Source organism: Anguilla anguilla, chromosome 14 (genome assembly GCF_013347855.1).
Source record: "Anguilla anguilla isolate fAngAng1 chromosome 14, fAngAng1.pri, whole genome shotgun sequence".
NCBI classification, from domain to species: domain Eukaryota; kingdom Metazoa; phylum Chordata; class Actinopteri; order Anguilliformes; family Anguillidae; genus Anguilla; species Anguilla anguilla.
Genome location: NC_049214.1, coordinates 9,434,378 through 9,578,556, shown reverse-complemented (window position 1 = coordinate 9,578,556; position 144,179 = coordinate 9,434,378). Strand labels below are relative to the sequence as shown.

Genomic DNA, 144,179 nt, shown 5'->3' with positions numbered 1-144,179 from the left:
TTGCATTATTTTTGTGACTCGTACATTAACTACATTAACTTTTGTTTTAATGAATTTGTTAAAGTATATGAGTAATATTGAAATATGGTGGTAATATAGTGATTCATTGTGACCATGGATTCAGGGTCTGAAAACATTGACTGCAAACTAAACTATTTCATTGATTATTTATTTATTTATTTATTTATTTAACCATTAAAACATGACATACATTTTAGGGCGTAAAACAATTGCCTCTGTCATGCATACTGCATTTGCAGAACAACACTGAATCTTAGCCACTTACCTTTCAGCTCAAATATTTTGGGTGCACAAATGAGTTGATTAATGTGAAACTTCTGGTTAATCTTGTGTCTTTCATCATGAAATCCATCGTGACAACAATTGTGATGCAGTTATCTTTGCTTTAGGTGATGGAAGAAGCACCTCATACCATATGTCCAGCTACATTAATGGACATGCTACTAAGCTGGGTATACGTGGACAGGCAAGATAAATTGTTTACAGTGATACAACTATTTTATGCTTGATATTTGTATTTATTTTTTGTACATGCTTCATGATCCATTCAGTACTTCACAATAGGTAGCTACTTACTGTATTTATTCCTTTTTAAAAATGTACAATTTTCTAAATAAGTTTTTTTTTTCCTTTCCTAATTTTAGAGTATTTAATTACTTATCAGTTGATCTTAAGTGCAGATACACTTTGTTAGCCTTAACTGTTCTGCTGTTTCTGCCATAACAGAATGGTCCAGGCTGCTGGCACATGTCTGTCTTTGCTTCTTCTAGACAGACAACCTACTTATCCAGCCTGCTGATCTTGGCCCTTGCACTGTTTCAGTAGAACAACTTAAACTCGCTCATGATGCTGTGGCTAGGCTCATGTTCAATTAACTCAGAGGAGGCCCAAGCTCCTGGCTCCTCCCTATCCTTGATCTGTCATGAGACCTAACCCCTCATTATAGACTTTCACACCAGCAAAGTATGGAGAGTACTTCAACCCCTGTGGCAGCACATAACACATTTTTTGACTGCCAGCACCAACATTAGCTACGAGCACTCTTAAAACCTTTCTTCATCCAAAGGCATCTTAAGCGTAACATTTTTAGACTCACTAGCAAAAAGCACAGAGTGGCACGGTGGCAACAATTAGCTAATCTTACATTCATTGTGAATGGCAGCGCTATGGATCATGGGTCATTTTGTAGCAAAAGAGTGCTCAGCTTGTTACCAGCTGAAAAAAATCAATGGAAGTCAATTGGGAACTGCATTAAGGGTGCATCTGGCTAAGCACACCGAGAAACTTATCCATTTTCCTATTCATACTACACTAGCTGACAACACTAAGTGACCTACCCATGCACCTGTTCAGCTTATGGCCCAGAGCTAAGTGAATGAGACACAAGCAGAACAGTTCCTCTTTCTCTTGCCTGTGACTAATTAAGGGAGAAGACTACAGTATAGACTACAGTCCTTTCTCATACACCACTAAGTCAGGCAATGCCTTCCTGAATTCATTTAATTCAGTTACTCGTTTGTCATAAAAGCTTAACATTCCAATAGACCTTCATTATTAACAAGTTCATCTTAATCATTCCCATCAATAATCCCACAATCCAAACTTGGTTTATGGTACTAATGATGAAGATCATCAAAAAAAAGCATGTTTACAAGCAAAGCTCAGTGATTTTTGTGCAAAATATTTATTGGAAAATATTGCATTTCCTCTTTGTACATGCTAACTGGCTCAAAGAGGCATCAGTGAGCCTACCAGTAGCCAGTGGTTCCAGATGGACAGTAAGGAATGGCTTATATATGTTTTTATCATCATCAAGTTTTTATGCTACAGCCTGTTGTTTACAAAGCCGATGGCTCAGGTTGGGCACGAAGTGGTTTGTATTGAAGTGAAAATGGGATTCGTTTGACCTCAATTGATTCATTTGAGCTTTCTCAGTGTCCATGCACTAATAACCTAGTTTACATTAATGCCACTTTATATCAATATCAAACGCCCATTTTGCCAGATCCGTGAACCAGATTTTAAGCAGCTGAGCCGTGCAAATGCGAACTCACTCGTTCACTCTGCCTTGAGGAGAGCAGAAGACAGTTGACATCTGCCAAATGTGAGCAATCAACATTCTTGGGCACAGGCGGATGGTGAAACAAATGCCTGACACACACCAGGGTCTTTTTATGTGCACCAGATGAGATATTTAACAACCCAGAGAGAATGGCGGACATAACTGGCAATAATGATCATATGCACATCCAGAGACCATGGAATTAGGCCAGCATGGGGTTGATCGGTTGCATTCACATGAATATTCAATAAAGGTAGGATACATGCTCTAAAGAACAGCAATGCAACCAAACAGCATAGACTTACAGAAGTAAAAATTTTGACCTCTTCATGGATTTCAAAAGGGTTATTAATACTTAAACGTGCCTTTATGAATTCTGCTTAAGTGGAAGTGAGCCTGAAATATTTACAGAGTTTGAAAAAGATTAATATAAGGACAGTTTTGTGAATGAGGCCCATTGTTATGCTGTATGACATTACTTGAGTTTATTTCAGAGTATAATTCAATATGTATACCTAATATATATATATATATATATATATATATATATATATATATATATATATATATATATATATATATAACAAAGTATTGCACTAAGCTACTTTTTATTTGGTAATTAAATTTAGCATTTTTTAAATCAGTAAACTCTAAAAACCAATAAAAACAGCAGGTCTTCCATTTTGGAACTGTCAGAGCACAGCAAGTGCATGGTAGACAAGGTTACAACAGAACATGAAGTGAAACATCACTGGCCCCACTTAAACATCTTTTTCATGTGAAAGCAATACAAGATGAACATTTACATTCTTCCTGAAGATAACATTGAGAGATTCCCTTTCAAAACTTAATTCTACAACCTTACAGGTACAGTAGCTATCATTAGCTGAACAACTTTTCAGTGTTGTCACTTGGTTCTTGGATATGTGTAAGAAAGCTCTGGTGTTGAGGCTGTCGCTAGCTATACCGTGTTAGCTATAAATGTGTTCAAAGTGGCTGTGTAGTGTGTTTTAGCTGGGCTATATTTTTTGTAATTACATGTGGGAATGAAATCAGTAATGGATGAAAGTATATCTAACTTCCAATATCAGTTGCCAGCAGCTGTTATATCAATAGAGAAACATCTTAAAGAGCATAAGAGCAAGGAGTGGAGTGTGAGGTGGTATTTACAAAAATACAAGAAATTTTAGGTGAATCAGAATGTTAATGAACACATCCACAGGAATACGATAAGAATATTTATGCCAGAACATTGATTGTTATTTATTTATTCTAGAACTTCTATTATTTTTATTTGTAATGTATTATATTATCTTTATATTATTTTATTAATTTCCAAAATACATATTTTTTTTCTATCAAAAAAATTTCAGATGATAACTATATGATGGTAGCCATAGCAACTACTAGTTCAATATTAGGAGAGTAATCATATAATCACCAAGAACTTAGGTGTATTATGGTTACAGCCGTGATATGAAGTGATTGTACTTTTTCAATAAACAACTTATTTACTCCTACTTGAGTAACTGCCTTAGCTTAGCTTAACTGCCTGTACTTCTACTTTTATTATGGTAGATTGTCTCTGAAGTAATATTATGTTTACTTGTCTAAGTTTCTCCAAATGCTCTTTCCACCACTGCACACCTGTATCGGTGAAGTGCCAGCCATAATTTATCTGGGTATCTCTACATATTCATATGCATAATCTTTGAGTGGTAAACATATGGTAATTCACCAGTCTGTGTGATGTCTGAGGATACATTCATAAAAAGGGAAGCAAGAGAAGCTGAAAGCACTTGCTGTCCCTGATAGGGAAGGGGTAATTGTCCCAAGGATGACCTCGCAATCTGAACAGATGGTTCTCAAACGCTGCCAGGAAAATTAAGGAAAGCAGGTACAGATTAAGAGAGAAAAATATTCCTGAGAAATTCCTGAGTGTTGAGTTAGTGAGCCTGCAGTGCGTGTACTCTTTCAAAACCAGTTTCTCTGCATTAATCACAATGGGCATTCCCCACATAAACGTAAAGCAAAATTGGCATCTGGGTTCACTTCAACAGGTAATCTAACAAGAAAAGAAAATTTGAGTATATAAAGCAATTCAATCGAAAAAGTGCACTGAGAGTTCAACAATGTTACTTGTTTTACTATAGAAGATCAGACATGATTATGCAAATTTGACTCTATTTTTGAGCATGTGTGCCTGCACTTAACGCTTCACAACAATCAGTGGGGTCATTATAAAAACTCTAATCACATTAAAGGCATTCTTACACATTTTATTACTAAATATTTAATCTTATTTAAAATAACCAAGAAGGGATTTTGTTTTGGTGAAATGAAATGTTATTCAAATTGTGGCCAACCCCTGTTTTGCCATCATCCGGATTGTTTAATTCTGATCAGTCCAACCTAGCCAGTAAAGAGGTCCTCTAAAATAATTTTAAATGTCGATCTTCACCAAGATAACGGTGTGGTATAAAACATTTTAGTTTTACGAATGGGTGTGTTTTTTTTTTTTTTTTTTTTACAGTAAAAAGGTGACGTGTGCCTTGTTGATTCCAACCAACTGCTAGAATAAAGCGTCATAGCCACCAAACTTTCTGCCAAAAAAAAATATAGCTCTAAAATGTTGCGGCCTTTAATTACAGACACAATGGAGCACTGTACTTTGGGATTATTTCTTCTCAGTCATTTGAAGGGGTGCTGACTGTTCTCTGTATCCATGTGTGGTTTTAACAGTTGCTTATTCACATTTACATATTTGTGTTTTCATACTCTGATCATTTTAAACTAGAATGAAAATGGGTTTCACGGCTAATGCTTACTAATTTCACACAAATCTGAAATAAATAAAAAAATAGAAAATTGAAGCAGAAACAAAAACTTGTTTATTGATACATTCTTATTCCAAGCAGCTGAGTAAGAGTTTTTCTGCCAAATAATAAGTGTAGAACCATGAGACACCAAGCATGTCTGTGCCTATGATGCTCATATTACAGAATATCAGTTTTGTGATCAGAATTATGTTTATGGTTTTAGTGGGATTAGGGTTACAAAAAATGTAAATTGGGATATTGGGCTAAGATGTGTATCAAAATGAGCTCAATTCCCTAGTGTTTCATGCAACAGTGTAGCGGTCTGTATCTTTCTATGAATCTGGAATGTTAAAAGAAATACTCATTAGGGGGAGCTGAATTGAAATTATTCTGAAGGGAAACAGTTCATTCCAACTGACATCCAAGACACATCATTATAAGGAATTCATTACGTATTCTGCTCCTTTGGGAAATGATTAATGGGGCCACACAGATAAAAGGCAACCTAACATTATGTGCAGGATTGTTTTCAGTGTTACAGAAAATAAGGTCATGGTAACATTACCATATGCATTTTACATTGTTACACAGTATGTACAGGCGCATTATGATATTTTAAATTATTTTTGCCATTGACGTATGTTGGTGAAAACAATCACCAAATGCAGATGAAACTAAAGATGGAAAACCACATACCTCTGAGAGTTCAGCTAAATATTTTAAGTGTGGAACACCATATTAACTAGTCTTTCATACACAAAATATATACCTCTATGTGGTATGTATCTATCACTCCAGACAGCACACTGAGCTCTGAATTGAAAATTCCTCATCTGCAGAAAAAAAAAAAAAAATCGAAAATACCCAAAAACATCCATCACCCATAAAATTAAGGTACATTACTTCATTTTCATTAATTTTAAAAATTAGAAAACATAAATAATTCAAATTATGCAGTGCACTTCATTTAAATTGCCATTCTATAATTATACTGCTGTTAAGGTTTCATTTCCTTGATGGAGGCATTCACAAAATGGCACTTTTGAATTTTATATTATAATTATACAGCCTGATTTGACATCTCAATGCTGAGCCCTCCATTCAAAATTAAGGCATCAATGTCCACAGATTTGAACCTACAACCTCTTGGTTATGAGTAGAAACCACTTTTCCACAGAGCTGAACAGATAATTCTCATTATAGTCAATGATTCTTCACTTGCAGAAAGCCATACATTGAAATGGCTGTCTGTGTGAAACTAATTGATTCTTGACACCAGGACATCTGTCATGGTCATGAGGAAAAAAACTAAATCCTCTCAGCTGAAGTGTTCAACATGCCCAGTGAATGAATGAATACATTTTTTCTTGTGTGTGTATGTGTGTGCGTGCACACAAATGTGTTTGTGTTTCTCTTAATTGGTCCTGCTCCCTTTGTCCCCAGTCATCCTTGTACTGTAGTGTTTTTTTTTTTGTTTTTGTTAGTCAGGTACTTACACTTACCTTCTTCTTTTACTGTATAGCTCAAGGCTCTTTTGCCCATCTGCCCCACTCTGAAGCAACTCCTTCTCCACCACACCTGCGTCTGTTTAAATTTTAATACCTCTGTGCGGCATTCATTACCATCACATAATTGTCTTGGCCTTTCATTACTTGCCCCTTGGCTTATGAAACATAGCAGCATCGTCAGTCAATTATCTGCCGTTACTGACTCCTATGAGGGAATCCAATGCTGTTATGAGATGGACACGGTGCTTTCATGTACGTAAATATTGTCTCTCACTCTGATACCATCAGGTCCTGATCTCATATCCAACAATTAATGTTGGAAATGTATTGCAAGAAGTGATCATTATTAAACCCAATTATTCTCAGTAATAAGAAACTCTGTCGTTCTCTTTCTCTCGCTCTCTCGTACCCAATACATATACTTATGTGAAAGATGTAAGCTAAACGTGACTAAATGGGGAAAATAAATAAATCATATGCAATCAAAAAGGCATTACAAATTAAGGACTAAGCACACAGATTACATTGAAAATGCCTTGTGAATTATGTATATAACATTCTATTAATGTAATGTATCTTTTATAATTTGACTGTATTATCAGATAAGCTTTGCCAAGTATACATTCAGTTCTCTACTCAAGATATGAAACATCTCATTAAAAAATGAATAAATACATAATCCCTATCTCCCCATGGCAGTGGAGTGGCTGCATGGGCTCAGGTTGGAGATTTGCTGATAGTCTCTACCATCATTGTCCAAATGGATAGTCCCATCATAAGCCGCACAATGAGCTACCTTTGGGGCGACATGGCTCAGGAGGTAAGAGCGATTGTCTGGCATTCGGAGGGTTGCCGGTTCAAACCCCGGCCTGGGCGTCTCGAAGTGTCCTTGAGCAAGACACCTAACCCCTGCTCTGGCGAATGAGAGGCATCAATTGTAAAGCGCTTTGGATAAAAGCGCTATATAAATGCAGTCCATTTACCATTACCTTTGCATGCATGCACGTATGATCAGCATTAAATCATATGTACAGCATTCCTATGATCCTAAAATGAACAAAGTGGCTCCAGAAAATCATATCTAGTCATAATTATAGAGCTTAAAAGCCTTTGTTGAAGGACTGATTATAGTAAAATACAGAAATTGTCCACATTTTGTAATTTCACAAAATTATTCACATCTTTATTCAAAAGAAATTTGAAAAGTCGTGCCTGCAGTGCAATGAATGCAGTTTTATTTCCTCTTCTTTGAGAGCTCTCCTATTCAGGCCCACACTTTTTGTAGTACTTGGATTGTGCCGATAGTTTGTCATGATTACATTGCAGGAAGTTTTCTACTTGCAAACATGCACAATACATGCGGTGTGCATAGGAATTTGGGTTGTCTTTGAGCTTGGTGTGCCTTGGTGGGTTGTCTTTGAGCTTGGTGTGCCTAGAACAGGGAGAGAGAGAGTTTAAGATTTGAAAATAAAATATCATACAGTGACTTTATTTGTTTCAGAGATAGCTTGTCATGAGACAGCTTGGCAGACGCATTCTTTTTCTATATCTTTCGCTCCATTGTTCTTCTGCCGTAATCTGCTCTCCCCAACAGCTCCATTTATTCTGGTGTAATTTAGGAGCTCAACAGTCACAGGCAGAAGTGCTCTCCTCCAGTGCAGGGTTATACTGTAGCACCAGATGTGATCTGGACTTTACAGACAACTGTATCTTGGAAATGCTGGTCTGTGGAGCATAGCAAATGAAAAAAAAAGGAACTCATGAAAAATGACTTCAAGTCTGAATGATACTAAGCATCCTTTGAAATGCTCAGCCTTTCCTCCATTCAAAAGGCAACTCCAAATTGAACCAAGGCCTGGGTTTAAATAAAAACTCATTGTATCAGGTATCAATCCAATTGAGAATCTGGTTCACTGGAAGGACATTTTCACCAGTGACCCATGAAACACTCACAAAAGATATTTTTGAACAATTTGCAAATATGTGTGAGCATAGCATATCTTTCTGAATAAAGCATACTGCGCAAGGCACACAGTGCTGCATTGCTTATAACTTGCATTATTGAATCAGGCGATATTTAATTTATTGTAAACTGCCAAATTTTACAGCACATTATGCCAAATTATCCGATTATCTATGTGCGGGATAAGGACAGTATGTATACATTATATATGGACTCCAACAAAAAAACGTGGCCTGTTAATTCAGCATGGTTTCTGTTCAACATTCCTTATAAACAGTTTCTTAAACTTTGAAGAATTGTGAGAAAAATTCAACTAAACACCCGTTGTGTATAGATACCCCTGGAAGCTGCTCAGAACGTGTGTGCGTGTGTGTGTGTGTGTGTGTGTGTGTGCATGTGTGTTTGTGCATGTGTGCGAGAGAGAGAGACCTAACTGTGAAGGCACCAAAACACACTGTTGTACATTTTCTTATCAGTATGTGCAAGAGCCACATTGAAAACCTACAACTGACAAATTTACAAAAGGATAGGCTGCCTCGCCACTGGATGTCTGCTAACTGTATGAAGTTCTTTCAAATTTGTATGTGTTCTTTTAAGCATTTGTACTGAGCTATGAAGGCCAATCTTCCAATTTGTTGATGATGATAAAACACACATCAAAAGATCTTCTTTTCTTGTGTGATTTCTGTCAGATCTGTTTTGTTCTTTAATGAGTGAATATTATTTGGAGGCAAGATTTCTAATTATCTGTTGTGCTCAGTGCTCCCTCCAATCTTTCAAGGACATATGCTACACATTGAAGGATTGCAACTTTTTTGTCCCTATCTGAAGAAAAAGGAGAAAAGGAAATGTTGAATTTCTTGCAGGTGTTAAAGCAACCATGCCTTGACATAATGCCTTTCCACTGTGAATGTATGTGACTTCTCTATTATGACTGTGGCTAGAGCTTTAAAGTACTGGAGCTGCATTGTCCTTTGTCTTAGGAGCTCTGACCTTGTCCTGATGCCATCGTGGAGTGGACATTCAGGGTTTGATTCCAAGTTCTGATAACTAAGCTCTTCACCACATCAAAACCCCCTGCTCACCTCAGTACTGTTAACGATGACACTAAAAGCATCATTATTGTTTTCCTGTCTGAGTTAAAAAATCATTGATATCAAAACAGAACGATATGCATATAAATTGATTCACAACACAAAATGTTTAGTTTGTGTAATCCCAATGATAAAATTATTTTTTAAATAAAAATTTTATTTTTTCATTTTACTTAGTTCTCGAGACAATATGAGGTTGAAGTTTAGGTACTACATAGAAGGCCTCCTGTAGGAGCACAGCCACAATGTGACACGGAGTCAGTTCCCCAAGGTCATACATTTGGCATCATTGAGGCACTGACCAAGGATGTCTGCATAATATTGACTGCATAACGTTACAGTTCAGTTGTTTAGATGTTGAGATCATGAGCATGCAGCATAGTTTCCCTTCAGGCTTCATAAAGGCCTTGCCTTGCTGCTTAGTCTGTAGTCTTATACAGTAGTGTAAAGTAACAAAGTACAAATACTTAGTTCTGTACTTAAATATTTTGTTTATAATTTGTACTTTACTCAAGTATTTATGTTTCTGTTTGCTTTCACATTTACTTCATTACATTTAAAAAAAATATATATAGACTTTTACTCCAATACAATTTCTCAGACTGCCTTTGTTACTTGCTACAAAATAGAGAATAGAAAAAAGAGAAAATATATGTATTGTCTACAAATACAGCCTTGTGGACTGAGCAGTTAAGCACCTAATGCTAAAGGATGACAGAAGACTGTTTTCTAGTCGGATGACTGCCAGCAGTACACCAGCCACAGCCCTGCGATCATGCCGCCTGGGCGTTGTCATGTGTAATTGTTTAATGTGCAATTGTTTGTTCAGCAGTGTCTGCATGTCTGCTTATAATACTCTACTTGTGGCTTGTTTTTTTTTTTTTTCTGAAGTCGCATGAAAAAATCTGAATCAAGGGTGGCGGTTTTCTGGGCTTGTTTTAGAAATCTGTTCTCTTTTTTTGTAGTTTGACAAGCTCTGTTTTAATCACATTCATGCTACTATTGCTTAATGGCAAAAGGTAACCTGTAAATGTAGGTAAATGCTCCCCATCCCCAACTTGAGTCATTTTCCAGTAAGGTATCAATACTTTTACTTCAGTATGAATTTTTAATGACTTTCTACACCACAGTACTTATGAGAAAGTCAAGTGGATAAAGATGGTTTTCATTTACATAAGGTAAATAACATGTAATGTATATAACGTGTTCTTGCATTTTTCTTTCATAGATTTATGAAAACATACATTTTTTGTTTTGAACTTTATTTCTTATGTTATGAAATTAACTTTTAAATCATGCTTCCCCTATCAAACAAATCATCTCCTTTTACTGATGGTGCACACAAAGCTCCAATTCAGATGTTAAGACACAGATTATCTCCCACAGCTTCTGAAATATCTGTCCTTTGCAAAGTAAATTCTGAGTACCCCCACCCCATGATGTACAGATGGCTAATGTCTGTCTTGAAGTACATATTATTGATTTTAGAATCTCTTAGAGGCTATTTATGATTGAGAATCCATAAGACAAACAATCAAACAGCGTTCCATTTTTAATGAATGTGTGTTCTAATAAATACATTAGCAGGAGGCAACTAATGCACAGTGTGATGTGTGACCTTCCCCACTCTGCACTGGTCTCGGGCTTGTCTGCAGAACAGTGTATATAAAAGCAAGATGCTGTATACATAATGGAATTTTTTGGTTAATTTGAACTACATTTTCACACGCTGTTAAAACTGATTCCTTTCAAACTGATTTCCTTTTTTGTTTTTATGCCTGTTTTCTATCAATTTTGGATACATAATTGGCATGTGATGGTGCATACCATGGCAACCTCCCATGCACAGCTCAATCAGTAACCCTCCACAATGTGCATTTCTATGTCCAAAACATTCTAAAATACACATCACAGTTTTTTTCAGGGCCCAATGTTTCATTTAAAATATGCCTGTCCAGCAGCAAGGCTTCATTCTATGTAGCCTTATTTATATACTGGCTAAATATCAAGCTAACTAGTCAGATATACTACACTTGATTTCAATAATTTACCAGGCTTGTTTAGGCTATTAAGTAAATCAGTAAATTTAGTAAAGACTATTTAGTAAACTGCCTACCTTCTGGAACTGGTGATACAATAACAAAAGTAGTTTCAGGCACACACGTAAATTTAGTCTGACAGTGGAATGTTGAAGTGATATAGAATTTGAACACTATTTAAAGAGAGTTTTTCTAGCAAAGCTACTCACAGTATTCTAAATATACCTTCAAAATATTTTTACAGAAAAGTGCTTTTGTTGCTCCAGTGCCAGCGTACGTACATACTGTACAACATAACTGGGGAAGGCTCTGAAAGACAAAGTTCATTTTTTTTTTTTTTTTTTTTTAAAGGATTGCAGTAAAAACTAAAAAAGACTAATAATGATTATTACTTTTTTCACCCTGCTTTTCAGGGCTCAGTAGCTATTGGACCTTTGTACATGAAACTGTATGAAATGCTGCCAGAACAGGTCAACATGCTGAAGAAATGCCCCTGGCTCCCCCCCAAGTGTAGCTGACCCAAAGCTAAAGCAGGTCATTGAAAATACAGCTCAAATAGCTGGGGAGTTCCTGCACATGCTGTTAACACATACAGATAATACAGGGGATAGACCAAACGCATGCCCGAATAAAGGCTTCCACAGAACACAAGTACTTTTGGGTGCCTCGACAGACTGCCATCACCTGAATGTCCAGATTTATTTATTTAACAAAGCTTCAGCATTGCAAGTGTGGTACCACAGACTTGGCTTCACAGAACTGTAACATCTCATCCAATCACCTGTAAAAAGGTGGAATGTTTTAGTGCCGGATTATCTGTTAGTTGGTTGGTATTCATTATTAGTTGATATTCACTATTTCTTAGCTACTGTATGTACCAAAACAAATATTTAAAGCAAGACTGCAATGGTCTATCCTGCACCTCGAAACCAAGCAGGCAATACAGATGTGCATCTGTAAAGATGCACTGTCTTCATCAGGATGTGTTCTGCACTGCCATTTTGGTAACATTACAATTATCTATACATTAATACGTCACTAGTGCTGCTTCAAGGGCCAGAGTACAGAATGCAGAAGTGTGTAGGTATAAAAAATATAAAGTATCAGTACACACACATGCTCACAAATGACTGTTTCTTTGTCCTGTTGGCTAGACCACCAAGTATTATGCCTATTGGTCACATCAATGCTTGGTTAAATCTCCTAGGTTTGATCTATCTTATGTATTATAATGAACTTCCGAGCTAACAGTGTTCACTTTTTGAAAGATATCAGGCAATCGACAAAAATAAATAAATTAACTCTGCAACTAAAAAAAAATAAATACATAAATGGTAAATGATGGTTAGAGATATTTGCCCTATGAAATGTGGAGCCCTGGTTTTACATATCATCAATTTCAGTGCCTCAGATGTCATGCGTCCTCTTATTGGTTATTGTCTGGACAGACTACAATACCCTAATTTCAGTTAAAATTCACTGATAAAATCGTACACTAAAATCTGTCCTACGAGAATTATGTGGGATAAACACTCTAATTCTACCTCTACTTTATACCATGGTATATGCAAAAATACAGAGAAAAATGAGATATTTATGATTCAGTATAATTGTTTTTTGTTTGTTTGTTTTTAATATGGCACTATCTGCATGATACATATGCTGTTCTTATAATAAATTGAAATGTTCACTTTCGGTTTGTTATGCTTGTATTTAGAAGGCTTACGACAGTTTCCCATTTTGGTTGCATCTGAAAGTGGCCTTGCTTTTGTACCTGTCAAAATAACTATGTGAGTTGTCAACAAAGAGAATGTATAGCACATTGTTATATGCTTATTCCTATGGCCACAAAATACTGCCTTGAGAGGCTACTGGCCTCATTATGATTGGCCTGTTCAGAATTCAGTGTCTAACTAAGGGGCATACTTCTACACTGAAAAGGAGTGCTTCAGCGAGATGAACCACTCAGCAGCCCACACAGTGCCAGCCGTTAAAAACAACATGTTCCAGTTGTTCCTGTTATACCTTGGTATCTGTCTTTATTTAAGTCAGGTTACAGATTTGCAATGCAGTTGGACATAAGTTACCCTTGGAGAGTTAGAAGTCGAACAACAGAAATGTTACTTGCACTCAAATAATGAGTATAAACTTCAAAGAAGCTCAGATAGAGAAAAGTCTGCAGGTTCATACGAAGCATGATGCATACAGCCACCCTCAGTGTTCTAGACATACTGCTCAGACAATAAAGATATCAACCACATGGCAATATCACAAGAGACATTCCCACTTTAATTATTAAATAAAATTATTAAATTAATTATTATTCATGATAAGTTATTCATGACAAGAAAATGAGTAACACATTGCAGGCAGTCATGTCAAAAATGATTGAGGCTCCAATGAGATTCCAATGCTTCACCTATGCCCTTCCCATTGTGCACCAGTCTTTTTAGAAGTTCTGTCAGGGGATTTCTATTTGATTGTGCCCACCTCTTGACTTCTTATAGGTATCATATTCATCGAATGGAAATGAAATATTATTTCCATTAGATGAGTACAACCTGGGCCTGAATACAATCAACATCCTCAGCTTTGACTTAAATGAAATACTCTTTTTATGCCTCCGCGATGGCACAGCCGTGGCCGGAGGCATTATGTTTTCGGGTTGTTTGTCTGTCCGTCCGTCCCTCCTTCCATCCATCTGTCCGTCCCAATTATCGTGAACGTGATATCGCAGGACCGCCTTAAGGGAATTTCTTCAAATTTGGCACAAACGTCCACTTGGACTTAAGGATGAACTGATTAGATTTTGGTGGTCAAAGGTCAAGGTCACTGTGACCTCACAAAACACATTTTTGCCTTGAGGGAATACAAAACACGTTTTTGCCTTGAAGGAATTTCTTCACATTTGGCACACACGTCATCTTGGACTCAAGCATGAACTGATTAGATTTTGATGGTCAAAGGTCAAGGTCACTGTGACCTCACATCCGTCCCATTCTATTGTGAGCGCGATATCTCAGGAACGCCATGAGGGAATTTCTTCAAATTTGGCACAAACATCCACTTGGACTTAAGGATGAACTGATTAGATTTTGGTGGTCAAAGGTCAAGGTCACTGTGACCTTACAAAACACATTTTTCTCCATAACTCAAGAATTTATATGCTAATTATGACAAAGTTTCACACAAATGTCTAATAAGATAAAATGATGAAGTGATGACATTTTATATCCAAACAGTCAAACAGAGCACTGGCTACTGGTTGGCGGAGGCATACAACTGCGAGGCGGTATTTCTAGTTTTTTTTCCAGTTTTCAAGTTGAGAAGTCAGGAGGTTTTTGAAGTGTAACACTATTTTCATGTTAATGTTTTAGAGACATATTGTTCTAGTATTAAGCCAGCAAACCCCTTGATAAAAGAATACCGCAGCAATTGTTTAGCATGTAATATATGCTGAATTATCAGTGAAAGAGAAACTGGGATGTACATTTCAGCAATATCAAGATAAAGGTCCATAAAGGTCTTGATGATGCATTCTTCATAACAACAGTTTCCCAGTACAAAGCATGAGCTGTCTGAACTATGTTTCCTTTCATCTCTCCAACCATTCTGTGGCCCTGTGTTGCCTTACAAACATGAATGAATGCATCCATACAGGTCAGCAGCTAGCCTCTGCAGCTTAGCCTGCAGACATCATCTCTCCTTTTACTTATTTTATTCATACAGTCAGCCACCCCTTCATCACTCCTGATCAAACTTGGTGCATGTAGTCAGGGGAGAATGCACTGACCATATCAATCGTCAGTTTGCACAGCAGAGTGTAACCATGCTGATGCCCATCTTTTTACTCCTGAAAGATTCATAAGTGCATGGAACATAGCCATCCCCTTCTTGGCATACAAGCTTGTTTTACCAAGCACTGTGTCCTCAAACCGTTCACATCCATGCAAGGCACAGCACTGCTTCGTGTCTGTCAGGAACTTCACAGAGTGTGCATCTGAGCTTTACCTGAATGACTCACCATCTGATATCTAGTTTGTCTTTCAACGTACAACACAAATAAATTTGTAATATCATGAGGACTTCACATCAGAAGGTCTCCTGCTTTAAGATATCAATTCTACACTGAAGCAGTACAGACCACAGAGCTAACCAAAGGTGAAGTTATTGAAAACGTTTAGTCTGTCTACTGGTTTCAGTGATTGACAAGGGGGAAATATTGAATCTGTTCTTCCAATTTGCTCAGTAAAGCAGGTAAACCGTCTATTTAAAGCAGAGCACTGACCACATTATGAGCTGCAATGTCAGTGGTTTGATTCTGGCCACACAACCCTTGTCGCAAGTCTCTCATGCCCCCAATTCTTCCTGTCTTTCTGCCCAATAAAGCTGAAAGAGACCTCAAAATTTATCTTAAAAAAATGTATTTTGCAAATTTTAAAAGACGCCAAATGTAAATACTAAATCAGTGAGGGGCAGCTGTGCAAGTGTATGTTTCCTCTGCATTGCTGGTGTGATCAAACTTGCATGTGGGAAGATGTCTTTTTCAAGCTAAATTTTTTTTATCCAGGAAATGCATACAATTCTCTTTGCTGTGGAATTTCCCCTCATACCTGTCAGTTACATTAATCATGACTGTTATTCTGCCTCAAGACCATCTTGCAATATTGAGTAAGTCCTAACTAGCCCCCTTGTGAAAATATGTTCAAGGCAAACAAACATATCACATAAATTTAGTTTAATCAGGATGTTTTTCTACATTTAGACTCACTTTTTTTTTCTTCCGTAGTAAAGGACGATTAACTCCAGGGGTTACAGAAATTAAATAATCAATTTCATAATCAACACAGTGAGATTAAGTCCTACTGGAAGGTTAAATCTACACTGAAGGTTGAAGAGCTGTTGAAGGAAAGTTGCCTTATCTCTTCTATCATAATTACCTCAGAGGATCAGCAATGTCTTAGCTTCTTCCCCCCTGACCCAAAGATAAAATACATTAATGGGTGATTAGATCTTATTAAGACCAAGTGAAGCATAATTACAAAGTGCATTAAGTTTATTTATTTTTCTTTTAGTGTTTTGCTTTCACTGCGAATATAAAATGTAAAATGTAATTACATTCCTGTCATTTCCATTTTCAGTTCCATTTCCAGTCACTGCCATATCTCAGTATAAAAAAAGCTTACAATCCAGGATGGACCCCATGATCTGTGTTTGTGTGTGTGTGTGTGCGTGCGTGTGTGTGACCGAAAGGGAGAGAGCATTTGCATTTTTCTTTTTTTTTTAAACAGACTTGTTATATCCTGTTTTTCATCAAATATTATTTCCAACTTCCTATGAGTGTGCACCAACTTGCAACCTTATTGTTTAAAAAGTTTTGATATATGGATGTGATTGTGCAGTTCAAATTGGGGAGAAAAAGGGAAGAAAACATAAAGGCTATAAACAATTGAATTATACTGATGTGAGTGTGGCACATTTATAAAATGAAACGTATAAATGTAGTAGAAAAACCAAAACCTTTGAGATCCTCTGCAAGCTGAATAATTTGTTAGAATTGACAAAGACTCAGCCTCACACCTCTCAGCAAACCCCTGATGGCTATTTCAAATCGAAACCTTTGGTTGGCCATTGCCCAGATCAGCGATAGCTTTACAAAGAGTGTCTGGAGGAAGTTTATAATGACAAACCTCTCAGTTGACTATATCTTAAGCCTCTAAAAGAAAAACAATTAAAATAGCAGTACTTACTGACTCCTCTTGTGATCTATTCAAATTGTATTATGTTTCTCATGGCAGGGCTGGTATTGTGTACCAAACAATGGAAATAAAGTATTAATGAACCTGCTCTCCATGTGCCAGCACATAACTGAATGGGGACAGAATTGCTACAGGAAAACTTTAAAAGTCTTACAGGAGTGGCAAGTAAAATTTGCGGTGATCTGAATTCTTGTCCAGATTATTTATTTATTTATTTATTTATTTATTATCAAAAGTGCCAAGTGCAATACTTTGTTCAAAAATGTACTCAAGTAAAAGTACACACTATTAATTATAAGTACTTGAGTACTGTAATGTGAGTAGTTCTAATTTGTTACTTTCCACCCCTGCAGGTGGGAATTAATTATTGCCTTGAAAGTTTAATTTGTACTTCTTTACCACATTCCTCACACGTCATACTGCATAACATTATGAGTAATACTAAACTACAAGGTTTTGAACTAAAAGTTATTAATTTTTTTTTTTTGAGACATAAAAAATGAATCCATGCTTGATTTCCCTGTGAGTCAAAGTTTATTTCATCCATTTGCTGCTGCCGTAATGTACACCCACGCATATACAACCAAATTGTCACTGGTCTCCAGACCAGTCTGACATTTCACGTTTCCCCAGAATGAAATATACTTGTTCATAAACTCAAAACATATTAGCAGAATTAGCTGGAACATTTTTGCATGGAGGTATCATATGTTATAACTAAATGGTTGCCAATCTCATATAAAAGCAATGGGGAGTGCCCCTTAATGTTCTTACAGGCAAAGACAGAAGCCGACTTTGCTATGTTTCAACTGTTTCAATTAAAACAGGCCCCACACAGTCAGGGGGGCCACCCAACTGTGCTGAAAAGGACTGTGTGGTGCCTTGTCGTTGCTTAATTAAATCCCTGAATCTGTGTATGTGAATCATAGGGCACCCTGTCAATGAGACCATCTTCAAAGCCAGAGCACAAAAGGGAGTTGACTATGGTAGCAGAAGTGACACAATCACCAGTGGACTTCAGTACAGTTTTCCCAAAAATGAACAATTCTGCAGAACCACCAGACTCAATTTCCTTCATATTTGTGTTTCATTAGTACTTCTTCCCTCTATTTTGGAAACTGAAAACAGCCAGACCTGTGTCATAGTGTGGAGAGAATGCCATTTCATTTATATTAGGGGAACAAAAGTGTATTTGGTTTCATATTAAATGCAGGAGCTTCTTATGAAACCTCCTTCCCTCCACCACCCCACCCTCTCTATCTATTTTTGGCCCACTAAATCCTCCCGCCCCCCAAATAAAATAAAATAAAAATAAATAGGTAAAATTTTGAGGTACGTTACAATCAGTGTGCACAGTGCGTGCTTCCAGCCAGTATTCTTTTCCTTCAACAGTACTGAAAGGTCCTTAGACTAAATAACGCCATGCAAGAGGAGTCTGGGTCCATATCTGTATCTCTCCTCATTCTTTCTGTGCAAATGGCGGGCTGTTATTTGATAATGCAAGGCACCGTTTTTTAACGTTTTAATAAACAAGCTGTGTCTTCATGGAGTGTGATTCTCAGTGCACTTCTAGCAAAGGAATGAATTGACTATTTTTGGTCATTTTGTTGCTCTGGATACATTAAATTATTAGCGAGCAATTGTTTGATTAGCTAAAGTTAGGTCATTCATTATTAAAACTGACCAACATATGTTCGTGAGAACTCATCTTGACCATTTCTCCCCAGAAATCAACTTGAAAAAAAAATGTGTAGCTAAATGAATGGTTAACATGCATTTTTAATGAAGTTTTTATGTTATTTAATGACTGCCTGAGTCAGTAAAAACAGTAACATTAGCCATTGTCTGCCCCATGGCCCATAGGTTGACATCATTTTTTAAAAAGTAGCTTCAATGGAGTTAACTAATTTTAATAAGCAGCTTTAGTTTAGTTAATTACTTTTCTCTTATTAGTAGCTGTGCTGTAGCTTCAACAGAGTTGAATAATTGGTAGATTAATTAACTACATTTTCAGACTAGCTTCCCCAACACTACCGGGTAGCCTGACAACCATATTCCCTAGAATTTCCACAAATCAAGAGACATGCAATGATAATTCAACAGACATCGGTGATTTTATCAGATTTAATTTATTTTATTTCCTTATGTAGGCCTGCAGATATTTGAGCAACACTGATAGGCTTATTAATTGAACACCTATGTTCTGCCCACCAACTAGTAACTTGAAATAAAATTGGCCTGAGGCCAAACTCGTGATCTATGCTTTTGCATAATATTAATTGCTCTAGTGTACAGAAAGCTAATTCAGCTCATTTTGGTGCAATGTGAACCAGATGTGTAAAGCTGAACTTTGATAATACCAAAACAGAGTTTGTTGGCAAACAGAACTTTTAACTGTTGAAATAAAAATTGAATAATTGATCATTAAAATGTTGTAAATAAATTCCACTAGTATGATAGATGTACAGATAGATAGTGTCATGATTTATTCCCAAGAACAACTGCAGATATACGGAATCATTTCAAAAGTACAAATACACACTGACTGTATTATCTTGTGACTTAACAGTAGACCCCCCCCCCCCCCCCCCAAATCCTGCTATTGAAAATTGCTAGGTGGGCTAGAATAGAAACAGCCAGAAATCCTTTGCAGGATTGTTTTTTTTTTTTTTCAAGAAAAAAAAAAAAAAACGGTTGCATTTTTAGACAGAATTATCCTTACACATGCAACACTGACAACTAGGGTCATCCCCAGTAGCACCTGTCCAATTCTGGGTCAAACTTAAACGTGTAAAACCATCCTGGTTCAATCTGATGATTTCATCTGTGCCTGCAGACACAATTTCCTTCCAAAGCCAGATTCCGTTTGTAAGCCCCTCAAACCGACCTAATCGTGTGATGTCGGTTATTCCTTTTAGTAAACTGTCTGTCAGATCTGACAGCCATTTCTTCCTCATAATCAGGCGATAAGAACAAGGGCTGACCATCTACTGGTCTGTGCAAACAATTTATCCAGACATGTAAATATCCATTACCGCTCTGAGGCTCTTCTGTTGTAAGTTTGTGGCCTGGCAGGTAAGAATTTAAATTATTCATTAAAAAGAGATTGGTTGGATGAAACTTGTGACATCTCAAATCCATTCAGTAACTATAAAATAAAATGAACTATTGGCAACTCATATTTTGCTCATAGCATTGTCATAGTTTTATACTGTTCCCAAATAAATAATTAAATTTGGTTTCTAGAAAATAGGGAACTGGTGAAAGATATGACAGGGCCTTCCAAATTGGGTGGAAAAGAGTGAAGGTAACAAATAAGAGTGAAGAAACAAATAACCCTATTATATCATTTAAAGGCTGAAAGGTTCTACCCATTGCTGTCCCTTTTTGGAAGAATGCCCAATTCAGTTTCTTGCACATAAAATACATTTTATTAGAAGGTTTTATTTCTAGCAAACAGCTGTTAGAGAAGGCTTGGCATTTTAGTCTTGTGCTATTTTGAATAGTCTGTCAATCTATCATCAACTTTATTCATTTCTTCATAAATGGTAGTTTGGCTGTCAATATTTTGTCACCTTTTATATTTTTATTTCTTCTTCTGTTACATTTTATCCATATGTTGTCAATCCCCTGTGATTATACCATCTCAAATGATCTCATTTAAACAAATTGCCAGATTATCTTCAATAGTATATTAATTGTTGTGATGCTACTTGGCCTACATTAGCAATATCACCTTGTGCATTGGGGATTGGGGTTATACAAATATTGCATGTCTTTATAGCCAGTACCCAGAGCAGTTGAATATGGGTCTGTTTGCCCTCATAGTGTGAGTTCAAACAGTGAAAGCACTTTTCAGATATTTTACCAATAGCCCTCTCCTGTGTTGTGAGTTTGTGAATTCTGCTGTAATCATATTCTTGGCAGGGAGCATTCTGCAATCTGCACCCCTTAAATGGTTTGCTGTAAAGCAATACTGTGTGAGAGGTCATGCTATATTGGGAATACAGTCACACTAAAGACAAAAGAAAATGTTATTATGCAGACCATGCAGCGGATGACAAAGTTGAGAACAAAGACCTATGTAATACTTAAAGTATATGTGCATTGCCTTTTGTGATTAGACATTCTCTTCACAATTTGAAAATCACTATTTTATACATGAGCAAGTACTTGTCCTCTGTCCTCAAGTAAGTTTGCATGCCATTACAGTGTTCCTATCTTTTACACTTAATCATGAAAGATGGTACATGCTGCCATTTCTGGTTTCCTTAGCTCAAACTGCCATAGCTCATTGCAAAATAGGTTTTTTCCCAACCTCAGGCTTGAATCTTCTGTTATGAGTTTTGCCTTGTTGCAAAGGCTAGCCCCAGCCTACTATAGAAAGTCTCTCATGATGCAAGGTTCATCAAAAGAGTGAGGACTGCCTTTTTTCCAGAGCCTAAGAATCTGTCCTTGTCAGGAACAGAGGAAGTGTTTCAGAGCTCAGAGCTGCAACAGCTCACAACACTGCACATTCGACCCCCGTCGTGAGGGCAGGGATCAGTGCTGATTGGCTAGACATAAATAGAAGTCCATCCTTTCATGCTCTTTGGGGGATGACTTGGCCCTATGAAGTTTGTTGGTTACTGGAAGTGTCAGACAAAGGTGCAATAAAATCTGGTAAAAATCCGTAGAAAAGTATTAGTGATAGTTATAGATGAGGGTTTTCAGCACATGATATACACTACCACCCGAATACGCACTTAGGTATTAATAGACAGCCACAGTCTGCAATGGCCCCTCTGGGCGCTGAATCATGTCTCATTGTGTTTTCTGTGAACTTAGATGTCTGAGCTTAGACTTCCTGTTAAATGAAAAAAATGTCACTTGTGCCTTCAGTAATTCCCATTCCAAAAAACTTATTGCTTATATTGTGTGTGTGTGTGTGTGTGTGTGTTACCTTGTTAAATGTACAATTTGTAAGTCACTTTGGCTAAAAACATCTTCAAAATGCCAAAAAAAAAAAATAACAATTTCAATTGTGTGGACACACAGAATCTTCTATGTTAGTGTCTTACCAGCTATGTAAATTATTGCAATTTTGGAGTGGTACGGTAGCTTTCTGAGGGTTTCAGTCAAATGTTGTACAATTTGTCCTCATGGAGCCTATGCAAATTAGTATTTTGCAAAAAGCATCATAGTGCCTCTATCATCCCTTGAAGTATCATTGCAATCAACATAAATTTGTGGCCAAACGCATATTTTGGGCATGATCAGCCATTTTTTTCAAATTACAGTCCTGTGGCCAACTTTAGACATATCAAAATTTTATTCCCAATCTAACACATCGACGTGCTGTTGATCACGCATGCCGAATTTGGTGAGAATCAGACACACATTGTGGGAGATGTGCAAAAAAGTTATGCGAAATAGCGGAAAACCCAATATGGTGCACGTTATTTGTTCGGGATGAGGAGGTAGAGATGTGGAAGACATTTTGTGCTTGTACATGGAACAGGATGGGCGTAATGTTTTTTTCAATGTTGTAATTTTGCGGGTGGTGCTGCAGTGCCAACTAGAGTGCCATTTGCCTAGGTCACATGTATAACAACTTAACAGCCATGATTTTGTGCATTTTTTAGCATGAGAAATTGGTGAAAAAATTAAGAAGAAGAATCAAGCCTGATGGACATTACAAACCAAAAATTTAAACACATTTCAGGAATTCTTGTACAAAATATGAAGCTGTGTGAATATCTGCGTTGTCCACCAGAAGTTAAGCATTTCTCTATTCTTTGTCACACCCTTTATTCCATTCAAATATAAACAAATGTGGGTTTCTAAAACTCAATATGCAAATATATGGACAATTAACACCTAAAACTAACTATTAATTGATTAAATCTGCCATTCTACCCATTTATTTTGCTACTGCTAGTGCTCTTTCATTATAAACACCTACACACTTTCTTGATTTACATATAGGGCCACCAGTTCGTCTCCTCTTTGTTTTCTTGTATGGTGCTTCAGTGTCCCGCCAGCTAGAGGTCATGATATCCTCTTTGTCAAGCCCCTTCTCAAATAATTATGCTTGTTGCACCATGTCTAAGTTAATTAAATAATTTCCACTAATGTAGCATAGACAATGATCGACAGCAATGTTTACGAGGAACACACATGCGGCAGTATTTTTAAGTTTTGTACAGGGGCATGTTAGGTTTTGCTAGAAGCAGTGGAAAATGCCCAAATTAAAAAATGAAAGCCGTTATAACACTTTTAACTTGCACAAAAACAACTAATTCAACTAATCAATCATCATCTGTAATCAAGACCTGAAGTAGAATCAGATGTCTTGCTACTGGTATAAAATAAAAACCTGCACCCAAACTGGTCATTTTTGGGTAAGATTGGACACCGCTGGTTTATATGGATGCATTGTTCATTTTACTGCAGTGATACTCAATCCTGGTCCTGGAGAGTCACAAATCTGCTTTTTTTTTGTTTTTCATGAAGATCAGTAACCAATTCAGACCGAAGAAACCAGTGACCTGAGTAAACTGTTTAATCAGCTGTTTTAACTGATCAATTGCTGTGCCGAGGAACAACAAAAGCCAGCAGACCCTGTGGCTCTCCAAGACCAGGAGTGAGGACCACTGCCTCAAAGACATGCTTTCCATACCATTTAAACTTCCACCCATGTTCACTTTCCTTCCTGTCTCTCCTTTAGATAAACTAATTGTTTTCATAAATGTTTTTTATAAATACTCAACTGTATGATTCTCTTGACTGTATTGTTGGAGTGCCTATGGGGACCACTGGGGGATAACCACTGAAATACAAGTTCACTGTAAATCCCTGCAGGTCAGATGGTGGATACAAATTGATGGCCTTACATATATCACTAAAATATAATGTATTCTTGAATAAGAAGCATAAACAGTGCATCACAATTTTATTAGTCCTTGATGAATAATGAAACCATTATTCAGTTCCTGTTGGTAATGTCATCAGAATTAAAAAAATAAAAAAACATATGTGATGTTATATGTAAATATATATATATATATATATATATATATATATATATATATAATATATATATAATAAATGTTAGAAATGTAATATTTTACACAATGACTGAATATGTATTTCAATGAAAACACCACTAATATAAAATGTAAAAGGTGCATAAATTGATTTTATATGATTACCTATAACATCTCAGGTCTTGGGATATAGTACATACAGCTAAACTTGTAAACAGCTAGGCTATTTTTAATATTAAGGGCTGATAATGGTCCAAAGTAGAGGGCAATCTTCAATCCATAATTGTGTTTTTTTTTTTGTTTTTTTTTAAGTGATGAGATTGGTTAAAAACCACAAATGAATGTTCCAAATTGGTAGAAAAATATGAGAGACATTTTTGCATTTTTTTCCCCATTCATTACGATGATGCCTTTAATTCAAAAGCTTGATTAGAAATTCTGTACATTTCTTTGGAAATGTAGTTTCAAAACCTATAAAACAGCAATGCGCTTTATAAATGTGATCTTTAATGTTTCTCCTTTAAGGGCCAGTGTAGTCATTTTCTTGCTGGTCTGACTTGCAATTTTACATTGCTCCAGATGAAACATTCAATGCTGTTTTTTTGTCATCCTTTGATTTTAGGAGCACTTAGTTTTTGCTGAACACAAATTGCTCTATTTTTTGATCATAATTTCACATTAAATGATTTTTCTCTCTATGTCAGTGGTAAATAATTACACCCCTGGTGAAAACCATGTTCTTCAAAATGGCCATAAAATAAATAAAACCCTCTTTTAGCCCAAGGTAAAAGTAGGTCAGAAAATGAATTGAGCTGCAAACAGAGGTCATGTGGGAGTTCCTTTTCCATCCTTAATAATAACAAAAGATTTTGGAAGAAAGCAAACTTTTCAAAATCAATTTACTTTCATTGAACCAGAAAGAAGAATCCTTTTGTAGTTTGGCTGCTGGTTTTACTTTTGGGACCTGTTCATGGAATGGTGGTCTTTTGGGGTTACGCAAAATATAAAGAAAGTCAAAGATCATATTTCAAGACCTTGAAAAAAAAACATACACAGCACATTATTTGGCCCATCCAAGCACTGGGGAGTTCAGCCTACAGATACACCACTTCCAAATCCCTGGAAAATGTCATGCCTGGAATACATGCCTTTATATGCCTCAGTCCTACCCATAATAATGTATCCTTTTAAAATGTCAATATATTACTTTACAACACACATAATATTAACTAACTGCAACATAATGTACAGATACCGATCCTCTCATTTGGTATTAATACATGTACATAAATACAAGGTTAATCAAATGTGCTATTGATCCATGTGGAGCTATAACCTAAATAGTATACTTTTGCAGGTGTCTCGACTGTCTAGTGTAAATATGACAATTTACATATAATAAAAACATTGCCTTTTTAAAATGTAATTTTCCCCACAGTTATTTTCAGAATCCAAACTTAACATTATGTTGCTCTTCATAAAAGCATCTGCAAAATAAATGCAGGGGTAACATTGTGGAAGAATTGGTACATGCACACACGCACGCACGCACGCACACACATACACAGTGCAGTGCTTAAGTATTTTGGCAGTGACACAATCAATGGATATGAGGTTAAAGTGCAGACTATCAGCTTTAATTTGAAGGTATTTACATCCATATCAGGTGATTCGTGTAAGAGCAATTATATGTATACCTAATTTCCATCAATGGGAGTACGAACACTCACCTGACTTCTTTACCAAACCTTCAAGCAGTTTTCCAAGCCCAGGGTACCACAACAACATTTTTTCTGCATTTTACATACTAAAAGCAATGTGAGTATGAAGTACTTTATGATGATACATAACTTTATGCTTATATAATTCAAGCAAAGGATTATGGGTGTGCATGGTGATGACATATCAAAGTTGAGGTTATGCTACTGCTGATATGTATTTGCATAAATCAAACTCATTTCCCACATACACTTGAAAACACAGTGCATGGGATCCCAGTTACACAGTATATGCAAATTCTCTGGGGTGGACCATCTTTTAATGCACATATACAGTTTTATTGTAATGCAGTGAAAGGTGGTCTCTTTGAAAGTGCATTTCATTAGTGCCTGCCAAGAATCAATGGTGTTGTGCATATAGTGTATGATTTGTAGATTTATTTCTCAGAAATCCAGTAAAAATTAAAAAAAGGAATTAACATGATCTGCAAGGAGCAACTTAACAACTTTACCCACAAAAAAAAAAGTGTTTGAAAAGCACTGATTTATAGACTGGGGACTTTAAGGGCTCTAATATGCTCTTAAGGAACTGTGGGTCCAAAAGGAGACTCTTTGAAATGCTGAATTGTGAAGATCTGTAACTAGGAAGTTCCATTGAATAGTCTCAGTGAAATTCTCACATGCCTGTGGACTGCAATTCCCATTAAAACTCCATATGGTTGATTTGGATGCAACTTAATGAGACAAAACATTGTGATTTGCATGAGGTAACAAGTCTGGGCTACATGCCATTTTCTTTTTAAGAAAAGAAAATAAATAAATAAATAAATAAATAAATAAATAGTGGTGCACAAATGGTGATATTCAGCTTTAGTTTTTTTTTTTTTTTTTCATAACTGGCACACTTGCAAAGCATAAAGAGTGTATTGATGGGAACTGAAGCATTTATAATGTATTCAGGTCAATTGCTATGATCTTCTGTTTTGCTGAACTCATTCAAATTCAAGAGCAAGCTAATACTTTTGGAGACTACGTAAATTCCAAATGACATACGCGTAACCCGATTTTGGAGTTTGTGAGAGTATGCTGAAATTAACTGTTTGCACTAAGTCTTGTAAAAGCAATAATAATTTATATTTGTTATATATATGTATATATATATATATATATATATATATATATATATACAAAACAAGGTTACTAGGCACTTCTATTGATGTTATTTCAGATGTTCTACAGTAATATCATAGTCTTCACTGTCTCATACTTTAAATTTACTCAAAATAAAAATACCAAATACGGTACAAATAAAAAGCATTTGTTTCAGTCTTCAGATGGTCAGTAGACAAACACAAATTGTTAGGATGGACTTGTAATATTCCAGCAGGCTTTTAATCGTACAGACAGCCTTCAATTCATTTCTAATTGTCATTAACCATAATCATTTAAACATCTTATTTTGAGTTACTAACTCTACAAGGTAAGTGTCACTGTCAGATCTCATTTGCAGGGTTATTAATAATGCAAAAAGATTGCAGAATGTGTTGTGTGTTTCAGGAACACAGTCCAGGCATTAATTATACTGTACAGTGAAAGGGGAAATTAAATCCATGATTAGTCTTGGGAGGAATTTAAATTAGCCCATCTTTGAACAAATTAGTGAATAATTGTAGTTATGCAAATCAAAAAAGCAGTTTGCCATGTTACACTATCTTTCACCCTTGGACTTAAACTGTATCAGATAAATTACTCTGAACAGCTCAGAACACCGTTAAGTCACAGATCAATTGTCATTTCTTCTTCTTCTTCTTCTTCTTCTTCTTCTTCTTCTTCTTCTTCTCCTTCTCCTTCTCCTTCTCCTTCTCCTTCTCCTTCTCCTTCTCCTTCTCCTTCTCCTTCTCCTCCTCCTCCTCCTCCTCCTCCTCCTCCTCCTCCTCCTCCTCCACCACCACCACCACCACCACCACCACCACCACCACATTTAAGGTCTGTTGACTGGGACCTCTTTGCTTCCACAGCCAGTCGGCCTTTGTTGGCTCGAGTTGCAAGCCTGTTCTTAACGCACTTGAGGGCAGAAAAGCTCCTCTCTTTGCTGCAGCATGATACCGCCTTTGTCAGCACAAGCTTTTATAATTTGGCTGTGCATGGATAGTCCTCCAGCATAGTTATTGCACTGGAGTTTTCAGTTGTCCCATAATGTGCTATGTTTGTCTGATTCCCTCTCAAATCTGGGGAGCAACTTGCCTCCCCACACTAAATAGGCATGATGCCTCTGATAATGGTGGAAGCTTGAGTGCTTTAAATATGATTATAGGTATGTACCTTTCCTGGGCCCAGTTTTGACAGTTTGTTAGATTAACAGTGGTACCAAATTCAATAGAAAACACCCACCCATCAGCATACAATTGCTCCACATATTTATGTCATCACATTTATGTCAATTTTCAAGTATTCATAATTCAGGTTTGTCTGACCCATACCAAGAAAATCCCATGTCATTAAAAATATAATCTTATAATAGTATGTGTGTGTGCTTGTGTGTGTGTGTGTGTGTGTGAGAGAGAGAGTCTAAAAAATAATCTAATAATCTAAAATAATATAATTATAATGGCGGTAGTACAATATTACTTACAGGGTAAGCACAAGATATTGCAAAAAAATAAAATACACCAGCTAAATAGAGGAAGTTGTCTTATTGTGTAATTCACAACATTAAAAACATAATTTTATTGAAATAAAGGGAAGAAATAATCCATAAAAGCTCTATTCGCTTACTGTTTTTCCCTTCTTCAATAATCTTCGGAATGATCACCTACATCATAGTTTGTGACATTGAAGGTGAAGAAGTGAGATGTTGTCAAATTAACATCGTTACAGCTTGTATCCTGGACACAAGGGAAAATTTATTAAAATGAGTCACCTCATTTTAACCCCTGGCCCACATTCTGAGCGGGTTTATTTGTAATCATAATTTTTTTACGGTGAAATTTTCAATCAGTCACACAATACACCGTTTGAAAGCATGGAAACTCACAGTTCTATCTCCATAAACTATTTTATGATACCAATGCTTTCGCGACGACTGCCCCTTATTTTGTGACATGTGTGGACACAAAACGGGCTTGGGGGGTCCTCACCTTGTCTGTATTTTGGAGATCCACACATGACACAAGTCACAGTAAAATTGGTATTCTTATCATGAGAAGGATCCAACTAACAAAATCCAATGATTTTTAGTCACAAAAATGTGCTAACTCAGAGAAACATTGATAGAATGTCCACTGTTTACTTAGAAATTCTCAGGGGAATTATAAGTGCATGTTTTAAAAATATTGCGTACGCTGGAATATTGACTCCAATTTGCATAGAATCCTTGGAACAAGATGAGCCCACCTACAAGCTTCTCTGACCAGCACTGGCCAAGCAATCCTTCAGTATAGCCAATGGGACCCGAAAGTATAAGTTATGCACAATACATTTCTAACATCGTATAGGACACACATTGTTTCTCCCGCGTAAACAAACCATAACTTTATTGCTAAGCATGCTGAAAACTTACAGTACGCACCAGCAGAAAAAGTTATTGAGACTTTATGCCTAAAAGGGTTGTTGTTTTAGGTGGCCTTGGAAGAAATCATTTGCCTGAGTGAATATTTCTGAGGAGGACAATGAAAACAGCTTTGACTCAACAGCAGAGGGCATGTTCAATAAAGGACTTCATCCAATTTTATAACAGTGAGCATCTAAATACATTTGCAAAATATATAGTTTTATTATTCAGTAGGCTTAGAAATAAGGAGTAGGCCATATTTTTAATACTTTTTTGTTTTTCTATATATAATTGACATACATAAGCTTACGGCTTCCTTCTAGCTGAAACTACAACTTTGCTATTCTACTGTGTACAGACTTACTTTCATTTTGCGTTTTTGTGTAGCACATGAATGGAAGCTTAACGCACACTTTATCAATTGTTTATCGGAGATTTGTTTGTCTATCACACTGCAGTAGTGATAAAGGGCACTGTATTATTTTAAATTGTTTATGATTTGATTATATATTTTTGTAATTTTCCTCCTTGTGATCTCCTGATCAGGTTTGCTTCCTACAAGCCTGATGTACAGAAGTCTGGCCACTGGCTGCAGGTCAGAGCACTCAGGAAGGTAAAAGTAAGTGGTTTGATTGTTTCTAAGTGAATATAGTTTGTGTGATAACTAACCATTGTGAACGCATTTTGTACATAGAAGCTTTCCAAAATTACAGTGAAAGTTTGAGTGAAATACAGAGCTTAGACAAAAAGAGAGAATGTAAATAAAGAATATTTGCTTTGTGGGATACCAGAGGGTACCACCCTCAATGAAATTAGCTACTGGAAGTGGAATACGGCTGGGAAAAAATATATACACAATATTTCAATTAGGAGAGGTTTGGTGCCATTTAGGAGGTTTTGGGGTACTTGGACCCCAAATGTACTTTATATGTACATTATATGTACTTCCTGGCTGAACAAAGCAGTGAAATTTGACATGCAAAGGTTTGCATGTCAAATTTCACTGCTTTGTTCAGCCAGGAAGTACATATAATCACTACAGAATAAAGAAAATACAAAACCTTTTTTGTATTTCTTTGTTGTTTTCCCGAATAAATATATTCTGTGTGTTTATGGAGTGAGACTCCCATAGGATGATTTGGTCATTTGCTACAAATGTGCACTTTATTTCAAGCTCTGAACTATGTCTTTACAGTATACAATTTTGGAGATAATAGGTTTACTTAAGACGAGGCAGGATTCTTACAAAAAGCCCTGGGTTTTAAATGGGAATAAAGGGTTTTAAAATGAATGACCAAAAAAAAAAGACTTAATATGAACACAGTCCTCTAAAAGCTGTGGTGTGGTTAGCTGAATATAAAGTCTGCATGTATGACATGGTTGCCTGAAAGGTAATAGGCATAGATTTGCATTATGTATTTCATGTTTCTGGCGTGTGCCCCCCACCGAGCTGTACAACGTCTGTGGCTTTCTTCTGCATCAGAGTTGCCCAATGCAAATGCAAGGCTTTATCCTGGTGCTGCATAGGTATGTAATTCAACTGCCTCCTTGAAATGCAAAGAACTCCCATAAATAACCACTAACTTTTTGTTGTCCTTTTTTTGAACCATGAATTGTCGACCACAAATTTATTATGCTGTAAATGCTGTATGGGGGTTACTTTTCAAAATGTGACACTCATACAATAGCTCTCAGCCTCTGCTGGGTTGGATTACACTGTCATTCCGAGTACAGTAAAACAGTAAATATACAGTACAGTGTTACTGTTGTTTTTGACATGGATGATTTACATCCTGTTGTTTCCTCTGCTGTATCCCAGTGAGAGCACTTTGATCTCTGCTCCTCTTTTGGGGGAAAGGACATCTTCGCTTCCAACTTGCAAAGCGCACTCTGCCTGGGTACAAAGGCTTGACAATATATCAGAAGGGCATTAGTACTTTTATAAATCACTAAATGTGATTAAACATTAATTTTAGTTAGTGTCTCCTGTGACAAAGCTAGATAGAGTGGTTAGAAAATGATGGTGTTCTTGGAAATGTCAAAAGTGTTTTCTTGCTGCCCCCCAGTACGCACACACACATGCACACACATGCACACACATGAACGCACACACACGTCATGTCATATTTTGTGTATGCTTGTCTTGTATAACTAAAAAGGTTCTGTTCAAAGGTCCTGATGGTGGGAACATTTTTCATAAAGGATATCAAAATTTATCATCATGTTAAATTTTTAAACGATTAAAAAATTGTTAACAATTCATTTCAATTACTTTTAGTGGCCACAAGCCAGGAATGTAATGAATATTAGCACACACCTGCCAGAAACATAATATCTCTTCTGTTACAAATAAAATCTTCTTTATGCATATATAGGAATACATATTTCAGCCAAAAGAACATCTACGGTAGAAGTGTTTATTCTGGGTGAGACTGTGTGAGCCTATTGGTGGAACTGTGGCTGATCTGCAATACTTATTATGTTGCAATAATGACATTGAGTGATTGCATTTATATCATATCTTTCCTCTAAGCATCACCGTGCACTTGACAAAGAAGGAGGAAAACCTCCTCCACTACTGCGAATGTGTAGCAGCCACCTAGGTGATATATGTGGCAGGTAGTCACCATACTTATTACGCCTCACCTGCAGTGAAGACCAATTTTTAAAAAAGGTTGTTGAAAAGACAGCCAGAATGAAAGTGCTAGGCTGGGAATTTCATTGGCGCACTGGAGAACCCCCTGCACTGTGTGATAAATGCCATCGGATCTTTAATGACCATAGTGAGCCAGGACCTTAGTTTAACATCTCATTTGAAAGACAGTGGCCTGTATTCAATCAGCTATGATCTTTAACTTTTATTTTAGACATTACATTTTTTTTCTTTACAGCCTCAGTTTGGCAAGTTATTGTCCGTGGTTTCTGAACTTACCAATCTGTTTGTGGAGAAATAAATAATTGATTTTGATTATTAGTCAGTTAGGACAAATTCATGGAATGTGAGACAGTGTTCAGGCCATCCCTATTTTGAGTGAGACATTTAATTCAATTTCGACCACAAAATGCCAAATATTTTAGGATTGCGACTTAAAGGCTCATAAAATATGAAGGTAGTTATACATGAATTCAAATTTTTTAAGGCTCATTTAAATGCGATGTCAATGTGTGACATTTAAAAGATGAATCGTAAGACATAGTGACATTTAAGAAAAGCAAATGGGCACTCATTGCATGTAGAATATAGTCAAGAAAACATATATGGATTGCATTTATAGTCAAGGTATGCCAAACTGTGATTATTAACATATATGTGAGGTCATCATTAGGGTAAAATTTTGCTAATTACAGCATGAGATGATTTATCCAAATGGTAGAGAGACTCTCTGTCCTTGGACAGTGTGTATACATAGTATGATATATAATTCATGTTGAATTCAGTTTGAAACGCATTCAGATTTTGAGTGCATGCAGCTCTTGAGGTCTTGGTAATAACTTACAGTAGCACTGATTAATGCTGTGTATCCACATTTTGAGAAAATTCAAGAGCTTAACTTTAGTTTGGATATCAAGGGGTTGCAATGCATTTGGCCCAAGAATTGCAACCCGGTAGGGGGGACTGGGCATGACCCCCCCCCCCCCCTCCAAAATATATATATTTTTTAAACAGCTGAAATGAGCATTCCTGGTCAATTTTAAGAGAAAAATACTACAGATTACTGATCGGTATATTCTAATCACATCATGAAATTCATATCTTTATTATATGAAATAATTTTGTTCTCATCATGCTATATTTTTTGTAATATTTCTATAACCCCCCCCCCCAAAAAAAATAAAAGAAATAAAAATAAATAAATAAATAAATATTTAAATATAAATATAAATAAATAAATAAAAATTCAATCTTTGCCTGCATTGCTGTAACTTTGCATCCATCCTATTTTCCTGTAAAAATATGGATCAACAAAACGTAACTATGTGAAATAAGAGAAGGTATTATTAGGAAAAAGTTATAGTTACAAGTCAAAAACATGTTTTCAGCTTTGTCAGAAATAATTCAGTTTCTCTTCAAACATTCTTTATTTACTTGTATTTTTTAATAGGAAGTTGCCATGGAAAATAACCATCTGGGAATCTGGCAGAACAACAAATGTGGTTTTAGCAACAAGGATAGCTGGTGAGCAAGCAACACAGCAGGGTGTAGGTATTACATAAATCACTCTTTTGAAACTTTGGAATTTCATGCTTTCTTTCCTCCCGTTCTCACACAGTAACTCTTGCACAGTTACAGTACGCACCACTGTAGGTTTATCCAATTTATACTGATATAAAAGTGTGTGTGTCTGTGCATGATTATGATCTTGGATTCAGTTATTGGCCAAGGTCTTTTGTAGATACATCTGGCTTGAATAATGTTTTTATGCCCTGGATTTTATGCTGTATGTTCACCTTTATGCAAATGTGTTTTCCTTATTGTTGTTTGCCATGTTTTTTGTAGTTTTCTTCTTTCATATTTTAGTCCATCTGAGGCTAAGGGAGCACATTTCTTTGTCATCTGTTCATTTTTATCAGGATAATGAAAATCTGTGACACTCGGATCTGGTGGAAATGACTGTGTGGGCGAAGATTTTACACGTGTTCACATTTTCAATAAATGCTCAAATGCAAAAATGAATAAAATAATGAATATATAAATAAATATCTACAATGACATTTACAAAACTGCACTCTAAAAGGTTCTATAAAATGCAGTTCTTTTTTTCACTGGAAGTAAAGAGGTCTTTAAATGAGGAATTATTACTTGTATGCATTTTGCCTTCAGAAAATTGATAATGCTAGAGAAATGACTGTTTAATATAGCATAAAAACACTTTCCTTAATTTAATGTAAGCCCATGTTTATTTAAGTAAAGTCAACTGTGATTTCATAATATACACATATGTTTCATCAAGCATTTGACTGCACAAATTTGAATGAATTGAAAGTTGCAATACTTGGAACAGTTTTCTTGCTTGCCTCTTAAAGTAGATGATGAATTTGAAACATATTGTGATGTCCCTTTGTGGATATAGGTAGCCTTCTTTATAGATTCAAATGACTAGGTTGAAAGAGTCCCAGCAGTCTGTTATACTTCAATACAGGGTTGTTGTTTGGGGAACAAATTGTATAATCTTTACAGGGTGAGTTGGTGCTGTGCATCAGCTACCTTTTTCCTATGTGTAACCGCATCTTTCAACTTACATATTGTTGTCCACAACAGCCACTTCACCTGTTTTCTGTGCCTGTGTTCTGGTTTTATTATTCAAATGGACATGGTATTCATGATGGCACACAGTCCCAGTCCAGGGTTTTTCCTGCATCAAAATGTCTTGGGCGTGAGTTGTTTTTCAACACTAGTTTTTCAGTATCTACCTTTGATTCTAGCCTTTCGATTGCCTTTGGAGTCTGTTATTGGCATTTGCCGAAATGAGGACCACAGTTGTGTCAATGAAAGTCAATAAGTAGCCATTATGAGGCTGAGAAATTAGAAAAAAAAACAGACAGAGACATAGGTCAAACCTTACGCTAACCAAAACCAACTGTTTGGAACATCATTAAGAAGAAAGAGAGCCCTGCTGACACTTTCTTCTTATACTTGGGTACTGATATGCATTGTTATGCATGCATGCATTTTCTTTACAACAAGTGGGACCGCCTGGCCAAAAAGCATTCTAAAAATAGATTCTTCCCCATTGAATCGATTTGGAATAGAGCACATTACATGATCACTTGATCTGTGAAATCATTGAAAATCACCATCCTTACTCTGGTCCTCATGTTGGCAAATGCCAATAACAGACTCCAAAGGCAATCGAAAGGCTAGAATCAAAACTAGATACTGCAAGCTTTCTAATACCTGCACTAACAAAGCAATTTAACTCACTTGACTGATTAGAAATACCTGCTATGGCATTTGTCCCCAACATTATGACACGCTGAAATGGGGTGACTGTGTTGTAATTTTTATATGGTGAAACCAAAACTTAAATAAAATATGAACATGTGAATTCACATGTGAATTGTTTTATTACTAATCTAAAATTGTCAAGTACAAAGCCAAATAAATAGAAAATATGTATTTGTCCCAAACTTTATGGTGCTCACTGTATATGTACAAAAAGCAGGGTTAATGAGCATTAGGATTTCTTTTAAGGAGGATTTTTCTTTTAATAAGGAGGACTGCACCTCTGGGCCACCGTACATTACAAAGTAGACAGCTAATTGGTCAAAGACAAATTTTCACTTTTATTTGTTTCACGACACAGTGACCACCAGAGGTTGACTGGACACAGTACAGCATGAGGTGTGTAATCAACACCTTTGTGCAGTTGAATCAGGGCCATATACGCCTAATAAATGATCACCGAAATAATACACCATGAAGAATGAACCCTGAACACAAGCTGGAGTACACGTCTGAAAATAAACTGACCCCTTACAATGTGTAATTCCTTTAGTATAGGCAATATATATCCCCCCCTCTCCCCCCCCCCAATTCAGGCACTTGCAAATATGCAACCCTTCAATGAATATAAAAAAATTTATTTTCTGTCACGTGTTTCATTTTCTGTTTCATCTCAATGCATCGTGGTGGCCTCTTGAAGACAATAACTTTACATTATAAATGTAGCTAAATATTGTTGAAATCCTAGGGACATTCTTCGTACTAGACTCCTAAGGGAGGTTATGGAAAATGTTTACCCTGATATCCTCTCAATTATTAACAGCTCTCTGATGACAGGCTCTGTTTCTTCTTGCTTTAAATATGCCATTGTTCACTCTCTCGAAGAAACCTAATCCATTCCAAAACAAATAAAGGCCAACCTCAGAGTTGCAATTTATTTCAAAGGTACTTGAAAAGGTGGTGTCAATTGGCATTTATGAATACAAATAATCGGGAAAATTCCAATCTGATTTTCACGCAGTGCATAGCACCGAAATTTATTTTCTTAAAGTAACTAACGATCTCCATTTAAATGTAGGAAGGGGTGCTTGCTCAGTACTGCTTTAAGTTGATCTCAGTGCTGCCTTTACTTGATCTCGGTGCTTCTTTTGATATTGTTATGGTTACTTGACTGCCTAAGAGACATGGGTTGACATTAAAGCTGCTGCCCTGAAGTGGTTTTATTATTATCTCGCCAGCAGACTGTTCTTAGTCTTCACTGGTGGTGTTTCCTCGCCCGCCCCCATTACAGGGGTCTATTCTTGGGGCAGTTCTGTTTTCTATGTATAAAATTTCTGCTTGGCCATGTCATTTCTTAAAATATCTCTTCATTTTAATGCTGATGACACATAGCTTTACCTCTCTGTCAACCCGAATGAAATGGCTAGGTTAGCTGCTTTTAATGATCGTGTATTTGACGTCAATTCTTGGTCTTACTCTAAAGACAGTGAGATATAATTCCTCACTTTAACACAGGAGATGATACTGGAACTGGAAAGCTTATTTTGGCCTAATATTGACCGCTGCTCTCAATATAATTCTCAGTACATCTTTAGCAGGGAGGGAGGGAGAGAGACAGAGAGACACAGACAGACAGACAGACACACACACACACACACACACACACGCACACACACACTTACAGTCTGGATGTGCCCTTTCCGCAACAGTGTCCCCTTTCATGCACAGAGTGGCTTGGTCGCATTCTGTGGTCGTCACCCACAGGTGCTCAGTCAAAAACCTCCCTGTGACAGCGCTCGCTCCCTGTAGCCATTTCTTCCCACCAGCAGATAGGCCTGCTTTGATTCAATACAAATAGATTTGTGCAGCAGTGACACCACTGTGGCTCAACCAGCACCTGCAGCGCAAGCCATGCTTTTACTCTATGTTAATATCCGGCCTATTTATAAGTTTGTCAGTGCATTTGTCTGCATCTGTGCCTTTTCATTTGTGTCACAGAACACAAACACAGTTTGTCTCACAACTGGGAGGCAGGATAGCTGTGCTAATCCTGTTCTTAATGTATGTGCTCAGGTGCAGATGCTTTGTGGAGAGGAAAAGAAGGTGTTTGAATTTTGCATAGCAGAAAATCAAAGCAACTGTGGGGATATGTGTGAAGGGACAGAAATAACTGTGTATTAATTAGACTATCCTTCAGCATCTGGAGGCAGTTTATCTAAAATCAACAGGAGGCGTCAAAAACAATATCGCTGGTGTTATAAACAGACCAATAATCTATGAGCAGGCACCCTCATTCTATTATCACGTTCTCATTAACGTATATTTTTTTGCCAATTCCGTCTTCCACATTTTCATAAGAAAGGCTGCATATCGCTGTTGATATTCTGCCATGGGAAATAAAAACAAAACCTGGATTGTAGCTGTAAACTCTCTAATGACTGCTTGTTCAATCCAGACTGATGTGCATACTTCCCATAATGACATTTTTCATTAAATTAAAAAAATAATAATAACTAGAAGGTGTACCTGAGAATATGTGTTCACGTTATTTTGGTAAACTGGTCATTGTTTTCATATGAAAGATCATGTAAAGTAATGACTGTAAATTATATTGAATTTGAACCATTAGAACATGATTGCTTTGTGTAGCCAGAAGAGGAACACCAAATTAATATTTTTTCATTAAGATTTTCATTCTTATTTTTTTCTGCCACTATTAGAACAATAAGTTTAAATGGAAGCCTCATATTCAATTACAAAACATCTAAAAATACATGAATTGTGAGTTGTACAAATCTAAACCTTTGCCCAATTATGGCAAATAGCATATTCCAACTACAATAGGTGATATTGCCAATTGAATTTCCCACAACTTTTATAGCTACTCCAGTTGAACACATGTTAAGGTAATTAGTTATGATTAAGCAGTGAGTCACTAGATAAAGAGAGGCAAATCATAATTGCAATTGATGTAATCCAGAAAATGATTCCATTAACTGAACGGATTAGATTAGAGAATTCTAGCAGAGGGAAAGCAATAGACTTGTCTTTGTCTAAAATAATGTGTGCAGCAGTAACCAAAATTAAATCCCTGAATGTGTTTAAATTTAGTCAAGGCTTAAAAATTAATTTAGAAACAGCTGTAGACTGGTATAGCCAGTAGCCTTTCTACCATGAACTGTGCTGTTGAATGGCTGAAGCCAATCAAACTAAAGTATGAATTTGGTTAGGACTTGGATGGGAGACCAACTAGGAAAATTAAATTGGTACTTGAAATGGTGTCAATTGGCCAGTAGGGGACAATAGGGGACAATCTTCCCTCCCAAAATGTCCTAGTTCTTTATTCTGCAGCAAATGCTGTCTTTCTGGTGAAGCATTAAACAGAGGTCCTGACTCAGTGTTTTTATTATCCAAGATCCCATGGCACTTATTCCTAAGAGGAGACGGAACATGCCTGTGTCCTGGTAAAATTCCTAACCTGGCCACCAAATAACCCTCCATTTGTATATGTTCAGGCTAAAAAGAGGCCGCCATGCATCACACAGATAGGTGTAACACATTGGTGGTAATTCACATGAACTAGTAGTTCACTTTCTATCAATTATTATTATTTACTCAATGTTTCACCTTTTCTGCGTGTGAAAAGGAAACATTTTTATATAAGTCAATGGTGTGTCCATGTAAAGTAAGGCGGTACCTATATCTTTATTCCTGGAATGTCTGCCTTTCACTAGCCCTGTTGAAAAAAATATATGATTGGTTAAAATTGCTAATTTGTTTATTAAATGTGCTAACAAAAAAAATTATATCTGCTTGACAGTATTTCCAATATACATATTGGTGGTAAGTGAAATATATACAATGCATTCATTCATGCAGTCTACAGTATAGACAGTTGGGAAAGTTACATATGAATATACTATACAGCATGTGATAAGTGGTCTAGCAGACAAAACCATGTTTTGGACATACAAACTTTTCTTTAGCTAACAATTAGTATCCTAGTATATGTGAAAATGTTGTTAAAGAATTTAAAAGAAAACAGCAAACCTGGGTGTAAAATGCAATTTATAGGCCCACAAGACATGTGGTCCTTGTGAAGAGAGGGGCCTGTATACACTGGTGACTGCAGCTACTGGCAATAAATAAATAAATAAATAAATACATTTTTAAAAAGATATGAAGGTTTCAACATGAAAACAATCTAAACAATGTTCATTTGTTGCTATACTTTCACATCCCCATCTAAACCTTTAACTATACTGTACCATCTAAGGTGTGTGGTTGTTTTTTTTTTTCTTCTTCCAAAGTGGCTTCAAAATAAATAATCTTAACAAAAACAATGGGGCGCCTATGGAGCTTGTCCCCTAATAATCCAAACAAAAGCAGTAGGGTGCCTACATATCTTTGAATCCATGCACCTTTGGATTTGGGTCCTGAGAGAAAACAAACAAACAGACAAAATAATAAATAAATAAATAAATAAACTGGATGCCCTTGTATCTGGTGCTTAGCCACCTAATACAAAAGAATAACTATACTAGCACAGCAATTGTCTTCCTGACCTTTGGGTTCGAAAGGTTAATTATTCTATGAGTTTCTCAAGCTTAAAGTGTCAAAGTGTCACTATAGACCGTACACACACACACACACACGCCACGCACGCACGCACACACTTGGTTTTTACATTGATTCTTTTGGCTGTGATCATTGCTAACTGTCTCCAGCAGGTAAGAGACATGGTCTCAGTGAACGCAGCACATCTCCTTGTATGTGTCTTTACAAGGTATGACTGTATGGACAAGATATCTGTAGCGGCTTGCGTTTTTGGACTTAAAGACTGATGTTTATGCACATAATTCTTAAACATAAATAAATAAATAAATTACTGCCCCAGGTCTTTCATCTCTACAAACATCTATTCAATAAATATAATGTAGTGCACAAAAGCTCGGTGTTAACCTGTTCTGGTGGGGGGAGGGGGTTCACATCAGACGTGGCAAATTAGCCTACTGTATCAATACTGCCTTAACATGAACTGGTGAGAAGCATCAAGTTCGGGGATTTTGTATTATTAAAACACGGGATTAAGAAAAAAGTTATCTTTACAATCCTCTAGGTGTTGAGCTCTTGCCTTTAGTCGCCATCGCCTGACACTCTCGAGCTGTGTGTTCCGTTTCGGACTGGAAAGCTGCCTTTCCCATGGTCATCTGACAAACGGGCACATCGGCTGTGTGTTTCGGTTGAGGCAGGACTGTAGTAGGTGTGTCTGAGGATAACATGCTGAATATATTTAAATACGCTTGGTAGCAGGATGGCGTGAAAGAGCTGCACTGAAAGAAAGACAGCAGAGACACGCACGTTCCACAACAGTGTGAGAGAGGAAAGGCACACTTCTGACGGCATTTCACAGCATGGATTTTGGTATTAAAACGCATACCGGAATGTTGGCATTGATGGCAACGCTTCTTTGTTGCCTGAGTGGGGCAATTGGTAAAGGTGGGTATAAGATCTATTGTGCAAATGATGATTTCATCAGAACTTGAAAATGTGTTTAAGGAACTGATTCTGTGGAACCACGCTTGCGACATTATTACCATAATGTAGAATAAGTTTTGTATTGGTAACTTTGTTGTATTTATAATGCTAATTTATGGGACTAATGCGTTTACACTGAGCGACTGTTATTTGTTATATTGCACACCACTGGTGATCAATTACTTTGAATGAAATTCGTGCGCATTTATAAATGTAAACAAAACGCATATCAAAATAAACTTAATGCGCGTATGTAATCACTTTCTCCCTTTTTAAATTGTTGTTGTAAGGGTTTAAATCATTTGGATCTTTTGGAGCACCTCAGAAAAAATATCCCCAGACTAAAGTGATATTTTGGCATGTGCCTGATCTTCCTCACGTTTTACAGGCTATTAGTTGATCGTGTCCTTGACGCGGTGGTACAGACGATTTGATATTTTTGACCAAAATATTTCAAATATCAATTGTGGATGGTATAGTATTGTCGCAAGCTGAATATGTTTGTTACTTCTGTGAGCTGCCTGCATGAACTATGGAGCTACTGTACTACAAAGCAGCCCATTCTCGCGGTGTATCGAAAAGAGATTAGCCTACTTGTATGCATAGAACATACGCATTCTGTAAAACAGAATGCGCAAGTATATCTTGCTCAAAGCATGGATAGATTATGCTTTTGGATAAGCACACCATCATGCGTGTATCAAGTATATTAGCCTTGTTTCGTCATTCGATATAATATATGATCCGTATGATTAGGATACTTTGAGGGCAATAATGGATTCGTCATCTAGGTTGCGCAAAGTGCCACCATAGTTTTATGTAGGCTACTATTAAGTACTTCATCCGTTGAAATGGGTGTTTATGGCTTTTAAATTGCACTTTGTTATACTCTTCCAAAGAAAAGGTAAGTGCAGTTTCAATAAGCGCCATCAACCTCCGAACTGTGTAGCATTTCAGCCGCATATGCTACAGTGCTAACGAGATATCCAGTTCTGCCTGCTATGTAAACGTTAAAGCACGAATGTTTACTAAGTGCAAGTAGAAGGAGCACGGTCGACTAAAGGGTAAAGTTAGGCTATACGATTATCCAGTTGGCTCGACTACACAAAGATTTTTTCTACAGAAGGCTAAAAAAGCACAGTCTATTACAGTAACACAAATACAAAGCGGCAACAACAATAGCACTATAACCTAGAATTTTACAGCACGTATACTTTTATTTATTTCAATCCACTGGGTGTTTTCCAAAACTATTCCTAAAAAGGAATACATGTAGGAACATATTGCTACTTTCTGCTGTATATTTATATATTCTTAAAAAAAAAAAAAAAACATTTTTTCCCCCTCTGAATAAATAGCCTACTCGTCTTGTATTGGTTTATTTACTTGGTGATGCCTTGTAGTGGTGCACAGTTTGATTAAACAATGATAACGTGATTCAGTATTATTGCCAAATCAATTTTCAGTAACCTTTTGCAGATAATATTTAGTAGACACTTAAGTGGACAAAGAAAAAAAAATGTGATAGAGCTGAAGCCATCCCTGACTACAGGAGCTAAAATAATGCCCCTCATGTAAAATGTCTATATTAATACTCTATTTGTCAGTTCAGATTTACGCCACTTGTTCAATAATGGGAATGCATGCGGTGAGACTGAAGATTGGTGAAGATGAAAAAGAGATGCCTCAGCATTGTAATTTGACTCTTTTAAGCCCCTGGTTCTCAGTACGTTTATAGTAGAGAGCCAAAGTGGGATGTCAGACCATCACTAAACTAATTCAGAAGGAAACCTTTTAAAATGCATGCATTACAGGGTGGGGTCAGACAATGCTAAATTGTTTTTTTTATAAGGTAAATATTGTCAATTAAAAAAATATATATTTTGTAAAATTGAACTAGACTCACATCTCTGTGACAGTTAATGCAATGTAATCTTAGAAAACATTTGTGCCTGTACAAATCTAAAGGTATGTTCACATTAAATTAATTCACTCAGGTGTTCATTCTCATGACATTTAGAAAAGTGATGCCCATGCCCACATAACTGAACGGTATAGTGCTTCAGTTAACCAAGAGATTTTAAGATGAAGCCACAGATGGATGATACATTTCTGCTAGGTTTTTTTAAATTTTTTTTTATACCTTGTCACTGATGATGAATGCACTCATCAAAAAGGGAAACTACAGAACAGTTTGATACCTTGCTTTTTTCAAAATACATTTATAATAAGCAATATTAGCCCTGAGCCAAATAAAACGATTGTTGCTTGCTAGCTGGCAATTTAGTTGATATGTTCAGCTGTATAGTTGTGATAGGCCCATGACGATGCTCATTAGCAAAGCAAATGTTCTATTAATAAACTTTTCACTACTTGCTTTTAGTGGAACTGATAAAGATGTTTATAACCTTGGTAAATGCACGTTTCAAGATTGACAGTATTTAGAGCAGAATAACCATGTTGCCATCATATACTGCACAAGCACAGTGTGAAATACTTCTCAATACTTCCCAATTTCCCAAGTGAAAATCAACAAGTAATTTTAGGATGTCTGCTTGGTTAGTACGGCACAACTAATGCATTAACCAGAGGACAAACGTTTATCAGGATCTTCATAGATAGATGAAACATGTAACATGACTGATGCTGTAGTGTGGTGAACTTGAGCAGAGCAAGTATGTCAATACATTTTTTGTGTAAAGGAGTGTATGTCCCATATCCTAAAAAATTTTTGGTCTTGCATATACATAAATGTTAATTTTGCTCCTTTGGCAAAGGGTGGGGGTTGTAAGCTCATCGGAGTCAGATTCAGTAATTATCTTGTTCATTTATAAATGTGAATAAATAGAAAACATTTCAGAATTGCATAAGATGTTTCAACTATTCACAGGTCTGCAGGTAGGATTAGCAAATCTGTTGTCAAGACAGGCTTTGTATGTACTGGGGACTCCCAACGATGTTACACACCAATGGCGACAGCATCCAGTGCTTTCACACCCTTGTATTGCTGAATCTTGAAGTCACAGGCTTGAGCTGTGGTGATATCATTAGCTGACTGTAACTGAGGGGCCAAATTGATCACACCCGCTCAGCATATAAAAAAGGCTTAAAATAGTCTCTGCGTACGAGGTGTGCACACACTTCAGTTGTAGTGCTCCTTGTTATGGTGTGGGTGGCACAACAGAGACTTGAGAGCCACAATTGTCAGTTTTGAATTGGAGGGAGAAACGGCCTTCTTGTGACAGGTATGCAGCTTTCTTGTGGGAGCATAGTGACATAAAACACAAAATTAGACAAATTTATCAGTCAAAACCGGTGAATACAGGTATATTCTTGCTCTCAGTGTGTAGACAAGAAATATATGGTATGACACTAGATAAGCCATATACATCAAGTTGATTCACCATTTGAAAGCAATAGTGAACTTGAACTCATAGTGTTATAACATATCCCTAAACAACTTACAATGAACCACATATCTGAAAATGATTTGTTTTGAGTCAATAGCAGTTGCATCGATTATTGTTAGACAGCTTAACTTGCATCACATTAAGAAAGACAAAATTCTGCCCTTGTTGTTTCATGTAGAGCAGTGTGATTAAACAATACAACTTGTTGCTTACTCATAGCATAACAGTTTTTGCATTAACTATGGATATGGACCTGCAATCAAATGTTTACATAACTGTATATTGCAGGTGTTAACAGTGTTAATGTCTAATTTTAATTGTGGTCTAAGTATCAACAAGTAAAAGTATGCAAGTCTTTTCAGCACAATGGTGTTGGTGTGCCAGTATTATTGGATGCATAAACATGATTTCTTTATTTCTAGCTTGAATAAATAAAAAAGGCAGTGTTAAGGGAAATAAGTCAATTGATTCCTTGCTAAAACCTGATAATCTGCTTGTGTTTATTGCATTTATAGTAAAGACTGATCAGTTGATCATAACACGGGAAGAGAGAAGAGAGAAGCATGTCAGGTCCCACTTGTAATAAAATTAAAATGAAAAATGTCTGTACTCCATGGGAAGTTCAGCCCTCCATTTTAATTAGTCAAGCATTCAGCAGCTTCCTAGGTTTGATAACACATATATTTGTGGCCTATTAAGAGATTTAATTGGAGCAATAAACAGCTTGGACATTTTGTATTCACTTATGATAACATCACGTAGCCCATAAAATACAATACAACATAACAGTCTTGTGTTCATTCATCCTCTAATCTTTGTATTGGATTACACTTCTGTTAATCACTCTTAATAAAATGGTGATGTGGCAGTTGACACAATGGATGCTACTAAAAAGTGTGCAGTGATCATAGTTATATGTTCCCCATGTTGTACATGGATGCAGTAGCAGGGAGAGTGTAGGAGTGTTGCATATACTCATGAAATCAAGTCACTTTTAACCCGGGTGAAATTCCAGTGGAGTGAATAGTGAGTATCTAGTTAAAAACACCCAGTCCTGTTCCTTTGGCGACCTGTCCACAACCTTTTAGTGAATGCTTCTTTTAATTTCCATGTCATCAACACCACTGCCATGATTCATATTCATAAAGTGCATATACAGTTCATAATTGCGTATATATACAGTGCAGTCTGTAAGTATTTGGACAGTGACACTGTTTTTTTTTTGGCTCTGTACTCAGGAAAATTAGATCTGATATGATGGTGAATATGAGGTTCAAGTTGTAGGCTGTCAGCTTTAATTTAAGGGTATTTACATCCATATCCAGTGATCCATGTAGGAATTACAGCCCATTTGATAAATATTCTGCCGATTTTATGGAAACAAATAGAATTATACAAATTAACCTGATCTACAATAAAGTTGTCATATTTACTACTTGTTTGCCTATCCTTTGCATTTGAGGGCCGACTTAAATCTGCAACCCATAGATATCAACAGATGCTCCAATTTTCTGTGGTGATGCTCTGTCAGGCCTGTCCTGCAGCCATCTTCTGTTCCTGGTAGTTTTAGGGGATTTAGCCTTTAGTCTTCGTCTTCAGTAAGTGAAACAAATCCAACACAGTTGGATTCAGGTTGGGTGATTGACTTGGCCAGTCAAGGACATTCCACTTTTTGACCGGCAAAAACCCCTTGGTTTCTTTAGCATCTTGGGGTCATATTCTGCTGCTAAGTGAAGGACCATCAACTGAGTTATGTACACTTCAGAATTCATCCTGCTGCTCTTGTCAGCAGTCACATCATCAATGAGGACAAGTGAGTTAGTTCTAGTGCCAGCCATACACACCCAAGCCATAACACTCTACCTGCACCGTGATTCACAGATACGAGGGGGTGCTTTGAATGATGAGCAGTTCCTTTCTTTCACCATACTTTTCTCTTTCCATGACTTTGGTACAGGCTAATACTCATATCATCTGTCCATATGAATTTGTCCTAGAAACTCTTTTTTTTAACAAACTCCATCCTGGCTCTTCTGTTCTTGAGGATTACCAGGGGTTTAGGTTGTGTATCTTGCAGTGTACCCACTGAGGATATACTGGTGAGGTTTTCTCTCTTTTTTTTTTTGTCTTTGACACATCCAAAACAACATCATGGAGAGTGTTCCTGATATTTTCACAGTTAAAATGGGGTTTTTCTTCAATATTGAAAGTATGTTTCGATCATCCACTACAGTGGTCTTCTGTGGCCCATCAGGTTGATTGTTATCACTGAGCTATTCAGTGTACTCTTGCTTATTAGTAACAAACAGGTGATTTTTCATACCGAATGTTTTGGTTATGTCTCTGAATGATTTATTCCGATTTTTCTCACGATGGCATTACTGGCATTGACACTTTGGTCTTCATGTTCAGAGACAACAGCAGCAGACTCCAAATGCAAATTCCACTCCCAGAATCAACTCTAAACACTGCTTTCTTGTATGTGAACTAATGATGCAACAACACATAGTTGGCCAAGAAACTGTTGAGCAGCCATTTGTCCAATTACTGTTTAAAAAGGGCTGCAATTTCTTGATGGATCACCATTAAATTAAAGCTGACAGTCAGCACTTTAACCTCCTATGAATTGTTTCATTTCAAATCCAATGTGCTAGAGTACAGAGCCAAAACAACAAAAATGATGTCACTGTCCAAATACTTATGGACTGCACTCTATATGGTGCTTGTACTCTTATGTAGCGATGGTTACATCCTGAGATATTCATATAGAGTATCAATTCAGTAGAAAACTAATAAGTTTGAAGAGATGGAAGTATAAAGTAAAATGTTATTATGGAAATAGACTGTATTGTGATTTAAAATGTTTTATGATGTAGCACTGCTTTAAATATGTTAATTACTTTGTGGTGGTGCACTTACTTTTTTTTTTTACATTTTGGATGCATCTTGAATTGAGTGTGGCAGAGCACTTGCTTTTTGGGTTTCAAGTAATTGTGATAGTAGGATGAAGAAGGAGATAGTTTCAATTACCAAAGTATTGACCTGGAATAACATTAATAATTTCATGGGGGAAAAAATGCAGCTTGCATGTGTGGTACAGACCCTTGCCATGCAAGCAGGCTGAGCCCAAGACAGGTTTGATCCTGGGTTTTCATCCGCTGACCATGATCTTAGGTCCACAGCAGTGGAGACAGCAGACACATGCCCTTGTCTCCTCAGGTATGAGTTTAATCAGCAAGAGTTCCTTTGGTCACACCTGTCAACTACTCACTGTTGTCAAAGATAAATGCAACCCTTCTCAAATCAGTGATAAACTTTTCTTCAGTCCTCTGCGGCCTGTAGTGTGGAAAATAGTCTCTGGTCCATGGGCGACAGCATCAGAGTGGACTATATCAAGAAAAAGAAAAATCAAGAGGGGGATCACGATTCACTATGCCCCATTACATGCATGATGTCCCATGAATTTCACAAATCTCTCCAAAGGAGAGCACCATACATGGACTAAGACTGGGGCAAGCATAGTTGTAATCCTGAAGAAAATGTTAATGCATTTATGTGTTAGCTTTGCCAAGGGAGCCTTATACACGAGACATAGAATTTATGTAAAAATGCTGTAAAATGAAAATAAATGGGAATAAACACCCTACCATAATCTATGCGAAAGCAACTCAAGTGGCACTTAGTGGCATGCCTTTTGGGGACTGTCCAACCATCACTTAACTCTGGGATGGACCAACATCTGTGTTTTAAAAGTGGCAATTCCTAGTCACTTTACTAGTTTGTAATTTAAATAGGATATGCATGCTAGGGCAAGCAAATACTTTTTTGTACTTTGATTTAAATGAGGTGCTGTCCTTTTGATGATTTTAAACCAGCATACTTCCACAAAATGCAATCTTCTTTGCGAAAGCTAATTGAATGTTCAGCTGTGCAATAATAGTGGAAAGGCTGCCTTTGTAAAATGAGAGTACAATTATGAAATATGATTGAATGGACATTTAAAGTAATGAAACTGTGTGTATATCATGCATTTGTGATACTGACGTTGTCACCGATATGCCTGTTCAGACTGGAATGGAAACAGCTGTTGACACCATGCTGTTCAGACAGTTCGGTTGAAATCTCTGAGGGTGTCATTGAGTTGTTTCTTTGTTATTGATTTGAAATCAATGTCTCTCAGTCCCTTCTCTTCACGCCAGCCAGTGAAACACAGTGCCCACCTGTTTTTTTCCTGTATTTTTCTCATTACACGTTCTCTCAAATACAATCAATATTGTTTTGAAGATTACAGCATGATAGCCCCAATTCCAGTTCCTCTTGAAACCGCCATTAAAACCATTGTTTGGTTGCCATGCCCTCCTTTGTTAGTCATATCTATCTTACGTAGCTAATATTAAAGATGATAAGTAGCGCAGGAACCACATGAAAGGGAAACATTAATTGACAGATCAGGAAATGTAGGTAATGGTCAACAAGGTAGCTACAGTTTCGCACTGTATTACAGCATAGGAATACAACATCGGGGAGGACAAGGATGACAAACATTTGGAGTGACATCACGTACAAAATGAATTCTTTATGATAAAACCAACAGTAGAGGATATAAAGATGGCATGCTGTTGATCGGCGTACAAAAGAAAAACCCTACAAGGGCAAAAGACACAGGTGATGGTCCAACTAAGGAGACTATTTTAATACAGGTGAACATGAAACAACAGGTGGAAAAATCCCTGCAAAATAAGCAAATCGTAGGGATTAAATGAATAAACTCAAATTTTTTATGCTAACTTCTAGCTAATCACTTAATAGTAATAGAAGTCTTCCGTCCTTAAAAAGATAATTTCATTTTATATCTGAAAATAAATTAGAAGTGATAAGTAGAAACGTGTGAAACGCATTTTAAATCCTGTCTCCTTTGCACAGTGTTATGCATCATAGGATGCATTCGTTCATCTACACCCCATGCAGCCCACAATGGAAAGTGATTTGAGTATGTGCATACTGCCCAACACCCATCTCCAACTTCCTAAGTCGGAGCTATAGGCTATATCAGCGCAGACAAATTACTGCCTACTTTCAGGATTTCTATGTCTCATACAAAGAGAGGAGTCACAATTAATGTGTATTTTAGTAAATTAGACGGACTACTTCATTGGCATAATTTACATAATCTCCACCCTATTTTAGCGTGTTCACTCCAGGTATATATATATATATATATATATATATTTATATATATATATATATATATATATATATATATACATGAACACATTTAACTATGCATCAAAAGGAAAGTCGCAGAGTGATGTAATCCCATAGCAACAGTTTAGTAAATCCCACATCGATATTGCGACCTTATAGTAAATCTGGCCTTGAGTGTTTATGACTTACTGACGTGTATGTATGGGGTTAGTATTGTGTAGTGGTTGGGAAATTGGGTATGTGGCTGGCATGCACGTTCAAACCCCTTTGTTTGATAATGTATAACAGAAATCAAACTACATAAATTGAAGCAGAAACTCTCCACACTGGATTTCAGGAGGTCTAATTGGGCTTTCAGTCAGTGAAATAATGTGACTATCAGTATTGCTGGTTTGAACACAACAGCTTGTGACATTGGGAAATTTTACATGGTTGACCTTTCTGTGATTTTGGTTTTATTAGAACTTACACTATTGCACTGGATCTTGTGTGTACAGTAGCTCTCACCTCCTTTACAAATGTGTGGCTCCAATATCAAGCAGCTGTGCTGAATCACCTTGGTGACAGAATCAATTTCGGCATATAACAGCAGTAGAAGAAATCATGGAAAGCACCCTTCAGTATTTTCTTTTTAGTTCACATAGGTTGGGAAATAGGGGACAGCTGATAAAAATATTTGTATCTGGTCTTGTGTTGAGATATTTAATGCATATATTTGTTTAATGTACAACCCTGCATATGATAGAAAAGGGGAGTGATGCAAGTATAAAATATGGTCAGATTAAAAATGACATATTTCACATGACTCAGTATTTTACATGCAGCATACCTCTGTCCCATCAGAATTTATTAGTTTTCAATGAGGTGGTTGTTTGTATTGCAAAGAACATAAACCCACTGAAGAAAATCAATTTGTTGTAAACGCATTGTATATTTTCAGCAAACCCCACTGTCTATTATGATTCATGAGCTGGTACTGTCTCAAAGAGCTGGAGTGAAGGAAGGGGAAAATGAGGAATAAATCACCCTTATAATTCTTCTTTACTGCCATTTATAAAAATTCATGTCAGAGAAGGCCACCCATGAATGGGAGTCTTAGGAAGTCAAGGTTATACAAAGGTGTGAGTTGAGATTTCCCCCAAACTGGAATCCGAATATTGTGAGTCAGATTTATTCATGTGGAGTGCAATATTTAAACACAGAAGTGACATTAAATTGTACTCCACTAGCATATAACTCACCCAGCCTGTATCTCACGGCTCTATTCTTCAGAATGGTTCAAAACCTCAAACGGACATAATTATCTTCCAAAAATAAATGGAATTTATTTTTAAAAAATAAAAAGAAATTATATATATATATATATATATAAATCACCATAGATAATTATTTGGGGAACAATTTATCAGATAAACATGTAATATGCATATGCCCTCCATCAAACGACATGGTTCTTTGGTAGAGGAAATATATTTCTGTATGAGAAATAAGGATTACATTTTGTTGTATAATGTTTAATTGTGGCCTTTAAATCTCATGAGGTGAATAAACATGAGAGGAGTCACGTTTAACAACAGATGTAAAGCATGCAGAGATGGCGCTACATTATCTTCAAGGTGGAGCATTGTGCTGCATTTTAACTTTATTATAAATAACAATATACGTTTATATTGAGTAATGTTAAAATATAGAGTATTTTTATCCATAAAGATATTTAGGAGCAGATGTGTAAACTTTGTTGCGCATACAGCATACAAAGAGCAATACATGATGCATAGTTCATAAACTGATGTGAATAAATCTTCAGTACCACCTTCTTTTAATACTGAATCATACAAAATGCTATTATAATACCAGAATTACTTCTTGAGACTACTCTCTATCTGTTCAGTGCAATGACAACTGAAACGGCTTCTTCCCACTTATTCTCACACACTACCTGTTTTGAATTTATAAGAATGGTTTCTCCGTCAGTACCCTCTGCTTTGCAGGCATGATATTGTATTTGCTTGAACCCCAATAATATATCTTCTAGCTCCTATTAAATAAATAGTCTGTGGAAAAAAAAGTGGCTCATAAAATGTTGATGCAGCTATTGGGCGATGTTTATGGTCCACCTGATTCCAGTGAATTCATATACAGTGTCTTCATACAGTAGAAGTGGTTGTTAATCACCACGGTGTACTGAATACTAAAAATTCTCTGTTCTTAAGCTTCTTTCATTTAGAGCTTAAATATTGAATCCTTACAAATGAATGATCATGAAATGTTTGGATTTGTGGTGTCACATGTAGCCCTTGAGTAGCTTCTGTTATTATTTTGTTCATTTTGGTTTGATTTTTGGTCAGATGTTCCAGAGGTTTGTGTACACTGTGGGTAGCAAAGGCCTTCGCGTAAACCTGCCGTCATTTCTGAAATCCTGTTCTTAGGGATATCATAGACACTATCTCTCACTCTCTTTCTATATAAAGGATGTAATATATCTGTAACTCTCTACAATAGTGGAACAGCTACCTAGCTATAGCTAAAAATTATTTATCTATCATTTCAGAGCTAGCTTGCCCACCTTGCTAACTAGCACACATTTTACAGTTATCTACTAGTACAGAAAGTGCTTCTTTTTCACTCTGCAGTTTGTCAGCTGAGCACCTGAGCATAGCCTTTGCATTGTAGCTCTATGATGCTCAGCATCACTGCCTCCTTCCTTTGGTGACTTGGGCAAAATGTGTGAAACTTTATCAAACTTTATCACGGTTGGCACTAGCATGGTCAAAATTAGATTCCAGATCCTGGACACTGCACTGCATGTTTTTGGTCTCACGTTTTAGTTAGACATTCCCCAGTAAACTATATTTGGAACTTCAAATATCTCAGGTTTTAATTAGACGTTCCCCAGTGAACTATATTTGGAACTTCAAATATATTCTGCATGAACTATTAAATGTTTCACACAACAGTGGCTTGACAAAGTTCCACAAACTATTCAAAGCAATGGCATACCTTTGCCTTTAAATACACTACATCATGTATTTATGTGACAATTGACTACACCTACTTCCAGTTTTATCTTCCTATTTGCACTTCTTAACTATTCGAATGCAGCAATATTTCTACAGGTGAATTATTTTTGATTTAGCCCTTTGGCTGGTGTACCATAATAAACAAATGCAATTAAGAGATAAACACAGCCAGCCATCTCATTGTGATAATGGCTCTTCTTCGTTCACTCAAGCTATGAATAATAGAAGTTCAAAGCACTTATGTCAAAGCCCAAGGTTTGACAGACACTATTTGGCAACACACAATGCTGTCACTGTCCTATAGATGATTGTCCCTCATCCAAGACCGGGCCTTGCTTTAACCTCCTTCCTTCCTTCTAAAGTAAACAAGGTTTAGAGATGTTTAGCTCTTTGGAGGATTTGTATGAGGAGAGCCAAGACAGTACAGCACTAAATAGTGGCTGTCACACCCTGGCTTGACTGTCAAACGTGCCTTCTATAGAAATAAATAAAATAAAATTGTTCTTCCTGATAAAGCAATCTAGAATCACGGTTGTCTTCACTATCCCGAATCAGCAGTGAGGGGTCGTGCATGAACACGGCTACAAATATTAACTGGATATTCCAAATTAGGGTGGGAACTGGATATGTTCAGGCCCATCTTGGGCACCAAATACATTTTTTAAAGTTTGCACAACTTTATTTGCACAAGTGAGGAGCACACTTAGGGGCACAGTGCACCCAAAACTTTTGAGGGAGCAAAAACTCCATCCATCAATCCATCGATTATCTGTATGTACTTATTTGTGGTCATGGGGTGGGGGTGCTATCCCAGCATGCATTGGGGTGAGAGGCAGGTCGGCAATCCATCACAGGACACATGCACAGCATTCACTCACTCACTCTTCCCTAGGGGAAATTTAGGCTGTGCAATTAACCTGACCAGAATGTCTTTGGACTGTGGGAGGAAAGCGTCAGTTTATGTCCACAATACAAATATGTATTTTATTCAATCATTTGTTTCCCCTAATTTATTGTCAAGAGTGACAGTATTACACTCACAACAGTAAAAACACAGCCTAAAACACATTAAATATTTCAACAGCATATTGTACTAAACGGTGACTCCGTAAATCTATCAGGACAGCTGTGATAATATTGCATTCATATTTATCAACTGTGAGATGCATAGCTGCAGTTACTAGCCAATGTTAGCAGTTTAAAACAAAACAAAGTGGCATGATAACAGGGTTTCAATTTCCTGTACTGGCCATATGTTAAAAGTACTTATCTAGAAGCAATAACTCTGGAAGTTAATGAAAAGTGTTTGCTTACCTTAAAATGTGTGAATGCCTGTTATCTCAATTCATGTGAACTGATTAATGCATTGTTACATTTAGCCAACCATATTTGACAAATCTTTGTGAGCAGAAATTGGTTTTCACGTTTGTGATAGCAAGCTTTATTTCCTAAGAATATATAATGTTAGTCCCATGTTCTTATGTAACAAATCTCCTTGACCTTAAAAAAGGGGAATACTAGTATAGTATATAGTTTACTAGTATAACCTTGGACATACATACAATGGATGCTAAATTGTTGTCATACAACAGTTTAAATGGCTTTAGCTAAATAAGAGCTGTTTATCTAATACACATTTTTGTGTAAAATTATTTATATACAGTAAACATGAGTAAGAAATAAGACATAAGACAACCAAGTTAATATTCTACTAAAATTTACTCTGTATAAAAATTGTATGAGAATACAATTGATTATATGGAATATAAAATAAATAAAAAAAACAGGTAAACAAATGAATATTTAATAGCAAATTTAAGTGAACAAATTAGGAACATTAATTAAAATGGGACTGCAAAGCAGTAAATGGGGAAACAATAAGAGAGATCAAATGAGCACACAGATTCATACAGTTTAAATCTGGTTCAGTTTTCCCTCTAATTATGCCCTGAAAGTGTGACACGCATTTGAATACCATGGCCATGTGGTGATCCCAAGCATGGCTGGACTGGGACAAAAATTTGGCCCAGCCATTTATTCCCTTGACTGGCCCATTTGCAGATGAAACCTCCAATGCAGAAAAAAAAAACATGCTATTTCTTGTGTCCGTGCCTCTTTGCTATGGAGTGGCAAAATGGAGGGGGAAATTGTCCTGTGGCTGGAGGGCATTCTATGCTCGATTAATCTATCACATTAAAGAAAAGAAAAAAAAAAAAAAAAGTAAATCACCACACATGAAATGTTTTATGAGTCGTTTGTTTGTATTTTAATGCACTGATTAAAGAAAAAAAACGGTGCCATATTTGATGCAAGTTGTTACCGTGCTGAAGGTGAAAATCGCTATACAGAATGTCATGAGCAGAAGGACAGATGCTGTGAGTGGTTATGGTGTTTCGCACACACAAGACAGATTTCTTAAAAACATCGTTTCAAAAACTTTTGGTCCAAATTTTGTAAATCACACTTCCTGACTTACCTCAGTAGCTTAAACCGTTCATCAAATTTTGTTGGAGAGGGAGGAGTGCTCTCCCCCATTCTTTCTGCTGACAGAAACTGAGGCAGACTGGGGTTCACTTAGGTGCATGACCTTGAATAGGTGCAGGCTGGCCAGTTTCTAACATGAGTAAAGCTAATGTGGAAACCTTTTTATAGTTTGATTCTGCCTGTGTTAAACTGTGGTCAAAATATGAATGGATGCACTGATCAATCATATTCTCTGCTATTATTCATAGACAAACAGCTACATGTTAAGGAGTGATTTATTCCATTCTAATTTATATAATATCTTGCAAACTTGACGGAATTGATTTTACCGGATGATGCAAAGATCGGGTGATGTTAATTTCATGATCTTGATAAAAACAAATTTGGTAATTTCACAACATGGAAATCAAGCGACCATGATATAACAAGCTGGAATTCTAAAAATGTGTGGGGTATTTACATTGCACAAAATTTACGTGCCATTTTCATGTGAATATACTTTTTTTTTTAAAGCACCCCCCCACCCCCCCACACTCTTTCAGCTGTGCAACAGGGCACTGTGGACTTTATAGAACATAAAAAAGTCTGGTATGAAATCTGTGATCTTTTTTTTTTTAAACTGGTATTGGGTTGTATTCAGTCAACATTTGTTTTTTTAAATGTTGGCTTAGAAGTAAATGTAAGGGTTAAACTTTTAGTGATTGCTAAACTCACCAGACTACAATTGTGAAAAAAGGCATTGCCTTTAATATTTAGTCTAAGTTAAATACTGATTGAATCCCAGTCACTGGGTTGTCAACACTATAATGTGTATAACGTTTGTACTGTATAAAATGCAGTATCATAATATAAAGATAAAAGGGATATAATTTGTGTTGTGCAGCATGGCATCCACAGTGGGTCCAAAAACAGTCAGTGACAAATACTGGTTATTGTGTATATTATTTTGTCAAATATATAATATTTAAAGGAAGAAAAATGTAGTAGCTAAATTAATCAATAGGAGCACAACCTTCTTTTAGCATTTAATGATTTTGTGCTTGAAGTTAAACAGTGAACATACTATATCAGCTAATGCTGTCAAATGAAATATAAATGTACTGTAGCTTTTTTTTTGAGGAAGCTCAACGGGGCTCATTACCACAGTATTTTATAACAGTAAACTCACAGCCTGATTGGCAGCTAACATCTTTGTATTTTTATATTTGTTTTAGAAAAAAACTGAATCTAAATGGGAAAAACTTGATCAGTGTCTTGATATGACACTCAGAGCAGAAAATCAAGGTCATCAGGAAATGATGTGAGTGTGCTGGGGGGGGCGGGGGGGACACTCTTTCCTCTGAAGTATTTAGCTAAATTGACTTTGTAATGTTATCTCGTGGCAATGCTGGAAATTAAATGTGCATCAATCCGGCATTTATTGTCTCCTACTCAACAGCTGAGAGTTAAATTCAGTTCTTCAGATTTCACACTGATGGAAAGCAATTCCTGTAATGGAGTAGCAATGAGTTTCTCCTCAATCTGTCTGATATCCTCAGTCAGAAACTTCTCCCTGCTGGCTAGCTATCCTGAGGCAAATAGCCTAAGAGTCTGGTATATGTGGATGCTATATATCACTATGCAAACTGTCTTGGAAGCTTTTCTCTGAGGTCAATAAATCACACAGGACCTCATCTAGCCTTACCAACTGCCTATCATCAGTGCTGGGGTTATAATTTATTTTTTATAAGAGGTCCAATTACTAATTAAAATGACTGTTTAATATGTGCAAATATGCACATATGCATCATTTATCTGGACATCCCAAATGAAGGTATGCATGGAAGCTGGTATTCCAAAGCTATATATTTGTCTTATTGGACAGTATGTGCTTTTTCTAATTTTGTCATTGAAGACAGTCAAATCTCTTTAGTTTGAAATAGCAGCAGCTAAATAGCCTGCATTTGTAATCATCTGTTTAAATTTCTAATAATCACCCTTTTTCTCATAATTAACAATGCATTTATGGTGAATAGTCAGTTTAAACAACAACCCCCATTTGTACATTGCATGATTCCAAGTGGATCTTCCAAGACAAACTCTGTGGTACAAATTCAGTAGGTTGACCTCCCATTTATCCTTGTTCTACCTCATATGATTATGTTTATGTAGATATCTCTCATTTGGCAATTTAACAAATATGTAGAATGCAGATTTTATTTTATTTATTTATTTGTTTACTTATTTATTTGCATTCCTCTAATGGCACAAAATGGCAGGATAATAGTCACCTTAGGAAAAACCTTCATCCTTTTCCACAGCCTTCTCCAGATGGCACTGCCTAGTTCACTCAGTACTTAGTCCCTCACACTAGCACATGAAAAAAAAAAAATCATAATGGTAGGATTGTGGCCTTGAGCTGCACCTCAAACAAGAAGTGTTCCTGTGTGCAATTTCACTGAGCCTGACCTTAGAGGGAACCATCTCAGTACCTCAGTCACGCAGTCTCCCTGCCAGCCTGCCTTGCTCTGTCACAGAGTGCTTGATCTTGTGGTTGGCTAACTCCTACAGCCAAGGTACAAGTCGAGATGTTTGCTGTCCTTGTACAATCTGTGATGGGGGCCATCTTCAAACCTACTGCTGAGACATCCATATGCGCCACAAAATTCACTGCATACTAAGAATGGGAGCTGCAGACAGCAGGCTTTCTGGGTTGAAAAAAAAGGCTGACACTCTAGGCTCTATTTTAACATATTACACTTCACCTCTTTTAGAGAGATGATAGAGTAAATCTACTGGTTGTTGCGAAAATGGCGAATAAAGCTGTGTATAGTTTGCAAAAGCAAAGACGATATTTGCACTTTTGTAAGCGCAATGGGCCAGATTAGTCAACCAAGACCCGTCTTAACTTTCTTGTGTCTGATGTCTAGACGACATCCTTAGAAGACATACCAGCGTCCAGAAGACGTACGACTGTACTTTTTTGTAGCTCTTTGTAGATAGAATGGCGAGTAAATGGCGAGAGCGTGATTCCTTCACACAGAAAATATACGTTCACTCTCAAATTTGCCAGGCTCTCACACAAATGTATGCATGCTCTTAAATATACTCTGCTCATGCCCAAATTTGCTGTTCTCTTGGAGTACGTGTGTGTTCAAATTAATCCCATACTCTCCTGCAAATGTCTTTGTTTTCACTCTGTTCTCTCTCCTTGTTCTCGGATTTTCAGTGCAAAGCACTCCCAAAAGTCCTAAACCAATGAGAGTAAGTTGAGGGTTTGACCAATGAAATTGTTTGGCCTACTGCTCCTCTACATTCTCATTGGTAGATGCCACTGGTTCAAGAAGTTTTTTTCCCCGTTCGACATGTCCATTGGAAATTTTACTTTTCATTTTATGACACATGATCACGGGATAGCTAACTCATGATTATGTGTCATAATATTAAAATTAAAAATTCCAATGGAAATATTGAATGCAAAAACATACTGAACCAGCTTCTCCGCCTTTCTCCAACCAATGAGAATGCAGGGATGCAGTAGGCCCAACAATTCCATTGGTCAAACCCAGAACCTACATTCATTGGTTTAGGACTTTTGGCAGTGTTTTACACTGAACATCCAAGAGCAAAGAGGAAAATTTGACGATACCACAGAGATGTTTGGGGGGGGGGGGGGGGGGGGGGGGGGATGAATTTGAACACACGCACATGTTCTCAATAACTGGCAGCATAATAACACCATATACAGGCTATTAGACCACACATGTGTTATAATAATTTTTGTGATCAGCACTGTGAGATGCAATATTGTGGGCCATTAACTAGACACTTGTAGCCATGGACATAGCAATCATTTTAAATGGAATACTTATGCAATTGACAATTAAAACGTGGAGCACTTCTATCACCATGTATTACTGGTTATTTTTTTACATGTCAAGTACACTGATACTAATGTTTTGGACTAAAACTGGTATAAATTAGGCTACCAATGGGACATTCAGGCTGATGAGATATTATGTTTGATTGACTACAGACAGCCCAATTACTACAGACAGCCTGAGCAGAACTGTGGGTCTCCTGAATTTCCATACATAGATGCAAGTAAATGCATGGGTCTCCCTTGGAATAGGAAACATTGGACACAATTTTGGAAATAATCAAAAAAAAAAGCACAGATTAAACATTTAGACGCTGAATTATGACTAGAATTGCTCTAAAAAATTGTATATAATAGTTTCCCAGATAAAACATTCTTGCTGTATCTGGAATGTCTATATAGCAGATATAATGTATTTATTTATACCAAAATAAAATAAAATACTTATTTATTTATTTATTTATTTAACAACATAAAATAAATAATACTTGTATTTCAAATTAATAAAAACAAAAACAACCAAAAGCAACAATGTTTTGTAAATGCATTTAACAATAGATCAATTGAAATGTGAAGCATGATTACTGGATAATAATTTATTGGTGATAACCATTAGCAAGTCAGCTTAATATCTCTAATGTTACTGGTTATACTGGAGTTATGGCTATTCTATTTATGATTTGATAAACCAGTAATCAAAAAAGAAAATTATTCTCTCAGAGTGTTACAGTTGATTTCCTCAGAATGTTTCTTCAGAATCCTTTCCATTGGCCATCAAAAGTATGCTCTCAGTTTTTTGATTGAGTGTGCACTGAAGATGCCAGTCACATTCGAAAACTTTGACTTGAGAATGTGACTGCAAGTGCTTGGCAATGCAGCACAAAGCCCCAGAATAAAGCATGCACAATGCAAGGGCCAGGTCCATATTGAGTATAACATAACATAACATAACATGAAACATAACATAAGATGAGAACAGGACATTCAGCCCAACACTGGTCGTCTATTCCTACCATTAAACTGTACTTAATGCTTAGTTTATCTAAAAGCTAAATAGTATCTAACACTTTATCAAGCCGGGCCTTGAATACCCCCAGTGTTTCTGCCTCCACTACATATCCAGGCAAGCTATTCCACACATTGAACACTCTCTGTGAACAAATATTTCCTAATGTCTGTGTGAAATTTACCCTTTGCCAGTTTCCATTTATGCCCCCTCGTTCTGCCAACCAAACTCAACTTGAATAATTTCCTGTAGTTCACTTTGTTAATCCCTTTATTAAATGTAAAAGCCTCAATCAAATCTCCCCTAAGTCTCCTTTTACTAAGCTTGAACAGTCCAAGCATTTCAAGCCTTTCCAAAACACTTATCTTTTATACCCGGAATCAATCTGGTTGCCCATCTTTGGACCTTTTCCAGTGCCTCTATATCTTTCTTGTAGTACGGTCCCCAGAACTGCACACAATACTCGTAAGTGTGGTCTGACAAGGGTATTGTACAGGGTGAGTATGATCTCGTTAGATTTATAATCAATACACCTGGCTATGTATCCCAGCATCCTGTCGGCTTTTTTTTACTGCTACAGCACATTGACCAGACCCTGATAGGCTTTGATCAACTATTACTCCCAAGTCTTTTTCTACATTTGCACATTCTAATTTTGTACCACCCATGAAGTAATCCTGCCCTATGTTTTTATTCCCTTCATGTAGAACTTTAAATTTAGTTATATTGAATGTCATTTGCCAGGTTTCTGCCCACTTCTGAATTATGTTTAAATCTTTTTGGATTACTTTAGTAGATACCAAACTGTTGGCTAAACCTCCCAGTTTTGTATCATCTGCAAATTTAACTAGTGTCAGTGTCAAGGTCATTTATATAAATGAGGACGAGCAGTGGACCCAGCACCGATCCCTGTGGAACCTGTGGAGTAGCCATGCTCCTGATTTGTGAAGTAATTCTTATTGTTTAATGGTATAGGAAACACTGGTCTCCCACTTACAGGCTGTGTTGGAATTGCTTATTTGGAGTGTTAGCTCACATATCATGTCTTGGATTTCCAAACCTTTCTTTTATTCCTGGGTAAGAAAGGATAACAGTGCTGATATTTAAAGTAAAACCTTACAATCTGCCTATATCTACTCTTCTGGATCATCCAGTAAGCCATTCTGAGAGTTTGGGATACTTTGTATTGTCTTTGTTTCTTGTGGTCGTTCATTAATTCTGTGTACCTTTCTTTTTGAGTTTTCATCCAATGCCCATTAGGTTGGCTTGGTTTGTAATTGACATTTCCACTGAATAGCTTGGCATTTTCTCTGCCCCCTGATTTTAATGAGGGGGGTAACAATAATACCTTTCCTCTACCAACATTGTTATTTGTGCTTTAGGAGTCATATTCTGGGCCTTTATTATTGTAAGGATTCAAAACCCACATTTAAATCAATTCCCAAAGCTCATGGACATCTTGACAGTCCAAATTTTCAAATGAGACTTAGTTGTTATAAGCCTGAAATCGGTCGCCTAGTCTGTTTAATTTTGTTGGGTAAAGCTATCCAGGGGAAAGATTCAGTGCCAAAAGAGTACATACAGGGAGACATGAGTAGCTTCCTATGTCAGCAATGGCCATTATGACCCAATGTCATATGCTCTGGTGCGCTATTGGTGCAGATACAGTATATCCACTCCATTTCAGAGAAAAGGATTAATGCACATCTGGGAGCAGAACTGAGATTGGTCAAGGCTGGTAGTTACGCAACATGAGAATTTACATTACATTTAGGCATTTAGCAGATGCTCTTATCCAGAGCAACTTACACTGATTACATTTTATGTACAATCAATTTATACAGCTGGATATTTACTGAAGCATTGCAGATTAAGTACCTTGCTTAAGGGTACATCTAAACCCACAACCATTGAGTTACAAGCTCAGTTTCCTAACTATTATTATTCTACACTACTTTACTATTTTATGTCTGGACCAATTGATTCAAGCAAAAAAATTGACCTATTTGGAATTCAAACTCAGCTTGCAAAAAAAGGTTTTGTCCCAGTTTAATTACACTCAGTTAAAAAGGACAGTGGATATACGAAATAGAAAACATAACAGCAAACCCTAAACCATATTTCCACTGCCTCCTCCCCCTTCTTCTCAGTTTAAGTCAGGTAATCTGCAAAATGTGTAGTTCTTTATCACTAACTGTCAAAAAGACTGATTTTCCTTCACGCCAGCAAGGACATATTTTAAAGATTTGTCACTGTGCTGTTCCAAGACATTGCTGAGGTGCTTCACCCGGGGATCGGTGTCAGTGGGTGGCACCGCAGTGATGGGAAGTGGTTTGTGGTCTAGGCCCTTTCCCATTATCAGGTTTTATTTCTGCACTCTTGGGCTGGCAGTTCATTTATTTATTTATTTCCCCCTGATTTACAGGGTTCGGCAGCCAAACTGCTTTGCGTCTCCACCGCTCTGCACTCAGTTTATGAGGGTGAGACTGCAGGTTGAAAGTGTCAGCTGCAAAAGGAAAGACAGAACCTAAATCTACCTCTTTGGCTTCTGAATCGATCGTCTGGTGAGACTGAGCAGTACCTAATGATTATTCAGGTGCGCTGAACAGCAAGTGTCAAATTTATAGTTAATCATTTGGTCTTCCAGTAAATGTAAATCTGCTGGTTAACTTAAAACAAGAGCGAATATAGCTCAATGTGCAACCATGTCATGATCAAACAAAATGCAGTGTGTGGTCCATCTCATTATATGTGATCCATTTGTGGGCTTATTTAAAACATGTATTCTAGAAAAAGATGCTAATCAGAATGATCTTTCAATGTTTATTACCAGTTCTATATTTACCAGCATTTCCCCCCATCTGTGAATTAAAATGGCTTTTCCAATTCATGGACAGATTTTTAGGCATGTACTAAGCAAGATGCATTATTTAACAGAAATTGATGCTTATGAGCACAAAATTTACCATACATTTTATATGTATTGTTTACTGTATTTTACATGTACTGGCTAAACACCGACCCTATCTAGGGCAGACAGAAGGCTTGGAGAACAATGACAATAGCACAATGAAATGCAATGAATTTTCATACAAATATACGGTCTGGGTTCTGTCTTGTCTTCAGTGACTGAGTATACATTATTTTCATCTCAGTGGATGGGTCCTAGCACTATAAATCCCGCCCTCTTGAGAATTTATAGTTCACCTTAACCTAAAAGTTCCCCGAACTGAGGCTGTTTATTCTTACAGGCTGCTCGCCCCCGCCGGTGTGCTATCTATAAAAGGATGGTCCTGGTTTTTGTGGCTTGGTCTGACACCTCTAAAAGGTGTCAAATCAAGTGGGCGCAGACATGAGAGGGCAGAATCAGGGCTTCTCCTGATAGTGGTATTCCGCTGGGTATATCTGCAACTTGTGTCCATAAGGAGAGAAATGGCCTTTTTTTATTATGTAGGGTTAGACTCTTTAATTGGCTGGTTATCACTGAGCCCGGACTGCAGACTGGCTTCTCCCAGCTGGTCCGCTGTCGAGGTGGGTCTGCACTGTGAACAGCTGCTCTCTCAGTGGGTGATTTCTTCTAATCTTCGCAGCTATCTGTCTTCAGAAGGTGTGGATGTGGGATGAGCTTGCCTTAAGCTTGGCATGACAGGGCAGACCACTGTTTGAATCATCGATGCCAGACCTCCTCATTAGATGCTGTTGACTGTTCTGTGATTTTCTGTCAGAAATGCAGACCCCATTCACACCAGTTTCTCCCATCATAAACTACAGGAAGTAATCAAGCGGCACATAATTTGACCCTGTCCTGTCACTGAACCTCATCACATAACAGAACCAAGAACCATCAGCCTGCCAGCACCTCAAATCCATCAGCTTTTGTATATGGCACACTGAATTCAGCTATTAATGTTGAATATTATAATAAGACTATTATGTGGCCCGTACAATGCCATGACAAAAAGATTTTCAAGGTTGCATGAAAGCAATGTCACAGAATACGTAGACTAGATAAATGCACTAGTATGTCACTATCTTGATTTTACAAAATGTTTTGAAAAGCTCCATATCTATTACATTTTGCCACAAGCTTCCACAAGGTCCAGAATTCAAAAGAACTAGATTACCACAGTGAGATTTATGAAGCTGCCTTTGAGACGATCATTAATTAGAATGATACCTAAGGGACAATGCTCCAGTATGGCCAAGTGAACTGTTATATTGCATTCTACCTGTCTACTGCTGTTGTGTATGATATAGTTTACTGTACTTTCTCCCATTCTTAGTCAAACCTTATTTCACTGACTGTAGTGTCAAGATGAGTGAATGGCAGTGGCTCTACCTTCACTGTACAGTTTGTAGCCACTATACTGCTAAGAGGAAAGTATGACACATTGACTAGCCTTCTAGAAAAAAATAAAATAAATAAGTAATATATATATATATATATATATATATATATATATATATATATATATATTTCAAAGGTAAAGCATTTTAAAGTCAGACTAACCCAGTGCAGTCTACACTTTTGAGATTACATTGATTCATGTAGTCTGGCTCATTGTTATGTTGCCATCTTTGAAACAAACAAGGATGCTGATTTGTTTTCCATTCAGGGGCAGGCAACTGACATTTCAAAATAGCCCAGTATGCGGCATAAAAGAATAACAGCTTAATTTACAGCTTCATACATTTCATTGGAATTGAATAATTGCAGTTGTTTTGCATTATTCAGTTCAGTACAAGTATTCTTTCTGCTTTGCTAAGTTCCACAATTACCAAAATTTGCCGATTACCAAAATTTGCTCACTAAATTGAGCTGTATTTTAGGTGATCTCTCAATTCAGCAATCTGTGCTTGTAGAAGAAAGAAAAAAAACTTGCATTTTTCCATGAACAAATGTTAATGACAAAAAAATGGACTCCCACCTTACAGTTTGCTATTTGTGTATTTATTATCTATTTGCTGCCATGATTAATTTCAGTACCAGTTTTCAACTAGTAAAATATGCATGGATCCTGTCATATTTGGCCATCAAGTGTTGGAAGCTGGTAGGGACTCACTGTTTAATGATACTTTCTGAGAAACAAAAAATATATTTTTGAATTTATAGTTCATGGTGTATGGAGATGTTCTGAAATGTAAAACTCTTACATGAGTCTGTCATTGATATAATATTTATTATTAGAATATGTGAAATTTTAATTGTCCCAATCTAATAACCACATTTAACCAATGCATGGACATGCTACTATCTCAAATGAATCTTAGGCTGTAATCCACATTTAATATGGGGGATTAGATTTGTCAAATGGGGTCAGATTAGTGTATCTATGGAATGTTGAGGAGAACTAGTTGACAACTGGTTGCTTTGAAGTATTACTCATTACGCTAACCAAAATTGTATTAAGTAATAAAGAAGTAATTACGTCTCTAAACATATATTGAAAAAAAATGTTCTAAATCTGCCAGCCAACTACCCAGTGCAAACAGGAAAGCTTCAGTGCAATGTAAAATGGTTCTCCGCTACTGTATACCATTTTAAAGGCCATAGTATCATTGCAGACATATCATCTGGAAAGAACAAAATAATAATTTTTTTTTCATGGCAATCTATAATACTGTTTTATTCTAGTACTCAAATATCACGACATATTGAGGTTTCCGACAATACCGGTGCCATTGACAGTGTAGTGGATTACTCAGTATTAGTATTCTTGATCTTATTCTGACCATTCAAGCACAGGTTAGTTACTCATACCAGCATAATGTGAAATCAGGATGTTGGGGTAAGATGGTCAAGGCCAGCAAGAGTTTTAAATTGGTTAATATTTCATCATTATTTAAATGTCATTATCACGACAGCAGGCAATCGATGAGAGTCAGTCTACGTGGGTTGGGAGGATGAAAAAAGTTCTTTGGCATAGGATTTTTGTGTTAGCACAGTGAATGAAGTAACCTTCATTCTGTGCAACTTCAATTTGCAGAGCTCGCTTTGGTACAAAGAATGGATTTATGCTTCATTTTCAATTGCTGCATTCGCTGTTCACTCCTCAGGTTTTTTTTTTTTGAGCATGACTGATCCTGTCTGCACAGAAGACACATAAATGCCAAATGCCAAAGGAAAAAACACCCTTTATTTAAGTAACAACAAGTCGTTTCTCATAAAACTTTTACAAAAATGTTCAATCATGTCATTCACCTGGATATATCACACTTCATTGTGGAAAGGTTTTTTTTTATTTTATTTTTTTTAAGGTGATTTTTCTGAAACATAACTATTTATCAAACTGAATATACAAATGAGTGTCCCAATTACCCTAAAAGTCAACTGGATGCAGACATTCGGCATACACAGAAGATTTAGTCAAACTGACATGTAATAAGAAACTAGGTCAGTTCTTTCAGGCATTGAGATGTTTGGCTAGCACAATATGTGCCATTTGCTGCTTGGTGGGTATGAATTTGTGACCTAGTTAACATTTGATCTCAGCTCAATACTATGTGGAAATAAATTCATTTTCAAGGGGTTGATATCATATCGAACAACTGCCAAGTTATTCCATGGTGTAGAATAAAACTTCTTCATAAATGACTGTGTAACAGGGAAAACATGCATCTGTATATTGAATGACATTATGCTTTTTGAAGATTACATTTACATTAGCCTTTATATTCTTCTAATTTGAACACATTTCTTTGCCTTTCCATTCCTTAAAATGTGTAGAATATAAATCATCTGGTACTGCATATGGTCCTTCAAAAGGCATTACTATATACATGAGTAAGGTAATTTCCCAAAAACATATGGGTCTTGTCATTAGATGAGGAGGAAAAATAATTATTTTTGTGCTGTTATTTTGAGAGACTACATGAAGAAGGAAGATTGGAAAATGATGCCGATTATAATATAATGCACTTATTAGCTCCTGATGTTTCCTGCAATTATGTTTAAAGCCACCGTGCGTCGGAAACCATAGTTTGGTATTGATTTGTATTAAATAACTCATTTAGATGGTTCCATATACCTAAAATGAGATGATAGGCCACAGCCTACTGGGAAGGCTATAGCTGTATTTCTTTCAGGAGGACTGAATTGCAGGCACAAGTACTTCTTAAAAATAGACAGCCTTGCTGTGTTTAATGAACACTTATAATTAGGCTTGGTTTTTCATTAGTGACAGTAGTCATTAAAATAGTACTAATTATGACTACTCAGGTAATGTCGATGATTGAAATTACAAATCACCTTTCTATTTCACTCCATGCCTTTATTAATGTGAAGTACTCAGTGTGGATATGTATGCAACCAGCCATGCTATTGATTTCCATTTTCTATAGAAATGCTGTAGGTATTCAAAGAGAAAGAAAAGCTGGCTAATCTCCTCAACACCGTATGCCTAAACTATCTGAGATGCTGTAGGGCTGGGACAGAACAGAGAAGGGAAATGAAAGCTGCAACTACTTTTTTTAACGTGAACAATGGCTTTGACAAAATGAATGTATGTACCTTAACAAATACTTTCTTTGAGACTGCTTTGATTTCAATAATTGCATTATTTTAAATGAATCTTACTAAATACAAATTATAATTATAAAAGACAAAGCCTTCCGTTGGCACATGGCCAGTATCAACCCCCCATGATTTAAACTATTAAGTTCAATAATGCATGCAAAATCCCATTACTATTTTTGACTATTAAAAAAAAGGAACCAAAGGATCAGGCTTGAAAAACCTAGCAGAATATCCAGCTGAAACAGCTGCGGTATGCATTTGGTGTGAAAGTTTGAAATGAAAACACTGCCGCAGTTATGATGTATTAAACTTCACTGCTAAAGGAAACAACAGTTCCTGTTACATTTATTTGTACAAATGAAGTTTAAAATATCAACAGAAAACAAGACCATGTCTGCCACTGGTTGAGCAATAGTCATACTGCAGATCCATAAATTCATGTTTCAAAAGAAATTAAACTAAGGAAAGCTCAAAATCCTTATTGAAATAGAGAGCCTTAAGCTAAAGTATATCTTAAGATTCACAGCCCTTCAGAAGGTATATGTGGTATAATCCCAGCTCTCATGGACCAGCGTAAAGAATACAGACCATTTATTCAATTCTGAAGTGTGCAGAGACATCTATCTACTACTGAATTTTTCAGTTACATAAGAACCTCATTCTGTACATTTTCCAATGTATTGATTGGGTAGGAGTAAAGTGCTACATTCTATACTATATACTGAAAAAAAACTTCAACAATGTGATTTCCTGGTAGTGAGAATGAATAGAATTTCATTCCTAAACACCCCAGGGGAATAATGTGTAGCAGGAAAAAAATGTGATTTCTTGGCCAGACATCTTTGTTGGAGCGTAGTGACATATAAAGTATCTGATTTGTGGATACATGAGGTGAATATATTGTGTGACATATTATTATAATATTTCTGAAGAAGGAAGAGGTGTAGTGCATTCAAATGGACCAGATTAGAAGGTAGAGGCATGATGCTACAAGATAAAATACATACATACATACATACAAAAAAAATAAAAAATACATATATATATATATATATATATATATATATATATATATGTATATAGTTAGAGTGTGTGCGCTTACCACAATATGAAGAGAGATTTCTCAGTGAAAAATAGTTGAGGGCAGATTGGCTTACTGACAGGAAATGCTTCTTGAAAACATACACAGATTATCCAACATCCATTCCACCCTGTGTTCCACCAAAGTGGTTTTAAGCCACTCATTACCATAAGAATTATCGTCCAATCACGGTCATTGGATTGATGAGTACACTTGGTTGCTGTCCAGTTTTTGCAGGTTGACTCATTTTTCATTTCACGCTTCTATTTGTATTTTTTCCCTTATTTTATTAAATAACAAACATTTGAACCACATTATGGTTATTGTGGTGTCAGAGTACAAACTTACAGTGTAAACAACACATTTACAGCTTTGGAGTTTACTTCATCATTTTATGAAATTATTCTATTCAAATTATTTCAGGTTGACTCATTTTTCATTTCATGCTTCCACTTGTATTTTTTCCTATTTTATTTAATAACTAACATTTGAACCACATTATTGTGATTCTTGGGCCAGATGAAGAACTTCCTCTATAAACAATACAATTATAACTTTGGATTTTACTTCATGACTATGAAATTACTTTATTCAAATTATTTTATTTAGTAGATCATGAATTTATGCATTAATCCTGTAGTTCTCTTGTATACAATGCTGACTGCACATTTCACTGAATTTTGGGAGTAAATTAAAGCAAACAGGCAACTATAAATGCATAGAATATAATGAGAAAACATTTGATTTGGACCATTTTGATTTGTCTTTTCACTTGAAACCCATATTGAAGGAACTCACTTTTCATTTACAATATATCCTATGTAAATACTTTGTAGTTATAGTCCAACATAAATAGCTTTTTGTTAATAACAGCTGCCACCATAACATATAAATTATACATGTTTTTTAAAATCCAGGTGCACATGTTGATCTTTGTATGCTGATGGAGGGAAATAATTATACGGGGGTTGTCTGAACTTGGGTTAAGGAGAAATAACAACCTTTGGAAGAATTTACTGAACACCAAGGTGCTGCTTTCACTGGTATTCAGTGTTCCACCAAGAACTACAAGAAGTGACAGGACAATGTACTCCTTAAATGAAGAAACCACATTCCTGCTAACACTTAGCAAGTCACAGGTACAGATAAGGAATGTCATTTACAGCTTATTCTCTTAAAATTACCTCATGAAATGGCGCAAGATGTTATAGGTTTCTTTTAAGGGTTCAGTCCCTAATGTATTTATGCACAGATCCCTGAAATGCCTCTGCAGCATTGTTTTTTTTTTTTTTTTCTCCATGGTCAAGTAATACAGGGTGATGTCTTTATTCTTTTGGGCATGGTGTTTATCTTAGCCAGGAATAAAAATTGTGCAGTGCCTACCTCATGTTCAGACTAAAAGAATAAAAAAAAAAATTAAAAAAAAAAAAATCTAAGTGTATTCCTTGCCAGTCAAACCTTTCTTAAACTAAAACATAACCTTGTACCATGTCATTGCAGGTTCATTGGTCATCTCCAGAAGGTTTACCCTTACTTTCAGTTCCAGTTAATAATTTCTGAAATTATACAGTCTACACAATAACAAACATGGTATCCTTTGGAACTATACATATAATGGCCAACAGTAGGTCAAACATAATACTGCAGGGGAAATATTCCTCTATTTTCTTTATTTATTTATTTAGTAAATACATTAACGCTGTCAAACACTGCAGTAAACCTTCTGAACCCAAATAGCTGTTTGGAAGTCTACAGAGAATGCACTGAATACATAAGTATTTTCTTCCCAGTGTTGATCAATTATATTCACAAGATTTTCTCTTATTTTCATTTTTTTGTACATCATGGAAGCCCTATGTTACTACTGAAAAGAAGTAGTGACAAACAGTGAGCTTTAAACTGAAACCAGCACACTTTCCGATGATACAAACTGGAAATAAACATACAAAGGAGCAGCCTACGAAAACAATGGTCATGTCCTGCACACAATACTAGCATGTTTTAATGCAGTTTTCCATAAAGTGACAGATGTATTTATTCATTAACAGTGCTAGAAGCATTTTAAGTTGAGCTGGGTTGTCAGAAGCTGCCTTCATGTCTGCAGACTGCTATTCACCATTCAGTGTCGCTGATGCCTTGTCTTTTATGACATGGCAAAAGCAGACCCTGCTCCATCAAGATCCAAAAGTCAAAAAACAGGAGGGGCAGAGTGAGTGTGTGTATGTGAGAGAGAAGGACCGAATAAGAGAGGGGGTGGGGGGTTTCAGTGTTCAATACTATTGCAAGTGGCAATGAACTCCATCCACTTCACCACGTCCTTCACAGACTAGAAGCACTGCAGATAGAGCTAGTCAGCACTTAGAAGGCTCACGGATGGGGCCGCCTTGTTTGCAGTGCTGCTTTAAAAAAAAAAATTATAAACACTGTCCCCTTATCAATAGGGATTTCAGCTTTGATAAGGGTCCAGTGTTCATTTAGGCCAGATAACTAGCATTTTCTCTCATATACAAAATTTCTAGCAACTTCGGTCTATATATAATGACTAATACAATGCAATGAGTAATAACAAATGTGCAAAGTGAAAAATAATATTATTTATTGTTCATTTGGATAAAATTAAATTTACATTTAGAATGTTAAAACTGTAGCAGATAATACATGCAATACAGAATTGCAAAGCTTCACTAACACATTGCTATTACTATAACAACTTTAGCATGAAGCACTACCATCAATAACAATGACAGTAACAATTAAATTATAACCATAATGGACATATGTTTGTAAGGACACAGTGCAGAACCATCAATTGCCAACTTACAGATACAAACAAATTACATTTTTAATGGATTTGACACCCCTAATGTGCACTTGTTTTCCTGTTTGATAAGATGGCCTGCTAATAAGTACCCTCTTGATTCTCTCTGGTAATGCTTCACTTGTTCTGATGAGGTCTTTGTGGTGGACTCTAAGCTGTGGCTAATCAATTGTTAAATTTTGTAATTAATTTCCCAGGTCAAAAAGGTTCTGGGGAATTTTACTGTTTCAAATGCAAAAAGGTTAAAGATACTCAGTCCACTGGGCAGTATTTTTCATTATGAAACAAAATGCACCTTCCTGATTTAGCATATGTTTTTCATTACATTCCAAAGCACTTCTTTTTCTAACACACATAAAAGTGTATGAGGTGTGAAATTTTACTTTATTGGTTTACTTTGCCCATCTCATCAGCATTTTTATTATGTGTGCTCATAGATATTGTTTGGCTTCTCATTTTATATATCTCCCCGAAGTTCTGTGGTTCTGTTGCAAAACTGCTGTTACACAGCTAAAGTGTGATAAAGTTGGCCTTTCTCAGAAGTGGCTTCCATCTCGCTACTCTCCTAAAGAGGCCAAATCTGTGACACGCAGAAGAGATTTTTGGTCTATACTGTAGATAATGTCTTTAACTTCAACCACTTATCATTGAAACTCAGTTACTGCATCAATAATAGTTTTCAGAGCTCCAGTATCCAAAGTACGTATACATTCCTCATCAGCCCCTCCACTCAGCTACTGTTGCAGAACCTGCTGTTTTGCCTGCTGTAGGTACAAAGTATAAATGTCCAGTGTTAATTCAACTCTAACAAAGTACAAATGAGTCCAATAGGCACCATATGTGCTCTGTAAGAGTTGATTTAACACTGGACATTTTACTGTGCACTGCTACTCTGGTATTTCAACCAGTGCTTCCAGCCTGCCTCCACAAAATACAGCACAATACCTTCAAAACCACACTTCTACCCACCAGGGTTCATAATACAGAGATATGCGTGGTGTAGCAAGAGACAAAAATACTGCAATATGTACAATATCATTTTAGAACTTAATGTCTGAGCTACATATGGAATAGCACAATTGTAGTACTATGATTTTACCATGGCATTATGAAAAATTGCTGCAAACTAACAAGAAATAAAAGAGATCCTACCCCCTGTTCTGCCATGCTCCAAGGAGTATGGCCTGCCAAACTAGCCATAATCCATGTGGTCACAAACATTTTTTTCAGAAAACTGCAGTGTTTTTCAACAGTAGCCAGCATTTTAAATATGGTTTGTTCCAGAAATGTCCTTTGGATACCGGTTAAGGAAGATAATGTGTTTTTTGTTTGTTTGTTTTTTTTTTTTTTTCTTCAATTTTTTCAATGCAAACTCGCCCGCTTGAAATTATCAGCCAATTTAAGATCTATCAGATTGTTTCCTTTTGAGCAATCACACTTGCCAGCTGCTGGGCCAATCAGGCAACTTCCAGGCATATTACTGTACATATAGAAACAGAGTCAGTCAAATTCTGCAAAAATGGCTTGTATTACCTTACTCTTTGAAATAAACAAGTGTCACTTGCAGAGTCGAAACATCGAGTCAAGTTACCCCGGATCTTTTGATGTGCAGTGGTGGTTGAGTAGTTTTATTGTTTACTCGGCTGGTCTCACCCCTTGGAGAAGTTGTCTGTGTAAAAGGTTATAATGATGTTATGCAATCAATTTTTCAGATCATAAATAATATTGTGCATAATTTTTTGCACCAAACTATAGCTTTAAGGAGCTCTGTAAAAGTAAAAAAAAAACGAAGAGGAAACTAAATTTTTCCAGATATGAAATGTAAGAGCAAGGGATTAATACTTAATCTATTCAAGTTTAGCAAAAAGAAATTCAGGGGGATGGGGTGGTTTAATTGAAGTTTTTACGTTCATAAAAGAAATTAACAAGGTGAATTACAAAATATTTTTCCTGATTGAATATTGTCAGGCGATCAGTGTTACAGATAAATTCCTCACATTAAAAAAAAAAAAAAAAAGATATACATTGTAACTATATATTGTCAATGAGTGAAATGGCATGTCAGGTCATGCAGTAGAGACCTTTGGGTTGTTCAGGTCCAGACTTGGAACAGTGCTGGGTACTGTCTAGACTACTAGTAAATGACTGGATTAGATGGATTGCATATGCGTATGTATCATGAATTAGTTTGTATTCCAAAACTTGAAAACTAAAAATGCATTCTTCCCTAAGGGAAATAAAGATTTTATTCTTTTTCAGTTTATTATTGAACCATATTTTGTTTCTCGTCTAACAGATAATTGTGATGGTCCACTGGTCTCCCCCCTGCCTCAGACGTCATTCAACAGCTCGTCCCAGCTGTCCAGTACTCATAGCCCTGGATTTGCTAAACTAAACAGGAGAGATGGTAAGTCGATATCGCAGCATTAATTTGTCAATTGGCTCAAATATGTCTAGGGACTGCTGAAAGCATTTCTATGCAGCTTTCTCTGTGGTGGTTGAGTATGCAAGATTGTGCATTTTGGAATATGCATGAAATCTCCTAAAAACACTAAAACTTATTTTGTTTTTACTCAGCCCCTTGCCAAATAAAATCAACTGCACATATATTTTACACTGCAAATGTGCTAAAATATGTACTATGCATTTTGACAATTTTGACAGTTGAGCATTAGCAAGATGGCATCTATCAGATTGATATGAACATAAAGGCAGTTCATTCATTTCAGCATAAATCAGTAGAGACAATGTACCACACTTGATTTTGACTCAGAAATCCACGTTTCAGGTATGTTATCTGAAATTAATTTTCAGCAGAGAGTTGAATAATAACCTCTGTGCTAATGAACAACTACCAGATATATGACATAAAGATAAAACCTCTACATTTGTTTTCTGTCTTACCTCTCTTACTGTCACCATGGAAATCCCCCTGCAAAGAGGAGCTTATGATTCAAATCACCTGAAATAATTAAAGATGCATTTGGATGCATAATTACATGGCCTGTTAGAGTGCTTTACTTTTTGAGAGGTTCTCTTTGCTGTATCTCCAAATTGCAGGATGTCAGAAATGACATGGTGCATGGTTACAACATTGGAAAAGGTTCACTTTCAATGCTCTTTGTGTGTATGTGTGTGTGTGTGTGTGCGCGCACGTGCATATATGTGTGTGTGTGTGTGTGTGTTAGGAAATTAGGAAGCATAAGTATGATGTAAGAGCAGACTGACCAATCTTGCTAGTTAGCAGGTGAACCAGAAATGCTAATTTTGATAAATGTTAATGATTTGGTTTTGCAAAGCTCCATGCACCCAATGCATTTGTGGAGCAAATCACCTTGACTCAGGAAGGTGATTTTTCATAGAGAGATATTTAAATGCATGGAATAATTCACATTTTGTTGTGGATCCCAAGAGTAAAAGACAATGCTCAATATGGTCATAGATACACTCTAGGATATTGGCAAATGTATAAAATAATAATTTCTTATCATTTGCTTTCAATATTGTAATGTCTGTTCTTTCTACATACTGTATCTATGGAGGCTCTTTGTGATGCAGGGTAAATGTATTTCATGGCAAAGTGACTCTGTGGGAACAGTGGTTTATGCAGTTTTGCAATCCATTATTTTAACAAACGGGAGTATTGACGGTTTTGTAATATTCATACAGTGCTTTGATATTAAGATTAGTATTCAGTTTAATCTGAAACATCATGACACACCATGGGGTGAGTCCCTTTGCGAATGCACAGTAAATATACTACTCCGAGCACAGGTAGCTCTGCTCAACAGCTCTCCCATGTGAAACTGTGATTTTTGAACCTTGATATCTCCACTCTTTCAAAACCTCAGTGCCATTTTGCAAGTGGACTATAATTGCCAACTTGCACCGATTTTGGTTTAGCTACGTTACACCATTACTGTGTTGTTGCCCCCCCTAAAAAATTAGCATAGAAAATTCTGACTTTTTTTTTGCAAACATAACTGAAGCTGAAGTAGTAAGAAAGCAGTCTATACAAAAGGTTGAAGGTTGGTACTCATTATAGAGAAAATAGGACTTTTACAGTTAAAAATGGTACTTTAAATTAAAAAAAATTAAAAATGTTTAAGTACTTAAAAAAGTAGTTAAAGTACTTTAAATTGTCTGCAATGTAAAGCAACCATCTTGGAATAAAGTGTTCTATTTTGGGAGATACCTGAGAAACGCAGTTCTTTCTTCGCCGCCCATTGTGATCAATATTAGATTTTTTTAATATACTTTGTGAGTAAGCATTTAGCATTTAGTAAGAGTTAAGTAAGTGTAAACATGAGGTAGTCAATGTCTCCATCCCAACAATAAAAATACTGTTGCGTCAGTCAATTCCTTATAGCAAATGTTTATAACAGAATATAAAAAGTAAGCATTGTATTTTCTAATTGGTGAAAATATCAGTGTTTGATGGCCCAGTATTTAAAGTAAGTGGCTATAAATACCATTTCTGATAATATACTATAATTTTAAAGTAGATAGCCTACTATAATAATCTAATCAGATATGTTTCCTAATTATAGTTTCTGTCATGTGTTCATTCTCCTTGAAGAGTTTTGTCATGTTTACACGAATTGGTGGCTTAGACAGCCAACCTATCTGATTTTTTCACATTTTTCACATTTGATTACCTTCTTATGATCGCTACATTCTGCCAGATAATTCAATGTTTTTGTTAATGAAATGCCACATAATCCATATCTTTATTAGTAAACATTTTTGTCAAGAGGCTCATTGGCTTAAATTATTCTGGTCCTTCATAGATGGTAGGTGGATATAATGTGAATTATTGATGAGAAAATCACCAGTTCATTAGGCTTACATCTGTTCTCCACAGGAATTTAATCTTTCCAAAGACATGCAATCTACCATTCCCACTTATTTAATAGTAGAGTGCAGGAAATTGTAATCTTCCCCTAAAATGAGGGAACTACGGTGAGCTCCATAATGTTTGGGACAAATATGAATTTAAACTTGATTTGGTTGTGTACTCAACAATTTTATATTTGTAATCAAACAATTTGCATGTGGTTAAAGCGCAGCTTCTCCCAAATTGATAGCAAAGGATCTACAAATGAACACTCAACTCTATATTGTAGTGAGGTTTGGTCAGGTTTATTCAGAATAAATTAAGTTCAGCAAACAGAATTCTGTACGTCTGTAGAGCCCAACTTGAATAGCTTAAATGAAAACAATAATGATTACTGTATACAATTCTTAATCAAGGAAATTATAATTCTGCGACGGCTAAACATAGAGGTTAACAGTACTGCCATTTAAAGAAGGTTAATTTGTTATGGGTTAGAATGATGCTACTCTATATTACGTGGTTACTGTAGTTTGTTTCATCTGTTTCATGATGTGAAGTTTTACCAACGATAAAACAACAAGGTCAGGGAATTTCCTATGCAGACCAACACATGCATAGCAAAACAAAACACACCAAACAGCAGTCAAATGACAGTGTTAAATAAAATGTGTTTCAAAACTTAATGGCAATAAAAGGGGAGGCCAGTCCTGAATTCAGTTCCAAGGTCACAGCAGGTGTGTGGACTGCTGGGAATCTTCTTTGAATTTGGGGTCAGGACGGGGTTCCAGGCAAGACGACTTTGGACGTGCACAGATCTCCTCCTGGGTCTGGCCGCAAGGGAGATATTGGAGTAAAAGTCTGTACTTGTTGTTAAAAACAGCTGTCAATGGGAAATAAACCAGCTTGGTATATTTCACTGACTATGGCACACCAATTCTGTCTCGAGGATCAGGCGAGGTGTGGGTTGGGGCGCACCACGAGGTCCGTCGAGGTCCTTAAAGAACTTGCCTGGTCGGACAGACTAGTGTCCTCACCCTCAGAGCAAAGTTGTTAAGTTTTCAGTGAGTTTTATGCTCACAAAGTCAATGATGTGACGGAATCCTACGTGCATTCCCAGGAACCACATTGGTATTTGATTTTGGGTACCCGATAATTTGATTGGCTCATTGTATCAAAGCTGCCAATCAAACAATAACAGCCACTTTAATGTTCGAAGCATTTTAAATCAGATTTTCCATTTGCTTCTCAAAGGGGGGAGTTCTTGCCCAAAACTGGTGCCTAATTGATCAGCAGTGAGTTCATTGCAGGGTCACATGAGGACAGGGACAGGCACTTCATTATGCCTTGGTTGAACAGAGGTGTTAATTGTGAACGTGACTCAGAGGAGGGTGAGCGTGAGGGGTGAGTGTTTTTGTTTTTTTAGAGGCATTGATACTGAAGGACACAAACCCTCTAATGGCTCCATTTGTAATAAAGAAGTTATCTTTTCATGCTTTGGGACTAGAAAGGAAGCAGCAGGATCTTGAGATAAAATTCCCTGAAGTTATAAGAAGAGCATTAGCATACGGTTTTTATCAAAGATGCATTTCACATCTCTGCCTGTTTACATGCACAAATGAATGGGCCTATGGTGGCCTGCCATGTACAATGGGTCTGTAATTAATGCGAGTTGTCTGCACAATGTTAGTCAGTGCTTGAGATAACTGGTTTAGTAGAAAATCATGGGAAAGCAAACACATCCCGATTATATTATCCTTTCACAATGACAACTAAAATGGGCATTAATGTGGCTCATATTTTTCATAACTATTAAAAAGCTGTTGTGTGGATGGACTGTATTGTGACCTGCAATTCCCAATGAGGAATTAAGACTGATTAGGCAAGAAAGTCTTTGGGTGCCCTTTACGTTGTAGTAGTTCATTAGACTGCATTTCTACTTAGCCTCTATCTTTTTTCTAAGCAAAGGTCAAAGCATTTGCTCCCTGTGTCAAAGCAATGTTTCATTAGTAGCTCATTTTTAATACTGCCCTGTGGGCTAAATTAGGCTGTCTATTTCATAAGAAAAATCAATTAAATAAATGTTTGTTGTATATACAATTAATTTAGGATGTAGGCCGGCACCCACATTGATTATTTTTCATTTTACTGTTTAACAATGTCAGATTCAAATATATTAACATGGACCAAAATCCCTAAGGAATGTTTATAGCACTTTGTTGAATCCATACTGCAAATAATTCAGGCTGTTCAGGTGTCAAAGGGGGGTCTGACCCTGTACTAGATAGATGTACCTAATAAAGTGGCTGCTGTGTAAACTGTTTTTTTTTATTTTTTTTATTACATTGTTGAATTAAATTTCAGTGTGTCCTTGGTCCTGTTTAAAATTCTGAGTATATTGCTGAGGCGTGTTTTTTAGATTAAAATATGTGTAATTCATTAATTTGCTTTTGATTGCAACCCGTGTTCCTAAATTGTGTATGTGCTGAAGTGAACTGCGGCTACACCTCAGATGTTCATCCAGCTGTCACAGTCTCTCTGGCTCCAACGAATCTCTTTAGTCTGACTCAGCAGTCGCTTGCTTCACACGAACATTACCATATTTCTTCTGAGGCTGTCACAGAGAAAGACACTTCCTATGTGATTGGCAGCATCTGAGACGTGCATCTGACCCTCTGCTTCTTTCCTTCCATATGAAAATTCAAAATCACTTTATGCCTTTGTTATTGTTTATGGTCATTTTAATACTTCACATATTGTGTTGTACAGGGGTTGCACAAAACAACTTTAGTACGACTTTGCATTCTTGCTGAAAGCTAAGGATGGTGGTGCAATTTCCATTTAACTGAGGGATATGCAATTGACAAGGATTTTTTTCTTCTGATAAAATGCAGGCACTCTTCATTGCTTCATGATAAACTGGCAAAATGTATTTGCATTTTGACATAAATGAGAGTGAGTACGGCAATTTATGGGCTCTCCCGCTAGCCTTGATCTGTTCTTTGGCCCAGTTAGCAAACATATGTTCTTTGGGACCAATGAACAGTGTAATTAATCCTTACTTGTCTTATATATTACAACACAACCCAATGTTAAATTGTATATTAATTAATATACTGGACACCCTTGTAGTCGTGATGTTTTTGCTGTGCTTAGCAATCTCATACCAGTGGATTTGCCAGTATTAAAGTATAGCTGAGCAAGAAATAAATAAGTAAATAAATACATTTAAAAAATTTAATTCCCAGTAACAGGGAAAAAGACAGGTTCCATTTTCCATTTATTAGTGAACATTATTGTTTTTTTTAGTTGGGGTTTGAAAGAATTTCATTATCTGGTGCATAATAAAACTTGCAGTACGCAGAGCCGGATAAGCTCTCCTTTTCACCATTTAAAAAAATAAAATAAAAAAAATGGAGAGGTTTATTAGCGTGAAGGTAAGTCACGGCAAGGTGTCTGCAAACGGATGACAAATGAAAAACCAAAGTTTCTTAGTAAGGTGTTGGGCCACCACGAGCCACCAGAACAGCTTCAGTGCTACAGTGTTCTACAAGTCTCTGGAACTCTACTGGAGGGATGGAACACCATTCTTACAAAAGATATTCCCTTATTTGGTGTTTTGATGATGGTGTTAGAGAGCGCTGTCTAATACGTTGGTCCAGAATTTCCCATTGGTGTTCAATTGGGTTGGGATCTAAAAACTACGAAGGCCATAGCATATGATTCACATCGCTTTCATACTCATCAAACCATTCAGTGACCCCTCGTGTCCTGTGCATGGGGGCATTCTCATCCTGGAAGAGACCACTCCCATCAGGATCGAAAATGTTTCATCATTGGATAAAAATGGTCACTCAGAATAACTTTGTGTTGATTTACACAGCATAACAGTGCCCCCGTACCCCTCACTGTAGGGGTCAAGCATTCAGGTCTGTTCTCTTGGTGTATGCCACATGTGCTCTTGCCCACTTGTTGAGAATATGGTAAAAGATGACTCATCTGACCATATCGCTTTTTTTTCCACATCTCTGTATACCAGAGCCTATGGATTTTGCACCACTGAATGCTTAATTGTGCATTTGTCTTTGTAATGAGGGGTTTATGCACTGCAGCCCTACTATAATATCCTTCACTATGTAGTTTTTGACAGAATGTTCTTGCTGTTCTAGTCACCTGAGGAAGAGTTGCTCTTCTGCTTTTCTTTACATATCACACTAATGCATGGGCATCACAGTCATCAAATCTGTGTTTTTTTCTGACCACCATTTCTGACACTGTTTACTGACAGTTCTTTCCCATAGATCTAAATACAGATGTCACTTAGTTACTGTTCCTATTGAAACACTAGCCAGTTGAGCAGTCTTTGTGACTGAAGCTGCTGCCATCTGTGCCCCAATAATGAACCCTTTTTTCAAAGTCACTTAGATCTTTTTTTTTGCCATCTTAATCCAAAATTGAGGCCAACTGGGCCTGCTCATCATTTTTATACATGCCACAGACCAGGATAGAATGTTAATTGTTTAATTGTATCACGCAGTGCACCTGTATGGAAGCATCTGCATTCATTATGTTTCTCCACTCATTTATTTAGGTGTTACATTTAATTTGTCACCCATCTGCATATGTCGCCATTTTTAAAAGGAAGTAGTAATCCTCCTTTACACTTTGACACACATATTCTGATAGATTTGCCTTTTTTCAAGGTAACTGGCAGCCTGAGTTACTGTACAATTGCAGTAAGCCTCTATAACCACCGTTCCATTGCACAAAACATCTCAGAAACCATCTCGTACCCAGAACTATCAGGAAACTCAGTAGTTTCAGGAATACATCCTGGTTTCTGTTTCCATTGAACATCAATAACGGCAACAATGAGAATTTGGGAGGAAGTGACAGAAAATACTTGTTTAACATAGTCTAACCTTCCCTTAATAAACAATATTTTGGAAATTCTGTCTCAACTGTGAATTTATTTGTAAAATACGCTAAGTAGGGATGCACCGATGTATCGGCCAATGATCTGTATCTGCCGATAAATTAACAATTTTTGTTTAAAAACAACAAATTGTCCGCTCCGATTATGAACTGTCAATAAAAAAGGAAAAGAAAAAGTATTTTGCTTATTTGTAATTCACTTGGGATATGTGCTTTGTGAAATAGTGGAAAAATACACAATCATGTATCTCTTACAGAATCAAAGAGAAGACAATTTATATATTCTAGGTATAGTTTGTAAATACGTGTTTTTGCACTGATACATTTAATTATTTTACTAACTGGAATCTAACATCAATCTACAAAAGAGGTATTAAATTAAACTGAGAGCAGATATATATGTAGATACATATCTGTAACCTGTGGAACAGAATATCACCTGATTAGATTTCTTGACTTTTGTTGACTTGTTCCCACATAATTACCATGTAGATCAGCATGTTTCCAAGAAACCACAATAAGACAAAAAAGTGTGACTGGACCTACAGACCACAAAGTTGTTACCAAAAAATGTTTTGTTGTACTTTGTTGCAAGTATTTTCCTCTGTGTATCCTTCTCTTATATTGAGTTGTATAGCATAGCACTGACAGAAAAAAAGGTTGGTACATGAGTTATAAATTTTAGTTAAAAAAAAAAGAATGTTATTATGTTGGAGAAAATAATGGAAGCAGCTAACAAAATACAAATACCAAGTGACTAATAAGAAGCAGGGCCACCCTTCACTTAATCCTTAGAGCAGCTTCAATCCTTCTTGGAATGCTGTCATACAAGCTATAAACTGTGTATAGTGAGATGTCGGACCATTTTTCAAGAAGGAAAGCTGAAGGAGTAGAAATGTACTTTGTACTCAATGCTCATTTCATCCCGGTGTTTGTGAAACCACTCTTGAATTTGTTTTGCAGTGTGTGTAGGGAGTTATGATGGAATATGGGGACATCCTAAGGGAACAGTTTTTTTGCACCATAGGGTACATCTGTTCTTGAAAATGGTTTCATATTCCTTTGCCATTAAATGACCATGCAGAACAATCACTGGACCAAATAACTTCCATGAGATAGCTGCTCACATCATTGCACATCATGATGATTTGTTACAGGTGGCAACAGACATTGTGGGTTGAAGGCTTCCTTTGGCTTTCTCCAAATGCAAACCCATCCAGATGTAGGAAAAAGAATAAAAGACTATCACTATCAGACCATATTACTGTTTCTATTGCCTAGGTGATTCCCACTACATTTTTCACTGTCCTGCAGGGCTGCCGGCCACAATTGGCACCAGCATGGTTCAGATATGATACCAGACTGTGAGGAAAATAAGCATAATAAACTGAGAAATTAAGCCGTCAAGATCAGAATATTCCCAGAGGCCGAACACTTCTTACTTCATTTTCTTTAGACCTACTAACCAATTATTCATGTATGTATTAATTTATTGCACTCAAAGCTGGAATAAATCAATACAAGCTCTATAAGCAGTCTCCATAAGGAATCTTCTATAAGCCGTTTCGCCTACACCTTGTCACTCAAAATGCCAAGCTGTTTTTTATTTATGGTAAATTTCCAGCTGGTCAACTTTTTGCAATGCATTTTGTTTCTTTAATATGTGCATAAGGTGCTGGGGGCTGGTCACCATTGGAGTCTGACAAATATCAATGGCTTGAAATTGATCTGGGAGAAAGGACTGAGGTAACAGCCATTGCCACACAGGGGAGATATGGGAGCTCAGACTGGGTGACCAGTTATCTCCTAATGTTCAGTGATACAGGCAGAAACTGGAAACAGTATCGGCAAGAGGACAGTATTTGGGTGAGTACAGAATTTTAATAGGCATGCCAAAAGTGTGACATTTTGCCATAGCATGGTATTTTTCTTTTGGATTTGAGTCTCCTTAAAACATAAATTTAAATAAGGCTGCTATAATATTTTACCCCAGCAAGTAAGTAGGTTCAGTGTGGGAAAACTGTCAAAGACTCTGTTCCAGATTTTGATGTTGACTGTAAGTCAGACATGGATACATACAGCAGGGAAAATTTTTTAGTTGGCACAATTTAAGTGGATGTTGAGGGAAGTGAGCCTTCGTATTGGAAACATTTCACAATGAGACATTACTGAGAGTAATAAGGCTGAATATTGTAACATGCGTGCTAAGGATAAAAAAGAACTACAGGAAGCCAAGAGGCTCTTTGAAAGGCAAAATACCCATGAGGCAAAAAGTAATCATAAACATTTATTTTAACACTGTGGTAGGAAAAGAAAAGTAAAAGAGGATATCAGTTGAATCAGGAATGAAGAAGGAGCATTGCTTTATAAGAATAAAGGTATTGCTGATGCCTTAACTAGTTACTTCATTGAGAGTTTGACTAGAGAATAGGTTACTAATAGAGTGGAAGGCATATTCAGTACTCGGAATATCTTAGCAGATATTGAGATAGAGGATGAAGAAGTACTGGATGAATTACATAAACTAAAGACAAATAAGAGAGCAGGCCCTGGTAGCATATACCCTAGGGAACTCAAAGAGTTCGGTGAGATCATCTTTAAACCACTGGCAGGTATTTTTAGACAGTTTTTAGAAGCTGGATAAATACCTGAGGACTGTAAGCAAAGTAATATAATACCAATATATAAGAAAGGCCACTGTACTGATCCAGGAAACTACAGACCTGTCAGTTTAACTATCATTAGAGACAAGTTAGAAGTGTTTCTTGAAAATAACAACATCCTAAGGGATAGCCAGCATGGTTTTCGCAAGGGAAGGTCATGCCTGACAAACCTTCTGGTATTTTTTGAAGGAGCTACCAAGTGTTTTGATTATAACAAGGCTTATTATATTATATACATATATTTGCAAAAGGCATTTCATAAAGTACGACATGACAGACTTGTTTACTTTTTATTTTGGTTGTTGCTAGAATCATTTTTAAATATTTCTCAGCTGTTTATGAATGCAAAAAAGTATTAAAACAACACATCAGCAAAGAATTCACAGATCTCATTTTCCTGGACCTTTAAGCTCTATGTTAGTGTAAAAGTGTACTGTTTGAGGATATTTCTAAATATGATAAAGTATATTTATTAAGTGCGTTACTGTATGTACTTATTAGTTGAACTCTAGTACTATTTTAGAAATGTTAAACCCAGTGTATTTATAAGCTGTATTTTAGTCAGTGACATTCAGCATATTTAACACCAGTGTATTTTAGAGGTAACATATTCCTCAAAAGAACACCAAAACCTGTGCTTAATTTAAGCTGCATTTTAGTAAATATACTTTGTGTGTATTATCACAATGCAATTTAAGAGGATTTTAAGTTCATTCTTTAATATCATACTAAAACTTCTGTTTCACTTCAGCTATTTACATTTTAACAGAAGACAAATTATACCAAAGCATTTAAAGAAAAACACCTACCTTAACACAAACCATAAATTCCATTTGGAAAAAGGGTCTCAAAATTGACATCCGCAAATACTCAGACACAAAACAATCATACATGCATGCGGAAGCACACACACACCCAGATTCGTTTTTGGTTTAAGGTGTAAATTAAATAAATATGACAGTACACATTTCCTTTTAAATCCTTGAAATGTGGAGTGCCCAAGAGTGCTGTGGATTTATTCATTTTATTAGGCAGGCAGAGAACTGGTTTTGCATTTTCAGGTTTTTATCTTAATCCTCTTAAGTCATTCACCCATGAAAAAAGTCATATTTTCCTTGTAGTGGGCACAAGTATTTTTGAACCCTTTAGGCACTATACTGGACATGCTTTTTTATTTATTTATTTTTACTGTTCAATTCCAATGTTAGCTATATAATGACTTGCAACAATTGTTTACCTATATTTATTCTGGACCTTTATCACCAAACAGTTATAGTGGTTGAAGCAAATACCTTTAATTACTATTCTGAATTTTAGATGACAGATAAGTACAAAATCAAACATTAACTACTGAATTTGTCCTTTTTAATAGTGATCAGTATTAAATAATCAATACTTAGGTTTGACTCTGCACTACGAGTAACATCAGTACATCAGGATATTAAATTTACAGCCAGTATTTTAGGTTTTCATAGCCTGTATTGTGATTGACTTTATTGCCCAAGAGTCAGCACATCTTGAACACACCTTATTCCTTGTCATAATACCTGAGAAAATATGAAAAAAATGGATGACGTGCGCTAACTTATTTAAAAATCGCTAACATTAGGAATGCTCCGATCCACATTTCTTGGTGCAGAATCCATGCAAAGAACTTTGGCCTATACCGATGCCTGATCTGCTGAGTAGTGCAATCTTTTTAAACTGCCCGGGCCTGGTTCTACAATGAGACTATGAAGATGCAGATACTCAGTTGCACTTCATATATCTAGCTCCTTTGGACACCTTATGCTGAGAGAATTAGGCTAATGAAAACAGACTGCAAGCAAGTTTGCTCTATAAAACTGTTACAATTTCTGTAAGAAAATAAGCAGGATTGTATGATGATTGGATGTATGTTTTTATCACACTGATTGCTTCCATTATTTATCAAGGGCTAATACAATTATGATTTTCTGTTTATACTTCTAATTGAAGAATAGATTTTTTTAAATTTTTATTTATTATATAAGTCAAAAATGTGTGTAGCTATGTATAATGTAAGAATACTAGCTACAGCGACAATAATGGATATAATTATTATTTGATTTTGAGGGGATTATGTTACTGTGACGCGAAGTCTTGTCGTGGCACAGTACCATGGCTGATTATTAGCAGAAACCCTGATGCTTGTATAATTATAGTTTAAGAATATTATATAATCAAAAGTGCTAATTTGACTGATTAGGCTAGTCAATCAGTTCTGACTAATCAAAACTGCAAACCGCAGAACTGACCCAACGACCCGCACTTTTGTGTCTTACCAGATAAAATTGTCAAAATATGATGCTTGCGATTATAGGGCTGTGAAATGGCTGTGTTTATATTTAATGTAATAGTGAATCTCACATTTAGAGCTAGAGTTGAATAAACTCAGCATATTCTACAATCAATTCCAAATGTACATATTTGAAAGGTATACAACAGTCACGATATTCAGTTTCTCACTGGAAGTAGTTCTATCCAATCAAAAATGTGTCAACTGATATTATTCCATTCTAAATTGTGTCTTACATCTGCTTTGCTAAGTGTAAATTTTCCTAAAATACATGAATTGAAAAGGCATATCTTAGTTTATTCAGTAACATGGTTGTGTTTGCTTTCAGATTACCTCAAAGATGCTTCTTTTTTCCCCCCAGGCATTTTCAGGGAACACAAATGCTGACAGTGTCGTCCAGCACAAACTGCAGCAGCCTGTAATAGCTCGGTTCCTACGTGTCCTTCCTCTGGAATGGAACTCAAATGGAAGGGTAGGAATGAGGCTAGAGGTCTACGGATGCCTATACAGTAAGTACAGAGAGCGTATCAGTCTTTGAGGGGTGCTCCCGTTGTGATCCTGCATATTATCAATCCTTAGTGGCTTCTTTTTAAAACAATACATATTTTTTTGGGTCTGCAAATTTGCAAATGCAGTTGGTTTGTAAAGAAGAGTTAATGAGAGGCTTAAAGGCAGACGCCCAATATGTCAAAAAAAAAAAAAAGGCAGACAAATGGCCACATTGCTTTTGTCATTTTTTGGAAGGTTTGGATCGTATGGGAGGTTCACAAATGTTTAAGCACAGCACACATTGAATGAAAATGAGACTTCAGTCATCCTGTTGTGCTTCAGTTTTTACTTTGGGGAGCTATACTGTGTATATAATCATGCCGCTTAACATAAATAATGGAGACAGATTCCTAATGTAAGCCAAAAATGTTTCTCCGGGATTTAAAATCTTTCACTTAATATATGCTTTTGGAATGCTTTCTAGCTTTGAAATGCTCTGACATGATTTATTATCCTCAGGATTGCACTCGGAGGTGTCTATCATTAGCACTACACTGCTGGATATGCATTATGCATATATATATATATATTTTTTTTTTAAACCATAACTAAATACTGTTTAATCCCTTAAAAACTCCAGAGTTTACCCAGAATTTTTTTGAAAAGATGATATTTAAGCTGTCGGGGACTTCCTGCTGTGTACATAACATTATTGGTCCTGTTTTATTTTAAGGATGCAAACAGTTGGTAAAAGGCTAGTGAAAAACAAAAAGATTTGTGAAAATGGTGTGGGTATTTGAATGGTACTAATTCACCTGATGCGCTGGGCAGGGTGTAAGATCATAATGAAATGAAGGTTTGCCACTTGCTGACCCATCAGGACGTCTTTTGCACTCCATTGAAATGAGTGGTCATTTCACATATCCTTGTTTTCCATTTGTTTAAACAGTGCTTTCTGGCCATATTCCCACTAGGTACTCCCAGGTTTAATTGACCATAATAACCTTAATGCATTATTACACTGACTATGAAGTGTTTCTTTTAAAGATGTGAATTTGTCATAGTCTCGGTTGTTAATCGCCATACTTCAGCTGAAAAGTTATCATTCTTCAGCCTACACAGCATATGTCATGCATTGCAGTCCAATTCAGATTTGTCCTTAAACTGAAAAGGAGTTAAGCTTCATTTATCAGACAGAACGCCATCAATTCTAAATTCGTATGCAAAATGATTTAGTAACTCATTTGAAAAGGCATCGTTCCTCAGTCTACAACTGAGAGTTCGATGCACATTTTAGAGTGAGATGACATGTTGGTTTTCAGTTCAATACTACTTCAATTTTTTGTCTGGGTTCAATACCCTCATGTCTTTTAACAGCAATGGATATGTGCAGTAACATGTAGCTAAAACTGTAAACAGGGCAAATTGTTAGAGAACATCTTTTGCATTATTTCTGTCAGTGGTAAAGCTGTTATGGCACCAGCTCCTGACCACTAATGCCCTGTTTTGGTTTTCACACTGTTCCTTTGATTTTCTCTGTCTTGTGTGTGTTATTGCTTGTTGTTATTGGATAATTGATTCTACACCGCACATCTGGCATATTCAGTGATTGTCTGCATGTGTCTCACAGTGTACTGTGTGTAAGCTACTGGTTTTGTTCAGTTCAGTGTTTGGCCTTCATATGTTCTTCTCGCTACTAGTCCCCCATGTCTAGGTTTTATTTTTTATTTCTTTATTTTTTTTTACTTCTGGTGTTTCCTTGTTCTCTGTTTTGTTTTACCAGAAAATAATTATTGCTGACTTCCTCAGCCTTCTTGAGTGATCTCTGCACCTGGGTCCTAACCCTGTCTGTCAGCCCATGACAAAAGTTAAAACTGGTAGTTTGCTTCCAAAATGTATTTTTAGTTGTTAGCTATGTTATGTGACTAGCCAAACAAAGGGTAGCCTGCACATGTTATTTGGAACATTGTATTACTCATTTGCTAATTCAGGTGACGCAAGATGCCACAAATTGCCTATTTAGCTGGCTACCCAACAAGCTACAGTATATATGAGCAGTGCAGCACTGGAACAGCCAAAAGCAATTAAAAATTAATCTGAGAACGGAAATAGCATCTTTACTTCAGACTCAGTTATTAGGCTAAAGTTGTCAGACAATGTCCAAAGCTGTGTGTGTGTGAGGTGTTGAAATTTCAAAAACGGAGTAATTATGCCATATTGTGACATTTCTGACTTAGAAATGACATGTCATCCTGTCTGACAATTGAGGCATAATGCCTTTTCAACATGATTGATGGCATGAAGGCTAAGGCATAACTTTTCATTTAACATTAGACAATTTGCAATGGAGATTTGATAATGTCCTTGATACTGATAATGGGATGCACACTTATCACATGTGAAACTATGATGGAAGCATATTTTAATAATACGCTTTCATAATAGTTTCATACTTGATCATAGGTATAACTGGTCCAGCCGAACTTCTAATGACCCAGTTTCTGTGCTTGTGATGCCCTGAGTCTTCCTGTCTGTGCAGGGTTTTTGTCAGAAATGAGCCCAATGTGTTATTGTACACTTACATCTCTCTTCCACAAGTGCAAGCCTGTGTTGTGTGAATGTTATTTTACCATTGGAATGATTAACCCGTTCTTGAAATTCCTTGACTAGGCGAGAGGGATATAGAGAAGATAAATGCGTGGATTCTATGCAATAACATATGCTCATGAATACATATTCATAGTTGTTGTGTCATGCATCACCGTAAATCTTGTTTTGCATAAAATGGAAACCTTTAAATGCCTTATAGAGTTTTTACTTGTAATATGTTGTTTGCAGAGTCTGATGTGGCAAGTTTTGATGGCAGCAGCTCATTGCTCTACAGGTTCAGTCAAAATTCAAGTCAAACAGCCAAAGATGTGATATCCATGCAGTTCAAAGCACTGCAGAACTCTGGAATTATCATGCATGGCGAAGGACATGGAGGACACAGTCTGACACTTGAGCTACACAAAGGAAAGCTCTTACTTCATATCAAAACAGGTACTGCTCTCTCCTCCTTTTTACATTCTTTCGTGCTCTGCATGGATTTGCAGGTACCTTCAAGGCGTTGGGACCACTTCCAATGCTGAATTTCTCATGTGGGATCACTAAATTATTTATGTGAATGTACGAGCTGGGGGGTCAGCTGTACACATTTTGTAACTGCATTTTGAGAGCCAACAGTAGATACCTAAATGTGTAACATACCTAATGAAAGGGGGTGGGGGTAGCAGGAAACCATCTTAGATTCAGCTGCATAGATCATTTTGACTGTAGCCCCTTGAAGTGAAAATACAGCTCTGAGGATACAGTACATTTAACAAAAAAAAAAAAATGTTTTCGCTTGACAGAAATGCTGGCTGCATTAACCTAGTCCAGCCATCAGGACATGCCCTTGATTTCCAATGTGTAAAGAGATATGAAAGCATTTCGCTCTCACTGTTGAACTATGGGCAGTAGTACTGCCACTTCTGATAATTTGGAGCAATACACATGTGGCTGGAATAATTTAGGGTATGCAACTGTACTTAATTGTTTGTCATCTTTAGTTAATGCACACGATGAGCCAAGTGCTTCATAATCCAGATCTTCAGTATACTCTCGATGCAGTATCGGAGCCGGGATGCTCCAGTGCTCCAGTGAATGCTTGAATGTCCCTATGGTTCATCTACAATTACAGAGCCCCAGAGAGAAAGCAGCAATGAGCCCACTACGCAGTGATAAATGGGTGCATTTAGCTACAACACCATGCTTCCATTGAGACGTGTATTTATATTTTAGTGTCCGTTGTGAACAAATGATTTCCATGAGAGAGAAGTAAATAATGCCCATTACAATTAGCAAGTGGAATACAGCTTATGTGAAATGATTCACAATGGTTTGTTTATCAATTGTATATATTAAGCCAACTAACTAACAATGCATTGTCATTTACAACCTCATTACATGCACTTGAAAGGTTGATGTCTTCCTTAAATCCCTTATAAAATCTCATTCTAGATCTAGATCTAATATGTTCAAACATCACATACAGGTTGCAGTAAGGTTTTATTCTTTATCTTTTTTTTGTGATGGGGAGAGTCTTTTTGCTACTAATTAGTTTAATTGTCATTAAACCTGAAATGTAAGATTTCTAGAATTCTGATGTGCAGATCACATTTTCACAAAAATGCCACCGATGTGTTCACCAATCAGTTTTTTAGTGAATGATAATTTGACTTAATTGAATACTTCTCTGAAGCACTATATTGGAAAAAAAAGACAAATGGAACTTATTTCATACGCCTCATAATAGCTTTCATTTACTAATAGGCCCAAAGTGATTTGTTTTTTGACCTAACAATGGTTTTAGAGTGAAATTAGCGGAAGGGGACATTATGAGGATGAGTACCCCTTGTGTTCAAAGTGTATTCAATTTTAAGCTTTCAACTGAACGTTGAAAGTGCTTTTTTGCGTCACCCTATACAAGTTAATATCTGTGGCATTTATCCATGGGAAATGCCAAAAACATTCTAAACATTTGGCACTTTAACAAAAAAAGTACTTAAGAAAGTGACAGTTGATTTCAAAGATGGCCACTGCCTTTTCACTAGTCATCAGACTATTAAAACAGTGAGATTCAAAAGGTTTTCACCAAACCTTGGTTCTACAGAAGGACACCTTACACTGTCTGGTAAGGCATGTTTTGCATTTAAAAAGTCAGTATTCACGAAACAGGAAGATTCCCAGTTAGAGACAAACCATGGAAATCATTAGTATGTTTTATCTGGAATTTATGTAAAGCAAACAATTTATTTACGTTCAGATTTGACATTCAAATTTGCAGTTATATAACATCATACTCCATTCATTTGGGAACCTTTCTAGAAATGATTAATGCATTATTAAATGTAGTAACAAACCTGCATGAAAGCACAGATGGAAATATCCTCTCAAAAATATTCCAACCATGTGCATGACTGTCATCATTTTTGAATTCATATTAGCTGTGAGAATTTCACTGCTGTACAAGGAGGGGGTATTTTCAGTGCTGATATTTAATTCTTGTGGGAGAGATGTGGAACGCAGGCAGCTGGTCAGCATTTCCCTCAGCCCTCTAAATTTATCTGACGAGAGGAAACATTAAATCGTCCAAATGAAAATGTACACACAATGTGGGAAGAATTTTTTTTTTGGCAGCACTTGCACTAGGGTGCAAGAAACGCTGTCATCCATGCATCCATTTCCGTCTACAAAATCACAGTGCTCATCTTCTGTCACAGGATCACTTCTCTGCTGCTCCCTTTCCTGATTTTGTTTTCCAGTCTTGGAACAGGACAGAAAATTTGATAGAGTAAAAAATATTTTAAATGTTTTCTTTTTTTTAGTGTGCGAAAGATAAAGGCTATCATTACCATTCGCCACAATTAAATTAATATGTTTTCCATATTTTTGACTCATGATTTTACTCACAAACATCATTTTCTGTCAACTGATGTCTGGGTAGAAGAGACTCTTCTTATAACTTAAAATGAAAATGACGCAGGACTCTCTTCAATCATCGGTTTGCATTTTGTGGTTAGTGAGCTGGGTGCTTGTGCAATGTCTTAGTATCAGCTGTCTTTTTTGATATTTGTAAGGATTCTGGTGGCTGATGAAATGCCACTATTCCCTGGTGTAAATGCTTAGTTGCAAAGAAATACTGTACAACTGATTTACACACTACTGTAGCTTGCTGATGTAACAATGCCTACACTGAGATCAAAATATTGTCTATCATGTTCTCTCCTGCTGTATTATCTTTGCCTGTAGGTATGTTGCACTGGGTAATTCAGTGAAATGTTTGCATGCAAATCCAGTCATGTCCATAAAATTGCCATAATGGTATTCTTACCATTTTAATGTATATTCTTGCAGGCAAAACAAGGTCCATGTTTCCGGAGAACCAAAACGTGGTGACACTGGGAAGCCTGCTTGATGACCAACACTGGCACTCTGTGGTTATTGAACGAGTTCACAGACACATTAACTTCACTGTGGACAAGAGCACACGTCAGTTTGAAATAAATGGAGACTTCAGTCACTCTGATATTGATAATGAGGTGTGTTGTCCAGTTTAGTATAATTTGTAATGCGTTCATTTATATTGCTATGACATTTTTCTGTCTCACACACAGAGTCTATAAATGGGTCAAGAGGTGAACATTTGCTCTCCTGTTTTCTGTTTACTTCAGTCAACTGGTGAACTCTTGATCCGCGATTTATTGTCTTCAGTTATTGCAAAGATTGAATGCTAATACACTGCTTAAAGTAGGCAAATTAAGTTGTCAAAATTACTTAATGTAGCTGTACCAAAATTAGCCTTTTCATGGCATCAATGTCATGAAACTACATTTCAGAATGATCTTAGTGGAATATCTATGCTATAATTGGGATAGGATATTTAAAATGATTTAAAAATATATATATTTTTAATTGTTTAATCCTACTTTAAATACAGTTGATGAAGAATCTACAGTATAATAAAATACACATCCACATCATCGTGACATCATCCACTTGATGTAAACCACATGATGTCTGTTTAACTTAAACATAAGCAAATAAGGTCAAGGTTGCTACAGTCATAAAATCCATTAAGGTTTAATATACTGTTTTGATTTTATATATGGGTGTCTCAACAGTACATTATTTAAAGTGATTGTAAAGTGGCTGAAAATAGTTTAAATAACCATAAATTATCCAAGAGGGATGGATCCATTACACATCCACATCCACAAAATATCTATTCAAAATAATGTCAATAACTATTATAACACACATTTCAAATCAGGCATAAAATCTGTATTGGGGGGTAAAATACCTCAGGATTGAATGGCCATGGTTGGGAGTGGCCCGCTAGCCCACCTCCCCACTGAACTCCTACAAAACGGTCCCACCCACAAGTAAACAAACACGTGGCTGAACAAACACACCTCAGACAAAGTACCTGAACTTCAGTGCTGTTTGCTATCTGTGAACTCATACAAATTAATTTGTGAAGAGGGCAGAATATTCTATCTATGTTGCTAAAGTGGACAACGATTCTCTATCGTAAAGTTCAGACTCAAAGAGGCTGTTTTAGCGGGAGAGAATACTTCAATTTGCTTCAAACTATGGGAGGAGATATGCAATAAGACTAAAACATTTATTGGTCATTATATCAGGTCCTTCATGACATCATGAAGGACCTGGACACAATAGCTCAGAGTCCAGTAATAAATTGAACTCTACCCATTCAGTCCACACATATGAAAAGGTTTAGACTGATGAGTCGATATTGCAATACAATTGATTTCCCATACTGTTGTTGATGCTTAATACATTACCATAGTAACCTCATACAATTTTTCACAAATGTACCTTTACAGTCACTTTAAAATAATGTATACTACATTTACTGGTATTTTATTAAAAATGTAAAACGATTCTAAACATTTAGCACATTTATTATGTTAAAAAGGATGTGTTGTGAAATTTAACTTTGCAATAATCTTATTTCCTAAGCTTAGCTTTGGAGGCGTCCCAGGCCATGGGAAATCGAGAACATTTTCTAAGAGAAACTTCCATGGGTGCCTGGAGAACTTGCTCTATAATGATGTCAATGTGATAGATCTTGCAAAACTCAAGCACCACGTAACAGCCTCGGTATGTTTTCAAAATAACTATTTTTGTCAAAGTGATCTATAGTTAGACCTCAAGTGAAAAACCCTTTTCATTTTTTGCTGACCAGTGAATTCTTCCACTGTGCTGTTTTCTTTATGCTAGGTAGTTATTTCCTTAGACTGATGCGCATATATAATGCAATTCAAAGGCATCCTATCCTTTTCTGATCGACCTTCTAAACACTGCACCCTGATTTCACAGTCAAGGCACAATTGTGGCAATAGGATAGTGGCAAATTACAGCACGTCCAACTGCATGTGGGGATTCTTGCCTCAAACTGTCTGGATTTGATACCAGGCTCTACAGCCAAGCCTCCCGGTGCCTTAATGAGATGAGTAGCCCAGCAGACCTGTATATTTTAGCCATTTACCCAAGAAGTCTTGTGGGAAAAATATTCAGGAGTCCATTCAAACAGTGCCCAGTCCATGCTGCTCAGTTAAATATTTGGCTATAAGTGCATTTGCCACTTTAAGTTTAATACCGCCTTTGATTGGTCATAACTCTGAGGTTGATGTGTTTGTAGTATCTTCCATAGGTAAGCAAATAATATTAGCTTCATTAAATATTTTAAACTTTCACTGCAATGAAATGGAGTACAAATTCCAACACTATATTGCATGGCTATACCCTCGGCATATACTGCCAGGACAACAGAACTGCATGAGCTGGTGGCAGAAAAGGTTAGAAGGCACATTGGAGATTAGGTCATATGCCATGTATACATCACAGCCAGTGTACTAATTTTGAGAGAAGTATCTTTTTACTATTTGCAAAAAAACAATGTCTTTATTGTATCTTTTTCTCAGATTAAAATCATAGTATTTGGAAACTAATTTATTTAACCAAACTATTTTTCATTTCAAAAGCACATTGAGATTGAACAACTCTGAGCTCAGATTGCTAGCTGTTTCTAAAGTGATGCAGTTATTCTTTTGTCTTTAAATACGAAGACATATCCTGTTCAGAGTAAAAAATAACACATATAATTAGAGTGACTTTTTTTTTTTTTTTCCACAGCACAGGTTTTTAAAGTTGGTAATCAATAAGTCACCTGCTATCAGTGGAAGTCACTTTATTGGAACAAGTAGACCTTAAAAGACAAAGATAAAAATAGTGAGAAAAGCAGTCTTTAAACCGCTTCTCTAATAGCTTTTTTATTATAGTTTCTATTTTATCACAGGTATTCAGTTTAGCTGACTTTATGGGTTCTTGACCTTCCAAAAATGTATGAAATATTTGACCTTTACTGCACAGATAATCACTTCGGTTTGAAGCACCAGTTTGAAAATGGCACTGTGCTGCACTGCACTGACAAAATGTCAGAATTCCTTGGTTCTGTTCGAGTGAAGTCCACAATCAGTTGCAGTACAAATGAAGACTTTCATTTTGGTTGCCTTATAATTATTCTTCCTTTTAGTTCATAATGAGCATGAATAATTCACATCAAGATATGCATCAGCACTTCCCTAATTAGAGGTTTCAGTCTGGAAAGGTCTCAAAAATGATGGGTGAGAGTCAAAAACACATACATTTTTTTTTTAACATTTCACAAGGTTTTTGTGTTTTCTGAATATCATATTCTCTGAAATTATAGTAGACACTGATGTCCTAGATATATGATAGGGACAATTCAATGAAAGAGGTGAGCAAAGATAATTGAAATCAAAACAGTTCTATTGACATTCACTGGATTGGTAGAGTCTATTAGCTAAGTGCATGCTTAACTCATTGAGAAGAAGGTCACAGGTTCAACCAAGGTAGGTTACAGCAGTCGTACCTTTGCACATGATGTTTAAACCACTTGAGTGACTCTGGCCTTTACAATTAAGACCTAATTGTATAAGCGAGGTGTAGTGTATACTTCAGCTTGGTACAGATGGTACAGTTACTGACACATGGCCATAGTCATTAGTTCAGATTTTACCCGATTTGGTGCTCACAACAGCATTACATTCAAATGAGGCATGGCCATGTGGATCTCATTTCCACAAGGTTGATTAATGTCATTACTGTGATATTAATTGTCCTTCTTCAGGATATCCGTTAGCTAGTGAGAACACCTACCACTCCTACCCCACACCCTCACCTCCATGAGCTGTCAAGACAAATTTGTACTCAATGCACCTGTTTATTGGAAATAATTAATATGTGTACTTTCAGGGAAATGTTACATTTGCTTGCTCTGAGCCTGCTGACGTTCCAGTGACATTCCTAGGCTCTGAGAGCTACCTGCAGTTGCCAGGGCCTCTTCAGAAGGAGAGTTTGTCAGTCAGCCTGCATTTCAGGACTTGGAACAAAGCAGGTCTTCTGATGACTACTGAAATGCATCAGCATGCAGGAAGCTTGTGGCTTTACCTCAGTGAGGGCAAAGTCAAATTACAAATTTCTAAGGCTGGGAGAATTTTGGCCGATGCTGCAACAGGTAATATCATCCACATGCTTCTCATTTCAAAATTTATGAGAAATTATTTAACCCAGATATTTGAAATGTATTCGGCTCAAAGTGTGTGTAGCAGCCAATGTATCTCATTAAGGTGAATACTTTAGTGTATTGTTATAATTGTGACATAGGGAACAAGTGGGAGGAATTCATCTGCAAGCATATCCTTTTTTAATAACTTGGTACATATTAAAAGTGAGACTGCATTTGTTGCTTGACATTTTGTATTCTTCAAAATAAAACATCACTGTCATTTATGGCCACATCAGAAGTAAAAAATGTCATGCAGGAGTCAATTTTGATAGAATGTGTAGTTGTTTGATTTTCTCCATCTTTAAAAACGTACATTTCAATCTTCCCAGGGTCTGGCTTAAATGACGGACAATGGCATTCCCTGGAACTAAATGCAAAGAGAGGACGTGTAAGCTTAACCGTGGACAAAGAGGCAGGGTCTGCTGCACATGCAAGTTCACCTTTCCATGTTGCTTCTGGCAACAATTTATTTTTTGGAGGTAAGGATTTGTACTATTCATCATACAAGATTGAATATGGTCAAAGCACTGATGTCTAATTATTTTGTATCCTGAAGGTTTCCCACAGTCATTTCGCTACAGCGAATGTACAACATACTGTATGAGTCCTCCCAAGGCCAAGGAGAGAACAGACACTGTAATAAGCCATCTCAAAATGAAGCTAATGTAGAGAAAGCAGTTTTCTATTTTTCCGCCTCTATGACTTTCTAAGGGCTGTGGAGTCATTTAGCATCAGATTCATGTCTCAAACATCTTGGTATAGACTTATACCTTTGACCTCAATCTCACATTTTCAGACAGGTCTACATTACTCGCTTTGAATGGTCATAAAATAATAATAAAATAATACATAGAACGAAGCAAGTAAGAACCGTTGGACAGCCACCGGCCACAGCCAGTGTTTTGAAAATTGGTACTCCAGCAGTCTCCTAGATACAGGACCATTCAGCAGAGAACAGAGCAGAGCCTGCTCTTAATGGATGAGCCCCATCTCGATTGCCTGCTAGCAGTCTGCTGCAGTGCTGATTTGCAAAACGTTGGCAGACCAACAGCTGTGCTGACAGTGGGCCATTAGTGGACAGCTATTGGGCACTGTGTGTATTGTTCAGCAGGAATACCATTATTGTAGTCTTTTGTATGAATCCTACAAATTTATTGAGAGGGCAAGAGTGTTCATTTGGACAATGATGCATCCTTGTGACAATGAATGTTGTATGTTGGCATGGGACAATGTTGGACACCATTTAATACAGTTAAATGCAAAAGTATTGGGACAGTTATATCTAATTTTTTTTTTTCCTCTGTACTAATCAAATTAGTATTTTCAATTTAAACAATGTATCTTGAATTGTAAATACGTGATTAAATAACAGGAGTTTAATGCAATTAATGTAGCCTTTTCAAGGTCTATAGAGTTAACAAAATAACGGGCAGGTTCTATTGAAAAGAAGTAACTTGAAATGCGTTTATCTCTGCATTTGGGTAAGAGGGTTCAGATGGGATCTTTTTGCATATACTGTAGATGCTGTCATCTGTCACTTTTAATTATTTATTTTTTTTCCCTTGTGCTATAGTTTTTCACTGTACAATGAAAATGGGAGAAAAATCATCTAAATTAATGTGATATACTACAATTCCTGATCATGATTGATTTTGATCATAATTAATTGCCTTAAAAGATACTTTGAAACTTACTGTATACTTGAAACTTAGTCTTTTGCATCATACATAGGCAGACTTGTCCCCTGGATTTACACCCTGCTTGTGACTAAATGTGTCAAATGTTAGCAGGGTTGCTGCAATGTCCCCATTAGGTGACACTTGAAAGTACACAAAATAGGCCAATTCAAGTTCCAATTATAGCACCCTAACCTAATGTTCAGCAGAAAATATATAGCAAACTCGATAATGGCATGAGCTTGGAGCTGTGATAATATGAATATGTGAGTATGCATGCATCTGGAGATAGTAAAACAGTGGGTTTAAGTGGTCTCAGCTGCCATGTAATAAAACAAATGGATAAATGGTGTCAAATGGATATATATACAGTGTAACCTACTTGTAAGCATTCCAGATGAAGAAATAACCCAGATGTAATGATGAAAGACTAGGGTATATTCAAATCCTATCCAAATTTCCAAATACTTTTAAATAAGTTTATTTACTCAGTTTATTAATCAATTCTTTAATTTATTATTTACAGACACGACTGAAGTATTACAATACTATAGCTATTGCAGCTACTGTAAATACTGTACCATGTTCTTACTCTATTACTTGTGTACTACTTTGAGTACTATACTGTAACTTCGATAACACTGTATGCAGTATGTATGAAAAAAAAGCATCCATTCTCTCAGCTCCATTTATTTGAATGCACAACGGTATATTTCTTTCAAGATTAAAGTTGTCAAGGATGGATGCTGATTGTCGCATGTGGGTTGCACGGTACAATTATAGGGTGCTGATCACATACTGTAGCTTCAAGAGATTGGTAATTTGCTTGGTCTGACAGAATATTTAAGTACTGCTGTGTGTCCTTCACTTCAACACATTATACAAAGATTTCTGCCATAAATAGCTGCAAGAACAATTCCAAACCGCAAAATGTTCAATGTAAAATCAACTCTAAGAGATTTACTGTGCAGTTTATAGCTTTTAACTGTATATAATAAAGGAAGGACAGCTGGTAGCTCTAAATGGACGGCCTATATACAAGAATATATCGCACTTCAGGGCTGGTTAACAGCCCTCAGCTTTCTACACACACCACCCCTGCTGTGCCATTTATTCTTGTGTATGTACAGCATGTGATTTATATCCTACATGCTGCATTACATGAACAAAAAAATATTGTATTGAGTGCATGAATGTATTTCTTATGCCATATTGAAGGCTTATTTTTATTTTTGGCATTTACAGGTTGTCCTGAAAACAAAAATAACCAAAATTGTAGAAACCCATTCAACAGTTTTCAAGGATGTATGCAGCTAATATATGTCGACAATATTGCTGTGGACTTAATCAAGGTGCAGCAGAGAATCATGGGTAATTTCAGTGACTTGCAAATGGACTTATGTGGGATCATTGATAGGTAAGTAGTCTGAATCTTGAGTTTCCATATACAGTGTTTCATATATTTGCAATTTGTTTAATCTGTGGTGTCTGTCAGATAATGTATGTGTTTGTGTGTGCATTTATTATTGTTGTATATAGTATTTATATATTTAAAAGGTGTAATTTGCCTCAAAAATATGAGTGCATTTATTTTCCACCACTGCTCAGAATAAAGGAGTAATAATGTGGTAATTGTAGTAAGTTAGCAATGTTTACTTGCAGTGACCTGAATTTCCCTTTGAGTGGTAAAGCTCCCTACTCAGAATCAAAAAGTAAAGCAACAATTGCTCTTCAATCAAGTGGCAACAGAGCTGTAAAACTGCCAAGCACAACCCGTGCCTGCTTATCTTAAAATGTCTGATTAAATATTGACAAAATAGTCATTATTCTGATGTTACTGTTACATTGCTGCAATTACCAAGTATTTAACAGAGTTCTTTTTGTATTAATGACAGGATGAATGAGCTGTGAGCTGAGCGCTTGATGGTTCTTGACTTCTACTTGTGTCTTAAAAGTAATTTTTCCCTCTGAACTTCGTTACTTTGAGGAAACTTGTGGTAGAGAGATGTACCTTTTGAAAACGCAATTTATCTACCGAGGGCGACAGTGGGAAAAAAGCAGATAAGATTACTGTGGTCAGGCAAATCACACAGAAGACAAATCAGCAGGAAACACAGGCAGTGGAGCATATGAAATTTAGAGTTATTGTTCAGTGGAAGCCATACTTTGAAAATAACATTGTGAGACCACCCCTGTATGAGATTTGTTACATCTCACAGTGCTGGTGTGTTTCAAATTGTCTGTGGATTTTAGGGTATTATTATTTATTTTTTTGGTGTTGTTTTCCCATTTTGTTCTGGACAAGGTATCCATTGTATCGTGATCACAGATAACCTGCATTAGTGGGCTATGCTTCAGATCAAAGAGACTGTAGCTTCTGTTCAATCTAACTGCGGTGTACTTCATCCTTAATTTTATCCAGAAAATTTCAGAGAACATAGTTTCACTGGGCTGTCGAGTGGCTTATGAAAGCACTGCATCAGGGTGAACAACTCCAGTCTTGGAGGGTCTCAGTGTCTGCAGATTCTGTGGTTTCCTATCAATCAGGAGGCAATTTAGGCCTTGAAACAATGTATGTGGACTCTTTGGTCAAACTTTGACTTAAATTAAGCAGTTAAGTGCCGAAACACCGAATACCAGCATACACAACGGCCTTCCGGGACTGGAGTCAATGCACCCCTGCTCCAGACCTTTGTGCAGTAATGTGCTCCAACATCCGAAATCTAATCCTGAACAAAGCTGCACCGTCTGGCCGGCAGCCGTGTAGATACACAATTTGCCACATCATCTCCCAGGTTGGGTGGGTTTCAGGAGACTAGGAATTCATTGCCTACTGCAGTCTTCTATTCTATCTGCGCTGTCTGCATAAGTGATGTCTGCTGCTATGATTGCACAGCCTGGTGGTGGGTTGCAAAGGGAAAAGAAGCGCACATACTGGTCTGCACTGCTCTTCAATTTACAGAGGATGCCACAGTGATGGGACAGGACTGCAAATTACATTCAGTATTCCGAAGTGGGATAAGAGAGATACAACAGGAGATAAAACCTTGTTAATATAAAACAAAACATGATGTTGACAGCCACTGAATTGAACAAACTTTTGTGAATGCGCTTAGTTTATAAATGATATGTGAGCAACATACTCGCATGGTGGATGTCTCATTATTTGTTCACATATAATGATCCCAGAACAATTTTCTCCTAGGGCGTGTTCTAATCCATCCACTTAGGCATTTTGTAAATGGTTAAACTCCCAGTTCTTTGTAAATTGGATAAACTGCCAATTTCAAGCAGCAGACTTTCCATAGGAGCAGCTACCCCTTGGAAGGTGATTCAGTGGTTGTGCAGAAAGCATTTGGAATAAAAATATATAAATGTATGGCACAGCTGCCGACTAACTGTTATATTAACGGAGCCGTTCTGAGAAAAAAGCATCCTAAAGTGCTGCATACTCTGCACTGGCCACTCTGCAATTTTGCATCTGGCAACCGCTGTGCTTGAATCTCCCTTCATGTAATTGTAATTTCAGTGTCCATAAACATGAGCTCCTTGATGTATTCTTGGAAAATGCGGAACATTTTTTTTTTTTTCACACACAAACAGTTTTGCTAAAAAATTTTGCTACTCCCTGATATGCACTGCTCATTTTGGTGGCTAGGTTCTACTGCTCCAAAACTTGTTAAATTTGGTACATTTTATGACCAATTATTGAATTTGAAAGCGCGATCAGTCATCTAGTATCTGGCAGGAAAATGATATTGTTAGTAGATGCTTTTGCATGTTTCAACAGCTTTGGGTCTATGTTATAGATAAGGAAGGTCATTCTGAAATGTGTACACATACCTATAAGGTGTGATCATTGTACACTGTTAAGCGTGGGATCCCTCAGAAAACCAAAAAATAAATAAGTCACTGGTGTTTGAAGTAAATGTAAAGGATGTAAATTAAACTTCAACAATGACCCTTGTGATATTGAAAATAAAGGATTGTCTGCATATTTTCTTGTCATTTCCAGTATAATCTAAAGGTTACACAGAGTATTTATTTATTTATTTTAATTTTAAAAACAAAAAAGTATTGTCTGTATAATACACTGTAGATGCATTGAATTTTTAGTTGCTACTGTTCTTGAATATCTCACAATCCTTCCTATTTTGAATTACTTTTTGGGTGTATTACAGAAAGAAACATGCCTGTCATGTGTATAAATACACATTACAATGATGACATTAAGCCTTTTGAATTAAAAGGATGATGGATGCATTCTGGTTTTAAAATCCATTTTGGTACATGCTGGGGCCATAATATATGTTGTACAGTACTTGCCTCAGAAGTCTTTAAAGATTCCTGAACATGATCTGCTCAATAGTAATGCTGCCATGTTACCTGAGCTCTTAGAGATTAGTCCCTTAGGGACAATGCTAGGATAAGGGCCATTAAATTTTAATCGATTGCAGCTTAACGAAAATATGCCAAGCCTCTGCCTCCCGAGCATTACAATTATCTGGTCACAGCAATTACTGTACACGGTCCCCAGGTACTGAAGTGTCAGACAGACCCCAGTCAAGCTGTATCATTGAGACGTGTCGGGCAAATATTTACAGTGTTGAAAAGAATGCATTGGAATACAAGAAATAGGCTGTTGCACAACAATTCATCATTTGGAATCAACAGCGTTTAAGAATAGGTCACATATAAAGATACAAGCATAATGGTTTGCTCATGCTAGTGAAATAAGCTTGTGACTATGTGAGGCATTTTCAGACTCGGTCAACCTCAGTGTTTCTGTTTGTTGTGATCTAGCACAGTTTAAAGACATGAATGTTTTCATTGGTTAAGGGCCCTGTGTGGTCACATCTTCCATGTGTAGTGTTCATTAAGCCAGATATACACCCGTTTTTTTTGAAATTTTTTTTATTTTATGTTTTATTTTCCAAATCAGTCTGTAATGGATAGTTCACATATAACTGGCTGCCCACTAAGCAGGTAGTTTTTCTGGGATGTAAATTGATGCACAACTTTAAAAAAAGCAACATGGTCTCTGAATGACCAAGCACCAAATCTTCCTGTCATGAGGAATCATGAGAACTAAGATAAATTCCCACCTGAATAGCATATATTAATTTATTAATTATTAATATTATATCATTTGATTTCATATATCACCATGAAAATATGATTACATTTATTGCACAGGATAGTTTGTTAATGACGTTCTTGTACACCCACATGAGGCACTGGTTTAGAAGAGATGCAAGATGAGACTGATCATAAACGGAATGAGAAAACAAATGTATATACAATTTGTAAAGGCACAAATGATAAGCGGCCTAAATGCACCTTAAGAGAAACTAATAACTTTTTCCATTTGACTTTTTACTTTTTCTTAGTGGCTGCAATAAAAAGGTGGTCATTCTTGCGATAACAGTTTGGGCCAGCTCAAACTATGTGATAACTTTTCCTCACAACAAGCATAATTTCTATGGGAAACATAGCTATAGTTATTGTTCATTGTAAAAAAAAAATTTTTTTAAAAAGAAAGTCTCACAGCTCTTGCTATGGAAAATGTTCTTAAATTTATGAATTATGAAGGCTAGTAAAACGAGACCTAAACATTACCATTGCTCTCGTGGATGTGAGAAGATTTATTTCTCAGAAATGCACCTATGCATCGAGATTATAAGACATTAACCCAAGTCACATTAACTGCGTATTCATAAACTTTACAAATCAGCTGAAAACTTTTACAAGTTGTCGTATGTCCTATATTTCACAGTTGCAGAAGTGCCAAATTTCAATATGTTATAAGCTGGCCTGTAGTAGGAAGATTGGCTAAATCCCATCCTCAATTTTTGGGGGATTTTTTTCCTTTATGAATAGGGATACAAAGTATACTCTGCCCTGTTTGGTACAGTACAGCTACAGTGTCTTTGTAATCCAGCAGAGTCTGCGGTTGGAGATTAAAGCACTCTTGTTCAAGGAAAGTCATTTCACCCATTAGGTAGCATATCTTTGGTTGTCAGGCACACTTAAACAGGTGACGCTTGTGTCATATTCAGCTGTGATTTTGAAGAAGTGGAGCATGGAGTGAAGCATGTACTGTATAATACAGGCGTTCAGCTTGGAGGGCTCATTTTATTGGTCATCCTAATGGTAAATACAAATTCTAAATTGTTGAATGAATTATCATTTATGGCAGTATAAAATAAGGATGACGTGACTTGGCTGTTGTGCTTATTTACATTTTCAACAGTTAAAATAAGGATAGAAATTGTTACACTTGATGAACATACAGTAAAACTATCTTGAGCGACAGGTGTGTGGAGCAGGAGCAAATTCGAAATAGTAGAACATGCTGTTCACACACTGTTTTAAAAAAAGACCAAAGTCAAGATTTGCTTCAGTAGCAGTTTATTTGCAGAATAACCTGGGAAAAAAAGAATAAAGTGTTCAGTTTATTAAAAGGAGCTGCGAATGTTTCAGTTTATAGCTTTCCTCAGTGGTCTCACCTGGAAAGTCACGAGCACTTTTTTTTAAAGGAACATGCCAGTTCTCAGATTAGTTAAATAATGACCTGTTGGTCCTCAGTTAAGCCAACTGCTCATTAATAAGGCAATTGACACACAGAGGCCCCAATAAATGTGGAAAGCTGCAAGAGATCGTACCCTCACCCAAAAAAAACCTAATTTAAGTTTTTTGTTTTTTTTTTCTTTCTCCACAGCATAATTCCCAGTTTCTGTACCATTTATATACAAAAACATCATGTATGTAAAGAAAAAAACAATACCTGTACATGACAGGAGGTATTTCTAAAGAAAACATAAGCCCAATTCTTCCTTCATTCCATTGGGAAAGGGAGTGTTTCGTTAAAAAATTTAAAACGCTTACTCTTTGTAATAGTTTACTATCCTGGTCACTACCCTTTCGATGAGACAAAACCCTTTCCATACAAACTTGAAGTCAGACTGAGAATGTTGATCCTCCTTGAATTTATGAAATATTGGAGACTTGGTGTCTTCCCTGCAAATAGAACTCTTATTGTATGTTCAGAGCTTGGTTTTCCCTACATATAAAAGAGAACTGCTCTGACAAGTCTGTCTGATTTTGCACCCTCAAATAAACTATTAAAGGAGAATGTTCAAACAAATTATTAAAATGCTGGTCACTGCTTAAAATATGCCAGTGTGCATTGACTATCTGCCTGATTTGATGACACACTGGATTATATGTTGTTTTAAATATACGGGAAAACAGTTTGGAAGGTTTTTTTTTTTTTAGTTTAGTGCATAAATCTGACTTTGGGGTCTCATAGCAATTGTAAACAGCTGAGTGTAACCAGGTATCAGGATAGCCACACTGTAAAAAACTGGACTACAGATGGTTAGATTGAACGACAGCTTCTGATAAAATGTAAACGTAAAAATTGGCCGCCCTTTTTCAAAGGGACTGGATGAAATTTTTTGGCACACCGGCGGCTGTTTTTTGCAGTTTCTTTCTTTGAAAAAGTAGCAAATCTTATCTTAAACTGTCTTTTTTAAAATAAACTAGTGTGTCAAGAAAGCTGACTTTAACTAGATCAATGTGATGGGTCGATTTAATTGAGTCATGCCAACTGTTCATATATAGCAAAAAGTCTTCCAGCTAGTTGAGCCCTTCTAAATTACAATAATGTCATCTATATATCTCCTCCATTAAATCAAATTGGAGGAAAAAGCATTGTTGTTCCAGAGATATAAATCTTTGATACCCCAAATATAAATTAGCATCATCTGGAGCCATTGTTGCTCCCATAGCAGTGCCATTGATCTGCAAATAATACTTGTGCTCTAGTTTTTAGTGAGGAAAAGTTCAGTGGGGGATCTGATGCATCAGCACGAATCAAAAAGTATTCTAAAGCAGTCAAACCCTCTGTATCTGGGATATTAGTACAGAGGCTTGAGACATCAAAAGTAACAAGTAGTGTATTCTTTGGGTGACCAGTTGTGTAGCGAGACAAATTTTCCACTATGGGCCACAAAAATAAGTCAAAATGTTTCACATACTGTAGGCTCTGTCAAAGAATTATTGCCTGTCACAATGGGTGACCAGGGGGGTTAGACAGGGAGTTGTGTACCTTATGAAGAATGTAAAAAAAAATTGGCTTAGTAGAACTGTCATTTGTCAAATATTTAAACTCATCGTCAGAAATCAAAGATCTAGCATGTACATCTGTAAGGACCTTATCAATATCAGCGTTTAACTGCGCTCTAGGATCAGCTGGTAATGGCCTATAGAAGTGGTAACCAAGCAGTTCATTTCAACCCTAATAAAGCACACCTCATTCAGCAGCTAGATATCTTGCTGAGCTACTAATTGGTAGAGCCAGGTGTGCCAAATTAGGGTTGAAAAGAAAACCTACAGTATGGTAGATCTCCTGGAACAGGGTTGGTTACCACTGGCCTGTAGAATGTTTTGTCCGCTAGGAGGCACAGCACCTCTTGCTTGTACGTAAGTTTAGACATTAATACAACCCACCCCCCTTTGTCAGGGGATTTGCTTCAAATGCCTTCAAAAGAATCTCATTTTGACAAGGATTGTTGTTTCGGTACAGGAGAGATGTTGCTCTGAGAACATTTTCTTCTACATCCCTTTCTACAAGACGACAAAAGATGTCCAAAGGATGGACAGGAGTAAGGAGCACAACATCTGCTAGCAGTGCTGAAATGTTTTTGAGAAGGAGATGCTATTTACAACTGTAAAACACTAGAGATGCATTCTGTACCCTTTTTGTTACAATGATATTTAAGTTTAAGATTTCTAACAAGGGGTGGGAACAAATGAAAGGCCTTCAAGGTCCTGCCCAGTCAGATTGAAGAGTGATGTTTCTTCCTGATTATTGCTTGACTGTTGGGCTGTTGGGATTTGCGTATGCCCCTCTACTCCCTCCGCATTCTTATATTTTGCATTTTCAACAGTTACCCACCAGAAACCATTGCATTGATGTTTTTATTTTGTCTTAGGAGGATATACAAGATTACTCACTGGCTTAAAAAATAAGGAAAAATAAAAAGACCAAGGCAATGGCGTTGGGCCAGATTTTAATGTTTTCTTGGCATTATACACGTTTTTTGGATTAAGTCAAAACAGTTATTTTCCAGTGTTGAACAGACACATGCATAATACTGCTTAAATCGTCGAGGCCATGCTGTTAGCTGTGGTATGCTGGCTGCTACAGAATTGGGTCCAATATCTCCCACTGATGCGACTTAAAGCATGGACCTCAGTGACATTCCATTTATGGAGGCCCTGCAAACAGCTAGATGTCCATTCTGTGGCCTGCCGTGACTGCCTCTCAGTTACTGGCTGCACTATGATGACATGTCTATGTCTTACACCTCTGTGATCGGGGTCATTTTGCTCAGACCTTCAGAGGTGGGAGGTGGGAAGCACCTCTGCCAATCTCTTATCATTCATTGAAACAGGCCTGGGTCCTGGCACAGAGCATCATTATTTTTCTAATTATATAGTCCTGGTGACAGAATTGATTAATCTGTTGAATGGATAATGTTATTTTTTGCTCTCCCTGTCAGCAATGTGAGGTGTGTGTGTGTGTTATATACACTCAGTGACCACTTTATTAGGTACACCTGCTTGTTCCCCAAATGATGTGCCTGAAACGGAATATATAAAGCATACAGACGTGGTGTAGAGGTTTAATTTTTATATGACCAAAAATATGAATTGGCTGGACATGAGGTGGAACGAGAGCTTTGCAGTATGAATGTGTGGCCAAAAAATCAGCAGGAACTGCATGACGCTACCAAGTCAGCATGGACCAAAATCATGAGGGAATGTTTCCAGCACGTTTTGAATCAGTGCCATGAAGATTTCAAGCTGTTCTGGTGGCAAACGTGGGTCCTATTAGATTGAATATAGACTACATTGTGGCTGTCCATTGACACAACAGTTATTAATCCAAACCATATTTTATCTCTAATCTTTCTCACCCAACCCCAACAACCACTTTTTGGAATTATTATATTGGTGCTAACAGTTTTCATTAAAATTGTAGGCATTTAACGGACGCTTTCAGACAGGGTGACTTACAAAGAGTGCAAATGAAGAAAAGGCCCCAATTTGTAAATCACCAACATCCCAAGTAGGGATTAATGAGCAGTGCATTGGTCAGGCCATAGCACCCTGGTGATGCGATAGGTAATCCTTGTCATTAGAATTAGCATGTGGAAGGGAAGCTGGAGATAAAATAACTGCACCCCAGAGATTCCCCCATCGAGAGTCTCATATTCAATTAGTGAAGCTATGCATCTCATACGGCATCTGTTAGTATGAACATGTTCATACCCTGCATTCCACTGCCATAGATGGGATAAATCTGTAGACTGGGGCATTGTAGGGAGCAGCAGTGTGGCATGAGGAGAGTGGCAGCGTAGGCCTTTGATGGCTGACTGATGTAAAGCGTATGCTTGGCATCAATAAAACAGATACATTAATAGAGAACAAAGCTTTCTGTCTAACAGCAGTCAGTTCTGGGCTCCAACGATGCAGCTCAATAGTCTCCATGTGTCGCTGCCAAAAGCGAATGATTTCAAGCTCTGTTAGGGATGCTAAACTCCCTATTCAGAAAGGCCATTTTGAAACTGTCTGAGAAGTGGGAGCTGTATGAACGGCAGTCATTTGATGCAGAGCCTTTTGTCTCCTGTGCCATTTGTTATTTTGTGTTGCAAACACAATGATCCGCCGGCTTTGCTTCTATATTTTCATTTAACATATAAATATGTAATGTTCTTTACATGAATGACTTCCCTGTTGAGCATATATCAGTATGTATTATTAACATTAGCGAGCAATGCATAGTGATGTCTAGGTGAAGGCCTTTTTAATATATAACCAAGCCAAACCCATTCATGCTGAGAATCCATGAGGGTAATTTCAGGACTGATAAAATTATGTCTTCAGCCAGGTCTCACTTGAAATTGGCATTATCTCTTGCAACAGGAGTATTCTGAAAATATATGTTTGCTTAAGAATAAACAAGTTTAAGGTAGAGGCTATAACCAGCTGCCTCATGCTTAAAGCAAACCTTTAAATACAACCCAGGTGTATGTGCCCATGCAAAAATTATGTGTGGCTCCAGACTGCCCCGCCTCCCTCCACCAGACCAAGCCCCTCTGCAAGTAGATCTTTAAATGTGTAATACAGCCATTATTTGGAAATAAAGTGTATGTGACTTAAACTGGACTTAGCATTTAAGAAATTGTCTGCAATTTTATGAACGATTTGTGAAAAATTATATCACATGTTTCCAGTGGTAGTATATGATGTGGTTAGGTTGGGAGTTAATTAGAATTCATTCATAACAAAGGAAAATAAGTCCTCTTTAATTGGTAAGAAACAATCGGTGGACTGCCTTTTAAGGTCAAGGGAATTTTGTGTAAGTGTTGGATCCATTCAAAAATATTGTGGCCATTCAAAGACATTTTTCTGCCAAGCAAATTTCCAGGTATGAATGACCAGGAACTGCTTTTAAACAAGTAAATTTTCCTTCTAATGATATGAACAACCTTGTCATTTCAGATGCTCTCCCAGCTACTGCGAACATGGAGGAAAATGCACACAGTCCTGGAACACATTCTACTGCAATTGCTCCAACTCAGGCTACATTGGAGCAACATGTCACAGCTGTAAGTGTATAAGCTAACCCTTATACAAAGGTCACTGAACAAAAGACTGATTTGATTCAAGGTCAAATGCTTACCTCTGATACAGCAATTCCTGTTCGAGCAGTCCACTTGAGAAAGCTTCAACACTGATAGGGATTAAGCAGGAGCTTTTAATGATCTGAAAAGCCTATCTGAGTCCACAGTCATCATAAATTGTGCAGAAGGTTCACATGAAACTAAGCTGTTGTCAGTCAAATATAATAGCTAGCCTATTTAACACTTTCACACATGAGTTGCTAAGAGTAAGGAACACAGAAAAGGCTTCACAGAGTAATTTTCTTTGCATAATTAGATTTTACTTAGAGCTTGATCAGTAAAATTAGTGCTTTTAGAAATGGGAAAGATTTCCGCTTTGCCTGTGACACTAGTCTGTCGGTTAAAAAATACAATATTATGAAGGCATCAGAAAAGAAATCTGTTCTACAATATCCCCCACTGAGTTGGCGAGAAATAATAGCCTGGATATACAGCTGCAATATGAAGGGGCTTATACGCCTGTACATTATTTACCATTGAGACCTAAAACCATTTAAAACCAAAGAACATAAACTGGAGTATCTCAGAATGAACAGTAACTGAATGGATCACACAGTCACAGCCCCTGGAGAAACCATCAACCTTTAAGCTAGAATGCGTGCTTTTTCTCAATACCCTGTCTCTCACATATGCAATAATGTTCTACATTAATAATGCAGTCGCGTTGCATTCACGGGCTGTTGGTGGAAAGCTGTTCCACTGCTCCAGACGGAGCATGCCTCAGTGCTTTCTGTCATACTCGCTGATTGAAAAGCCAGTATGCCTCAGGTGGCTTCCGTTGTTTCAGCATCGTACATTTGGATGTGTTATTTCTGCATGTGCATGTTACAGTCGGGGCTGGTACAGAGATGACAAATGTGATTTCACTTCAGGCAAAGAAGAAATCTGGGGATGATTCTGTAAAATAAATAAATAAATAAATAAATAAATGGGGCTGCTTATTTAATAAATTCATCCCAGCAGGAGTTGTCACTCTCCCTTAATATCTCACAGTACCTAATAATTCAAATTCCCCACAGTCCCACAGAGCAATGCAATTGGTCTAGCAGAGGGGCAACGCATAGTGAACTTCAGATAAAGAGGACTGGGGCTGGAAGACATTACAACGCTATTTGTTTTTATAAGATCTATAGAATTAGCAAAACTTAACTGGATATTTTTCAGATTTGCAAATACTGCCTGGGCAGATATTTTTGGTACGAAAAGGAAGGAAAAAAAGAAAAGAAAAGAGGACATCTGGTCAGCCTATTCTAGCGTCACGCTGGGATGAGATTGGATAGCATCTCATCATATAAACTGCGGTGTGATAAGAAGCAGCAGCTGACATCACATGCTTGAGAGCACATACTTATCTGCGCTGTCTGGTATCGATAGCAAAGGTGTTTACCTTTCAGAATGATGGAAAAAAGGAGCAAAACATAAAAAACGTGTATCAAATTCTGTATTTAAAACACACGTCACCATTCAAATGCACATGAAATTGTGGACCGGCTTGACTGCATGGATATTGTTTTCTAAGAATCAAATATCAATACCTGTGATTTCCTTCTTATATGTTTTGTTTCCTAGCAATTTATGAGCGCTCCTGCGAAGCTTACAAACATAAGGGTAATGCATCTGGGCTTTATTACATCGACCTGGATGGAAGTGGCCCCCTCAGCCCACTGCTAGTCTACTGCAACATGACAGGTATGCTGAGCGCTTTATTCCACTGTAATGATCATGTCTTTCTGGCAACATGATGACATCACTGTCAGTTCCACTGTGGAGCCTCATAGGTGCTGTCGCACGCAGGCCATTGTTCACGTTTCTATCGGAGAGATGACTCGTAAGTCAGCGTGTTTGTGGGGCAGATGCGATAGATGAAATGGGTGTCATCCGCATTAGAATAAGAGCGCTTTGTCTCTTTCGAATTATACTGACCAAGCGGATGGGACAGCATTGACAAGAACATTCCTGGACATTCCATGCACATTGAGGGACCGTGGGTTGCTGGGCGAAATGTATCAATGCCACAACTGGAGTTGTTATAATATTAGCAGTCCTAACAGCCTCCCGGCATTGCAAACAATGAAATAATCCTTTGAGAAATGGAAAAGCCTGCTGCCGCTCTCCCTTGAGACATCATCCTTATGAGGCACCATTGCTTTCGTGAAAATTAACACAGGCTACCAGAGCCCTCTGTTCCGTCTGTGGCAGTTGTTTTTCCAACCGCCCGCTAGCTTTCCGCTCTTAACAAGCTTCTCTGCAAATGTTGCTATGAGATTAAGAAAGCTTAATCAATTTTGGCCAAGCACAAGATACATTTCTCCATGTCCACGGTACATAATTATGACTCATTTTTTTAAAGAGATCCACTTTGTTCAATGACAGTGCCAATCATGGTTAGAAAAATAACAGATTGTAATGAACTCTCCATCAAATTCCAACACATATTGAATGAATCTATCAAGAAAAAAAATTTGTCATATTGAGCCTGCTGGAAAGCAAACAAAAATGACAATCATATCTGTTGCCTGCAAATTTCCTCTAATTTCATGAAATCATGACTTATTAATCTGGAGAAAAAAAAAAACATTTTATTCCTGAGAGCAGAAATGCACTGGTGTGCAGTCAGCCTGTGATACTATTATCTGAAGGCTCACATCTATTTATCCTGCAACCATTAATTGTTCAATATCATCATATTATTTCATTAACTTAGACAGGCAACTTGGCTATGGATCACTAACATGCTGAGTCAAGCTTGAGCTGTTTCAATGGTGCACAAACTCCTTGACTGGCAGTTTCAAATTGATTATTTAATCAAAATATGTTTGCATATTAAAGCAAACATTTTCCGTGGACATACTGTATGCCCATATATTTTCATAAATTCATTATGCATTTATTTACATAAGGGCTCCACACAAATTGTTGTTGATACAGCAATACATATTTATTTATTTATTTATTTAATTCATTAATTTAGTTAGTCCTGAACAGTTTTTGGAAGGGCATGATGTTCAGGTTCTTGAGACGACAGGACCATTGGTTATAAGGATTAAGCAGCCTGTTAGGCAGGCCAGACAAAAGACAAGTTTTCTTTTTTTTTTGAGTAATCCTCAAAAAAGCATTCTGTAATTTTAAAGTCGGCCAGTAAAGTGATGCCGGACCAGATTTATAGTGTGGTTATTCTCACACTCACACATTTTAGTCATTTATTTATTTTTTATTTATTTAACCTTTATTTAACCAGGGTAGTCCTACTGAGACCAAGGTCTTTTTTACAGAGGAGCTGTAAACAATAAATACACATGTATGCACACATGCATTCAGGTGCATGCGCACAAACACAATAGTTGACATTTTGTCAAAATAGAAATTGTCTCGTATTTCGAGTATACTTTTTTCACAAGTGAAATACTGAAAAATGCACAATCCTCACCAATCAATGTTAATTTCAAGAACAACTCTTTTCGGTAATGTGCACATTCATACCAAGTCATAGAACTGTTCCCGTTTCTAAGGAAGCATGATGAAGAAACTTCACCTGAAAAACAGCTTTATAAAAATGCCATGACTGTCACAGGGTGGCAGACGGGAGGCAACCGGGATGCTTAGAGCCGGACACTTTTCTGTGAGCTGCTCAACAATATTATGCCTGACTGTATTTGTGGCGCGCTGACACAGTACAGACTCATGACCGACAACAGCCAAGACAGCCATGCTTGACCACCCCTGCCAAAACTGACAGATATATCAGCTCGCGCTCAGTAAAACAGCAGCTCTGAGGTCAAAGCAAAGCCTTACCTTATGCGTACTGACATGATGCTAAATGTCCAGTTTACAGCAATGCACATTCCCTGGGCTTAAAAGATGTTCTAACATAAGCCTGCCATAGAAAAATTGTGCAATGGAACACGATGTGTTCAGCCTGGCTGACTTTATACAGCTACTTTTGCACATTCCTATCAAGGGTGTGAATAATCTTGGAGGACACTGTATAAAAATGGAATTTGGTGGTGATTTGTCCATCTATCTTCCATCAAGTACACAAAGGTATTTTGTGTTTTCTGCCCATTAGAGGAACAAATCAACATCTTTCATTGGTTCATTAATATTTACAGGTAACATACAGGATATGTTCAGGAAAAAAAAATGATTAAAAAAAAACTACAGATTCAGACAAGAAGTGTGGCTTTAAACACATCACAGATATAATAACTGAGACTATGCTTTTGTCATGGATACCAAGAATGAATTCCAGAAATTATGAGACCATGAAATGTTGAATTCAACATTAAATCTGAAAAAAAAATCCTTAATGCCTTCAAATGTAACACTTGTCAGATTGGTTTTAACTGCCAACAATACATTGCTTAGACAATAAATTTGACAAATGTGCACATTATATCAACAACTTCAAAACAGTCCACATTCATTATTTTCTCCTTAAATGTTGATTGCTATCACTTTCGAATGTATTTCAAGCTTACATGCATGCATATGCATATTGAAAACTATCACTGCATCATTATGCCTGCCTATTCATGACACACAACTTCTACACACACGACATAAACAATTCACCATTTGACCGTGTGCTGTCCACATGCTTAAGATCTGTACTTGTCTCTGGATACTCAATCATTCCTTAACCTCTGTGGTAGCTTTCCAATTAACTATCTGAACTGTGTGCTGTACATTTGGGTGTTGTTCTTAATGAATGTGATTAGCTTGCTGAAAATGTTTCATTTCGGCATGATATGCATTTTAACATAATATGAATTTCTGATGAGGTGCCACCACAGCAGCATCTTCAAATTATTAGTTCATTAGATAAAGGAGGCCTATAATTTCCTCTGTAAATTACACATTCTCGAAAGGTTCTTTGATATGTAGAACAGAATTCAGTTAGCGTTACTGAAACCTTGGCCTCAATTCAATCAACGTTTGCTCTTAACTTTGACTGCAAGTGTTGGCTTTTCTTCACAAGAATGAATAAATAAATATTATCACTTGAATTAAACTGAGATTCAAATTTAAGAAAAAATGCAGATTGGTTCCAGGCCTTCAGGTCCTGGTGCTAAGTGTGCAAATGCAAGCGCAAGCACTAGCACCAATCAAAAAGATGTGTTCAAATTAATTTAGGTATTTTAATTTAGGTAATGTGTTTGTCACAGTAAGCAAGGAGACAGTAATGGATTATTGTATAGGTGTGAGGATGCTTTCCACATTCTCTAATTAGGTTTGGCCATGCACCCTTATCTTCACTTGAGATGCAATTATCTCACTCACACATGACAATCTATTGTACTGTGTACTGTCCCTACACTATACTGTTCAAAGGCCTAATGACTGATCGGTGTCAGTCTTGCACTAAATCTTCTTTTATATTAAGCCTCATAACATTATTATCGTTGGTGAAATCTGGCATGAATGTGCAAAGCATGTCATAGTCATTCAACTACACCTGTTACTGTCATTATATCATATTTGGAATTTAGACATTGCACTTACAAATTGATCAGACAGTCTTATTCAAGGGAAATGCATGTGTGACTGCGGCCTCTTGTAGAAGTGATTTTAGTATCAGAGAGATAACCTGTAGAAATAAAGGATAAATAAGAAAATTAATTCAGAGGGACTCACAAGCCCAATTCCCTCACAATTATTCCACACTAACACCTGTTATATCACTACAGATGCTGTTGTTGCAGCCCATAAACGCAGCCACTGTCAGCATCAATGGTCTCTTTCTCTTCTGTTATGCTCTGCTTCAGTGTAATTCAGAAAGTAACTGATTCTGACTTTCAATTAATTTCAGAAAGCACAGCTGCATCATGAACACAACATCACAAAGGAGAACAATTAACAGAACATTCATGCCATCTGCTGCAGTTGCAGAAGCTAACAGTATAGCCACTAACAAAACTTCAGACACTCATAACTAATAGTTTGGTGACAGCAATACATTTGTGTCATGTCTGACTGCTTGAAGAATTGCTTGGTTGGTGTAATGCGGGATACTCAATGGTGGCCTAGTGTTACCGCTGGTTTTCTTTTCTACCCAATAGTTGATTGGTCGATTAATGCCACTGTTGGGTCAGAGATTCAGTTGGTGTCTCAGGTTTAATTAAATCAGTCCAGACTAGAGGGGATGAATGAAAACCAACAGTGCTACTGTCATCAAGAGCCAAATTTGAGTATCCCTGGTGTAGCGTCTCCTTTGAAAACAATCAAATTAGCACCTTTGCAGCATGTTAAATATTGACAATATTGATGTTATGACAGCTATTTCTGCAAAGAAAAGTCCAATGTTACTTATGAAAGGCAGCCAGCCTCATCACAGGGCGAGGCTGGGCTTCTCCCAGGGATAAGCAAACCAAGGACTTCTCTTTCCTTCCTACACTTTGTATTTTTCCCTAGACATTTCTCTCTGATCACACTGCACGCTTCAGATACGGCGGCAGCAGGGCGTGATGTGAAGTAGTGTTGCGTAGAGCCAAAGACAGGGTTTTAAATCCGGTGTTACACTTTTGTTTTCAGCTGTTTACACGAACGCCGAGGAAATATAGTTTGAACCGTTGATTTCCTGTCTGACAGGAAATCAGCTTGTATCGTGATTTGGTCTTTCCAGATCTGTCAAATCCAGACCATTCCCATGTTAGGAAGTGCGCCGAATATTTGACAGCTAGTATGGGTGAATCGGCCCTAAAAAACCACATGAATTCAGTTGAAACACCAAGCCACAGTCATGCAAGAGGCATTGTATGTGAGATGTGTGTTAACGCGCCATTGAAAAAAGAGTGTATATGGTTCCTTTGTATTGTTAGTTTTCCTTACCAGAAATGTAGGTGGTGACTGATGGAAATGGAATTTGGTATCACAGTTAACCTTTCAGTTTTAACACCCACATATAACCTCATAGGCCACCTGCTTTCGGACAATTGATCACAAATGGATTTTTGGGATGAGGGTTATCAGTGGGGCTTGTTCTGAACTTGTGACTACCCCTAAATACACTGTGGGGAATTGCAGGGCATTGTTCTTATTGACCTCTCATGCCTTTTGCTGTTTCCTTGTAACTCATTGGTATGTTGCATTTATATCACTAGTGCTTGTAGGCATAATCCACAATTGCAATATGATTTTCCAATGTCTTTTCAGAAAAGACGTGGATGGTGATTCAGCACAATAACACGGAGCTGACCAAACTAAAATCATCTGGTGGGAAAGATCAGCACTTAGCTTATTTTAACTATTCCGCTAACACGGAGCAGCTCCAGGTGATAATTAACCAAGCGCAGCACTGCGAACAGGAAGTCTCCTACCACTGCAAAAAGTCACGGCTCTTAAACACACCAGGTAAGCTCTTTTTTATTAACACTATTGATCCCCCTCTCAATGAAGGTCAGTTTTATTAAGCCCCTGTCCAATTTGACATGTGTGGACTATACAGATGGAGCTTCAGTAAGCATCTTAAATAGACTATATACTATTTCTAGCAAATTCATTCATTCTTTGGAAGTAGAAGTTGTACAAAGACTTATTGAATTTTTTTTGTACAATTTAGCAATCCGTACATTTGCACATTATTACTGTAGCCAGGGAATTCATGGGTATGATTTCTTAAATCATTTTATTTTGTGCGTAAGAATGTAGGAGTGTGTATGTGCGTGTCCATATGCATGTGCTATTGTAATAATATGTGCAAATGGATGTTTTTTGTGCATGTGTTTGCATGTTTATGTTTAACAATATGGGCTCTATTATAGCAATGCAAATGTTGTGATTGATTTCACTGCTGTAGAGATTCCAGGGAAGAAAATTGTAAAACATTTTGGTTCACAGATTATATTAAGAGTAGCTGTATAAAATGTATGTATGTATGCATATATGCAATTATGTACATACATATAGCCGTGGTTTGTCTAATTTAGTTTATGAATGAACATGTACTTATATTAGATGGTGATCCGTTCACCTGGTGGGTGGGCAGGACAGGCGAGGCACACGCCTACTGGGGCGGAGCAAAGCCCGGAACTCAGAAATGCTCCTGCGGACTGGAGGAGAGCTGCATTGACTCCAGTCACTACTGCAACTGTGATGCGGACAGGAGAGAATGGTGCACTGCTCATTTTCACCCATATGACTGATGAATAGAAAAAGCATGCATGCAATTTTGTGCAACTGTGGATATTTAGCTTCTCTTCTCCCTCTGTTGAATCAAATCTATCAACCACTGATACATTTCCTTGCTGTGTTGACTTCAGCTTAATAATAAATGTGTAAATGTGGTAATTTGCGAATGTTTTGAGAAATCACAGGTCTCAGTGTACTGGTTGCATGATAGAGAACCACAGGCTACTAGTAATACATATTATTTCTGTCGCAGGACAAATGATTCAGGCCCACTGTCATTTAAAGACCATTTGCCTGTCACTGAAATATCTTTCGGTGACATAAACAGAGCGGAATCAGAGGCAGCTTACAAAGTTGGCCATCTACAGTGCTATGGTGACAGTAAGTAATACATTTATAATACAAATGTATGATATAGTCTATTCTTCAAACCAGGATTGTGTCTTTCATCAGAGGTTTTTTAATTATTACAGCTTATCCAGTTTCCTTTTTTTCTCTCCTTTTTTTTTGGAGGGGGGGGGGGGGTTGATAAGAACCGAGGGCAATCTTCAAACAAACACTACAGTTTGATGATTTCATATATCATGTCTTATTTATATTATCTATTTCTTTGACTAGAGAATTTTTGGAATGCAGCCTTTTTCAACAAGGAGACCTCCTATCTCCACTTCCCTACGTTCCAGGGAGAGCTGAGTGCTGACATATCCTTTTTATTCAAGACCACAGCAACATCTGGTGTCTTCATGGAAAATCTGGGAATTAAAGATTTCATACGGATTGAACTCAGCTGTAAGTAAATGATAACCTGTGAAGTTTATATGAAGTGACTTAATATGTACTGTATTATCAGTATTGCACAGCACTTTTATAGCTTAATGATGCTGTCATTCCACATGGATGAGACTTCATTTTTTAACTGATATATTGATGTCAATTTTATTTTACATGAGCATTATTGTTAAGTGTCTATGCTTTGTCAGACATTGTATATTAGGCATATGCCTGTGTCACCTTAAGCAGCATCCATTTCTATTTAAAATCATTTATCAGTCTTCTATTTTGTGCTCTATATAATAGTTCCAATGTATCCCAGAAATGATTAGAAATAACAGCTACTCAGTTATTCCTTAAAGTATGGGGCTACATGCTGTGTGTGTGATAACACTAGTAATTCTAGCACTCACTGAAAAAGAGTGCTTCTGAAGTCCAGGGTACTATAGAGATGTTTACTAAAGACAAAATCTTTAACTTTTTAAAGGGACAGATATTAAAGCGAGTTTGGAGACCATGTTATGGAATATATCATTATTTAACATTTCCCTTATATAAATCAATATGTAGCCTATCTTGTCCATGCACTTTTTATATCCATCTACTATTATTTAACTGCCTATTTTTTGCAAAATGTAAGAAGGAATTAATTTAGAAAAACCTGTGAACCTGTGATATTTAGTTGGTATTCTCTACTTAGCCTAAATAAACTCTGCCAGTCCTACAAAAAACTTGACATCAAGGGTTTGTGGCATAAGTGGGAAGATGGAATGTGCTTTGAATATTAATGTGGTCAGATTATCATCATTACTGGATTGTTTTTCCAGTCAGATTTAATAAAAAGGAACTTTCCTGTCTGAACCAGCCAGTTTGTCTTCATGAAATACATAAGTCTCCAAGTTGGGTGGCTTGCTTTGTTTAAATTAAATACATTTTAAGTACATTCTGACACTGGTTGAAATACTTCCATTAAAACTGTTAAACATTAAACATATTAAAATTAATAATAAAATCAGCAATTACATGAATAACAATAATTCATTATTAAATTATTCATCTAAAAATACTGTTTATAGTCAAATTATCCCAAATGATGGCCTTGTTTTGATAAACATACTCATGTATTGCACTGATCAGTGCCCTTGCAATTTCAAAGCCTGAAGTTTTGATAAGTTGAAATAAATGTGGTACTTGTTTAAGCAGAACAGAAAAATCACATTGTTTTATTTATTTATTTATTTATTTATTTATTTGTGAAGTGAGCAGAAATGCAGCTCATGTTGCATTGGTAAAGTGTGGGAGGTACCTATGACTCTAAATCCTTTTGACTTGCAGCCCCATCTGAAGTGGTGTTTTCTTATGATGTGGGAAATGGGCCTTTTGAAGTGAGAGTGGAGGCGCCCACGCCACTGAACAACAACCAGTGGCACTCTGTGAAAGCGGAGCGGAATGTAAAGGAAGCCATGCTGCTGGTCGATCGGCTGCCGAGCAGGACACAGAAGGCTCCTACAGATGGACATATTCATCTGCAGCTCAACAGCCAATTATTTGTAGGTAGGAGATGGTTTCCCTGATTAGAATGCATGACTTGAGCACCTGCAGCAAAGCAAATGCCTGCATCGCACACTCTTCTCTTACCATTTGGCTTATACAGTGTTTGCATGTATCTTTATTAGGCATTAAAACCAGAATGTCTGAGAAACGGCCGATTTGGTCTAGATTTATTTGTTCTTTCCATTTTTGGTTCACTCTCCCTGTATTTATCCTGTGTATAGTTTCACAGAATTGACCGGGCGAATAAAATAGATTATTCCCATCTAAATATATTCAATCAGGAAGCGATATAACTTTGTATTATTGAAATGTCATTAGATTTAATTTTCTACTAATAAGCCAGCTGTTTATTTAATATAGAGATGTGATGCCATACTTTTGTAGCTAACTAGTCATCCATGCAACCTGATTGAAAATTGACACACAGCAATAAGGACAGTGTACCAATCTAGAAAAGGTGCATTTCTCTGTGACACTAACTGTCAGCCTGCCTTGTCACTGGGAGGTAGAAATGTAAGAGCAGCCTGTGGACTCCTGCCTGATGTATGCTCACCCTGCCCCTGCTGTATCCCACCTCCATGGATAGCCAGATAGTATCCTTGCTGTGTGAATGTGTGACTACAAGACCCAGCTCATATTCAAAACCTTAACCAACATAGCCACTTAGTAACGCTTAATTATTGTGAAGAATGTATTCTTCTTATTATTATTATTATTATTCTTATTATTATTATTATTATCACAAATTGCATGCAACATCAATGACCCATTGATGTTGTGTTTTGAAAGACTTCTACTTTGGAATTCTTGCTGCTGACTTGTTGCCAGGGCTAGATTGTGAGACAGAGAAATGGGTGGCAAACTGGCAGAAATAGAAAAGAAAATGTCAGATTCTGAAAAAAAAAAAAAAACTGGCAAGAATCAACATTTGTTTGTGACTGATGATTTCATGATATCATGTCAAGTTTGACATCATAGACAGTTTGCTGATTTCAGAAATCGTTGGAATTAACATGGCAAACTGTATAACACTATACTAGTATTTTTTTATGTTATTGTTGATTGAATCCTAGTGTGTGTTTATAGCATTGTAATGAAAGTGCCCTTTGCAGGCTCTAAAGGGTTGTAAAAAATTATGGTCTTGTGAGGGGGTTAATGGTGCATAAATCACAGGACCATGCTTACCATGGAAACGAATAATAATTAGGAGAGAGAGAGAAAAAAAGCCTCTTTTTGTTCTTGCAGGAGGCACTGCTTCAAGACAGAAAGGCTTTCTTGGATGCATTCGTTCTTTAGAACTAAATGGAATAACACTGGATCTTGAAGAGCGGGCCAAAATCACCCCTGGAGTCAAACCAGGTTGCCCCGGGCACTGCAGCAGCTATGGCAGCCTTTGTCAGAATGGGGGGAGATGTGTGGAGAAATACAATGGATTCTCATGCGACTGCAGCTTGTCTGCTTTTATGGGACCCTTCTGCCAAAAAGGTAAAAAGGTCCATTGCATGCTTAAATGTGGTGCCACAATTAACATTCATATGGCTTTAACTCTTGATTACTGTCCTCAAAAGGTAATGTGTCTTATAATGTTTACAGTGTTCGACAGTGTTTAAAATAAGCAATATTTTCTTTTCTGAGTTTGTAATTTCTATTTGTATTTATTCATTCACCCACCCTCCCACCCCTCCTGTCTATAGCTGTCTGAGTCATGAAACAATATTAAATGTGGTTTGCATGTGAAATGATATAGAATGCATTTAAATGAAATATAAATGAGCTTCCCACAAACATTATACAGCTGTGAAAACAACATTTTTTTGGCAATTATTAGTGAGCAGGCTATATAAAACCAAGATGGCTACCACAAAGTTTCTACAACATCCTTTTGCTTGGTATCGACTGTCCTGTAATTGGCTGGTTCCAAGACGAGATGTTGTCATTGGCAGATGTAGCTAAATATCCAGTGGGAAGAATTATTAATAGTGGTACTGGATCATTTGTGGTAATGTAATTGGCAGGAAAAAGAAGAAGGAAGAAATGCAAAATCCCCTAAGTTTGGGGCTTTATTGTGTGGATGTGTGAAGTTGTTTGTGAATTCCATATGTTTACACAAGGTCAGAAGGTCAAAATTTCTTCTTACCGTGAATAATACCTGACTAGTTTACATGCTGGGCAGAGGTGAATGCAAGCAAAATCTATCACTGTTACCGTCGCAGCACATTCGACACAAGCAATGCTGGAAGTGCTGTCCTAAAATTTATTCGTACCATAAAGAGTACCTGACCCGCAAGTGCAAGAAATGTGTTACCATGGCAGCACTATTATATTGGGAAATGCCATTTCGTAAAAAAGGCTATATGCCGTCACAAGCCTTCCAGCATTGCTTGTGTCGAAAGTGCTGCAAGGGATAACAACGTTAGATTTGCTCACAGTCACATCTGTCCAGAATGTAAACAATTAAGGGATTCTGCACTGTAAGAAGACATTTTACAACAACATTCAACCATACCGACACACTTCAGTAATGTTAGGCTGACGGTGCGAACAAGAGCCATACAGTGAGATTGAGCTTCCACGAGAAAATAGTAAATATCAGAAACTTACTTTAACTTCGCTCAGCAGGGATTAGTAAAGTAAAGGGACTGACCACAGTTCAGTGGGACTGACAGCAGCATAGAACACAAAGAACACATTCATTGATAGAACACAGCGATGGCACTCTTATCGTGTCAAGTTTCCCAGGCAACAACACAGAGGTTGACTCATATTTTGGAACAGTGCCCCGCAGAGGCTCCCAAACAAAATGATTATTTATTTCCAAATGAAAAAGCATTTTGTTGCCTGGCAGCCCACAAGGTTTGTTGTACAATTATAGGGGAAACACAGAATATGGAAAACAAAGTGCAATTATTTTTTATCTGACAGGCAAAAAAAAAAAAAAAAAAAAAAAAACACCACTTACAAATAAAAAATTACAAATAAACAATGGACTATTTTTTTCTTTTCGATTGAGAGGGCATAATCGCAGCTGACCGTTGGCCAATTTCAGTATTATTGGGCAATAGTGATCTGTGGCCGATCAATCGGAACAATCATAAAATAATTAATTTAAGGCAAAACTAATATTAATGTTTTAACATTCTTTGGAACACCTAATAGAAGGTTTTTGGTAGTTCTGCCGTGAGCTTTTTGCCTGGTGGCTTTGTCACACTAATCCTGATTTGTGCTATACTGAGCAAGATGTCCAAGAGTATGCAGCAGTCAGCTATTTCAGTCTGGGCCACATGTTGAGTGTCACAAGCAATGTAGGGAATGGCAAATTAGGCATGTGAGAGGTCAGAATGAAAGAATGAACGAACGAATGATCAAGCAAGTGAGCAAGCGTGTGTGCGCGTGCGCGTGTATGCATGCATGTATTTGTGTATGTGTAGGAACAATCATAAGGAATGTGTAGGGGGTCATTTTCGAGGCCTTTTAAACTGGTATACGGTACATGAATTACAGCAATGCAGTGAGTTGTTTTTAATATAACTTTTACAATTTCATTACAGAGGTGTCTGCTTACTTTAAACCTGGAACGTCCGTGGCGTACACTTTTAAGGAGCCATATGAACTGACTAAAAATGCGAGTGTTCAGTCATCCTCCATGTACTCTGACGTAACACTTCGAGGCGAGCACATTGCGCTTAGCTTCCGCACAGCCCAGGCTCCAGCGCTGCTCCTGTATGCTAACTCCTACTATAGGGAGTACCTTGCAGTCCTTCTCAACAGAAACGGTGAGTTGATAATGCAACTTAGATTTGTTTTGAATTGCTGTGGCTTAAGCTGATTAATTTGGATTCAGCTGAGATCCTGAATCTCAGTGCAGATGCTGCTTACCGTCAGATGCCACTGCATCTGAACTCATGTGAATAATAAGTGTTAAGATAGCATAATGTGCATTCCAGAAGACCATGACTTATATTCGGTTTACTTGTGAATCTGTTCTTATAAGGACTCAGACACACACTAGTACACTCAAACCACACACAAATGTTGTTTGTTCTGTAGTTAGAAATACAACATTTGACAGATGCGACACGTTTGCACTACACACTTTCCAGCTATTTGCACTTTGGCCATTAAAATACAAGATACCTCAAAGGCACTTGGCCTTGTGGGAGTCCAGACGTTTTTCTTTTTCTTTTCCTGAAAAGGCCTGCATTTCCTTATTTGAACTTCATTTGCTGACAGTAATCATTTGTGATGGTGTACAACCCCTTCGGAAAGGTGGCAGGAAATGAAGTAGCAGGTTTTGACAGACAGTGTGATGAACATAATGAATATAAAGCTAGCTTGTTCTAGAAAGTCCTGCTGTACAGTACATTCACCTGTGACTTCCTGACTCCCTAATCTTTCCTGAAGGTCAACAGCTCCACCGAAAGCAGATGACATATTTCAGAGTTTTGTGCTATTTCATGCCTGCTGTTTTGTCCTGTTCTATACGAAATGTGAGAAATAGTAATTGGCTTTCCATAGTGCCTGTTCATGGAACCTTATTTGAGCAGCGGTTCACACACACAGTATACATGTCTGCATAACTACATGATTATTATGCAATGAGATTACTTAAATTGAAAAAAATAAAAAAATTATGCTTTGATTTCATTTAAAATTCTTTATTTGGCCTATGGCAGAAATAAAATGACAAGCTCTATGTTTTATTCATCTTTAGAAAAGCTTGAAAGCTATGCTTGTAAGAAACTATAATAATCTTTAGTTTTCAAGAAAATAACCATTTATAGTGTGTAACTACAGTTGAATATAATAGCAAGGTGCTTCCTTTTTCAAGGTCATTTGGACGTCAAGTACAAATTGCAGAATAACAAAGATGCAGAGGTATTCAGGATGAATATGAGAAACCTGGCCAATGGCCAGCTCCACAAAGTGAACATCAAGAGGCAAGCGGACATTCTCCATGTTCAGGTAATGCATTATATTACCTCTGGCTTACTGTCATACTGATTGGGCCTCATTCACAAAACTTTTCTTAAATTATTCTTACTTTTGTGATGATGAATGCAGGCCGTTTGTAAATTTTATGCGCAGTCCCATTCATGTGATTTGCATAAGGAAACAGCCATGAACAAATACAGATAAGAAAAAAATTATTAATGCCAAAATGTTCTTTGAAATGCTCTTATGCGCAGTTTACGATCAAATGTGATTGTACACGTTTTGTGAATGAGGCTCATTGTGTCTGTAAACTGTTGAGTATCCATTTGAATACTTCACTTTATAGCATGCACTTGTTAGTAAAGAGGCTAAAGTTTATTAAGCAGAAGTTGTCTCTTCAAGACTGTCATGCATAAAATAACCATGCCAATTACGCTAAGCTTTCATGATAATCATATTTTGAATATGTAGACTCAAGGAGGAAATCTGTCCAGACTCTAGTACTTCTTTCTGTTTAATTGAATGGCATTGGCTCAACAGTGAAGCAATGATGTGTTTAAAGTAGTTTGAAGAACAGGTTTAATTAAAAATCTCTCTGTGGAAGAATACATTTTGAATAATTTGAAAGCATGTGTCAGTTGATTTTTTTTCCTACTAAGTATTTCCATATTTACTAAACTTTAAATTAGGTTGACCAGTATGCGAGAGAGGAATTCAATTTGACATCCGACATGGAATTCAATGCAATAAAGTCTGTCATTCTCGGAAAAGTTTATGGTAAGTAAGAATACTTTGAAATTCAACACATCTAGGTACATATCTCAATGTTCTGGGATACATTTTGAACGACACCTTTGAGGACGTGTTTCTGATTATTGTTAATTATTGTCATTTGGCTGATGTTAATATAACATTAGGGACATTAGGACTGCCTTAAATATTTGTGGTTTGAAGATTGCTAGTGAATGTCCCAGAAAATGCATTGTGTTTGCATTTTTTTTTTTTAAGGATCAATCTATCTATAGTAATGTTTTCAGAACTGAGACAGATACGCAAACCATTATTTCCCCCCTCTCCCCTACCAGGGATCATTCACTTTGATGCATGGCATGAAAATAATTAGCACATAATCAAACATTTAGGGACATCAGAATTGGAAATAGAAAATGATCTTTGCAGCAGGTACCACTGGTTACACTAATGCTTTCTCAATACCACAGATTGATTTCCACATCACCAACACTTTCTGCTCAAGGCCCTTAAACCTCATAAATTAGTGCCTTCGCCTTCACTTATTTGACAATTCTTTCTAACACATCAAACACCCTTATTATTCCTTAGAGCACCAATTTTCCCTCTCTTCTTAAACAGTCATCTTTCTATCGAATGCGACTGAACTCGCTCTAAATTCATATAAAATGCATGAAATCTTTATTTGTAGAAGATAGCAGATCAATCTTTAATGAAGTACTCATGATGAAGTTGCTTTCTCCCAGCCATACACAATGCAGTATTTTTGCTGTGCAACGACAGCATTTCAAATAAAATATTTGACCTATAATAATAGGGGTCGAAGGAGTTCTTATCTTGAATGGAATGCAGATAAGACAAAAGCAGAAACAGGATGGCTGAAACTATAAATGGGAACACAGGAAATGACCAGGCCCACGGCTTAGGGAAATATGGCCAAAAACCATAACGTCATTGCTTTACATATTATACTTTCCGTTACTGATAATTGAACTTTCATCATCAAAAATAAGAAAGTATAATTATTCTGTGATTTTAACACTATGTAGAATGTGAGAACATAATACATAATGACATCAGTCATTCTAGGATCATTATTTACCTGCAGACTGGCAAGTTGTCCCATGCATTGACAGAAGAAAACCTCCTGACATCCTGCAATATTTCCTTGAGCTAGTTTTCGCCTGTGGCCTATTGTTATACTAAAAGGACTACACTTAAAAGTCTTTTGTCATTTACTTTTGTCTTAATCTTGTGTGTTACTTTAATGAATTTAAAAACCTCAAACAAATCCCAAATGCAAAATGTGTTTTCCCTGAATATCTTAACCCTTTCCCCCAGAAATTATAACCAATTTAGTTGCCCTTTCAAGAGCAGCTGTGTCTTTCTTGTTGTGTGGTGTCAAGAATAATACACAGCACTCGAGGTGTGTTCTGACGAAGGCACTGTACTATATCCCCCATTGACTTATTAGCTATATATTCCAGCATCCTATTGACCTCATGTCATTGTTACGGCATAATGCCCAGATCCTGATAGACTTTGAGACATTTATCTGGCATGAAGTACGGTGTTCCACTTCATTCCACTATATATCAGCTGATATTAACAGCTTGTTGAAACTCGAAACCAGCAACCCTTGGATGGGAGGGAAAAGTCTTATACTGTATATTCTAATGGGAACAACTATAGCCTAATGTCAATACATCATGTGTTACATCCATAGAAATTGATGTGTTATATTGACAGCAAAACTTGCAGTTTCATAAATGTATTATGTCCTGCTTCTGCTATTTCTGAGCTGTTAAGATAACATTAGCTTAAATTATTTGTTAGCAAGCAATGAATGCATCTAGCAAAATGCAATTCTGAATTAGTGCGCAGATTTTTACTAATGATAATAACCTCCCTTTCCATACGAGCTGCCTATATGATTGCACGGTGATGCTTCTTAGTTTAGCATGCATAATACCACTAGAATTTCTATATAGCTCTTAATCAAAAAATATTTAATTTCATGATAATAGTGGTATCATAATTCAATAAATTATGTGCCCCTGATGAACATGTACCCTACTTGGCCAAAAGTATGTGGACATCTGACATCCAACATCTTATTCAAAATTGTTGGCATTAATATGGAGTTGGTCCACCCTTTGCTGCTATAGCAATCTCCACTTTTCTGGGAAGGCTTTTTACTAGATGCTGGGGCATTGCTGCAGGGACTTGCTTCCATTCAGCCAGAAGAGCATAAGTGAGGTCGGGAACTGATTGGGTGATTAGGGCTGGCTCGCAGTTGGCTTTCCAATTAATCCCAACGGTGTGTGATGGGGTTGAGGTCAGAGTTCTGTGCAGACCAGTCAAGTTCTTCCACACGGTTCTTAACAAGATGATTTCTATATGGACTTCACTGTGTGGCCAGGGTCATTAAGATTTGCATTCACTGGAACTAAGCGCCCCAGATCAAGGGGTGTTCAGATACTTTTGGTCATGTAATGTTAGTGAAGAGGGTGTTGTTTTTGTAAAGGGAAGAAACTATGGGGTCAAGACGTGATTTATATGTTAAGCAATATTGCTTTCTTTGAGTAGCTACCATGAAAGTATTTTTCCCCTTTTTCAATTTTTCGCTTTTTTATTTATTTATTTATTTTAGCTATTTACGGATCATAGATTTTTGAAGGACTAATCTTTCTCAATTTGAAAGGAAAGACAAAACATCCTGCACCTAAGAACCTAAATGCATTCAACCCATACACAGTAGTGGAAGAGTTCACTTTTTATATCAACCTGAAAAAAGAGAATCAATGTATCATAAGATTCAATTATAGCCACGTTCAATGAAAAACGTGGATATCAGGTTTATATTACATCTGCAGATTCCAGTTGAAAATATGGTTTGGAGAACTTCAAAATGTTTTGCACACTCAGCAGTGCTTATGAAATGCAACACAGAATGCCATATGCCATACTCATCAGACACATTTAAAGATTTAGATCCTTATTTCCATGAATACAAATCAGGTAATCTGGTTTATCATGTATTCCTATGCCTATTGCCGTTGTGCTTATTTATTTATTTATTTATTTATTTCTTGTTGTTGTTTGTTGTTTCTTCTTGTTGTTGTTTTACTTTTGGAAATTTGGGAAGTGGGTACATTATAGTTTCCCAATGTTGAGTAAGGTTCCTTGCGTAGTCTCTGATATCATAGCCTTTTGTTGAGTTGGTGGCAGTAATATTGGCTCACATTTTAAGCTAGATCTATTCTGACAGAGCACAGTTTAAATTGAGCTCCATGTGTCAAGCAAGGATGTCAACTGATTGCTCAAAAATATAATCCGCAAGACTCACAACAATGGAGCATATGCGATTGGCTGGTGCTTTCCTGGCTGTCAGTCTCTTTGTGGCACATTTCTACTCCTCAGATGGAGAAGGGTGTTGATTTTAAACTGACAGATCCTGACAGTGTTACGACGGCTTCAGGCCTCACTCATTCTGAATGAGGATGTGTTTTTGATGTCTTCGAGTGAAGCAGGTCAGATTGAAGACAAGAGCGTAGTGTTTCATTGTCTGGCTTGCATGCTGATCCTGGGAGATGAGGAGAGAGAAGGCATCAGTGGGGGGCCATCTCTTGATGTTCAGTTATACTCGGAGTCAGATGCATGTGCATAAAACTCGTCGCACTAATAGTGGCCTGGCGATGGTATGTTGGTGCGTATGCAATCTGTGTGAAATTAACATTTTATTTACCATGGCCGCAGCTAACTACGCAGTCTGTGAATGTGACTGCCTACTAATCGCATTTTGCGGATGCATGAGCACAATTACTCCCCTGGTAACCTGCGATGTGGGACTGGTTATAGTTGTGTTGGCCCACTGTTGTTGGATTGATGATCGGAGTCATAATCCAGGGTTGCAGAGGATAACCACTGTCACCTTCAGCACGACAAAAATAAATCAATACATCACACATTACTGGTAACACATGGTACTGCATTAATGCTGTGTAGCTTTTTTTTAAAATGTGTTGACCAATGAACCATGCTTCTTTAAAATTTTTTGTTTGATGTAACTGTTATGCGTGTGCAATCTATGGCAATAATGTGGGAGAATTCAGCTATTTCAAGAAATCTCCTGTTTAGTGCATTGAATATCTTCTTTGGATGTGGGGAAATTGATGTATCCACTGATCACTGCAAAAGCATATCCAGCACTATGGACAGCAAATGACAAAATGGGGACTGCGATATTCCAGCTGTGGTAGAAATTGAACTGATGAAGATGCCAGATGTTGCGAGGAGCTTGACTAGTTCCAGGATGGGATGGGAATGCACAGATTCTCTCAGTGCGTCTTTGAGGCCTATACCTGTTTCTCTGTCTTGCTACAATTACTGCAGCCATTGTTTGAGGATGTCATCCCCACAACAGCACTCCTTTTTTCAGCCTCCACTGATTTACACCTACTCCTTAGACGTGGAGAAATTGTGTGCAAAAATTAACCCTCATTAATTGCGTGAACCTTAGTAATTTAAAGGGAATAAATTATCAGCTACAATATATCTGCACGTTATTTGTATGATATGCATTAAGGTGAGAAGCGCACCTTGCGATAACTCATGTAGATGGCACACAAACTGTGTTTCCAGTGTGCCTGTTTGATACATCTGACTTTTCAGTTCAAAACAGATCCTGCAAGAAATTCTGGATCTGTTGCAAGCTTGAAGAAAGACTCACTCAATTATACACTATTGCATTACCATCTAAAAATATATATTTTTACACTGTTAGTGTATATTTTTTCCAGCATTGTAATCAAGAAAAAAGACCTGGATAGGAAAATAAATTAAATGAAAGACCCGATATATAAAAAGTAAAAGTAAAAATGTTTAACCTGAATGAAGCTAGAGCCAAGTAAATTCTGTGGAAGGTCTAGACTACAAAATGTATGTACTGTTTAAAAGCTGAAATGTCAGACATTGACTCATTTCAGAAAGCTTGATCTGAGAAAAGATTGTGTATAAAAAGAACTTTGAAACAAAGGTTTGCTCTTCTGTGAACATTTGTAGCAAAATACACAAGAGAGAACCTGTAGCCACACTAAGGCAAGGTACACGGGTCAGATAAAGTACAGCATTTGTACACAAATAAGCCAAGATCCCTGGCATGTGCCTATTGATAGAAAAGAACACATGGCATTCATCCAGCCTTTTCAGCTGAATTTCCTCATCCCTAAGGCTAACTTAATTTGCCACATTGCGCACAAGTGTCGATGTGCATTTCAGATCATTTTTTCAGGAAATTCTTAAACTTTGAGAATGTGTATTGGACTACAGTATAATACCTAGTATTGTTAAATTATTAAGCAGGTACAGAACATGCTGGACAATATCTTACTTATCTATTGAAGTACAATAGTCAGTGAGGTGGCTGTCCAGATTTTCTGCAAAAATTGCAGAAGAATGAATGTCACATGATATTATGTACTGTCTGCTGTTCCTGAAAGTATCCTCTGAAGTTTTCAAAGGATTCAGGATGTGGCCAAATTCGCACAAAGTACCACATAAATCTCCTGAATGCTGAACTGTTGAAATAGTGGTTCTTTGACTGTGTTTGTAAACAATAACAGCCATACATTTAGCCCATGGAAAGGTGAGGCGAGTAAAGCTGAGGTTAATGATATCACTCCAGCCCGACTGTTTATGAGTGGAATTTTCACCCCATGTCGTGCGCCTTCTGTGCTGCACCTTGTGCTTGCAGAGAGTGGTGAGCTGGACCCAGAGGTAGCCAGGGTCAACTCGCTGGGCTTCAGTGGCTGCCTCTCAGCAGTGCAGTTCAACAGCATCACCCCTCTGAAAGCTGCCCTGCTCTACCCTAGCAGCAGCCCTGTGATTGTTAAGGGGCAACTCGGAGAGTCACATTGCGGGGCCTCCTCGCCATCCAATCCTTTCGCAGTGGAGACCACACACTCACTCTCAGGTAAGAGGAGACTTGTTCAAATAAGATTAATGTTTTTCTGGGCTAGTTTCTGATAAATTGCTATGCAGTAGTCAAAAAGAATGAATAAAACAAGAAATTAAATTTAATTTCACCTAACACATTTTGTCATAACATGGCACCACAAAAGTGGTGCATATAAAATGTAATTCTCAATCTAAATCACATATTACATATTTACATGTTACATGTAAATTGCAAATGACAAATGACAAAATGGCTAATTGCAAATTATATGTGAAACATTAAATAATGATAATAACAAATGTATTAATTACCACATTCATTCATTGAACTAAAAGTGCCAGTGTGTTTTCATTAGACAAAGGAGACAGAGAAGTGGTACTTCAGAGGCAGAGGTTCCAGACAAGGGAGAATGATGGTTGATGATTGGCTAGAAGTGTTGATTTCTTTTCTTGATATTTCATATCTATTCCATGTCCTTGTCTTACTCTGCTATCTTTTTCTTAAATTTCATTTTCCTCTTTTTCATACGGAATGGCTTTACAAACTTACTAAAGGCTCATTGAATACTTGTAACACTTGCGTAATTCAGTAACTTCAAGTACCTCCTGTGATTATTCATAATAAATTTATCATTGACACATTTGGTTTACATGAAAACAGATCTATATGTTTGATGCTGCATATTAAATAGACTATTCCATGGGCCATGCTGACTTGATCTTTTCTGTCTTTCTCTCTGTTTTTGCTGTAGATCAATCTGGTACAATAGATACCGGTGAGCCGATAGTCAATGCAGTCAGGAGTGACTCAGCTCTGATCGGAGGTAACAGGGACAGTAGTCTTTTTTACAGAAATTGAAAATAATTAGGAAATTTGGGAACAAGCGATATTTTCCGTTTTCAATAAAACCTCTTTTAATATAATATGCAACTTCCATCCCCTATTGAGAAAATGTAAAGGTACTTACACAACTATTGGCCAATTTAATCATCTAAAGCAGGTATCTGTTTACAGATTGGTTTTTAATGCTTTGCATGTTCCTCTACACTATGAGATGTATTCAGAACTCTGAACAAACCAAGGACATAAAAACTATGTTTTAAATTATGATCAAAAGCTTTTATTGCAGTTCAAATGAAATTTACCAGTTAATTGACTTAAATTGTGCTAGGACACTGAAATTATGCATCCTTTTCTCAGAAAAATGCAGAACATTTCTTGAATGTTCTTGAATATCCTTGAATCCTTCAATTCTATTTGAATGTCAATTTCATTTTTGTTTTTCAATATTGCTGTTCATGCAAATTCTTAACTCAGACTCCAAATTCACTGACTTTTCAAATACTGCAAACCTTCCAGTAACTGCAGAAAAACAGACAGGTATCACATTACATCAGCATACGGTATGTGTTATACCCTCAAAAGAAACAGTGATGTGGTTTCAAAATATAAGATGATTCTAGGCTGGGCAGCTTTTTCCTCAGTTGTTGTATTAAATTACTGTAGATCTCTCAAAAGTAAAGCAAGAACGATATCTCCACTGGCTAAGACTTTATGACTGACTTTCAGAAGACCTTTAAAAAGTGGTACAAATTTTTAAGTTTCAAGTTTTTTGTTTTGTTTTTTTAAGATGCTCGCTGTGGGTGGCACCAATATTCAGTGACTGCCAGAGTCAGAGAAGAATTGGGAGGGGGGAATTCACACTGATTGGAGAGAGGGTGGTTGCACTCTAATTTACACTTTGGCCTGTATTTGACCGTCTCACCATTGCTTTATACAATGTGTTCAACTCTTTATGACACCTATGGACAAATTACAGTACAGTTGGGAAATGTGGCATCCATACCCTTGCCCGTTACCCCTTTCAAAATATTCTTAATGTTAAAGTGAATGTTTCTCGCATTAGCCATCTAAGACTTTTGTTCTGTCTAAGGTGACTTGCCAAGTTGGGGATGCTAGATAATGACATAGTAATGATTATATTTTTTACATAAAGTATGAAAACCACTTGACTAGAGTACTCAGTATGGTTTTAGTCACAATGTATGCCTGTCAATGGCTGTCAAGTTCCATACACTTAGTTCAAGCAAAGTTACAAAATAATTTTTTCTTCTTTCAAGAAATTACTATGGGAGAACACCTACGCATTGCAAATCAACATTCTGTCAACATTTTTGAGTTTGTATTCCAGACTTTCAGTAAACAGGTTTCACAAGCCAAGATAATGTCTGAATAAATAAATAAATGACATATTGACTGATTTTAAAGCATATGGATTAGGTGACATGACTGTATAATTGCATGGGAAGACTAAGCTACCAAAGAAGTAGCCAAGCGGCTTAGTTACAACTGTATGGGATTGGGTAGCTATGTTATGTAGCTACCCTTTGAAAAGGCTGGGCCTTTGAAAAAGCTAGCAAGAAAATATCAAGTTATAAGACATTGTAGTCTAATAAATATAGCTCAATATCTAAATGTTCCATGTGTCAGCTCTGAGCAGAACTATTCTGAAGTATCTAATACGTTCAGTGTGATAGGAATAACTGTATTGTGTTTATTCCTGCAAACATTCCATTGTAGATGATTATTTGGACCATCTCAGCATATGCCTTCATCTTTAATTGCGGACTATATTTTGTTCAAGCCAGCACTAAAGGTGTCAAATGCTTAATGTAATCATTTTTAAAAAAATCTTTCCTAGTCATAATAACAATAGAATATATAATCTAAATGCTGATGTTGGTTTTGCTCAAAAAACTCACACTGGATCTTTGTGAATAATTCCAATATGCTGTGCACTGAATTTATTATTATTTTTTAATCCCTGCACATGTCACCAGAGGATTAGATTTAAATTCAGACCATTTGTGTAGGGGGAAAAAATGTCATTTAATTGTCACTATCTGGTTAAATATTATTATTATTATTCAGTTAAAGCTTTGCAGCTTAATTCCTAAATCTTTCCAGCACTCTTTTGTCTTGGCTTTACTTTTGGCTCTTGTCTTTTGATGGGTAGCCACCCTCCCACCAGCTTTGTTTCAATTGTTAATTCTCTAGGTGTAGGGACTCTTTTGAAGTGCAGAGCGATCTTGACCCAAGCCCACCCCACCCGTGGCTGTTCCCTGAAGTCGAGAGACTTGACTCTGTGTTCAGTTAAGGGCTGCATGAAATAGGCAAATCCTCTATGCGCACACACGCAGAGAGAAACTTCCGTGACCAAAAAAACAAGAGAGTAAAGACCTTTAACCATCTTAAGTTCTTTAGATTCAACCCGGAATGTACAGCTGGAACATGTATGTAAATATTCCCCATGTGTTCCTGCTTAATTATGTCCTATCTTAGGGAAATGGGGGGGGGGGGGGGGGGGGGGGGGGGGGTTGGGGGGGGTTGCGCAATGTGGAAATTAATGAAATGTATTCTTTCTTCTCACTAGAAACAGGTCTTCTTTGGGGGTAGAAATGCAGTTCTGCTATCTCAAAGGAGTCTGTGTTCTGTGCAATGCAATACTGTTGTTAACGTTTTATTGCATTTGAACCCCTAAGTATAATGCTTGTAAAATGTCAGCAGCACTCACACTTAAAAGGATTGGAATGGCTTCAAATGTCAAATGAGTGTGTAATCACTGTCAGTTTACTACTTAAGGCAATCATGAAAATTCAAAGTACATCCCTTTATTGTCAAGTTGTTTAAAGGAAAGGAGAGCATGACAGACATAAATCACATGGGAACAAGTATCAGATATCACATACAACCAAAAACAATCATATTTTATTTTTCAGATCATCTCAATTAACTATAAAAACATATTTATACATATTTAGAAAAATGTACATATTTTGAAAAATAGCATAATTAACAAATATGCATTTATTAGTAATAATGCCTCAATGAGATTTTGCACTCCCTAGTTAGCAAACCAACTAGGTTATGTTGTATTCCCATCAGTTGTGAGAAGGTGCTTAGGTGCAATTTGTTGTAGGTTGTGGTAATACATTTCACAGTATGTTAAATGTAATAACAATTCCAGTACTGAAATTATTACTGCAGTACAATTAAAGCAATTTACAAGCTAATTGCTAGGAGTATAATTGATAAGAAGGAGAACTCAGCCAAAATTGAAGCACTGCCAAATATGGTGCCACACACAATCTGTGTATATTGAGGCTTTAAACGTTTCGTTTACTGACACTCCACGTTAGTGGAGGGCGCAGATTCAGATTCTGTGGTTGTGATCAGAAAACATGAAATTGACACCAAAAGAAAAAAAAAAAACACAAAAACAATATCTTGGTAAAGAAGTATAAACTTTGACAGATGGACATCCCTGATATTGTTTTAGTTTATTTAGCTTTAGTTTATTTAGCACTGAAAAAAAAAAGAAAAGGAGAAAGTAGGCTTTTGCGGTGTTTGGTTTAACCCCATGGTGTAAGATGCATGAGCCTACACGTGTAGTTATTGCCTTAACGCAAAAGATATTTTTATTGTAAATTTTACTTGCCATCAAATTTTGACCAGAATGCTTTGCAGATCTACAGCTACATATTGTATGCAGGTTCTACAGTAAGGATTTGTTAATTATACGGTAATGTTGAAGTGAAAACTAGAGAAATCATTTAGTGTATGGTACCCTTTGTGTTGTCATCATATTTAATAGTATCACTATCAAGTAATTGCACTCATGTTGCTATTTGCCCAAGAACAAAGCATGACCTTGTGGCCCACTGACACCACAAATAGCAAAACTAACCTTCAGCTTTGCTTAGCTGTAACCATTTGCCAAGAGACAGGTACAGGTACTGGTTTGGCAGGGGACCATCGCAACTGCATTCCAGATGTGGTGGTTTCTGAGGGGTTGCAATGTAAAAATTCACATCACCATTAAAGTGGATAACTGAAGTATAGTTCGTTGTTTTCACTGAACGCTTTGCTTCTCATAAATGCCAACGTTCTTTTCTGAGACATGCAGGAGTAGAGTCAAAGTACATTAACTTCGAAACTGGAAAAATCTAGAACTAGAAATGTTTTTCAGACATTTACGTAGCACCGTATTTAGAATTTTTTAGGAAAATTTTTGTGAAGGATCTTTTGAAGGCATATGGTGCATTCTGAAATTATCTTCAGGTTCCATATGTTGTCGGCACTAATTAAGCCTTCTGAATTCAAGTGTAATGATGTGAAAAGTATTAAGCAAGATGCCACTTAAGTTTTTGAAAATGTGAGTGTGTTTGAGCTGTTAACTGCATGCATCTCATTTGCAGGTGTTATTGCGGTCATGATATTTATCATTCTCTGCGTCCTGGCAATAATAGCAAGATTTCTCTATCGACGAAAGGAGTCCTTTCAGAGCAGAGAAGCCAAGGGAGACAAGTCTGACGATAGCCCAGATTTTCCTTTCAACAACGATCCCAACTCACAGAACGTATTGAGTGAACACCAAAAGGAATACTTCATTTAAAAGACTCTTCCTTTACCTCAGCACTCCGCTTCACAATCAAGATAAACTGAGGATACAAATGCCTTGCCAAGTCTAAAGACGTTAACATTCATTGTGCATTACTGCATAAGCCCTACACAATTGTCAATGGTGGTTAATTGAGATGTGGAAAAATTTTAATGGTTGATATTTTTTGTATATATTTAATACAGCTTGTCTGGTAGACATGAAAAAAAAGAAAATACTGACTTTCATTGATTGTAAATACTCTTTAAATTGTACATGTTGAATTAATGTCTGTATAACAATTAACATCTTATATTCCCCTAAAACCATTGTTCATTATGTTTAATTAAAAGACATTATGCATAAAATATTGAGTACTTGGACATAGTCTAACACTATCAGATGAAAAATAAATGTTTGAAGTGTTGAGTGAAGTGGATTTTGATATTATGATGTTTCTGAAAGTGCAGCTAATTAATACCAAGGTTGGATGTGTGTGTGTTTGGTATCCACCATACATACTTTTTCATCTGCTAATTTAGGTGCACTGTAGAGCACAGCCTGTCCTGAGATGCATGTGGACACAACTTACAACAGCCAACAAGAGTACCAAATGGTCTGTTGTAAAATATGTAGACCTTTGACATGTGACAGTTGACTTCCATAAACTGACACCCCCAGATCAGGCAGGTAATGTCAGTGCATTACAGGCTCAATATACAGGACCAATGAAGAAGAAAAAAAAAAAAAACAGACAATTTGACAGTTGGTATGATGTCTAAAAAATAATAAATATAAAAACATGGATACTGGATATTTAATAATGATACTGTTTCATAAGCCATTTCTTATTTATGAAATAGTTCTTATTTATATAATTTTATTTAGCACAGAACAAACTATAATTTCATTCTGAAAGTTGGCATCATGTTTAGGATGTCATTTATTATTACTTAAAAGTATAATTCCCTCTGAGACATAGGCCAATTCTGAATGTGAGACTTGCATCCTTTCCCTTGCACTTACCCCTTCATTTTGCATAATGCACATGTGAATCTACCATATTGTGGCTGTCTCAAAGTTTAGGAAGTTAATTTAAAGAGCTTTTTTAAGCATTTATTCATCCACTTAGTCAGTAACTTTCCTGGGGAAGAAGGGTACACTGTAATTCTGGAAGCAGGAAGTCCAAGAGTGACCAAAAGCTGACAATGGTATGTAATTTCTTTGCTCATACAATCTCACCTGGTGTGGTAAATTATTAGTGAATGTTGCCTCGGCAGGTTTGTGTTTACAGTGCTTATTACAGTGTCACGCTGCTGGAGATGTGATGGGACAGTCTTGGGAGTATTTCAGTGGTGCAGGAAGTGAGATGTGCTGAATTTACTGTGCTAATGTAAAGTAAATCAGGCTTTGGGTGTCAGTTACATTTGACTGACATTGTATGAGAGTGTATCGTCATGGTGACCTTTCAACAGGACAGGTCTTGTGTCAAGCAGAAGCTTCGTTAAGACCTAAAAGGAAGAACTGCCATGCATTTGACTAGATCCAGTGATTCTGCTGTATTCCAAAAATGCTAAATTCTATATTCTATAACACGGATCCAACCAGCAAAGTAATTTGATGATAAATGATCTGTGTGAGGAACTTTGATGGTAATCAAGGAAGTGCTGTAAAGTACAAGTATGGATGGTCCAATACAAAATAAATGTCTGTTAATTAAGGCTGTCGCAGTTGTTGTATTCTGAAATCCATTTTGACCAACATTCCCAAGGTAATCCATTTAGCTGCTTGTCAAATATTTTTGCACCACAAATTCAGAAATAATTGATGTTATAAAATGAAAATGAGTTCTCCACCACATGCATGCACACACACACACACACACACATAGGCAAACTAATTAACACCTTTATATGTTCAATTTCTATTCACCAATCAAACTAATGAGAAGCAACTGGCGAAAATGCATGCTCAGTAATCTTTGTATTTTTCCTTTAGTAACTCATGTTATCGCCTGTCTCCTTCATGTTTATTTATTTATTTATTTATTTATTTATTTATTTATTTATTTATTTATTTATTTATTTATTTATTTATTTATTGTTAAAAGTGGATTTACAAATCCAGACTAATCTGTTTTTTTCAGCCAACAAGATCCACAAACAGTAAAGAAATTTCCATTTTGATAGTATCTACACAGCACTGTGAAAAAGCTTTTGTGGAGTGGTATATGGTGGCTGTTAGTAGTGCTTCTCATGAGCTTATACTGTGGGTCAGCATGAGCTTGACCCACTGTATAAGTCTGCCAAAACATTGAAAGGAACAACAACAATGAAGGGACTGAAAGTAAAAAAATTGAAAGAGTTATTGTTCCAAGAAAACAAAAATGAAAAAATGAAAGCGTAATAGAAGTGGGTAGAAGAAGCAAATTTTGAAAGACAAAGGTTTTAAATGCAAATGTCATTCATGTAGATTTCTGTTGTTCTAAAGTTTTACTGTGAAGTAATTTTGCAACCCTTCTTATAAGACTTTGTAAAAACAGGAAAAGAATATCAACTGGGTGGACCTGAAAGACCTCAACTTCAATCATATCAAGGAATACACGCATGTAACAGTATAGCAGATGGTATGTGTATGACGGTGTGTGTGCATGTATAGTATGTCTTTCTGGGGAGGGGGTCATCTGAACATTTCAACCAGGATGTTATTCTGTGTGAATAGGGCTAAAGATGGTTTATATATAAATCCCTAAGTACCAAATTATATAGCACATGAAATAAGTAAACGAAAATTAGTTACACTTGTTTCAGTATCTGGATAAAGAATTAGTTACTCAGTGTATTTGCCATTCTGCAACACTTCATTTTGTGTAGGTGGGTAACATTTGTATCAAGTAATATGTTGTGTGCTTCCCAGCAGCTAGCTGTTTGAGTGTCATAACCAGTGTTTTGTTGATAATCTGCAAAGAATTGTATTTTTCTCTCTTTCAGGTTTCTTAGAATATAAACATAGGGTGACATAGCTCAGGAGGTAAGAGCGGTTGAAGAAGGTTTGCCGGTTCGAACCCCGCCCTGGGTGTGTCAAAGCGTCCCTGAGCAAGACACCTAACTCCTAACTGCTCTGGTGAATGAGAGGCATCAATTTTAAAGTGCTTTGGATAAAAGCGCTATATAAATGCAGTCCATTTACCATTTAAACCAGGCTTCACCTTTTGGAACAAGGTTAATTGTGGGTTTTACAACCCAGATTTTTGTATGTTTTATGGGTGTGCTAATTAGAGTCACATACAGGAATTCACTATGAATGCTACAAATTACTTTAAGTTGTTTATTTTTCATGGCATTTACTAAATGGAATTATGTAAATGAGCACAGCCTCAAAATGTATTTTAATTTTGCTACCACGATTAAAATCCAATTTTGTGTGTGGTGAAAACATACTAACTACCATAGAAAATCATTTCATGGTAGATTCATTTCAGAGCATGAGACAGCACACTGAAAAAAAATCTGACCTTGAGATTTCAGCTACACTGTGAGCTTGCAAGCTAGAAATAATAAGCAAGGTTAAGATATCCAAAGTTAAGACCTGTTGTTTAAACCACATGCTAAATATTATTTAGTAATTATTGATAGGTATTTTATCACACAATGATCAATAGGCCCTCAAAAAAAATAATATTTTACCCCCCTCAAATGCTTAGACACCTGTCTCTCTGGAGTTACTTTTGTTGTTATCAAGGGAACTAAGATTTATTCTAATTGGAAGTCTAATTTAAACATTGATTTTGTCCTTAACAGATGAGATACACACAATAATAAGATAACTTTAAATAGATTCATTCTTAAGACAGATAACAGAAAATGAGCACAATTTAAATTCAAATGAAATGCAATGCAGGAACAAGACACTAAGAGACAGCCTAATTAATCAGTCAAATTAGATGCTGATTGGAGTAATGCTGTGCATGAAGATTTAAGTTAGTTAATAAGACCGAGAAACTTGAGGCCATGCCGTGTAGGTAGACAGCCAAAACCTATTTGAAGATAAATTTTTCTGTATCTCCAGAGAGGAAGCCAGGTGTTGGGAGGCAGGAACCTCAAAGGGAAAAAGCTCTCCGGAGATGCCTATCAGCAGCTGGTCCAGTTTCCAATCCTCCCCATTCGTGTGCTGTCTGGTCCAGCTGGCACATTCCTTACCTCTGGAAGATGTGAGCAGTACAGGACTAAAGCAAACATGACAGATGAGGCTTGATGGGCATAGCAAACTTATCCCATGGATAACTTATGTATTAAATGTATAACTTACATTTTTTGTGACACACTTGTGGCATGCACTTGTTCTTCACTAGTTATTTCTCTCAGCTACAATACAAATATATTACTCCCACAATTTTTGGTCCCACTTCTAATTTCCATTGTGAGACCATATTATTTATTAAATCACACTAGCTACAAACCTATATACAGGGACATAACTGTGTTCACACTAATAAAAAAAAAAAACATGATACACTGAACTAAAATCCTATATTGCAGTATATGTTCTTACATGTCAAGTGACTATATATTTCATATTCAAATTCTTAAATATATTCTTTCTATTATTAAGTACTAAGGATGGGTATGAGTACTCGAGGACTCAAGTCCTCAATACACAAGGACTGCTCGAACCCTATACAGTTCTTGGGGGAAAAAAAATCACTCATTCACAAATAAATTCATGTGAATTAACATGTTTAGATTTGCATGGCAGCTTTAGCAGTTTATTGTTTTATGGGTAATGGTGTTACTTTCAGGAATCCTTGCTCCGCAGTCGAACTATTTCTGGAATCTTGATCACAGCACAATGTTCATTGTTGAACTTTGTTTCACCTTTCATTAGCAATATGGTGAAAATGCTGTAGGCCTTGCCTATAGGCTACAAGCCACACTATAGGCCATGTTAAGGTTGACAGTTCCCACCCAAAACTGCAGGGGAAAAAATGGAGGAAATTGCAGAAATGGCAAATGGGAAATTAAGAGAATAATGGAACTGCCAAAAATGGCAATAATCATGGAACCCGCCCACCCAAAAAAAAGTGCTCTATTGAAATTCCCCCTGGTATTTGAGTGCTGAAAATCATCCAAATGCCCATCCCTATTTAATACCACATAACTGCATTTACACAAATTTACATGCAAACCAGCCAGGCTGTTGATGCTTTCGACACATTGCTAGTTTGTTGTCTGTTCAGCACACTTCTTTTCAGAGAAGCTTACTTTTAATTATTCATGAATGATGTTTTTGCTTTCTTACTGGAGAAACTGTACTGGATCTTGCAGGTACTTTAAACTGTGCAAGAAATGCTAAATACATTTATCTGCTGAGAGAAATTCCCTATGCAATGTGTGCGATTAGAATTTTTGCTTGTGTGTACAACACAAATGTCCTCAGTGCTTCTAGAATTTTTGTACATTCATTTACAGGCATGAGCAGTGCTTCCTAGCTACAGAAAACATACTCAGAAAGGGTTCAGTTATTATTGTCCAAGGGTTGCATGTAGAAGCTTTGAAAAAATATTTGCAGTGGTCAAACATTTCTGCTTCCCATTCTGTTATTTGCCTCTGATGCCTTGTGAAGGGGAAAAAGAGGCAAAAGGTTTAACTTGGTCACTGAGCTTTCACAGAGTAACAGGTTAATAAAACAAGAACACAATATCGCAACAGTCGTCACCAGTCCAACAACATGCAACTGGCCAAGATATAGCTGAGCAGCTAATTGTCCAATTTTCCCTTAAAATGGGGGACTATGTATATAAAGGGCCGTAATTCCTACACAAATCATTGGATGTTAATGTACCCTTAAATTCAAGTTCAAGAGTCCGCACTTTAACCCTATATTCATTGTTTCATTTCAAATATAATGTGCTGGAGTACAAAACCAAAACAAACAAAAAAAAATAGTGTCACTGTCCAAATACTTACAGACTGCACTGTTGATGCATACACAGTAGGGATGGTGCCTAATGCGAAGACCTACCGACAGATAGACCAGATAAATCTCTTGAATGGGGATGAAAAAGCTTGTTTCGTGGCTTTGTTTTTATACGTAAGGAATTTACAAATGTATCCAAGGGAAAGGGGGGAATGGAGAAATTGTGCCTTTTCCGAAAAATGCCTCTGACATTTACTATCCCTCGATGTTACACATACATTACACACTGAGTGCTGACTAATTAGTGACTTGCAGTCTGTTGAACAGTTTCACTTTTATACGTATAAAATTATGCTGCTTCAAAGTGCATTTCAGTTCAGAACTCTAAGCCAGCAATATCTGTGTGAACATATTGCATGC

General features: G+C 36.8%; 1 protein-coding gene across 3 annotated transcripts; it reads left to right on the top strand.

The window, feature by feature from the left end:
• Nucleotides 1-40,545: 40,545 nt before the first annotated feature.
• On the top strand, nt 40,546-139,563 carry cntnap3 (contactin associated protein family member 3). Of its 3 annotated transcripts, none has more exons than XM_035392285.1 (24): nt 40,546-41,004; nt 73,739-73,849; nt 82,884-83,077; nt 86,553-86,700; nt 89,519-89,722; nt 92,618-92,802; nt 94,247-94,387; nt 96,566-96,827; nt 97,208-97,357; nt 99,800-99,971; nt 110,129-110,235; nt 111,880-111,999; nt 117,463-117,660; nt 118,264-118,420; nt 118,691-118,818; nt 119,056-119,226; nt 120,544-120,762; nt 122,008-122,247; nt 124,311-124,535; nt 125,591-125,724; nt 126,384-126,471; nt 132,200-132,418; nt 133,155-133,226; nt 137,662-139,563. In XM_035392285.1, exons 1-24 carry the CDS (start codon nt 40,920-40,922, stop codon nt 137,856-137,858), a joined length of 3,927 nt encoding a protein of 1,308 aa, XP_035248176.1. In that variant the 5' UTR covers nt 40,546-40,919; the 3' UTR covers nt 137,859-139,563. The 3 variants fall into 3 exon arrangements, with proteins under 3 accessions (XP_035248176.1, XP_035248177.1, XP_035248178.1); XM_035392286.1 differs by lacking the exon at nt 40,546-41,004 and adding an exon at nt 41,688-41,947; XM_035392287.1 differs by lacking the exons at nt 40,546-41,004; nt 73,739-73,849; nt 82,884-83,077; nt 86,553-86,700; nt 89,519-89,722 and having other exon boundaries at nt 92,796-92,802; nt 94,252-94,387.
• Nucleotides 139,564-144,179: the final 4,616 nt, after the last annotated feature.

Bases quoted from the DNA above. Each gene is read 5' to 3' on its own strand.
- cntnap3 (XM_035392285.1), top strand. From the start codon at position 40,920: ATGGATTTTGGTATTAAAACGCATACCGGAATGTTGGCATTGATGGCA. The intron at 83,078-86,552 runs GTGAGTACAGAA...TTTTCCCCCCAG, and splicing joins GGCAAGAGGACAGTATTTGG to GCATTTTCAGGGAACACAAA. The intron at 99,972-110,128 runs GTAAGTAGTCTG...TTGTCATTTCAG, and splicing joins TTATGTGGGATCATTGATAG to ATGCTCTCCCAGCTACTGCG.